This window comes from Anser anser (genome assembly GCF_964211835.1).
Source record: "Anser anser genome assembly, chromosome: 11".
In the NCBI taxonomy this organism is placed as follows: Eukaryota; Metazoa; Chordata; class Aves; order Anseriformes; family Anatidae; genus Anser; species Anser anser.
The window spans coordinates 12,629,625-12,749,589 of NC_139732.1; the positions used below are offsets into that span (position 1 = coordinate 12,629,625).

At 49.4% G+C, this 119,965-nt stretch overlaps 2 protein-coding genes across 8 annotated transcripts; both read right to left on the reverse strand.

Moving 5' to 3' along the window:
• Positions 1 to 1,832: 1,832 nt before the first annotated feature.
• CPNE2 (copine 2) lies at positions 1,833 to 60,509 on the reverse strand. 2 transcript variants are annotated; one of them, XM_083852290.1, is made up of 16 exons: positions 60,359 to 60,509; positions 45,798 to 45,994; positions 37,998 to 38,177; positions 34,412 to 34,486; positions 31,337 to 31,408; positions 26,382 to 26,465; positions 24,363 to 24,452; positions 23,926 to 24,024; positions 20,019 to 20,105; positions 19,689 to 19,748; positions 17,316 to 17,449; positions 16,727 to 16,781; positions 11,420 to 11,471; positions 9,098 to 9,231; positions 3,727 to 3,963; positions 1,833 to 2,433 (listed from the first exon to the last, which is right to left on the reverse strand). In XM_083852290.1, exons 2-16 carry the CDS (start codon positions 45,963 to 45,965, stop codon positions 2,326 to 2,328), a joined length of 1,635 nt encoding a protein of 544 aa, XP_083708416.1. In that variant the 5' UTR covers positions 45,966 to 45,994; positions 60,359 to 60,509; the 3' UTR covers positions 1,833 to 2,325. The 2 variants fall into 2 exon arrangements, with proteins under 2 accessions (XP_083708416.1, XP_083708415.1); XM_083852289.1 differs by lacking the exon at positions 60,359 to 60,509 and adding an exon at positions 59,839 to 59,969.
• A 2,459-nt stretch (positions 60,510 to 62,968) lies between these two features.
• On the reverse strand, positions 62,969 to 118,258 carry NLRC5 (NLR family CARD domain containing 5). Of its 6 annotated transcripts, none has more exons than XM_083852279.1 (48): positions 118,113 to 118,258; positions 112,972 to 113,162; positions 112,222 to 112,522; positions 109,969 to 110,031; positions 106,983 to 107,048; positions 103,310 to 105,065; positions 101,505 to 101,588; positions 101,101 to 101,184; positions 100,937 to 101,020; positions 99,229 to 99,318; positions 98,352 to 98,402; positions 97,368 to 97,433; positions 96,219 to 96,302; positions 95,224 to 95,307; positions 94,731 to 94,820; positions 93,645 to 93,710; positions 92,500 to 92,577; positions 91,215 to 91,298; positions 90,073 to 90,156; positions 88,769 to 88,858; positions 88,595 to 88,642; positions 88,087 to 88,161; positions 86,946 to 87,029; positions 85,899 to 85,982; positions 83,443 to 83,532; positions 83,271 to 83,333; positions 82,223 to 82,306; positions 81,687 to 81,770; positions 81,030 to 81,119; positions 80,241 to 80,306; positions 79,533 to 79,616; positions 79,366 to 79,449; positions 78,669 to 78,755; positions 77,964 to 78,044; positions 77,310 to 77,393; positions 76,829 to 76,912; positions 76,070 to 76,153; positions 75,345 to 75,428; positions 75,169 to 75,252; positions 74,392 to 74,475; positions 73,329 to 73,412; positions 71,016 to 71,099; positions 69,920 to 70,003; positions 68,900 to 68,983; positions 68,666 to 68,749; positions 67,387 to 67,470; positions 66,176 to 66,259; positions 62,969 to 65,070 (listed from the first exon to the last, which is right to left on the reverse strand). In XM_083852279.1, exons 2-48 carry the CDS (start codon positions 112,975 to 112,977, stop codon positions 64,989 to 64,991), a joined length of 5,589 nt encoding a protein of 1,862 aa, XP_083708405.1. In that variant the 5' UTR covers positions 112,978 to 113,162; positions 118,113 to 118,258; the 3' UTR covers positions 62,969 to 64,988. The 6 variants fall into 6 exon arrangements, with proteins under 6 accessions (XP_083708405.1, XP_083708407.1, XP_083708406.1 ...); XM_083852281.1 differs by lacking the exon at positions 118,113 to 118,258 and adding an exon at positions 117,946 to 118,106; XM_083852280.1 differs by lacking the exon at positions 118,113 to 118,258 and adding an exon at positions 116,292 to 118,106.
• Between the last annotated feature and the right edge of the window lie 1,707 nt (positions 118,259 to 119,965).

The window sequence follows — 119,965 nt, forward strand, 5'->3', positions numbered from 1 at the left end:
CAAAGTTGCATGTGCAAGAGCCTTGTGTAGCTGGAGTGAGAGGGGGGAGGTGTCTGTGCCTGGCATTAAGCTGGACAGATAATGTCTTTAGAAAGTCAGAACAGCCTGCCCTGTCTGAGCATGCTGGGGCCATTTTCATAAATGTTTTTTTTCTGTATGGCTGCTCTTCAAGCAGCTGTTAGGTTCAGGTGGAAATATAGAGTGGGATTTGGCAGCCAGTTGTGGGCAGATGTGATGGTCCACGGGGACTGCAGGTGTGAGCAGGAAAGGGGCGCTGGTGGTCATGCTGGACCCTACATGACCAAGAGTGGACGTAATTCAGTAAAAGCTGGCATGAGAGAACCCTTTTTCTTCTTGTTCCCAGAAGAGCAGGAATGCGGCACATGGGGAGCACCAGCCTTTGAGCCTGAGTTGCCTCCAGCAAGCTACTCTTGTGGCCTGGCCCATGTGAGCAGCCTGCAGAGCAGTCCCAGCTAGCCAGTCAGTCCGTCGGGCCCATTTACCTTCTGACAGTTGGAAGTCATCTGATGTTGTAATACCTAAGTGTGCTCTGAGATAGCTGGTGCACGAAGAGTGCAAGGGACAGACAGCACATAGACAAACTGGAAGTATCAGCTGTGGCAGTAACCCTGCCCTAGAACCAGCAGGCTGGGGAAGGAATCCAGCAGCTCCATCATTTCATGGTGGACTTAAGATACTTTTTAAAGATTTTTCTTCTCTCTTAGGCATGACTGCGTAATGTGTGCTTCATCTCTTCTCCGGGGACAGCTTCATAAACTGCTTGTTGTCTGTGTTCGTTGTTAAATGCTTCAGAGAGGTGTTAAAAAATGACAAACCCCCACAAACACTCCACTAGCAGAGGAGCTTACTAGCTAGTGCAGCTGTATACGAGGTTTTCTTATGAAAAGAAAATATTTTTCCAGAGTTACAGACTTTGATCTGGAAGCGGAGTGTTACGGAGCCTGCATGGCCGGCACCTGAGTTGTGTACAGAGTTATTTTTAAATAAGTCCCCATTCAAATACTGCTTTCCCATTTGGAAGAGGGTTGATGTCAGGTTTTTTTTTCCCCCTTCCAGAGGGCTTTGCAAAGCAAATATTTCACCAGGCAGGACCCCCTCCCCCCCAAGGCGGGGGCTGGCATGGGGCCTCATACTCACACACACAGACATGCAGCTTGGCTCCAGTCTTTTACTCAGTTGGAGGTGGAAGGGGTTTAGGGACCTGCCCAGGACAGTGCAGGTCACCTCCACCCTTGGTGAATGAACCCTCCAGTCTGCTGCCGAATGGCTAGAGGTGCAGCAGGGTCCCACGTTGTTAATGGCATGGGGGGGCGATCCTGGGACACAGCGAGTGAAAACACTGAGCGTGGGGTGACAGGTGCTGCTGGGTTTTTGCCTGTGCTGAGGTGCAAGAGCAGCCCAATCACTTACTGCTGCATCGCTGGGGCTGTGAAAGCTCCTGGAAGAGCAGCCTGTTTGCCATCGGTGTGCCCATCAGGTTTTTTTGCCTTTTTTTTTTTTTTTTTGCTCCCAGGAGAGCTTGTGGCTTTTGAGACAACTGTGGCTGCAAAAAAAAAAAACAATTACAGTTGGCCTTAAAACATAGGTAATGAGGAAGGACCACCACCTGCAAGGCTGCAAACCACAGTGTGCTGCTCACCTGACCCAGTCCCTTGCTGGGACAGTGGCACCAATATCCTGGTCGCAACCAGTGAGGGCTGTGGGACCAGGACAGCCCGTGTTGGACTGTTGGACAAGGAGCTCCCAAGTACCCAAATTCCTGTCCTCTGGGCCTTGGAAGGTGCTCCCAGACTGGACCCTAGGGGAGACACTTTTTTTTAAATGTCCAAGTTTCTTTATTAACCTGAGTATAACAAATATAACATGTACACAGTATAAAAATGAACATAGAGCATGACAGAGGTACAGGTACAGCAAAGATACATGACCTATACAATGACCAGTTCATTGAATGATAATAATAATATATTAAGCATTTCATTGCTTGGAAAAAGCAAGTTTTGATTGTAAAAATTGTATCCTGTTCCACTAAAATTATACAAAGTACATTCAATACTGAAAAATGACTCAACAGAGCAGGACCAGGGCATGGCTGGCCTCTTGGTGTTACCTCAGGCTGGGACTGTACAAAATGAATCCAGATGTTTCTCTGGGATGAGTTTTAAGAACTTAACAATTAAATTAAAAAGTACAAAACTGTGTGTTTCAGGGAGGGTATTCTTCATTTAAAAGCATGTGGCACATGCGCTTTCGGTGGCACCAACAGACTTCAGCGACATGCAGATGGCGCCGCCAGGCATGGCGCTACGCAGGCTCCGAGTTGATGGGGGGCAGATTTTGGTGCTTGAAGTACTGCACAACTTGCTGGGGCAGCTCTGCCAGCACAGCTTTGGCCAGTGTTTCCTTGGGGGCCTGCAGGCAAAAAGAAAAAAGAAACACCAACATAAGAAGCCTACAGGGACTGAGCGAGGGCTTGCCAAGCTCTGCCACGCAGGAGAGGCTGGCACAGATGCCTAAGAAAGAGGACGAGCAGAGTCAGCGCAGCGCGGCTGGCCTGTCCCCAGCTCCAGACAGTGGCATCTCATTTAATACTCCCTTGAAGCCAGCTCTCTGATAGTCAGCACTTTGTACACCTGGGAATATATTGTGTACTACATCTTCCTTCCAGGAGATAATTCACTGGTTGGTCAGAATAAAATAAACATCCCCTTAGAGTAGAAAAATCAAGAATCTCCTAACAGCAGGTGAAAGGGAAATACAGTGTTTTGTTGCAAAAATGGGACAGATATGCACAGGATGATTTCCTGCATCCTTTGGCAATCCCATCAGCAACAAGCAGCACCCAGCGCCCAGCACAATCAGGAACAGCATCCAACCCAGGGCTGCCTCCTTCAACTCATCAACTTTCCTCCAACATACAGCAGTGGGTCAGGCATCCATCCCACAGGGATGGAGCAAGCATTGTGGGGTTGCAGCTTCCAAGAGCAGCAGACACTGGGACAGGCCCTGGGCTCATTTTCACCCCTGGGGACCTTGCACACTGCTGAGGATCGGCAGGTCAGCATTACACTGGGACACACTGGCCAGAGACCATGGCAAGGGAGAGACACAAGCCCAGTACTGCCCCAGCTTGTTGCGGGAACCCTGCTGTAATTGTTTTTTGCTCTGTGAGCACCCACCTGCCTGGTGGTGATGAGGGTGACAGAGATGGAGGATGCTCAAATAGAGCATGCCATGGCACTACGAGCACTGCTGCCCCTGCGTGTCTTGTCGCAGCGCTGATTCATGTGGTTAGTGCCAGCGTGTCTCCATGGGATGTGGGGTTTAGAGCTAGGGCAAAGCAGGCAGCTTGGGAGATGGCAGAGCCCAGTGGGAGGGTGACAAGTGCTCACCCTTTTGCCTCTAGCTGCCCCTTGAATGGCTCCCAAACCTTTCAGCATCTGCTGGGGTTGCCCCACTTCCAAGGTGAGAACCACAGAACAGTTTGGCTTGGAAGGGACCCTTGAAGATAACCGTGTCCACCCTCCTTCCATGGGACATCTCTCACTACATCAGGTTGATAAAAGAACCCTCCCCCACCCCGCAATGTGAGACCAGGCTTCTGCTCCCATCCCCTCATCTGCACAGGGCTCCCACAGCCTCCTGCCACCAGCACACCGCAGAGCACCGCGCTGGGGACAGCACAGCGCAGGGGCACGGACTCACATTGCGGAAATCCCGGAAGGGCACGAACTGGACGATGTCACGCACGGCCTCCTCGCCCGTGTAGGAGCGCAGCACCCGGCTGTCCCCGTCCAGGAACTCCATGGCGGCGAAGTCAGCGTTGCCCACCCCAACGATGATGATCGACATAGGCAACTTGGAAGCCTGCACCACGGCGTGTCGCGTCTCATCCATGTCGCTGATGACCCCGTCTGTGATGATGAGGAGGATGAAGTATTGCTGCGGAGAGGGGAGCAGAGGGTCAGAGCTGGGCGGGGTTGCATGCAGCCCATGTCGGGGGACGCATCTACCCAAGGGATTTGGGAGCACTCGCTGCTGGTGTCACCCCCTTCTAGCAGCACCCAGAAATTTCAGGTGACCCCATTCCCTCCAGATTTTGAAAGGCAAAATCCAAACAACAAACACAAAAACGTGTTGCGGCACTGCCTACATGTGCTTCTCCACTGGGGAAGTGGCTGCAGCAAGGATCCTGGCATGGAGGAGGGAGTGCTCCCTGCAGTGCCTGCTGGTGCAGACCACCGAATCTCACCTAATGTAATCTCAGTATCTATAATCTAATTGAACCGCCTGCTAGAGGTCTCACTGACTAATTTACTCTACTCAGTGATGGAAAAAGCTCCAACTTTTGCAGAGCTTCGGTGTCACAGGGGCCCTGACACAAGTCCGGCTGGCAGATGCAATCTCTTCTCCCCACTCAGCCCATGTCCAGCTTGCTGCTGTGCCCTGCAGAGCTGAGGAAGTGGATGGATGGACGGATGGACAGTCCTGCTGGACACAGCACAGCAAGTCTGCAGCATACGGACCCCTGAGAAGGCTCCTCCATCTCCTCCCCCTCAGGGGAAAGTAATGGTTCAATTTTGGCACATTACACATCTTGCGTGTGGTGGAGAAATGAGGAAAAACAAGCACTTAGGAGCATTAAAGCTCTTTGTTCCTCTCCTCATTCTTTCCATTTCCTCTGAAAACCACCAGTGCCGACGTCCCAGAAAAGCAGAAGAAACACAGTCCAAAGCTCATTTTCTTGTTTTTTTCTCCAGCCCACATCTTGTCTCCTGAAATTTTCCCTAAGTGCTTTCTTCCCTCAACACTCTCTTGTGCTAAAGCAAGCACAATGCTCCAAGCACAAATGGGGGTGGGTTTGTGGCATTGCTTCTGATTTGTGTGTGCCACAGCAGCAGGACCAGCTCCCTGCCCCCAGCACCACCGGCGACACAGGCTGGGGGTGCCAGCAGGACCCCGGACACGTCCTGGGAAGCAGGGATCTGAAACAAGGCAAAAATACAGCTGGGGGAAAAAATGTTTTCTAGGGGAAGATTTATACAGGAATGAAGTATCTGGATTCCAGAACTAGCATCAACACATTTTTTTGGTATTAAATGCCAGCATTTTCTCATACTCATGGCCAGCACTGGTCGCAGGACAAGTAACTGGGCCTGACCCTGTTTGTGAACCTCAATGGGAGAAAGTAAAATTTCAAAGACAGCAGCTGATAATGGGCAAAAATCCAGCTCATTCCACCCTTCCTCCCCATGTTTTTTGTCTGAGTAAATCAGTGCAAATTTGGCCTCTGAGCATGGTCAAAGAATAAAACAAGAAAGGTCCATCTCCCTTTGATTCTTTTTTTTTTTTTTTGTGAAATCCATAACAGGATCAGAGAAAAGCACACTAGAAAGTATGCAAGAAAAAAGAGAACAGAGCTCACCAAATGCTTCTCACTGCATATTTGAGAGGCCAAGGAGATGATGCTGGGGATCATCTTAAAAGCCTGGAGGTTCTGCAGCAGAGCGAGCTGGCTGGAGAGCATCTTCACAAGCAAGGTGCCAGCAGGCACTGCACTAGAGCATCATCTGGACGCATGCCAGATGAATTATGACAATATTAGAATAACCCCCTAGGGAGCAGAAAATCAGCCTGTCCTGAAGGGGTCACCCCCAGTGCTTGCCAGCATGGCCCACCTGGCAGCACCTCCCCATTTCTCCTTGTTCTGTTGCTAAAACAGCTGATCTCTGAATCCAGCACAGGCTTTGGAGATGATCATGGCAATTTACTAACAAAATCACCAACTAGGCTCACACGTGTAAACAGGACTTCAGGGGATTAGCTAGCATTTAACAGTGTGTGGCAAGGAAAGGGGAGCTTTGGATATGGGGGTCCTGCTGGAAAGGTGCGGGTTAACTCCCCTAAGCTTATCGATCCTCCCCTGGGAGCCAAGCCAGTCGTGTGCGCCCTGCATCTCTCCCCCTCTTGCTCAGACACCTTTTAGTGCTCCCATCCCTTAAGAGCAGACAGCTCCTCTGCTTGTGATCCACGTTGCCGTGGAAAAACTACCAGTTTGGGGGGTTTATTAAAGCCCCTCTCTCGTGTGGGAGCCCAGTGAGACCAGGACAAAGCGTGCAGATCCAGGTGAAGGCCCACTGTGTTTCCTGCCTGGCCACCACGCAGAAGACAACCTCATGGTGGCTCACCAGCCCGCAGGAGGTCTTTGTGGGGCTGCTGTCCCCATTGTCCCCCCGCTGGTGTCTCCACGCCATGGGGCTGCCGCCGGCACCACAGAGGGCGGTGCTGCCGCACACCGCTGAGACCAGCTGGATGAGGAGAAGGCCCTGGGGGAGCAAGGTCCCTGATCAATCACGCTTTGTGCTTCCAAAAAAGAGCCGTCTCCAGCCTCTGACGGAGCTATTACTTTGGTGCACATTATTTAAAATCTCCCTTGATTAAACTATTAGTGCCAACGGAGGGGTGCAATTTGCATATGATTAGTGCCTCTGCTCGGTGCGAGGCCTGTGGGCTTCTCCCTCCCCCACTGACACAAGCAGAGAAAATGAACACTGAGGAGCCACCTGGATGTGTACTGAATTAAACCCGATTTGGACCTTCCCCCACAAGTGCTGTGCATGGACGTGAGGACTGGCAGCCCGCAGCCTTCCTGGGAGGAGGTTTCAAAGGGGGGAAGATGGAACAGGAAGCACCAAGAAGGTGTTAGGATGCGGGAGGGGACGGTGGGCAGCAACAGGACCCCCTCGAAACAGCAGCAGCAGGAAGCGGCTTGCTTTAACGAAGAAAGCAAACAAAAAAAAGACAAGAATAGGGTAATAATGCCTTGTGCTTGGAGCTGGGAAGAGCAACAGCACAGAAGGCAAGGCAGAAGAAGGTGCCCTCAGAGAGAGACTGCATTCAGGAAAGCTTTCAACCCCAGCCAGCTCTGTCCGCACACAGGATGATGCCCCAGCTGAGCTGGCTCTGAGCGAAACCCAGCTCTCCATGCTCTCTGGAAGGCACCTCAGCCACCAGCGGCAGGCCAGAACCCCTGGCAGGAGGCCGGCCGGCAGCGGCAGCGCTGCCCGCCCAGCCTGGCTCTCCAAACCACAGCCCCACTCCAGCCTCTGCCTCCTAACAGCACGCTGGTGCCGCCTCCTGCACACGAGCCTCGCAGCCTGGTGCAACGGAGCGTGGTAGGAGGGGGCCTCTGTGCTAACGAGCAGCTTCTTGACATACGGATGTAAGCAGTCTGCTGGGCTAATTAACTGCAACTTCAAGGCCTGACGAGCGGCCGGAGTGGCCGCGCGGGAGCCCCAGTCCTGGCTCTGAGCCCACCGCTTTTCCAACTGGTGTGAAAAGCAGCGATAAAAGTGAGCCACCCAATGTCATCCAAGTGGGAAAAGAACAAAGGTCTTCTCCCAGGACAAGGTTTGGATTTGGCCACATAAGAAAGATAATGCCCTATGGCATGGCACGGCTCGGGCAAGCAGTCTGTGGACTGGTTGTGCTGTAGGGGCTTTCCCAGAGAGGAAACCCTGGGGCTGGTGCTCTCCTTCCTCGGTTTGCCAGCCTGGGTGTGCACCACCAGATCTCACCAGATCTCTTCACAGAGCACGGGGAGGTGCTTTAACCAAGAGGATCTTCCTCCAGCTGTTCCCTTGTGTTGAAGTGATGTAAGCCAAAGGTTTGAAGACACCCTCTGAACCTCGGCCCAGTTGCTCTCGTTTCCCGTCTGCACTACGCCAGCACTACCTACCACCAACCTAATTCCCCGTGGTCCCCATGACAGTCCTGTCAGTCCCACACCACACAAAAGCCCATGGCTATTTTGGAAGCAACATACTCCTCAGAACTATTATTCCCCTCTTGCCCAGAATCTACAAGTACAGAGGTTGCCCAGTTAGACCAAAGCCCCCAGGGAGCTCAGCAGAGGCCAGTGGCGAATGTTTCAGAAAACCAGAACAAGTTATCCTTTTCTGTATCCTGCTGGTGCATGTTATAGATTCCTGAGCCCAAGCTCGCACCTGGAAGTTCTCCCAGGACAGAAGGTCCCGGCCTTGCCACTTCTCACATGGGAGCTGCTCCACACCTCTGAATGTTCTGGCCAACTCTCTTGCTACCATTTCCAGGTCTACTGGATCCTTTCTGAGATAAGGGGACCAACATTTCGTACTGTGCTCAAGACATCTGTATCAATCCAAGGGATGGCCACCTCATGGCGTTTCCCACCCTTGTCTCAATTCTCTCCCCAATAATTTCTGATTTTCTACAGCTGCAGTTCTGTTGACTGCTACAGAGCTTTTGCATTGTTTTTTTTTCCTAAGAAGCATCTGCAACAACTCGACATTCTCTGTCTAAAGTGACAACAGCCAGCTGAGAGCCCACGGCTGGGCTTCACAGACAGGGTTAGTTTTAACTTTCCTTCAAGTCCTTTCCATTCACCAGCATGGGGCAAAGAAACAGCAGATGCATGTCAGCCACGAGGGATGGGGAGATCTTCCCACAATTGTTTGCAGGCAGCTTTCATCCCAGCTCCCCTAAATAGTCTGGTCTCGCAAGCCAGCTTTGTCTGCCGAACTTGTCATGTTGCTGGGGAAGGAAGTTCAGCCGTGACACCACAGCAGCCATGAGATGCTCAGGCAGGCACAACTGCCACCCTCCTGGCTGTTCCTCCCACCTGGCGACATGTTGGAGTTGTTGTTAAACCTGAACAACGCAATTTCTCCTACAAATAGCCAAGGCTGAGCCTGGCTCTGCACCACGTCTCCCTCAGCCTCGTGGCTTTCCTTCAGCCTCAACTCTCCTGACGTGAAAGCAGGGGACAGGAACCCACAGCACTGGGTCAGCCACCCCGTAGTCCCAGGCAAGGGCAGTGCCTGAGCTGGGCACCGCCGTGACGGCAGCAGAACAGCAGAGAGCACAGAGCTGCGCTGCTGGTCGCGGGGTCAGGGTGGGTTCAATTCTCTGCTGGGTCCTCTCCACCTGGCACTTCAGCCACCTCGCACCACTCAAGACACTGAACCCAAGGACCGGCTTTGAAATGCCGGCCCAAGGTGGCCACGCAACACGGCAGCGTGAGAAAAGCGGGACTTACGGATGCAGCCTCCTGCTGGGTTGCCTGAGCTGCAAACCGGGCCACGTGGTTGACAATGGGGGAGAAGTTGGTGGGTCCGTAGAAGCGGATGTGAGGCAGGCAGGCCGAGTATGCTTGGACAATGCCCTCCACGCCTGCAGGGAAACCAGAGAAGCCAGACATCACAACACGCAACAGTCCAGGCCAGCCACAAGTCCAATACCATACTCCAAGCATGACTGGCTGGTAATACCGTGGGGGCTGAACTTAGAGATATTTTTTCCACAAAACTCATCCAGCTCATCAAGTTTCATCTCTCTCTCCTCAAATGTTCTAAAAACAGAGCTATGCTCCTCAGTAGCAGATCCTCAGACCTTCTCTTATAAGAGAGGCCTTGTTTCTGCAAAAATCTCAAAATCAGGCAAAAAGGAGGAGCAAAAAGAAAAGCAACTTGGGGTCTCTGAGCATAACCAAAGGCAGACAGACACAGGGCAGAGGAGGTAGTGCAGAAGCCAAAATGTCCCAGAACCACCCTCAGAGCACCCAAGCTGTGTTTGGAAAGCACCACTGAGACCTGCAAGTCATCAGAGACTCTTCTTCTGCTGTCCCACAGACCTGTTCATGAAGACCCTTCTGTTCTTCCCAGCTCACATCAGCGAGAAGAGTAAAGTCAACCTAAAAAGGCTCTCTTTATGAACTGTTTGCCAGCATGAGGATAAGGATTAGGATTTTGCTATTTGCAGTGGTGCTGATGCTGCAACTCTTTTCTAAGATCCTTGTGCTTTTCACAGAATCATAGAATGGCCTGGGTTGGAAGGGACCAAAGATTACCTAGTTCCAACCCCCTTGCCATCGGCAGGGATGCCACCCACTAGATCAGGTTGCTCAGGGCCTCGTCCAACCTGGTCTTGAACACCTCCAGGGATGGGGCACCCACAACCACTCTGAGCAACCTGTTCCAGTGCCTCACCACCCAAACTTTTGCACCAAACTGTTCTGGAGTCACCCCATCTCTTACTGTGGGCACAGTTATTTAGAAAGAGCTTGATCGACATCATAAAGACTTGCAAAAGGAAATAGGAGACATAATTCTCAGACACAGCAGGAATTGCGCTCCTTTCTTCTAGGGCCTCCTCTTAACACCTGAGACAGTAGGCACCAGCAGAGTCCTACAAACCCTGCTGCAGGACTGGGGAATTTATGTGGGGCACTCCAGGGCATGTCACTGTGCCCTGAATCCAAAGCTGCTCCCACCCCGTTTAGTGTCTGTGCACATGTAAGTTACCCATATCTGCTGTAAATTACACAGCAAGACACAAACCCTCTCCAGCTGGGAAGAAAGTTCTCTCCCACCACTCATCCTACCTGGAGGTGATGACATGGCATCAGCCCCTTTTCAGGTGCTGCGCTATGACACTAGACCGAGCGCTGATGCATGGTTTACGCATTGTTCCCACCGCCTTTCAGCCCTGACTCCGCAACTGCTTGCACGCAAGCAGGTTGCCTGCCCATCGTGTGATACCTCAGGGCTATGCAGGGGCAGCTGGGTGATGTCTGGCCACATCACTCCTCCCTTCCTGGCCTCAGTTTCCCCAGGAAGTAATCTCCTGAAAAGGTGCATGTGTGTGTAACTAAAAAAAAAAAAAAGCAATTCTGCAATTAATCAGCTGATAATCAATTATTTGGGAAGGAATTGTCACTGATAGAGATGCATGACAGTGGCTTCTGCACCCTACAATGCATGTAATAAATCAGGTCAAACAGAAAGCCTCACAGCTACTGGAGAGCGATTTAATGAAGCAAATACAGCAGATAAGCAGATGTTCATAACAAGCCTTCATAACCTAGTGACTAGTGAATGAGTCTGGAAGCTGACTGAGCTCCAGTTTTGCTGGGGTGAAGCAGAGGTCAACCCGGACAGCTTTTGCAGCTCATGGTAGCCCTTACCATTTATGATCTGAGCAACAATTGAGCAATGACGATCAGCTCTCAGTTGCTAAATGAGATACAGAAGCGTTAAGTCCGAATTCCCCATCTGCTAAACAGCCCTTGTGTTTCTCACAGACTTGCTGTAGGAGCAGACGGCTGGTAGGACACATCAGACATCAGAAAGAAGGCGTATTTTTACACTGTCTGAATCCAGTTGCATTTTACCCTGGGACCTCCTACACACCCCCAAATTTTCTCTGCTTTCTGTTGAGTGCACCCTTATTACTTGCTCTGCTTCACTGTTAAAGGCTGTCTCTGAACAGACCTTGAAAAACTCCTGAGACAAGTTACCAGAGAAATCCAGAGGAAAGGCAGAAGACGCTGACGGCATAGAAGGGGCTGGCAGGTGCTCACCTGAACAGAATGGGTTGGTGGGATTGAAGTTAATGGCAAACTCGTGGGATACCTGTGGAGAAGAAAAGACCTGAATTAACACGGTAACGAGTGCAGAACAGGATGCTCTCTGCCAGTTTAACCAGTGCGGCAGTCGCACAAGCGCTGCAGATGTGGTAGTTCATCCTGCGGGGCCAGCAACGCTTCCCAGCCTTTTGCGACCCAACCAAGCAAGGAGCAGAGCAGACAAACGTGGTCAGGATTGAGTAGTATCTGAGGACAGACTGGTTCCTGTGCGCCTCCACACCCCGTCATGCATCCACCTCAAATTATCATATCAGTTCTTTTACAGCTGTGACAGCAGGTTTCTCCACATGGCTTCCCCGCTGGCTGCTCACCGTTCACTAGGAAAAATGACTTCATCCCATTGCATATTATAAAGGGAGAAATCTCAATTAACATCTCAGGCAACCCCAGTTCTGGCAGCAACCTGGCTCTCCACCTCTTGGCAAGTGACACGGCAGAGTGGGAGGGAGGACCTTTTGCCCTGCACGAAAGGAAGAGCCCTACAAACTGCTCATTTGGCCTCTGAATGCAGGAGTGGCACCTTTCAGGTGCTGCCAGCGCATTGTCCCTCATCTTGTGCAGGTGCCAGCTCTCCCAGCAGAACCTCCTGCCTCTTTCCCTGTGCCAACCCCAGCACTCAGGCAGCCACAGAGCAAGCTGGCTTGAAGACCTGACCTGGCACGTCAGCTGCAGTGACAAAGCCAGCAGATGACTAGCTTCATGACCTGGGTCATCACAGGGGTGAAAGGCAGCACGGGAGAGGTGACAGGAACACACGGGTAAGGTGACGTGAACACAGCAAGTCCCAGCACAGACTGGGTTGGTTTTCATTGACCACGAAACCATCCTTTGTCCAATGCAGGTGTAAGAGCCTCCAGGTTTTCCACCACCTCCTTCCAAGCTGAGGGAGACGCTCTTAGGAGGAGGTCCTACGGGACATTGGCACCAGCAGATAGCCCTGCACACCCTGGCTTGTTGCATCAGCCCAGCCAGAGAAACCACACAGCAGCGCTGAAGGAAAATCAGGGAACCCACCTGATCTACTTCCATGGAAAGAGCCTGCAGACAGAAACCACACACACAAAAAAAAAGGGGGAATGGTCACTTTGAACCTATCGTTACCACCAAAGACAAGTGTGGTTCAATGGCTGAGGTGCAAAAGAGGCTCAGGACTCCTGAGCTCCAGCATAAACCTTGCCAGTGTTGGTGTGGGTCAGCTGTTTGCTTGGGGAAGAATCATCAGATCTGGGAGCTTAGGCATTCCTCACTCTGCTACCTGCATTTCAGGCACGTTAAGGAGTGAACGGACTCTCAGGAGCACCGAGGACACACAGCTCCTTCTTTCAGCACCTCTGGAAGTTGAAGGCATGACTTGGGATTTCAGCCCACTGGCTCAAGGACTCCAAAACAAAAAGCTCTCACTCTGTTCGTGCTGGAGTTACAAAACAAGGATATTTTCTTCCTCTCACAAGGGTGGTGGTTTGTTGAGGTTCTCAGCCAGGGGATTGCTTCAGGACATGCGTACTCATAACGCTGGCAAAATGAATGTCCTCTACAGCACCATGTGAAGCCGAAGTCCTCCCGAGACTGGAAAGTAGCACGCATCTGATTCAGACTTTCCAATTATACTGGGCATTGTGTTGAAAGCAGCAGAAACTATTTTTGCAAGGCACCATGGGGTGGGAAACAACAAACAAACAAAAGTAGGTCAGACTAAAACTCTTCTGTGCTGCAAAGCTGATGAGTTGCCGTACCAGCAAATGTTAACAGCCTGCTCGGGTATCTCCATGCCTGTTGAGCAGAACCAGTAATGTTCCCATTCATGCCAATAAGTAACTTGAGTGCTGGAGACATGTTCCGAAATGCATGACTTGTTTTTCACACACCATTTCTGGTGGAAGCCTTAATTTTGGGCAATATGTGCCAGATTTGTGGATTTTCAGTTATAAAGGGCTCACTGTATTTTTTTTAGAAGACATTCAAAATTCTGTCATATAGGTATTTATAGACCAGGTAAGCAAAAAATATTTCCATGTTTTGCAACTGAAAAAGAGGGTTTTCTCTTTCTTTAAGCACCAGCGAAATGGTTTGGAGCTGCTTTCCTCACTTTTTGCAGCATTACCTACAAAACAGACTCCCTGCACGGCAGAAATGTTTTCAAACCTCCTCTGGAGTTTTTACAGATTATATATATCTCTGCTAGAAAATTCAGCAAGAGGGCTTGAAAACAACAACTCCCCCCACCCAAATAAAGGAACTCATTCCCTATTCAGCTCTGTACGTTGTAGAACAGTTTCTGCGGATCACAAACACACATAGAGCCCACAGGTCACCAACAACAGTGGGACCTTTCCCAACAGGAAGAAACTCCAGCAGCTCCAAAGGGTGAGACATGCACCTGCAGCCCAGCTGTGCCCTCTTCTACTTCTGGATGGAAGCTCCATCTTTTCTCACCAGGAATTGCAGATGTGCCCAAGCCCAGGCAGGAGGAGAACAGGGCAACCGGTGGGGCTCTGATTTTAAGCATCAGCTTCTCTAGGGCCTCCTTGCCTTTGCCTCATCCCACAGCAACCAAAACCCATCTGCTTCCTTCTCCTGCTTCCTACTGGGAAATTGCTCGAGGCTCTTTACAGAGCTGTTACATTGCAAGATGTTCTTTGACATTTCCAACGAGACTTCTGTGTGCAAAATATCTCACTCCGACCAGTTCTTTGAAAGCATTTGGCAGTGCCATGGCAACAAGAGCGCAACGAGAACAAAGCGCGATTTATACGACTCTTATCTCTAATGATCTTCCCCGTTTTTACCCTCGTCTGTTGTGTACAACGGCCGTCGGTCAGCATGGCAGAGTTTCACCCACTGCCAGGACAAGGTGCTGCATCCCCAGGTTATCAGCTGCAGAGCTCCCCACGGAGTGCTTGCCGTAACACGAATCTTGTGTTTCAGCAAAGAGCAGCTATTTGGGCTTTGTCGTTACCCAATGAGCCTCGCCTATCAAAATCCTGAAACGTGTGAGCTGAGCCCCTGGGACACACGCCCCAGACAAGGCAGTGGGGACGGAGCAGAGCCAAGAGGGGAGGCACGTGGGGCCCAGAGGCTGAACGAGCCAAGGACTGGAGGGACGGCACTGGGGGGGCCGTGCTCAACGCAATGCAGGTAAATGATGTCCCCGAGCCAGGCTGCTGGGGCGGCTGTGCCTGGCCCCGGTGCTGGAAGCCTCCGCTGCAAATGTGAGACAAGGAGCGGGTTACTCCAGGCGTTAGGGTGGGTAACATTTATTTGTGCATCAAACAGCTGGGGATGGAGAGTTGCTCTCTGCCAGGGCTTATGCAGGCTTACAGATCATTCTGGGGGAGAAAGAGGCTTGTTTCCAGTGGTGCTTATGGAGTGTCAGCAGCGGGAGCTGGTGGAGGCACCTCTGCAGCTCGCTGCAGGGGACCCCTGAGCCATCAGCTGACATCCCCAGCCTGTCAAACTCCTCCAGCCGTGCGGGACAGACAACTCCAGGCTCACGGGCTCACAGGCAGTAACCAGGAGTCCCTGTGGGGCACAGGCCTGCTCTCCCTGCCTTGCTCAGGGTCCTTCCTCCTGCCTTATGGCTTCACCTAATGCCCCAGGCCCTGCTCATGCCCAGGGCTGCAGCCCAGCAGTGCAGTTTCCACCCAGGTGGCAGTGAAGCAGGATGCTCGGTGGGATGACCGACCCATTCCCCTGCACACTGCAGCCTAGGTTGCCAGGCTCCTTCCAGCCTGGCTGCGTTTTCCATTTCCATTTCTCCCCACAAACAATAAATCCCCAGTTGACAGCTGACAACTGTTATTCCTTGGAAGCTGCTCACCAAGATTTTCCTGCAGAAACTGGTGAAATGACAGACCAGAGACATTTCACGGCCAAGGGGGATGAATCAGCTCCAGTTTGCGCAGGGAAGGATGGCCTCTTGTGAGTGGCAACCAGCAACAGCTCCCACTTGAGTTGCAGGGATTTGGGCTGCTGGGAGATCCAAGAGTCTGGGTTGAAATGGTGAAAACACGAGAGCTGCTGGGATCTGCCCTGCGGTCACAGCCAGCTGAGGGTGCGAAGAAAGGTGGCGGTCGGGTGGGAGCCACCGTGCTGGTGGCTCTGATGAGCAGTGCTGGACTGGTCCTGTGGGGCCTCTGCATGGATTAAAAATGACCCCCGCAATGGTCCTTCTCTCTGGGGAAGATGTGGGATGCACGCCTGAGGGGCAAAACATCCCCAGCCCCAAAGGCCGGCAGCGCAGAGCTCCCCTGCCCAGCTGCTTGTGATGTACGTGCCCTGCTCTGCTCAGCCCGGAGCAGTGCTCCCCTCCTGCCGCAAAGCAGACAAAAAAAAAAAAAGGCTCTTGGATCAACCCCAGCACTGCACCGCGAGCTGGGGACTTCTCAGCAACAAGCGGAGGTAACATGCACCAAGAGCAGTCAAAAGACCCAGCCGGTAGGGGAACACTGCGGTGTCCCAGAGCAGCTTCTCAGCTGCGTTATGGGAAAACCAAGGCCGTACATCGCACCTCCGGACAGCCGGAGCAGCCCAAAGCCCTGTCCCTCCGTGTGCCCCACTGCACCCAGCACCACATGAAGTTACCAGGGCTCTGCAGTGCGAAGCGCTCTGCAGACATGAAGGAGAGGATGAGCGGGCTCAGGGGCTAAAGAAAGGTCTTGTGAAAATGTCAGAGGAAAGGAATGAGCTCCCCACAGAGGGTCAGCGGTGGCTCTGGGCACAGGGTGCAATTCCCCAGCCCTGCTTCCTGGAGCCTTCAGACGAAGCAGTGTTTGTGGGGGGAATGCCGGTTCCAGTGGGCCCCCATGCTCTGCCACGTGCTTCTGATGCTCCAGCACACAGGTCGCACTGCCAGCGCTGAGGACACCTTAGTAGAGCCCTTCTGCTCTAATCCCCCACCAGGACCTGCAGAGAACATCAACTGGAGGCCAGTCGGCTCCCAGCCTCCTGCCAGAGCTTGCTGCTGCCTGACACACTCCTCCAGGGTCCCGAGATTGCTCCTTCCTCCTGCCAGCAAAACGATCAACAGCTGACTGCCCGTCAGTGCCAGGGAGCTGCTGCCTTAGCTCCAGCCTGGCTCAGAGGGCCTGCTGCCTGTGCTCCATCCCTGCCTCACTGCCCACCTGCGCTGCCACATCTCTCCCTGCGAGCCGGAGTGCACCCTGTGCCCTGCTCCTGCTCCGGCTCTGCTCCTGCCCTCAGGACAAACATGTTTCAAACACGTGGATTGCTGTTGCGTGTTACCTTCCAGTCCGGTGGGAGCTGGGCACCGAATCCCAGAGCAGGAAACATTTTGTCTCTAAAAGAGAAGAAGAAAACATAGTGGCGTACACGTGCACAAAGGATGCTTGCATGGCTTTTGCTGAAGGCATGCTCCTCTGCAAACCAACAGCCTCCCCATCCCGCCAGCTTCAGTGAAAGCACCCGCTGTGCAGCCAACTCTGGATGCTAAATATGTGGCTGGGACAAAGCAGCAGCCAGCAGCAAGTATCAGCAAGCTGGGGACATCTGCCTTTGTGCTAACACAGCAGGTGAGTGGTCACCAGCCGCACCGAGAGAAGGATGCTCCACGTCTGCTTGAACATCATCATGCTCGACAGTGGTGATGGGGAGAGAGGAGAAACTGTCCTTACCTGCTCTCCTCGTCCCAGTGTCTGCATCTCAATGTGTGAGGCAATTTTCTCCTAAGGAGCTTTTCAAAAGCAAGGCAATATTTGTGCCTGCTTTGAGGGTGGGAAGTCAAGCCATGGAAACAGGTGAAAAGCATCCCAGCACCCCTTTGGGAAGCAGGGAAATGTATGCAAAACGACAGTGGAGCCCAGAAGGTGCTTACGAGTCATAGTCCTGGATGATCTGCCCGACAGCCCAGATAGCTGACAAGTATTCGTTTGTTCCCATGGGGTTGATATAGTGCAAAGAGGAGGGGTCTCGCGGGTTCCCGTTGGAGGCTGTGAAGTCAATCCCAACCTGAGGTGCGAGAGAAGCACAGACCCATCCTCTGTTACTAGTCACCACTACACACCTAGCGACTGATTCTCTATAGTAAAAGGACCATGTGAGGTTCAGACACAGTCCCACCATGACCCAAACCTCAAACTTGAGAAAGTTTAACAAAATTCAGCTCTTCACCCTCCCTAAAAGAAATATTAGGGCAGACAAAGCAATCCACTATGATACCTGTTTTTTTCACCATCAAGCATCCCAGACAAGGTGTCCCAGGGCAGCTCCAGCTCCTGGAGCAAGCCTCCACCATTTCTGGGGCTCATGCCTGGGACTGTCATTGCCCATCTCCTGGGCACTAAGCTCGGGAAACAAGTAGCCCCATGGACAGCAAAGTGGCCAGGGCTGCCTGGGCATTTGCTGGATCTGAAAGCAACCCTGAGGGGGGCTTTCCCTGCAGCTGCTGTACATGGTGCTTCCCCTGGGTGCAATGTAGGCTGAGATGCTGCTTTGTCAGCAAAGCACTCATATTTCTCCCTCCTCCATGCTATTTAAAGACATATGTAGGAATGCGTATCCGAGATCTCGGACCCAGTTAAATCTGGTCAAATGTGGTGAGGTAATGAGCCACCAGATTTGAAATGACTCGGAGAGAAGAGCAAGGAAGAGACAAGCAGACGGTGTGACTGTGTTTGCCTAGTTTGCAGAGCAAATAGGAAAAAAACCAAAATAACTCTGGTGGCTAAATTGAGCTCAGGGGATTTGCACTGGATTTTGCTCCGTATCTGTAATGAGAGAGGAAAGACTCAGCTCCTGGGCTTGCAGCCGCAGATGGCTGGGTCAAAGCCAGGGGTGGGGAAGATGAGACATCCCCTGCGGCGCTGGGGCAGCTCTCAGCAGGGGCAGCTGCTGCTCTGCTTGTGCCGAGGGGATGCTGCTGCGAAGTGCAGGGGCTGGGAATGGTCCCAGCAGCCACTGCCCTCCCTGTGCTCGTTCCAGCAGGATGGTGGCAAAGGAACATGCAAAAAGCCTGGTAAAACCTGACTTCTTCAGCAAGCACGTTAGAGTCATAGCTCACTGCCGTAACACCTGCCCTGGTGCAGCTGGAGGAATGAGAAGTGCTGCTTTCAATAAAACAGAAGCGGCCAAGCCACACTCGGGCAGAGAGCAAGAGGGAAACTGAGGCACTGCGCACTTACCGACGCCAGCTGCCTTCCCAAATGGCAAGGGTGCATGCAGCAGTTTTGTCCCTGCCGGTGTACCAGCACGTCATTGCACACATTGCCCAACACGTAAAAACCCACCCAGGAGAGCAAAGATCGAACCAGGTGCCTTGGGAAGGGGAGAAACCCAGTGCCCCCGTTACCAGCAGATCTTTAAACAGGGAGGAGCAATTTCAGCATTCAGACTAATTTACGCAAGAGCTCTGTGCTACCAATAAACTTAATGATTTTCCCTTTCTATTCACTCTTCAGCATGGAGACCTTAGTTCACAGCAGCAGAATGGCACATAAAGAGCTCTCACACTTGTTCCTGTTTCTATGGCAACTCTTCCTCCTCCTCCTCTTCTCCCCACCATGTTTTGAGACAAGACAACAAAATAAAAATTGAAATTACTGTGTGTGCCCAGAGCGCGCTGGATACTGAATCAGAAAAGTTTTCAGAAATTAGAAAGCTAGTGGGGGGAAGAAAAACAGCACTTTTGTTTTGTGGTGGTTTCACTTGGGGTTGTAACGTCCTCATTTAATTACTCTTGACAAACCATCGTGGTTCCAGATCAAGTGAGGGTGGAATTCCAAAAAAAATATAAAAATGCAGAAACACTGTCTCGCTAACAGTCCAAAGCCTCCGAGCAGGGTTCAAAATAGGGAGACCTCGCTCAAAAATCTGGATGCTAGTCAAAACCAGTAACGGGGAAATAAGTTGGTACAACTTTGTGAAGACTCGTGAGGACTTTGTGGGACTCTGATCTTCAGCAATAGTCTTGAGCACCAGCAGGCCGTGATGCACTTTGAGCATCGTGGTACCCCAAAGCCCCAGTACCACATGGCTTAACAGCAAAACGAGGCATCTCCTCATTGCTGTGAAACCACACCCAGCCAAGCCAGCAGGATTCGGCTCTGTGGTTCAGCTGGCTGAAGGGCAGCTTCCTGTGCACGTTATTTCACGCCTGCCTTGGCAGAGCCTCCTGCAGCACCTCCCTTCACAGTTTTGACCATGACATATTTGTTACCACTACTGGAAAAAGAGCAGCGAAAGTCCTTACAGTGAACATCAGCTGGCAGCCTCCCAGGATATAGTCTAGGAAGGAGAAATCTCTGGTTATCTGAAAGAAAACAAAAAGAAGCGTGTTTCAGCAATCTTCACCATTGCAGGAAAAAGACTTGACCCGGCACAAGAGAGAGAGCAAAGGGGTGCAAATTGCGCGCTAAGGGGAGAGAAACCCAGGTAGAAAGAAAATTGCCCTTTTGTTCATGCTCCATAAGATGCACACTTGGAAATGCAAGAGGACTGGAAACAGAAGGGATGGGGGAACTCAGTGCAATAAAAAGTCCCTGCCAAGGAGCAGAATGAAACATTTCAGCATTGCGCTCACCTTGCAGGACTTGACAATGATGATCCCAGAGTTCTTGTAATTCTTTTTCTTCTTTTGCTTTTTGGGGTTAATGCACTCTAGTTCTAGCTGTAAGACATGAGATGGACACTGGTGTGAAAGCAGTGTTGGGCTGTCCCAGGTGGACGCAAATGCTGAATGATGGTGATGCTGCAAACCACCTGCCTTTCTGCAGTGGCCACATCCCGCCAGGCACCTTCCCTCCGTGCGTTTCAAAGTGCTCACGTGAATGAGCTACGGTGAGCTGCTGCTATTTAACAAAGCAAACCAAGGCACAGGATCCCTGTGGGAAGGGGCTTTTCCTTTCTGGGGGTGGGTTAACAACAGCAAACAGCCACTCTAGAGGTGGGAGTCACCTGCAGCAGGGGCAGAGAGGAGCCGTCACCCGAAGCTAACTGCAAAACTGAACTGCTGCCCAGTCCTCCCCACTGCTGGAATAGCTGGGACAGACACACTGACAGCTAGGGCAGGCCACAGCCTTTTCTCAAACGCTCTGGGGAAACAAAATGCCTTGTCAATGTTCAGAAAATTGCTGCAATATTGCATTTCTTTAAATCTAAAACCATTTGAATAAAAACTCTTGTCAAATAACAGTCTAAATTTGGGTTGGTTTGGGCTTTGGATTCATCGTTCCTTCAGTCCCTGGGTGCTGAACAACTGCCTCCGGCTGGGACCTCCAGAAGCTTTCCCCCACTCCGCAAGCAACCAGTATGTCAACAGAAGGCAAGACAACAGCCCCACTTCTCACAGGAGGAGGCACCACGCAGCTGATAACCTGGAAGAAGACCAGCTCCAGCGTGCAGCAAGCTGGGAGGAAAGCGGGATGTGAGATCACCGGGTGCTCACAGCAAACGCGGACTGCTTGAGGAGGTTCTCGATGGGGAGAGAAGGGTAAAGAGTGGCAGAGAGGAAGGGAGGGGAAGGCTGGCAGCACAGGAGTCCCAAGGCTGCAGATGGGAGGATTAAAGCTTGGCTAGGTGCAAGGAAAAGCTTGAGGAGAGCTGCAGGATGAAATGTTGGAGCCAGGAGGGCACCGAGGAATAGATACACAGCTCTTCGCTGAGCCCTCAGTCGCTGCCATACCACAACCAAGCTACGGCTTGAGATTGCTGAGGTTCAAAGACCACAGGCAAAGGGAGGGAAACTGAATCGCTGCTGCACAGCTGGAGGAGGAGGGGAAGCGGGGCACCAGGTGCCACAAGTGTCCTCCCCTCCTAGTGTGGGTCCACAGCTGCAAAACCCAAATCCAGCCAGCTCATCTTTCTACTGAGCAGCATGCTTGTGAAGGCTCGCAGATTTCACTAGGGCCTGAGACGTCAACTACAGAGCACCCAGGGGCTCCTGCAGCCCTTAACTTGGCAGCTAAGCAGGACTGTAGGTTATCTGCCAGGGTGCTGCGTGGTTTGGAAAAAGCTGTCAAGGGGGTGAGTCCTCCAGGCGGCTCAGGCACATTTGGGATCAGCCTGGAGATCAGCTGGGAACCCCTGGGCTCAAAAAGTCAGGCTCTGAGAAACGGGCACCCAAATACTACATTGTTCACACTGTAGTGTAAACAGAGAAGAGACGGGCTCGAAGCAGGTGCTGGGTGTCTTCAGCACTGGGGCAGGTGCCCTGGATCAGTCCTTCTCCATCTACCCTCAGCGTGTACAGAGATTCATGGCAGTGATGGATGGAGCCTGGAGCCTGGATGTAACCACCAAACCCCAGGACCACGGAGTTTCCAGTGCCCAGCACCACAGACAGGCCAGGGACTGCCACCGTACTGAAGGGGAATGTGTGACCAGAGAAGGGATGGGACTGCAAGGGATGGGGAGAGAAGCAGCGCTGGTGGGCAGCTTCCAGCCAGTCGGCAAAAGCAGACGGAGCCTCTTACAAACAGGCTCAAAACTCAGCTGCCTGATGCACTGCAGCTCCGGCAGCGTGTATAAATAAAGGCATATTTGGCTGAGTATTTCAGCCATCTCATGTCGCAGCATAGGTCAAATACCAGCATGCCCAAGAAAAAAACAAAAACTAACATTAATAAAACAAACAAAAAAAACCCCTCTAGGGCAGAAATCAAGTAACCGAATGCTGCTGACAAGCCTACAGTAGGAGCGGCACCAGCTGACAGGGGAAGTGGCCAGGCCCTGGGGGATTCAGCAGAGCAGGAGACCTCAGCCTGGAGAGTGGGTATGGAAGAAGCAGACAATGTGCACACTGCAAAGAGCATTTTTTTCCTCCGTATCTCAGAGCTGAGAATTCATGGCTCCCTGCAATTCATTCAACTCCCTACAATAAATACAGGAATTTTGCTGCTGCCTTCTGACCACAAAATCATCCCAGTACTGGAGGTCCTCAGCAAGGAGGTCCTCACCAACCCTCTGTCCTGGAGACAGCCACAGCCTGCAACCAGGCTGGGGCTACAGCAGCTTGGAGCCAGAGGCATTTTCCAGGCACAACAAGGGGAAAACTACGAAGACAGAAAAGCCTTGAGGCAGGAGGTGTGATGCTACAACAGCCCGAGTCATAGCTACAGTCTGATACAGCCTGCCCTGGCCACCATCAGCAAGAATAGAGGGAGGGTACGGCAGCAGAGGGGACGCGAGCTCTCGTCTTATTCCCATCTGCAAACGTGCAGTGCCTTGTCTGCAGCAAGAGCATCTCTCTGTTCCTGTTTCCATATTTACCCCCGTCAGTGTGGCCAGATGAAAGGATGAGACAGGTCACACGGAGCCGCCTCGGGGAGCAGGGATGCTGGAGTGCGGTACCCAGTGCTGACGAGCAGTGGCTGCTTGCTTTGGAAGCAGCTTCCTCTGCCAGAGCCCCTGGCAGCTCAGCCCTGCGCAGCGTCAGCAGGGGCACAGATGGAGCGGGGATGGAGGGCGCCTGGCCTTTCCCGATGCAGCCTTCATCTCTGCCCAGATGCTGCCCCTGGAGCACTGGGAGTTACACAAGCGAGGCAGCAACAGCCGAGCCGCCCAAGGGGAAGAGGCAGAGAGAGCCCGTCCCCAGCTGCACCCACGCCACACGCTCGGGCACGTGCACGGAGGCACGGTGGCACAAGCGCGCAGCAAGGAGAGCTTAACTCTCTTATAACCGGTGTCTCTCAGGGTCCAATGTAGAGAAAAGATTTTATTGCTAGGCTGCAGGTTGCACATATGGTGGAAAAATGGCTCCCAAATCCTCTCAAATTCAAAAACGGGCTCTGGCTCCATCAGCTTATGTGGTCTTGGACAGGACACTTCATGCCTTTGTGCCTCAGTTTCCCAGCTGTTACTTTTCCCAGAAAAGTAATTAACTTTTCTAATTAAGACTGTGCGTTATTTTACACATACCTACTTCCCGGCCAAGATCTCCTCCTGTTTTTGTAGTCCTAGCTATGACTGCAGTGGAAAACACTGTCTATTCAGAAGCCTGCATGACATGCCTTGAATCAGGCGGCATCTGCAGAGGCTTTTGGCCAGCATTTCACTGGGAAGACGGGGACAGCTTTTTGCCACAAAACCCCTGGCAGCTGGCATTGCCTCCTGGGGCCAGGCTGTCCCTGCAGCAGACACAATCTCAGCAGCACCACACACTGTGAAGGGAAGGCAGGGATCCCCTCTCACTCTGGCCCCACAAATCATAGGGCATCCCCCAAGCCACAGATGCTGCTTCAGATATCTCAGATTTTCAGACAAGACTGCCTTCACGCTCTGTAACTTGGACAGCTCAGCTACAACAGTGGCCTGAGTTATTCATGGTGCCGGTGGGAGAATAAATAGGTTTCTCCACCCCTCTGAGCCTCCCTCGACCCCAGAACAGGCTGACGGTCTCAGTGCAAGCAACAAAATCTACCACCAGCCCCAAGGAGCTGCCCCTCTGCTGTCGCTGCCTTGTTCTGCCCATAAAACATGATGGCACTTACTGGAAAGGCATCCTGGGCTTCACACATCCTGGCCACTGAGGTCTGAAACTCCCCGATGAAGTCATGTCCCCCATCACTGTCGTAGTCGTAACACATGACCTGCGGCAGAAGGAGCACGAACCAGCCTCAGATGCAGTGGATACACCCCTGCTAGCAGGGCACGGCTGTCCCTCTGCTCTGCCCACGGGCTGGCATCCTCTTCCTCCGTGCTGCGGCACAAGACAGCCACAGCCCTTCAATGTTCCCAACTCTGCGGGGACATTTGAGGTTCCCTCCTTCCCCCTTTGGAGACCACCAACTGAGATTTTTTGTTTTGTTTTGGGGGGGTTTGTCGCTTTTGTTGTTGTTGTTATTGTTGTTTTAATAAGCGACCCATGGGGTTTTAGACATTTAACAATGGAACCCATCATGACATGTGCCAAAAATGCAGCCATTACCTTTATCAGCTTCTCCACGTCCCCATCACAGAGCGACACTAAAGGCACAGTGAACGGCTTCCAGACGGGGTCCAGCGTGTACTTGATCACCTGCAGGGTGGGGACGGAGGGATGCAGTTACAGTGAGTGAAACAGGAGACAGGCAAAAAGCAGGGAACATCCCCAGGAGACCCTGACTCTATCCCAGATGAGCTGCAGAAAGCCACATCCCAAACTTTAGAACAAGTGGGCTTCTAAACCTGACTCCGCACCCCTCACCCTAGCCGTTGCTTACTGTCCGTTGCCACCACTGCACCCATCCAGGGTCTGCCCACCGAGGAGACAGAGTGGTGGGACAGCGCAGCCAGCCGGGAAAGCTGAATGGCCCTTGGCACGTCCAGATCTCGCCTCCTCTCTGTAACATCTGCTGCCTGAGCTGGAGAAACGTAATTGATGCTTTTTGACATTTACTAAGAGAATGCAACTGCTTGGTGGAAACTAGGTGTGCTAGCAAGCTGTATGAGCTGTAGACATCAGAGATGCTTGAAGGGCATGTGAAAAGTCACTTTCACAAAGGTACCTTGCTCAAAAAGAAAGATTGATGTGAATCTCAGGGGCACAAAGCTCAGAAATGCCCAGAAATAAAGGCCTGGCAAAGACTTTTCGGGACAGCCGTTCTCACTGAAGCACCAGCAGCAATATTCACAGCATGAAGCTGTTTTAATACATTTTTAATAAGGAAAAGGGAGGAATGTGAATCCTAACAGCAACTGCAAGGGTGAAAGAGACAGGCAGGTGACTTATACACTGTGATCCAAGCCAGATGCCTGATGAAGAGGTGCAAAAGCTGCTACTATGATGGAAGAACCCTACAGCCCCTTCCCATCCCAAGACATGCCTTCGCACAGGCTGCACTCAAGACCTCATCTCCCTGCTCCACGGGGCTGTACCCACTGTACAGTATTGCAGGGGCAGCCTGGATCAAAGGAAAAGGAAAAGGGAGGAAAAAAAAAAGGAAGACCACAGAGCAACCCTGCTCTGTGCCAAGGCGCACACGGGGATAGCTGGAGCAGAGGACCTGCCCATACAGGACCTTGGAGCTCTGCAGCTGGAGCTGAGGAGGTGCAGGGACATGCGTCAGGCAGAGACAAGGCGATGCCAGCCTTCTTGCTGAGGCATGTGTTTGTGTTATGGAACAAACCTACAGCTCCAGTATGCCAGACACATGCAGGAAGTTTTGCCAGCAGGTGAAAGCAGCCCTCTGCTCTCTCCAAAGCCTTCGGGTTCCTTCTGCTGAGCCCAAGAGCGGCTCAGCCAGGTGAGGAGCAGGTCTGTCCCTGCTGCTGCAGGACAGAGATAGCAAATAACCACACAGGGCTTGCAACAGGCTTTTATTTTACAGGCAGCCCGGGAAAAACCCTGACACTGCGAGCACAGTTTAGTAGAGAATTTGTAAACACCTCCTCCAGGAGGCTGGGAGAGCAAGAAGCCCACACAGGGAGGCAGGCACGGGATGTGGTGCCCATATGCTGCCAGCCGCCAGGTCCCAAGGGTGGGCGTGCAGGAGGATCCTGCTCCTTCACTGCACGCACCCAGCTGGGCGTTCGCACCTTCTCTTAAATAACAGGCTGTAATGAGAACACTAATCCTCCCCTGCCAGACACCTCCCTTTTGGCATGACAAATGGCAGCCTCAGGCTAACAGCCGATTACATTCATATACCCAAAGCAGCAAGAAGAGGAAAACCTTTCTTTGTACGTGGTCTCAAAACATGAAGCTGCTCGTCTGGCATGAGGGCAATGCTTTATGTTTGGCTAGTAGGAGAAGGCTGCTGGAGCACCTGTAAGGCATGCAACATTTCCTTCCCTGTCCCATTACTTAAAGAAAACCTGGCAAGATCCTTAAAGGACACTCCCAGGACCCCCCCCCCCCCCCCCCCCCCCCCTTTATCGGTGATTTATGAGATAATGCCACAAAGGGTAAAAGAAGCTGATTTAAGGACTGTGGTGTTTCAGTAGCTCAGTCTGGAGTAGCGCTTACCTCTGTTCTGTGGACCAGCATCCACTTCCCATCGTCACCAGGTTTATAAAACTCCAAGAAGGGGTCTGACTTTCCAAACAGATCCTGGGGAAGAACAACAGGACAGGTCACACAGGGATTTGCAAGAGAGAACTCCTCCCCATCATTTTTTTCTGTAAATCAGTCAAAAAGCGTGCGCATAGGCCAGTTTGAATCACCTTGAACACCCACCTCTGTCTTCCCCAGCACAGCAACACTGCAAAAACCTTTACAAACTCTTGCAGCCAAGAAATAACTGGTTATTTCTGTACGAGCTGTACACACAATGCCGACCGAGTACCGAAGTGCTCAGGAGAGGTCCCATCGCAGGGAGGGGAGGGCTGGGTGTGCCTTCCAGACTCCCTCTGCATCCCCAGCCTGAGTGGTCCATGGGGATGCCAATTCCACAAATGTCCGTGTTCTGGACACGCAGGTCCTGTCGCCGTTCACGCAGTGTGTTGGCATTCCTGCCGTGGGCAACTCCGTGCCCAGGCGCGTGCCCGTGGGACTTTGCTCACGGGAGCCCATCCCTGGCACGCTCTCTGGACACCAGTGCCACGGAAAACAGCCCCAGCTGGGAGGCAGCTGTGTTTGGGTTAGAAAAACATCCAGAGCTTCAAAGCAAAAACGCAATTATGAAGTGCACACGTGTCGGGAGTGGGGTGGGGGGGACCCTCCTACACACAGCAGGAAAGCATGAGCAGAGCAAATCTTTAAGGAGTAAGCTGCACGGTGTTGACAGAGATCACGCAACACCCTCTGAGATACGCAGACTTCAGCCAGCATGTGTTTGTTTTCCTGCCAGCACCTCCTTAGATATTCCCCTGATAAAGGGCTGCTGGTGCACGAGAAACACAAGCACGCTTCCCCGCTGGGCATCTGCATGGGGGCAACTTCTGTTGGCAGGCAGAGATCCAAGAGCAGCACAAGCGGGCGGCGCAGGCAGCACTCATGAGAGGAGCCCCAGTGCTTGCAAGCAGAACTTTGTTCCCATTCAGAAAAAAAAACTAGGATGTGGCTAAAAGTGAACCCAACCCAAAATATTCCAAATTATTTCCTATTTACTGAGAACTAGAGCTGTTTCAGCTGGGTTTTCTCCCAGATGGAGGTGGCTGCCTGAATCCTCAAACAGTTGGAGGAACTTCTTCCCATTGGCTTTGGCAGGGACACTTTGGGCTTCCAGGTGATGGAACAGGGATGCAGAGGGCTGAGGGTACACCTGGACACCAGGGGGTCCCATCCCAGGAGGGGATGGCTGCAGGCTCAAGCACGGCCCCAGAGGAAAACCCGTTAGCATTTCTATCCAAATCCTGTTTCCAAAGCCAGCTGGAAATGTAAATCACTGCAAAGCATTTTGGCTTGGAGAAACTGTAACGTGCTGTAGTCAAAACTCACAGCCACCTCTGATGACTGCTTTCATTTTATTTTATATTATTTACTGCAAGTCAATAGCAAAGAGCAAAAGCTTGAAGGGAGGCGCTCTGACGCTATTTTTCTCCTACCGTTTTTGCAGGAAAGCAGAACAAGCCTTTCTTTCTGCAGGGGAATTGGTTATGGTACAGTTCTGTGCATGCTTAGCCAGAGCCTGGACTCAGTGCTTCAAAGCTTCACTGATGAATTAAAGAACCGTTGATATATACCCATTCTCATAGACCCTGCCCCTGCCTATGCTGGCTTAACCTGCAGCCCAGAGCGGTTTCATTGGCACTGACCCCACGGGAGGTGGCGGAGGCACCAGCACAGATGGCAGCAGGGAGCAGGGAAGGATGCCCGCTGGGGTCCTACACACAGCACCGGGAGCAGCAACCCAGTCTGCAAGCCCACTCAGCCTTGCTCCTTTCGAAGTAGGGTGAGAGATGCCTCCAAGCCACAAGATTGTGGACTGCTATTTTAAAATGTCAAAACCACCAACATCTCACCCACGCAAGCCTGGCAGGAGACAGAAACTGAGCAACTGAAAGAGCTCAGCAGACCAGATCGATCTGCAAGCTGGTCCAAGCACCTACATCATCCAAACTGGGGCTCGCTCACCGCAGCCAAGGAGGGCAGAGAGGCAGGTTCCTCAGGAAGCAGCTCCCCAAAACACAGCTTCCAGCACCAATCCTGGCTTGCAGCGCTTGCCCTCCCCAGCCATGCTGCAAAATTATGCTTGCCCCTGCAGCTGTGCTGTCATGAACGGCCATGGGACTGGGAATCACCAGGGCTGAGCCTGGGTACAAATGCCTTCTCTTCTGCAAGTTTCTTCCTCTTAAAACTCCACCAAAAGGTGATCTGACACAAGGTACAAACGCCTCAGGCTGATTCTGCTGCTGGTATTTCCCCACCGTGAAGCTTCGCCATTTAAAGCAAGGCAGGGAGCATCGCGTGGCCAAACCAGGGGTGTGTGATGGGGAGAACTTGCCCTTGGCCTGAGAGAGGTCCTGGGGTCAGGTTGGTCACTGCACACGGGTCTGGTTTGCAGCATGGCTGCTGGTGAGGGATGTTCAGCTCAGATGCTGCACATGCAGCAAGACGGCCCCATGGCCCTGCTTTGAAATCCCATGAGACCTCCAGCCCCCGCCACATGCTGCATGGTGCAGGAGGGTGCCATGCTCTCAGCTGCAGTCTGGTCCCTTATCCCCATGTTTTCTCTTGGCTGCTTCTTCTCCATTCTCTCCTGTATGCTCGTTTAACCCAGCTCTCATGGCGGCATTTCATCCACAACCAGTAAGTGCCCATCAGTAGGTTTTCCACAGCCAAATAGCAACTCCTTTCAGTCCAGGACTGTATTTTCAAGGCTTCTGCCATTCTCACACACTTAGCCCCTGTATCACAACACAAGGTACCTCCTCCCAAGCTCTCTTAGCAAGACCATGAGCTTGAAAAGCCGGGCTGGGGTTTTGCATAGGCAGCATAAGGTACAGTTAGCATGAGGGCAGTGGCTGTTTGGAACATTTATTTCATGGGTCACCAGGCCACTTTCCCTGCAGCACAGGGCAGGGCAGCGCTGCCTCCAGGGCTTTCTGCTCGCTGTACAACTTCAACAGGGCATACATGGCTCCTCTTCACACACTGCTGGGTGGGAAAGACCAGTGGGAGCAGGATGGGAAAGGGAAGCTAAGCTCACTGCAGCCTGGGAAGGGGTTTTAAAACTTAACTCATGCTGATAAAGACCCGGGCTTCTGATCTGAGAGACTGATGGAAATTGGGTGCTGCCACTGTGGAGAGAGCTGGCTGAAAAGTTGGGTTTCCACATCATGGGAAATTTCAGGATTTCCTTAAAAATAAGATGAGATTTGTCCAATTTCCTTTTACATGTTGGGATCATTTTCATTTCTGTTCTGAAGCGACATCAACATCCTTTGCCTGTTACTGGGACTTTGAGCATTGCAATGCTGCTGTGTGCTATAGGAATCAGCAAAGAAAGCCCATCCAGCTCTTCGTAACGTCAGGCGGACACCGAGGTGAAGCAGAAGAAGGAGCTTTTTGCTGACATCTATTGATAAACTGGAGGGAGACCCAGAAAGGGATTATTTGCAGTCCTTACTCCTGTGCAAACACGTCTACGTCACAAACTGTCTGCCTACAGTGTTGCAGGCAGACGATGAATTTTTGTATTTTGACCACGGGTCTGAAGGGCAGATGTATATTGCCTAATCTGAAGAAGCTGGAGAGGGACCTGGTTGGAAACCAGGTTAGAAAGGCAAGCCCTGCCCACAGAGCAAGTGATGCCACCAATTAAACTGACAATGTAAGAAGTGCATATATGCCTGAAGTCCCAGTGCTGCAAGGAGGCTGTGTGAAGACCCAGGTCCTTGGCCCTGTTCTTCATAATGGCCATTCCCACAAAGAGACCCTGAAGCATGAAGGAATGGCACCAAACCTGCCGTAAAATCTTATCCCTTGCTCTCCAAGACAACAGAGGCTTTTACATGGGAAGAAAATTGTTGCATCAGATATTTCTTCATTGACATGCATGGGGTTGACTCTCAGCCACATCTCATAGGAAGCCACCAGCCCAATGGTATTTTCCAGCCCACTCAGGAAATGAATTTACTTGAGGATTCCTCAGCAGGGACATCTGGCTCCTTGCACTGCAGAGTACTAGATAGGGTAAGTAGGAAGGAGAGAAAAACAGCCACTCCCAACAGCTGGGAGAAACACTCAGATAAACTGGGCATCCATCTGCTTTGGACAACAGGACTGAACAACCCAAGGTTTCTGCCCCAGCAAACACCCTTCTGCCTAAATGCTTGCTTTACCGTGGTTTGAAAACCAAGGGCTATCCTGCCAACAATGCAAGCTCTGGAGACACTACGAAGAGGGAAGAAAAAAAGTCCCATCGATTGCTTAGCAACAGAACTGGTTTAAAAAGAATCGCTCCGGTTGCCTGGTAAATAAGGTCAGATTTCTCTGTTCAGAAAGGCTTACGGTTTCCTGTCTGTCATATCCAAAGCCAAAACCTGCATTATCTACCTCCATGAGGTCAGTGCTTCTTCCTTGGAAAAGATGGGCCCTACTGTTTGATATATAAACAAACATTCTCTCAATTTTGAGGAGGGCTAAAGGCAACAAGCCAGGAGCACTTATTGACTTGAGGGGTATCAAAACTGTCAGCACAGTCAGGAGATATTTCCAAAGAGCAGGCAGTGAAGTAATAAGTTTAGCACAAAATACTCTCTCTAAGACAGGTCCTGTGTCACATAAAACCTTTCCATTTATATGTGCATCACAAAGAAGGTGAAATGATGACAACAGAGAAACTGAGGCACAGGCTTACCCAGCAGCAAGTGGCACAGCCAGGACCTGACTCCAGACCTCCAGTCCCAGCCTCCTGCTTTCACCTGTGGGACTACTTTCTGACACCCCCATACCCATAAGCAGAGATCTCCTCAGATCCCTCAGCCTATGAAGGACAGAAGTTTAACATTCGCATCCTCTGATGCATCACCACTCACCTTTTTATCCAGTTTCCTGCCAGCCATGCTCAGAGTAATCACCCTGTTGTCAGAGAGCTCTTGGGCAGCTATCTGAAAGACAAAGGGAAGCTGTGTTCATTTTCAGCATGAAGTCACTGAACAGCAAGCCAAAAGCCAGAGAAGAACCCAGCACATGCTGGAGATACCCGTGCAACTCCTGCAAAACCCATTTCTAAGCTTCTGAAGATCTAATGAAGATCATACACGCCATGGCGTGCCCATGTCCCTGCCCTCGGGGTAATCCTGGTGGCACCATGAACTGGAGTGGAACCACGTCCTTGCACAATCACCCAACAAGATGGCCCAAGGATGAAGACCCCATCATGGCTCCTGATAGCTACAGCAGGCACAAGTGCAGCCCGGCTTACTTCAGTTTAAGGCGCTTATCTCACACATGCTTCAGCAAAATGGCTTTGACTGCCAAAGACCAGTGGGCTGGTTTTGTCTGGAACACGGTCTAATGAGTCTCTTGGTATTTTAAGAAAGGGAATGTTTATAACAAAAAAAAAAAAAAAGAACACACAAAAACCAAAAAACCCCACACGTTTATTCATTTCTGTTAGCAGCCGTTTTCTGAATCATTTCGATTTCTTCTCAAGGCTCTGTCCTGATCGAACACCTGCTCTCCACCTCCTGCCTCCTGTCCCCCCTCCCTTCCCCGTGGACCCAAGCCGTGGCTGTGCCCGTGTCCCTCAGCACCCCTGGCCTGAGGAGCTGGGGGCCCACCAGGAGCACCGCGCGGACATTTTCCCCTCACCGGAGCACTGCCTTCACTGGACCTCAGGGAGGCTGTCCTTCCCTGGACATGCAGCATAATTGCAGCTGGGCCTTTACAAAACTCGGTGAAATCAAGGGGACAATTTTCTTCAGAATGAGCAATCAGAGGGGTATTCACACTAACGGGAGGTGGGGAATGTGCGGAGCCGATGAGGCAGTCACGGCCCTGGAATCACAGCCTGTCCAGCGGAGACCACTCTCCTCAGCCCCCCAGAGGATCCGCTCGCTGCCGGCGTTCCCCTGCCCCACGCGGACGCGCAGCTCTGCAGACACAGCCTCGAGTTCCCCGCTGCGGAGGGGAAGGTGACTCCACGTGGATCGGGGCGGGGATCTGCTGCTCCCACACCAGCCAACCTCAGCGCCGTGAGATGCCGTGAGCACAAGAACCTCAGGGCAGACTCCACAAAGGGCTCTCCTTCCCACATACCCAATAAGTTTGTATTTCCTTGAGAACGTTGTATTCAAAAGGCAGATTGTTAGGTTGGATTTCTTTAAGGACATTGTTTTCGAAAGGCAGATTGTTCTCCGTTCACTTTAACAAAGCCAGAGCATTGTTTTTCTCTTCCACCCAGTCCTTGGTGGGTGCGCGTATGTAAGGAACTGGAGCTGTAGGGAAGCAGACGGAGGTTGCCCTTTGCAGATGACACTCCTGTCAAAAGCAGGCCCAGTGTGGAGTCCCTGCATTTCTGGGCTCACCACAGGCTAAGGAAAAGCCAGGCTGTGCAGAACAAACAGGTACGCTGTGGCATCTCCCCTCGGACAATAACAACATCCCCACTACTTTGTCTGGTGGAAAGACCTTGATAACAATTCCTATAAGCACAGTGACATGCTTTGGGATTTTTCCCAACTATTTAAACCTCAGGACTCTCACTTAATCCCAGTAATCAAGCCAAGGTACTATTGTTGCATTCACCCCTCTATGACATTTGTGTGCGGCATTTAAAAAAATGGAAACTTGGAAAAAGCTTAAGGGAATACTGTTAAGGAAGGCAGGGCTTGGCTCTGAACCCCACACGTTGTAAGCCCAAAGCAGAAGACTCTCTCTCAGTTGGTGCTGGCAGCCCTGCGCTAACCCTGGGGCTCACTGCTCTCCAGCATGGTGCCAGGCTACGAGGACAAGGTCCTTCCAGCACACACAAGCCATCACAGCCGGTTTGCATCACCTGTTTTTAGCAGAGGCAAAAATAAATAAATAAACCAAAAAAAAAAAATCAAAGAATTATACCGATGGCACAAAATGAAGCAGACATCTCAGACCCCTTCATTTTAATGATGCATTAGTGACAGATCAGAAGCTTCTTTCTTTAAAGTGGGCAACTTTGAACTTGATTGGGAACTTTCAGTCTGCTCCAGTCCCTCCCATTCAGGCATGGGGTGGCAAGAGCCCACTCCTGAAGAAGGCACACTGGCATCGGGTATCATCAAGAGCTTTGCTGCGGCTTTTCCTCTTGCATTTAAAGATTAACTGCAGCAATTAAGAGAGGAAAGCTAACAGCATCTTCGCAGTCTCTAGAGCAAACAGCAGTGGAGATGCCCTTGCAGCAGCCAGGTCCTGGTCTTTCAAACTGCTTTTAAACCCCTTCAGCGCTTTTAAAACCTGACTGTGGTTTAACTCTTGGCTGGCTTTTTCTTCCACGCCTTCGTTGCTCTGCTGCAAGTCTAACAAAAACTGTAATGAAGAAGCAAACAAAAATGATGGGAGATGTGGCATAGGGGAAATGAGCCTAAATTTAGCCTTTTCTTTAAGTAAATAAATAAATAAATCACTAAATAGATCTGCAGTGGGAATGCCACTGCCCGAAGGGGTCTGCAGCAGGAGCAGAGGCTGTTGCTATGAGACTTGTTGCTAACGGCATAACTCCTATCCTCTTCCTACAAACAAAACCACTGATTGTCAGCAAAGAAATCAGCCCTTTTACCTCCATCTGCTATGGGGAGGTCTGAACAGGCATTATGTACAAGATAATAAACAACAGTATATATTCACTTTGTACTTCTCCAGATTTATTTATTTTTTATTTCAGTGCACAGAGACCAAAATACAGATTGAAGTCTCACAGAGCTGGACACCAGACAGAGACTGGATGAGATGGTCCCTGGCCCAAATACCTTGTCCTCCAAACAGACTAGAAGTGGGCAGGAAAGTGGGAGACGAAGGAAAAAAAAGTTAGTGACACAAACTGCAGCATCCTGGGCCCCTCAGTGTCTTGCATCATCCCTGGTTTATTATGTGTATTTAAACACTCTGTAGGTAAGATAAATGAGTTACTGTACCGTTATCATCCCTTTCCCAGCTGGCTTGCCATTCCCCAGAAGGAGAGTTCTTGTTATTTTCTTGCTGGAGACAATCTAGAGAAGACAAAGAAAACAAAGTAATGATTGTACAAGTGATCAAAAGCAGACTCATAAGCAACTGATCATTGCTCATGTTAGTTAATTCACATTAAGCATTCACAGCAATAAAAAAAAAAGATGTATTGTTCAGAGATGACCATGATGTTGTCTATGCTGCCACCACCGCTGGAGCCACCTGAGTGAAGCTCAGCTCTTCCCAGGTCCCAGAGCCCCATGGCGCAGACTGGGATGCAGCACCCCGAAAACACCACCGAGTCCATAGTGCATCAGGTGGCTTTTTAACAGCATGGAGCAGCAACAGCACAAGAGGCTGAAGCAGCCCCTGCAGTGCAAAACCCCCTGTCTAACCCACGGACCAGGTTGCCTGTGTGGTGCGAGTCAGTGGGATCTCACAAAGCCAGAGCTACTGTGATTTGTCCCAAGCAAAATCACAACTCAACCTTTCAAACACTGTGTTAAATACACCCTTCAACCACAAACGGAATCTTTTTTCAGCTAACATGATCCCTGCCAGCAACTTGCTTCCAGGGCATGTTTCCATGGAGAAACGACGATACAAGCCAGATGCTCTCCCCGAGCATCCTCCTAGACTTACTGGCTGCACAGCAAGGCATAGGGGGTTGGTACCCCCCCCCAAAGGCATTTCTCCCCTTCAGCTCTGGCTTGTAATAGGCTTCTGGGAGCTGAATTAAACCCCTTGAGATTTTCCCAGCTCAGTGCGTTTCAGGTGCCTTCAGATTTGGGGACCCTGTAAGTTTTTCACATGGGATGCAGACCCCCATACAACAAACTGCAACCTGCTGGAACCAGCCATGCTCTTCTCCCATACCTACCAGGGACCCCTTCAAAACCTATGGGTTACAATTTAAAAAGTGCAGCCCCACCCATCCTTCTGTCTTCTTCCTTGGTCCTATATCACAGTCAGAAATAAATAAATAAAAACAAATGAACGAAATGGCTTAGCTTCTTGCTACCACCACCCAAGTGACACAGCCACACTTGGATTCTTCCTATTGCTCTCCAGAAATGCTTTTTTTCTCCTTCCCTTTTTGCATTTTTGAGGCAAAACCCCTTCCCATCATGGCTAGCAGCAATGGAGCTCCTGAAGTTATGCTGGAATCTTCAATCCAGCCATGTCATGGTGCTTTTGCTCCAAAAACGTATACGAATCACCATATAACACAGCTAGATGTTTGTGCCTTGCTGTGGCGTAAGATTTCTTTGCAACCCTGGTGAGAAGCAACCATGGACACTATGCAGCCTGCAGTTTGATCCCTCCTAAGGTTTCACTCAGCCACAGAGGTCATTACAGGCCTCCAAGCAATCCAACAATCCTTTTAAATCTTGCCACAGACCTAATTAGCTGCAGTAAAACAATCCAGCTGATCTGACAGGGCTCCGATGCAAACTCAAAACTGGAAAGTCAGGTGCTCATTGTGCAGTTCAGAGGCAGGTTACTGCTGCACGAGTGCGCTCTCCTTCCCTTCTAACAGGTGGGCTTAAGAAAACATCTCACCAGATAAAAAACAGACTTCAGAAACCCCACAGCAGCGTGGCTGAGCCCACAAGCCCAAGTCCTCCCTGTTCCACCCCTCTCCTCCCCAGGCCCCTGTGGTTCCCCACACCCCCCTCTGCCCTGGGCTCTGCCACGCAGGGATGCTGCACTGGTCACAGGGAGAAGATAACAACGCTTCAGGCAGAGGCTTTCAGGGAAAAAGGGAACGTGAGAAGATCCCTCCTTTCCAAGCTGGTGTCCCGTTGTGGACTACAGGTCACAAAGAAGTTCATGTGTCACTTAAGAGAACTGCCACAAAAACTCATCAAAATCTGGGCACACGCATAAGGCAAGTTCTCTTCCACAGAGCTCAAATATTTCCATAAGGTCACAGAAGTTTAAAGTTCTCTTCTTGGTGAAAAGGACACCAAATGATTTCAAGAGAGCTGGGTAGCATGCAACTAGAGACAGAACCTCACGCTGCCAGTGGGGCCATGCAGTTCTGCCTTTGTTGCCCCATCGGAGGGGTGCACTGAGCTCATCACCTTTTAAAGCACCAGAAGCAGTTAGGCTCATCTAGGAGACCTCACATGCAGGAAAAGAGGGGGCTGACTCCTCCACCCTCTTCCCCAGTGCATATGGATGACGCTTCTCTCCAGCAGAGCCCAGGACTTCTGCAGAGGTAGGATTAGTAACGGTGAGGTTTCAGCTCTGTTTCCTTATGTCCTTAAGTTCTTCCCCTTTTGCAGCATCCATCAAGACTGCGGCCCTCACAATGAGCACTGCTGAACTGTCCCACACCAGAGGTGGCTGCATTCTAATAACAGGGAAATGAATGCGAAATGGTTTGGCCTTTATCACTGAGCACCAGCCTGGGCTGTTTCTTAATTTCTGCAGGATCAGAATTAGGTCATCACAGAGCTCTTCCAAAAACACCGATGTTAAACCTCAGACTGTAAATGTCAGTGATCTTCTGACAAGTTCTTTAGCTGGCAATAACAAAGTTATTCAGCCCCCTTCGGCATATCTGGTGCCAGATTAGCCTGTGTAATAAAGCGACCACATTCACAAGCCTTCCTGGACGCCTTGGGCTGGCTGTCCATGCCAACCCACCTACTGCAGTGCCTGCTTCCCCCAGCACCGAGCATACAAGAGGCAGCTTCTCCCAGCCCCTACGTTCATGCCAGGTACCACAGCAGCCCCAGGCAGCTGGAGGCTAAAAAAGAACGGAAAAATCTCCCTCATCTCTCACCTCTGAGTCAGAGCATGCTCAGAAGACAAAGAAGTTTGGAGAATTTAGCTGGCAATTCTAACTGGGTCTGGGCTTACGAATGCAAAGACCTTCCAAAGACTTATAAATAGCATGTGTCCTGAAAGCTCTTCCACAAGAACACAAGACAACATTGCTGCACCAACATGCTACAGAGGAGATATGATTTGATTCACAACGCCAAGGTTGTGTTTTCTGAATGCTTTGTTCTCAAACAGAAAAAAAAGCAGTAATTTTTATTACAAAAGCTTTGCAAAAAAAAAGAAAGATATGAAGGTAGACTGCAATGTATCCTAACTTTAAACATCTGGAAGTTTCCCAAGTCCAAATCCAAGCTGGTGATCAGGGCTGTTACTATTAACCCTTGGTTAGAAACAGTTATCTCCGACACCTTCCAGTGCAAGTGACCAAGATAACTGGGTGTGAACACCCTCACACACCTTCCCCAGGGATCTGATTTCTCTCTGCAGTCAACAGCAGAAGCCCATACTATGACCAGCTGAGACTTGAGCAAGTAACCAATGGCTCTGAAATGGAACACTTTAACCTAAAAAGTGCGACAAGCAATCAAATTATTATTATTATTATTATTATTTATTTTTTGGTCAGGAAGCACCCAACAAACTTTACAGCAGAGAAGAGAAGCAGCTCTGTTCCCCCAGCTTGCCTGCAGCTGTTGTGATTTGGGGTCCCTTTGCTAGAGGACAGCGAGCAGCAGGGAAAGGACATCAGAGACTCACCGTGCCCAGTGTGCAGGAAAATTCACCCAGGAAGTCATGCTCATACAGCTGCATGCTTGACTTGTCCTGGTCAAACAGGGCAAATTTCAGCTTCTGCACTTCTTCAAAGTGGTAGTCAACAACGAACTTCTTGGAGAAAGCTGGGTTGAGGTTATTCACAGCTGTCTCTGTCCTGTCGAGCTGCAAAGAAAAAAAGGGGGCATTTAGACATCTGTACCTCACATCTTTGTCACCACAATGTCTCTTCTGACTTCAGCTGGAGTCCTGACACGCAGAAACCCTGTAGTGGCCATCAGAGCATGAGAGCACCAGGCATGCAGCAGACACATCCCTAAATGCAAGCCTTAATACTCTGTAAGCAAGGTGGAACGAATCTAAACAAGGAACACCTCATGCAGAGAGCTGCATCCCTGAGGTCAGGGTGCCAAGGCTTGGTGTGCACTCAAGGCTTATTGAAGCTGAAATCTTTGCATTTGCTTCTAACACCTGCTCTCTCAGGACACGGAAAACCCCTGGAGACAATGCTTTCACACACCTCCAACCACCTGTTTCTCTTGTCCTTAACTAACCAGACACACTGCTGTAATGCCTTCAAAGTCAAGCCAAAGCTATTTCTTTCAGGCCATGCAACTAACAGCAAGGACAAACAAACAAAAAAAAGCATCACAACTCAGAACAGTAACCCTCCAACATTTCCCTCTAGACCTCAAAACAAAACATTCATGTGGTATCTTCTTTCTTGTCCCTCCGTAAAAATATGAATTTCACCAGGCATTAGGAGAAACAAGAGGCCAGAAGGATGCAAATAAGACTTCAATAGACCCTGTCATCCAATATAGATCTGGAAGTCCTTCAGATGGAGAGAGCATCTTTGTGTTTATAACCTTCTTCACACAAATAGGATAGGGACACAGGGAATACATTGAGACCAGCACTGGAGAAACATGAGATGGGGCCAGATTTGAATCTCCCAAGTCTGAGGCAGGTCTTCCAGCAGTCTAGATATCAGTTGGCTGGAGAAACAACTTATCCCAGTTCTGCCTGTTCCCTAAATACAACCTGCTGAGTGCAGCCAGCTTTCTTCCCCCAGCCTCATTTTGGTGATGAGATGGCCTCAACACACACATACTTGAGGCTCAGACTGCAAAGATGGTGTGAAAAATCCTCACCCTTCTGTAGCTGCTGCTATAAAACCTGGACTTTGGATAGCCCTGTGTGAAGGGAAGAGAGTTTGTCTGCTCAGACACGTTTAGAGGGCTGGGAGGATAACCTGCACCTTCTCTGGTATTTTGGCAGCGGCAGGAGTTGCAATAATACAGCAACCCTGGCTCGGACACGCTGCAAGCCTGAGACACATAATTAACCATATGACACGTGGACTTCATGTCCACGTCCGCCCACTGCCATGAAAAACACTTGGCACTGCTCTCCAAGACAACTTTCCAGAGGGAGGTGACCGGGATGCACCCTGCGGAGGAAGAAGGGGGAGGAAGGCTGATGGATGCAATGCCCTCCTCTGATGCCTCCAAAATCCTCCTGAACCAGCGCAAAGGTGGCCACGACCAGCCCATTGGCTTCCTACATCCTGTGAGCAGCCAAGGGCCAGAGTGCCCTCACCCACCGGGCATGAACCCAGCCAGCAGAGCGTGACCTGGAGCATCTCAGATCCGCTGACACTAACATGTTTAACTCAAAGCATCGCTCTTCATCCTCAGTAACTGAGTACCAGGGTGACAGGTACCTGCAGAGAAGCTCCAGCTGCCTGCTGGACCAGCGCAGCGCTGATTCCCAGGCAGGTAAGCAAGCTGAAAGAAACAATATCCCCAAACGCCTGGGAAGAGAGGAGGGCACAAAAGATAAAGCATGGAGCTGCATATGGAAGCGGTGGGGAGCCAAGGGCTGGACAGGGAGCACGGAGGTGTATTGCCCAGGAAACCCAGCCACAGCATGGTGAGAGTGGTAAATATCCTTGTGAAGCTAAAAAGGCCAGAAAGAAAGCCAAAAGCACAGCCAAAGGGAGTGATGAGCAATAACTGAATAAAGGTAGCCGCCACTCACAGATGTTTCCAAGGATAACCTTCCAGCAAGAGAATGAAGTGAGAGCTTTGTAAGGAGAGACGGCTGCAGATAGCTTTTAGAAGATGAGAGGTGGCAGGGATTTCAGGGAGGGTATCCTGCAGGACCAGGCTGGGACAGGGCAGGCCCCGACAGAGCTGGCTGCCTTGGCCTTTCTTCCATTTCACACTGTTACTCCAGGATAAGGTTACTGGGGCTGTTGAACAGAAAGAAAGGCACACGCTCTCCAGTGTGATTTTATCAAAACCACACCACTTTGAAGCACTTTGGGAGACTCCAAGCTGGCATTAGCGGCTGCTGCACCTCCTGCAGATGAGCAATGCCCCTGCTCAGGTGTGAGACAGGATCTCCGGTGGGGTGCAAAGTGGGACCAAGGGGTACTTCTCGTCTTGGATCCATACCTCTGCCCCCAGCCCTCACATGGGCATGGCCAGGAGGCTTCAGGTGCAGCCTCACTGATCCCCCACACAGCAGGTGTACAAGAGACACCTTAGGAAGCAGCGTCCTATGGATGGAGTGGGGTGGGTAGAGCTGGTTCCCCTCCCATGGGGTCACTGCTGAAGGTCTCCTGGAGCCAGAAGGTCTCGTCCCACCTATACACAGCTCCCTGTGAAAGAAGTGCTGTGCTTAGGAGGAATTCACATAGGTAGCATGGGTTGTGGGAGCTGATCGGAGGGGGGAGCAGACTAAACCTCACATTTGTCTCCTCACGCTGGGTCTGTCCTTCCACACAACACTTTGAATATTTTGCCAGAACATGGAAATCTTCCCTTCTCCTTCCCCCAAGCCACTTAAAGCACCCACCAGGACAAGGAAAGATGCTCCTTCCTCTCCTCCAGCCCAGCTGTACCACATCTCAACGGGCTGTTCCCTCGGTGCTGCTCGCTCCAAGGAAAACCATCACATCCACCTGCAGCATCCTGCAGCCCTGGCCAGCATCACTTCTCATCCTGCAGTCCACAATGGAGAAGACTGAGCTGCCTGACACAACCCAGGTCCCAGGGCAACACCTCCACAGAAAGCAGCTCCTGCACTGGCACCCGTGGACTGCAGGACGGATGGACGTCTGCCAGAGCAGCAGAGCCAGAAATAAGTACACCATGACAGAAAAAGCATAAAATGAAAACACATACCTCTGAGTCCCAATGGAACTCATTCAGCATAGAAGAGAGATTTTGAAGGGACTGAGTGGAAATGCGGTAAGTTTGCTGTATATACCAACTATCGCAGTATTTTTAAAGTTGGTCACTTAGTCTGTCTTAATTGCCAGAAAAAGACTAAAGTAAATGCTGTATTCTCAAAATAGCTACCTGCCTCACCCTCTGGGGAGATGGAAATCGAATAAACCAACACTAGTGGGTTGTACACCAGCCAGAGCAATGCAGCTTCACACAGATCCTTCCCTCTCTGCCACTGCCTGTACTGCGGGACCCAAACATCTGTTCAGAGAGACGCTCCTGGTGGACCGGGAGCAGTGGCCATCCATGAGTGCTGAGCTTGTCCAAACAAGCACAACATACACAAATCCCCTTTCGAGGCTAGCATATGAGATTATGCATGAGATTACACGAGATGGATTTTATCTCCTTTCATGTTCCCTGTGCTACTGGGAAGCCAGGGACCAAGTCAAATCAGGATGAAAAGTGAGCTCACAAGGCAGCTGCTTCCCCTTTGGGATAATGGGGAGCTGAGAAGGGGACAGCAGATTGCCTGTGCTTCTTCCCACCCTGCCATTATCTAAAACGCATCCATGGCAAGGCTGGAGGCAGGCAGCATGCCGTTTGGGATGCTGCAAAGTTGTGGGGCACCCAAAGATACAAAGAGCCCAAGTCTCTGCAAGAAGGGCTGTGCCTTACACTGAAACAAGAATAGCCTTTTTCTGAGTGCAAATGGAAAAGAAAAGAATATAGAAGGAGCAGGAACTTCAAGAGTATCTCCACAGTGCAATCAAGACACTTATCACTGCTCAAATGCTCTTACACACTGCCACACCAGCAGGGATACACCAGCCTGATGAAGACTGCTGGGCTGGGTGTGGAGGGAATATCCAGGCTGGGAGACTGTAGAATGACAGACTGGTTTGGGTTGGGAGGGACACTTAAAGATCACCCAGTCCAACCCCCTGCCGTGGCCAGGGACATCTTTCACTAGATCAGGTTGCTCAAAGCCCCATCCAACTCAACTTTGAACACGTCCAATGATGAGGCATCCATTTCTCTGGGCAACCTCATCCCGTGTCCCACCACTCTCATCATGAAAAAATTCTTCCTTACATCTAAATCTACCCTTTTGCAGTTTAAAACCACTGCCCTTTGTCCGGTCACAACCAGTCCCGGTACAAAGTCTTTCTCCATCTTTCTTATAAGCCCCCCTTTACATACTGAAAGGTTGCAATGAGGTCTCCCTGGAGCCTTCTCTTCTCCATGCTGAACATCCCCAGCTCTCTCAACTTCTCGTCGCAGGAGAGCTGCTCCAGCCCTCTGATCATCCTCGTGGCCTCCTCTGGACCTGCTCCAACAGGTCCGTGTCTGTCTTATGCTGCAGGTCCCAGAGCTGAACACAATGCTGCAGGTGGGGACTCCCCACTATGGATCCAGCCTGAAAAAGGGTCTGAGGACACGTGCATTACAGGGATGCCAGGTGCCCACTTCCTGGCCCAAGCTGCTAAGGAAGAGCTACAGAAACATGGCTGATCGTATGAGCCATGTTCAAGGCTGGACTGTGGCACCACGTCTGAGGCTGTGCTGCAACAGTCTTGTGTCACGCAGGCAGCAGAGAGGGAAGAACAGCTTTCCCCATTAAAACCAGCTCCTGGGCACCAGGTGAAGCTTTGAAGGAGGTAACTTGAGGTCCCATCTCCAGCTTTACCAGGAATGGGTGGGCCAGGGAAGGGGAAGAGAAACACAGTCAACGTCTCGAGTTCACCCTTGCAGAGTGAGGAGGCTTCTGTCAACACCCAACTGACCAAGTGTTTAACTGCCTCCTTACTGTGTGAACCACAAAAAAAATCACAAGCTTCAGCTGCTTTCTTGCACATATTTCAGTCTTCAGTTTGGTACAGCTCTTTACCTTCCACCTTGCTGGTAACCATCGTGCACAAGGGCTTTTCACACAACATCCACCAGGAGGCAACCAGGCCATGGGCTCCCGCCTCCTCCTCCTCGCCGGGACACACACATTTGTGTGCCCTGCAAAGAGCAGAAGTGGCTTTGCAACCCAGGAGCAGAAAAGCACAAGGGTTTTTAAGAGCCTTTGGTTAGCAATCAGGCTAACTGGAGATTTCTGTTCGTCCAAGAGTCTCAATTCTACAAAACAAGCACACATCTGGGAAAGTTTCTCTAATTGTAACCCTTGCGTTAAATGAACGCAGCTGAAGAGCCCTCCAGTTTCCAAGGAGAGGTTTGCTGGAGACGTTCAGGCATCCCCAGCGCTTGGGAGATGCTCTCCTAAGGGGCAGGGAACACAGGATGGAACATTTGGGAGCAGAGACCCCATGCCATACTGCTGTTCTCCCCTCCCCTCCAAAGATAGCCTGGGGCTCCTAGGGTGACAGGCTGGCAGCTGATGGCCTCCATACCCCTCTGAGACGCAGCAACAGAGGAGATGAGGGGTGCCCAGTGCCACCACACAGAGGCTCAGGAAGGAGGGATGACTCAGGCTGGCACAAAAGCAAGGGCACAGCTGAGTCATGGGCCAGGTCTTTCCTGGCTCCTGCCAGACGACATCACCAGGCAGAACGCTGACACATCACCCATCTTTATGTCACTTCTGGGCCTGTGCTTTTTGTTCCTCCCTCCCTCCACCACCCCCTCCAAGGCTGATTCATGAATATTTTTTAATTCTTCTTAAGCTCAGTGAGACAAAATAATTGTATTTGGGAACAAAAACGACAGCTAGAAAAACCGGTGAACGGAACCCCTGCTGTCAGCATTCACAGGCACTGCAGTCCCACTACCCAGGTACGGGTGCTGGCATGACCACGGCTGGGCGGACCCTGAAGGCCCTTGTTCTAAACAAGGCCACGGCATGCCACTACCCCCACTGCAGAGGAGGCACCTGCAGTGTCAGTGCTTGCCAGCACATGTTATGGGATGAGGGCATGCTGCTGAGCACGTTGTGGCCTGTCCCTGTCCATCCTCTATATTTCAGCTTTGCTATTCGAGACAACACTTTAGACAGGAAACAGATTCATCGTGGAGCAACTGCCTCAACTGTGACAACCCCCTCAAATCACCAGTCCCACCTCTTGCCATACATCAGTGCAATATCATACATTCATAGAATATCTCAAGTTGGAAGGGACTCACAAGGATCATCAAGTCCAACTCATGGATCTACGCAGGACCTCCCAGAAACCAGACAGTATGTCTGAGAGCAGCATCCAAATGCTTCTTGAATTCCAGCAGGCTTGGTGCCATGACCACTGCCATGGGTAGCCTGTTCCAGTGCCCAAACACCCTCCCAGTGAAGAACCTTTTCCTGATATTGGATCTGAACCTCCCCCTTTCACAGCTCCATGCCATTCCCTCAGGTCCTGTTGCTGTGCACTGCTACCACAACATGGGGGCGCAGGAGGGTGTGGGGGCACAGGAGGGTTTGGGTGCTGGCCATTCCCACAGCGTGCTGGAGGCTTGGGGCCAGACACATCCCCTGCACGCGGACGCCAGGCACAGCCGTTCCCACCAGAGAGCTCCATGTATCTCCAGTTTGGGCCACGTGCTGATCTCCACTGAAAGCACAGCAGCAGAGCATTGAGCAATCTGCCATTCAAGGCTGGCTTCCAGCACCTATCTTGTCAATTACAAAGAATTTAAAAATAGCAGAGGAAGGGGAAAAAGAGCAAAACCACACATTTGTATTGTAAAAGCAGCTTTGGAATCAAAACTGCTGGACTGAGACATTACTGACAGCAAAAGAGAAATTCCTGAAAAGCACAACTAGGTCAAAGAGATGACACCTATCAAGATGGGAAAGCTCATTAGTCTCATCCAACCTGGTGAGCGAAATTAATTGCAGACCATGGCAAAGGCAAGGTCTGCCTCCACACCCTCCCTGCTGACATCAAGATCAGCTGTAGGACATCTTAGCCAATGCACATCAATTCATCAACTCCTTGGCACTAGTTCATTAGTTCAGATATCAAAAATGAGACCACCTGGGAATTGGGACTTTTTTTGTTGCAGTTTGGTGATTTAATGCCCCTTGGCTGCTCATTCTGTGCTGTGCTGACCAGGTCTGTATCCAACACCACTACTTGCACCCATCCATCACATCTCAGTGCACTGCTTATCTGCTCCCTCATGGAGGAACCGAAAAGAAGCTTTATACCATCTAACTACAATCGCACTTATAAAATGAAATCCACATATTATTTTTTTTGCAGGCATTTTAGCCCAGAATCTATCCCTCTGTAGCCAAAAGGTACTTCCTAGGCACAGAGCAAAGTGCTCTTGCACAGACTGGAGTTCACATCTTGCTGCTAAAAGCACTTTACGAGAGACCTTATCGCAGGACTCCTATGCCAGGCTCTGGCACAAAGGGAAGGAAAAGATAAAGATGCTGAAAGAAATGTTAATCCAGGTTGATCCAACCATGAGCAACATAGAGTCTCTTCTCTGTTTAGGAATCAAGGTTTGTCCTCATGCCCAAAACACGAATGTCATTTGGAGACATCAGCAGAGGCAAACCACAGGAGACAGAAATCCACACAGCTTCAGGACTTACCTCCACCCATTTTCCATTGACTTCCATGAACAGGACACAGAAGGGATCGGATTTGGAAGTGACATCCCTGTCCAGAAGGTTTTGGCCGCAGACGGACAGCTCGACTTTGCAGACGCAGTACTGGGAGCCGATAGGCCCCGCTGGCGAGGGAGTCCCGGTGTACGCCATGGACTCCGGCAGCAGCAACCCCAGGCAGTCTGTGGGACACGAGAGAAAGGAGAAAAACCTCAGGGCAAGCAGAAAGGCAGGCAGCCACACAGCTGCAAGAAGCACTGGATGCAAAATCATTTACAAGGCTTTCCTGGCAGTCAAGCACCTGCCCTGCCCGGTCATCATCCCCACACGGATGCCGTGCCAGGCTTCCTGAGTGGGAGCCCAGCAGAACAACACAATCCTGTCGTGGCTTTGCTCCACAAATAATAGGTTTTCAAGGAAAGGTGACATCTTCTGTTTAGCCCCCAAAAGAGCAGGAGGAAACGAGACAGCATCTCGGGCACAGCAGCAGAGCTGGCAGAAGGCTGCAAGCCCAGCATGGCTATTGCGGCCATCGCCTCTGCCTACGGACGGCTTCGTTTGTGTGACATCTCACCACTGCTGGACAGAGGGGAAGGACCAGCAAGTATGGACCAATACTAGGAGGAGAGGAGACTGAACTCGTCTAACCAGCCTGTGCTGGAACAAGTTCACCATACCACATCACAGAAGGTGTCCCCTCCTGCCTGCATCACCTCTGCGTTATCCGGAGCCACCCAGCGGTGCAAGACCAGCCTCAGGCATGTACCCACGCCTTGGGTACGCAAACCCTGTGGGCTGGTTAGAAAGGCCTCCCAGCACAGGAGGGAGCTGATTGTGCAGGGTAGTGCAAAACATGACTTGAGGTATTTGGAGGTAACAGACACACCACCGAGTACGCTGCTGCCAGGTCTCCTGCTGACATCTCCAAATTATAATTTCAAATCCTAGCATGGGAAGTGTTCCCAGCCTCTTTCTCCAGCATGATTTGTCTTTTGTGGGGAGAAATTACACTTCCATTATACTTTTCAACATGAAAATTGGTCATCGTCTGGCACGTAACAGTCTGTAACAGTAACAGCAGTAACAAGTCTCAAAGTGCAGGGATTTGCTCCCACGTGTGGGTCCTGTGAGCTGACCCACAGGAGCACCAAGGACTGCCCTTGAGCTGATCCAGCAGTCCCACGGAAGCAGCCCTGCACTCCCAGGCTGTCCCTGCTGATGGACGGGTTTGTCCCAAGCCACGACGGCCAGACCTGAGCTCTGCCCCTAATCATCATAAAGAAAGGGGTGAGACCTTGTGGCTCAGTGAGGTGGAGGGGAACTCTAGCCCTGGGTTCTGGCTCAGTCCTGCTCCCAGCCTTTCACCAGGCCAGCGGCAGTGGCTCTGGCAGCAATTAAAAAGCAGCATGAGCTGGTTGACTGAAGAGCCAGGCCAATATGACAACCGTATGACCTGGGGCACGGGATGAGTTACGGAACCTTGATAGAAACTCATTTGTTGTAAGAAGAGCTTACCAAAAGTCTGCAATCAAAGCTATTTCACTGAAATAAATGGGAGCTTTATACCATTATTAATATGACAACCCCATATACCTCCCACTTGACAGTTTTGCTTTCTGATGTGCAGTCCACTTGCGAAAAACGTAAGATGTCTTCAACAGAAAAGAGAGAAGGGAGAAAAGGGGGGGGGGGGAAAGAGAGGTAGTAGCATTGTCAGATTAAGTTATACTCATAAATGCTTGTGGCTGGGGTTGCTATTGGAAAGAGCTCTGCCCGTCAGCTGGTTCAATGCTATTTCTCCATAGCCCTCTTCGTCAAGAGTGGTTCCTGGCTCATCCGCTTTATCTCAAAACCTCAAACAACACCTTCCTTCCCCCTGATAAGCCATCTGCTGCTGTTTGGCATTGAAACCCCAATTAAAATTATTTGTTTATTCTCCCTGGGCACAAGTATCAGCAGGCGCTGCTGCTGCTGGCTGCTAGGAGCCGTGCTCCTGATAGAGGGGGAGCAGGGATGTCACTCTGGGTGCCCAGCCTCGCGTGCCACAGCCATGCTGTGGAGTCCCACGAAGGAGGAAAACATTTCTCGCTTACAAGGCTAAGCCTTCCTGCCCTGTCTGCTAAGATTTCTGCTGAACAGCAGCCTGACTTTAACTCCCAGTGGTACAAGCTCTGTATCACAACCTACTGCCCATCCAACTGACAAGGAACAGGCAAGAGTGGCACAATCGTTTCAGCTCCAGAGGAACCCAGAAACCTCTCCAGAAGAAGACAGCTCCATCCCTGGTTGTGCACACACGTGTCCATCCCCTCTCCAGAACAGCCACCAAGTCCCAGCCCCACACAGAACTTGCTCCCCTCCAGAACAGCTCCATCTAACACCATCGTTCCCAATTCCCAGCAACGAGAAATCAAACAGTGTACATGAGGAACCCTAATCTGCTGCAACCCCGAGGAGAAATACCCACTTGCTTCTTAAACTGGCTTCAGAATTAGGTGGAAGAAGTACTCCTGGCCCCTCCACCTTGAAGCCCTTGGTGCCTGCAGGCGCTACGTGCTTGCTCCTCTCCAAGCCCACACTGCCAGTTGTGGCTGAAACAAAGATTTTTTTTAATTTTTTAATACACAGATCATGCAACTGATGTCTTAAAATAGCCAGTCCTGTTCTATTTATGCTGCTATCTGCCTGCTACTCCCTCCAAAAAGCAAACACAGTGCAGTTCTGCTGATGTGGATGGGGTCCTGCTGGAGTGGGAGATCTGGGTTGGGTTTTTCCATCTCCCCTTCCCCCAGATCTCGACGTTGCCTCACACAAAACAGAGGCAGCAAATGACTCAGTGGAAAAAGCTTTTTTCCCAGGGCTGACTGGCACCAAAACATCCTCTGAGCATGCCGAGCATCGCCTGCACTCCAGCCCCTGCTGAGCCTCCAAGAGCGCCGGCAGCGCGGGAAGCTCACAGTCAAAGCATCCATGGAGAAGAAGAGGGGTGGCCAGCGCTGGCTGGGACTTGCTCCCAGCCCAGGTACCCAAAATCAGGGACTGGGACACTGGCCTCTTCCTCCCCTCCACCCATGGACCAGGTGAGCCTGGTGTCATTACACAGATGCCCAGCACGCAACTACCAAGAAAGCAAAAGGCAGCAGGATGATGCCACCAGCCCTTTCCCCACAACCCTGATAAAGATGATTTTTTCCACCAAGGAGCTGCTGATCCATCTGGCCCTCAGAGGCCAGCTCTCCACCGAGGATGGAAATGCCCAAGAGACGGGTGGACCTCTCACATCACCCACCAGCTCTGGTCCCTCTGGACACGTCCAGGTGCCTGCACCCCATGCCCTTTGCCAACACCACGGTGCTGGAGCCCAGTGGCTGGGGCACAGCAGAGGGGTCCCATCCTAACTGTCCCTGGCTGCACTCCAAGCACCTCACCCTCAGGTCAGTGCGTGGCTGAGCTTTGGGCCCATGAAGCTCCTGAGAGCATCTCTCACCGAGGCCAAAGAGTCAGCAAGAGGGACGCGGCAGTTTCCCCTGGGCCAAGCTGCCCATGCCCTGCGGGACTGCTCCTCTTCCTCTGCAGGCACAGCAGCTGTGTGCTTGCAAACCAGGCTAGGGGATGGATTCACCTGACGACTAACTCATATAAAAGGAAAGAGTCTTTTTTTTCAGCCAGGAAAGCTCCCCAAACAATTCACCATGTACCCATGGAAATGCCAACAGCAACACAGAGATGGGGCAGGAGGCCAAAAGCATCCGTGACACCGTAGTAGGGCACGGACACATCTGCATGTCCCACCATCACCGATCCGCTCAGCGTCCAGCCCAGGGAGCAATCTCTGGGCAGAAGCACGTCGGGAAGAAATGGGTCTTGGCGACCCGTGTCACCCCCCTGCTGCAGCACGCACCTCGGAGCTGGGCAATGGCACACAGCCAGTACCTCCCCCGGGGCAACGGGATGCTTTGAACTCGGGGGAAGTGGAGCTGGCACCAGAGCCAGCTCTCCATCATTATATATTCCAGTCTCTCCTCCTTTTTTTTTTTTGTTCTCGTCTCTCTGCATTCGCTGCCCTAAATTAAGTCCTCCGACTCACTTGGCATCCACAGCCAAATATTCTCCTAACATATAATCACAGCTGCCAGGTTCGTGCTTATCGCGCTGCCACGTGGCTTCCTGCTGAAAAGCACGCCAGGCTGCGGCTGCCCGGCTCCCAGCAGAGCGGCTCCAGCCCCAGCGGGGGCGTGCATCTGCCCCGTCCCACCCTCCCACCTCCACGCTGCACCCCAGGAACATGGCAAGGTGTTTCTGCAACATCTGACACTGGCCACAGCAGATGCCCGAAGAAGAGCCCTCAGAACAGAAGGGTGGAGAGACGCGCTCCCCACATCACACAAAATGGGCAGTTCACGCTTCAAGGACCTCCTGAGATGGACACACTTCTGCACTTGACAATCTTTGAGTGCTTTTTCCTATGTGACTTTGTCCCCTCCAAGGCTGCTCTGTGTCCACAGCGTCCTGCAGCAAGGGATTTGGTGCCCAGCAAGTGCTGCAGCCACCCAGAACAAAGGGGAGCCCCAGGGCAATGCACACATCCTCTCCTCCCTCCTCCAGGAGAGAAGCATGCCACACCGGCCACGGTAAGGTGGTTTTAAGCATTAACAGGAGGGAAAAAAAAAAAAAAGAGAGAGAAAGGAAAAAAAAAACCCTCTCACACCATCACACCAGGTCAGAGTTGGCATTACTACAGGAAACAGATGCATAGTTCTAGGGAAGCAGAAGAACAATAACTCCTCTTCACTGCGATGAAGGGCGAGCAGTGCTTATACTGGGGAGAGCATAAAGACTGAGGGCGTGCAGAGCATCTCAGCGGGTCTTGAGGTGATGCCACAGCGGGGTGAGCAGCCAGAATTTGGGTTTGTGTATCCCAATCCATCTTTTTCATGGCATTTCAAGCAAAACATTTTGGGGGCTTTTGTTACGTTAGCAGTACCCTCAAACTTAAGTGCTTTCCTCTCCTTTAAACTAAACATCAACAAACTTCACAGAGAACACAAGGTATATTTTAAACAGCTCCAAAAGCACCAGACTCATGGAAAGTCCCTCTGGGTCCCTCTTGGAAGCCCCCACAACCCCCCTCCTTTGGGAAGATCACTGATTTCTGCAAGGCTTCGCAGAAGCCACCTGTGACTCAGTTTACCTATGCAGGCTGCTCCACTACAGTCAAGGGCAGAAGCACGTTCCTCTTCTGGAAAATAGGGGAGATGGCAATCAAGCAGGTAATTCTGGGCTCATACAGAGGACACAGGCAGCAGAGAGACAGCAGGAGAGCAGAGGGAGGAAGAAGAGCATGGGAAAACGTGTTGTCAGGAGATTCCAACAAAGGAGAGGAGCGTTAAGAAACTGGCTGCCCGGAGCAGCAGGAAAAACTGAAACGCAGCAGACATACAGCTGGGGAAGCGAGTCAAGGCTGGGGTGGGCTGTGATAGATGCGTCTCCGCCACCCCACACCATCACAGCCTGCACCAGCCGCTTGGCTCCCTCCTATCGACAAACACGGTCATCACCACGATTACCTCGCAAAGCAAAAACGTTTGCCATTCAGCCTCGCCTAGGCAACACGGAGGATTCACCAGCCCACACCTGGCGTTAGTAACAGCCTCACCACCTTTCGAGCACCCGTGCGATTAGTCACACACACAGCACTGTCCTCTCCAGTCGGCAGCAAGGCTCTTCTGCAAATACCTCCGCTGCGAACGCCCCTGCTGGGAGCACTGCACCTCCAGCCCTGCAGCCCGGCTGTGTGACCGGCACGGGGGGCGCGGAGGCGGCTGCAGCGCAGGGGCAGGCAGGCAGCCCCAGACCGGCACCGCTGGAAATGCAAACCTCAGCCCAGCCCACCAGGGAAGCACAAGGGGCCTGACACAGCAGGAAAAAAAAAGAAAAAAAAAAGGTTTCAAGATGACATAAGTATGTCATCTCCAAATAAACCCTTCCTGATGGAAACCATCCCTAACGCTGCTTTGCCAGGTAATTGCTGTTTGTGCTGACGGCGGGTTTTCTCGCACCACTGCTGCAAAATCCTGTCTCGAGCAAGCCGTGACGATGGCCAGCGGCCTGGGGCCACCTCAGTGCTGACTCCAGCATGGCCCTGGGCGCAGCTCACCTCTCTCTCCTCTCCTTTGCCTGCCCTCGCTCAGTGCCGTGGCGGTTCCTCTCCGCACGCTCAGGAGCGGGTGTGATGTGACGGGCTGACCGCACCAGGAGCTGCCACACAGCCCCAGCCTCCCCGGAGAGGCTTTCTAAAGAAACAAAGCTTATGTGGTCACAGTTTATCTATTTACATCACTTCTTTCCCAAAACCCCTCCCTAGGGTACTTTCCAAACAGACTTTCCAGGCAGATTTTAGCCAGGGAAAACCGCAACACAACCTCAGCTCTTCTTGGACAGCGAGGAGCCTGGCCACCTGGCACAGGAGCCACAGAAAATTTGGCTTCACTCAATCTCCAGGCACTGCTTTGCTTCCTGAAGTCAATCTTCGCTTGCACTGTCCCAGCTCACCTTCAAAATACAGAAAGGCGAAGCTATCACCGGAGTTTTGATGTTGACTTAACCCTGAGGCGCTGCACAGCAGGCAGACTGAAGTCCTCCTCCTGCCTCCTTCATTTCATGCAAAGATCCCCCCAAGTCCAGGCAGGACAAGCCACCCGAAACGTCCAGCTCCTCTCCAGTGTCAGCTCTTAAATGAAAAGCCCCTGCCCACTGCCCCTGGCGAGGTTTGTAGCCCTTGCAGGCAGTGCCCTGCTTGCCAGAAACATCTCGTCAAGGGTGACGATGGGTAGAGCCCAGGAGTCCACCAAGCACAAGAAAATGATGATGTTTCTTCTGCACGGGCAGGAGAAAAGCGTGACCAGCCCTGCAGTCTGCAGAACACAGCGGGAAGCAGCATGGCAAGATACGACCGATCTTTAGGCTCAACCCATCCTTGCACCTGGTCTGAGATTAGGAAAATCTGCTGGCAGACACCCGGCGGCAGCAGCAACGTTCGCTCAGAAACTCCCCGAAGCGTCGGCAGCCCACCTTGCCTCGGTGACCACAGCCTCCCACCCCGCGGGCTGAGGACACGGGGCGGCGTCCTGCAGCTGACCTGGGGACAGGGAGGGGGTGACAGCCCGAGGCTCCAGGGAGAAACTCACGTGGAAAATGAGGTCCCGCTGGAAAATGGAAACGGGTCGCAGAGCCACACTCTGAATGCAGATGCGTCCTGGCGCCGCTTTTTGTCTCCAGGTGTTACCAGGGAGAGGCCTTCTGTGGGCTAAAATGTCACCCGCTGCTTCACCCCGACACGTGCTCTGCTTCAACACAGTAAAATGCCTTTTGGTGACATCTAAATCAATTTATCACGGGGGAGAGAGTGAAAGGCATCTTTAGTGGTCTGGGAAATGGTTCAAACACCTTTTTTTTGTGGTTGGGTTGCTCTGAAACGATCGAATGTGCACGGTGGCCTTTGGCAGCCCTCACTGCACGTGCAGCGTGACCGGCTCCTCGGTCCCCAGGGGCACAAACCCCGCTGCTCAGTGAGGTCAGGGCTGGCCGAGAGAGCGTGTCTGTGCCTGCAGGACCGCTCCTGCTCCCTGCCCTGGGCCATCCCCAGCCCGGCAGCTCCAGATGCCCAGAGGCATCCCCTCGGGATGCACCCAAGGGCAGCTCCTACCCACAGCACCACCACAGGGAGATCACCCCCAGACACAGGGTGTCTGGGCACAAGACGCTGTGTCACGAGGCACAACAGGGGACACCCTCACCTACGCAGCAGAGCGGTCACCGCCAGCCAAGGGAGCACCCCAGCCCATCCTTGGCTCCCTGCTGCAGACTCGTCTGGGCTATTCTGGGAGCCGGCAGGGGAACAAGCAAGAGCAGGTATCTCTGGGGGAGGAGATGCGGTGATGTGGGCAGCTCAGGCCACTACGAGCCTTGCTCAGCACCCGCCTTGCGCCTCCTGGCTGTAGATCGACCAGGGCCACAGCAGACCCTGAAGATGCGGCACCCCGAAGGTGAGCCAGCTGGGTCAGCTGAAATGCAAATCACAGCACGCCCGAGACAACCGTGGCCATTAGAGGGGGACGGGACACAGTGCCAGCGAGGCCATGCAGACAACGCAATCACAAAATGCCACTTGGAGTCAGAGAACTGAAAGCTCTGGAGACTACAACACCATGCTTCTATTTGCGCACAAAACCTTTTGTCTAAGCTAAAGCATTCACAGATATCCCACGCGAGTTTACAAGGGCTGTCTGAAACCAGCCCAAAGCTGGGTGTTCGTTAAGTCCCACCGCAGCACGGCTTGGCCAGGGCCCTTCTGCCACGGGAGCGGTGCAGGCGCCTTGACCTTGCCCTTCCATGGGAGCTGGGACGGGGAGTAATTTAGGTGCTGACACCCGAGAAGTTTGTCAATGGCCCGCAGAGACGGGATGGAAACCCTAAGGGGCAAGCTAACACACTGGCGAACTAACTCACGCTGCAGATTTTCTGATGCTCACCAACTGAGCCAACTGCACCACCCCTAGCAGCACATCTGGCAAGGGGGGGACGTGACCCCACACCAGGGCGCTGCGGAGCGCAGGGCTGGCACCAGCGCAGTCACAGAGGTGACCACGGTTGCAGCCACTAATTCCAGCACTCTCCAGCTTCAAGGGTCAAAGCTGGGAGCCTCCTAGTTCTGCCTGCAGAAGTTACGTGCATGGAAATAGGACAATGCACGGACTCGAGCACGAGGCCATAGCCCCCAGGGGCACATGGGGATGCGAGGGTGCCCAGCAGACCCCGCAGGGAGAGCTACACCCAGCAAGAGAAGCTGCGTCCGGAGAGCAACTGGAGGGATAACGGGGAAGAACTCACTAACCAGCATCCCAGCTTTGACAAGCCGAAGCTCAGGTTTTGCCTTTGTGTCCTGAAGAGCCCCATCCAGCTTCTCCAGCCCCGAGGGCAAGTGCTGCTGAGGGGAAGCAGCAGCGCTCCCCTCCCTGCGGTGGGCGAGGGCAGCTCACAGCAGCCAAAAAGCCTCCTGCAGGGGACAAAGCCCAGGAGGCTGTGGGAGATACTGCTCTCCTGCCAGCGGATGGCACGTGGGCTACAACCGACCCCACAGCACGGGTCCCCTAGGCTGCAAGCCCCATCCCGAGCTGGCAGCGGTCCCGGGGACCTTCCTGGAGAAGAGGGGACACTGCCAGCCCTGCCTTTGGTCACCAGCTGGCGCTCAACACCCGGCAGGTGTTGATGCAGGACTGCGAGGAGGGCCAGCAACAGTCAGGGGATGCTTCGAGGAAGCTGGGCAGGTGGGAGCGATGTTCCCCTCCCCATTCCCACACGCACAGTCAGGCTCAGCTTCAGCCATAAACACCTAAAAAGCGACTCAGGAGCCCAGCTGGGAGCTGAGACACGCCAGCAGCAGCCTGCTTCTCCTGGGCACCTCCCTCACCCCTGCTGCAGGACAGGACCCCCGTCCTCGCAGAGGTCCCGCGCCCACAGAAAGCAGAGTTTTCCGTAAGCTGGGCATGTGAAGTAAAACATGCTCCTGGCCAGCAGGCAGCCTGCAACGCCACCCGCCCTGCCCCGACCCTTGAGCAAAGTCCGTCCCAGTACTCGGGAACAAAGGGCAGCAAGGTTTGTCCTGATGAAGTCTAAAAAACGTCATCACCCAGCACTTCATCCCCAAAGCGACCAGGCTGAGCAAAACATCGCCTCCTGGAAAGAAGTCGCCCGCCACGACGAGCACAGGGACAGCACGAGCGCTGCGCTCGCAGCAGCGGCGGTGTTTGTGCACAGCGCTCACCTGGTGGGAAGCAGCAGGCTTCGTCCTGGCAAACAGAAGCAAGGCTTGCTCCTCCACCCCTGCGGTGACAGACAGGGGGAAGCGGCCTTATTGCCAGTGCAATACTTCACGGAGACCAAGCAGAGACCTAGTGGGTTCAGAAGAGCGCTCAGAAAATCACACACTGGAAAAAGACCAAAAAAAAAGCAAAAAAAAAAAAAAAAAAAAAGCATTTCCTCTAAACCTGAGAGAAAAAAGACAGGTTGCGATGGCTGGGACCAGGAGGCAGCCCAGCCCCAGCTGGCACCGGGCACCCGCAGCTCGCTGCACACTCAGCGCTCGGTAACTGCTCACAAATCAGCGACCGGGTCCCAGCACGGCAGCGGAGGGTTGCTGCTCAGAAATGGAGAGGGGGGAAGCGAGAGGCAGGGCGAGACGGGATCACGAGAGCATCCTCCGCTGCGAACACGCCGCAACGGTCGAGCCGCACAGACCCAATTCCAGTTGCCATCTGCAAGCATGTTTGGCTTAGACACACCAAGACAACCGCATATTTTTGCTTGAATACAGGCTTCCTCTTGGGCTCAATTTAGGAAAATCTGTGATTTAGGGCAGAAAATATTGTGATGTCACTATGAATCCTGGAGCTACCATCAAACCCTCCACAAGCTGCATCTAAAGAGAAGCAAACGTAAAACATGAATCCCGTGGCAGGGATTCTCCTCTCGGACGCACACTCCTTGTGGAACGAGCCAGGAAATGCCGGGGGGGAGGACACAGCGTGCTGGGGACTGCGGGCAGATTTTAACTTCCAGCCACTGCTTTTGAATTTTCTCACCCTGATAAATATCTGTGGGTGAAATTATTTTTTCCTTCTATACCCAGTATACCTCGTGTATATTGGCTATTTGACTTATTAAAGGCTTAGCTAATGTATTAAAACCAAATATCTAGCTTTCTGAATTTCAGTTGAATTCCTATTTCTAGCCAATCCCATGCATCACAGGTGAGGAAAAAAACCATTACTTCAGGAATGAGAAACACCTTTAAGCATTTAGTAATGCCACTGCAGGCCAGTGCCAGCACTGGGTGTTTGCTGAGCAGCCAGAACTTCAAAGCCTCTTCCCTGATACTATAAATAAGTATTAATTAAGTTTTGTGCAACGCTTGTTCGCGCCGCCACACTGACACTGAGCCACGACGACGCTGGGGAAAGAAACGCTCTGGGTGCAGGAGGGGCAGCAAGAGCTCGTCCTTCCCTCCGCTGAACGACATCGGGCGTCTGCCCGTCCACCAACTCGTGACAACTCCGACGAGCTGGGTATAAACTGGCCGCCGAGTTCAGCGGGAGAGGGATGCAAATGCCCACCAGCACTGCATGGGCTGGGTTTCACCGGCAAGCAAAGCGCAGAGCACCCGAAGTCCTCGCTTTGGCAACGGCACCAGTGATGTTCCCAGGGGCCGGAGCTCACCCTGACGCTGCACACAGGTGAAGCCGCATGCTCATCGCGAAGACCCGTTTTCTTCCTGAATTATTATATTTCATCTGCCTGCTTCACAGCAGAGACGCTGCCAGGCCGGCACTTGACGCACAAAGCTTCGCCCTGATGTGGATTTGTTTGACAGGGACACAAAACCCTGAACGCCGCTTATAATGAGAGTTAAGCCTGATAAATTCTCAGCTCCTTTCCAACAGCTTTAAAAATTGCTGGAGGGAATATAAAATTTGCTTTACATGGTTGCACAGCACTGGACTTGCTGTTTAACAGCAAAAGGCATATTCCCAGCTCTTTGGATTTTTAAAATAAGCCTCTCAATGTCTGATGTTCCTTCTTAAATCCTTGCCGTCTGGAATTGCATGGTCACGGAAAACCTGGGGCTGGGGGACAGTGACTATTTTAGACTTGAGCTTTTTCCTGCTGGATACTGGAAAGAGGCAGAAGATCTGCCAGTTCCCAAACCCAAAGCCACAGAAAAAGCAGCATGCAAATAAAAAGTGCAGCCATTGTTACTGAATACTACATTTGCTTATTTTTCTGACGCTTTAAAGACATTGTTATGACTACAGCACACGGCCTCCTAACTCACCTGAGTTCCTGGGAATTACTTTTTCCCTTGCTCCTGTGATCAAAACAAACAACCTGCCTGTACAGAACAACACAAGCAGCCAGGAGACTGAGCTGAAGCTAAAATGACGACTCAGGTCTCTCAACAAATATTTTACAGAGGTTTTAAGACAAGCCATAACGTTATGCTTTTGGTTTGTTTTTTTTTGTTTTTTTTTGGTTTTTTTTTTGGTTTTTTTTTTTTTGGGGGGGGGTGGAAATGTTGAATTATTTTTTTCACGACGTTTTGTTGTTTGGCTCCTGCCAGGAACACAGTTTCAGACACCTGCCCACTCCCCAGTGCCAAAATTTACCTTTTCTTCTCCTTCCCCCACCCTGCCTTTGAATGAAATCCAAAGCTCTCAAATAATGAGCTCCTTATGAGGGCTGGCAACCCTGAGCTGGGACGGGAGGCTGCAAGTGCTGCTCTTCCATCAATGAAGCCGGCATTACGTCCTCGGCGCTCCGACAGCTCCAGGAGAACAAGCCCCGCTTCACGGTCACACAGACGATGCCCATCAGCTTTCCCCAGAGGCAAACGCTGCCCGCAGAGGTTTCCACTGAAGTCAGTGGGAAATTCTTTCCACCAGGTTTAACAGCAGTAAGGAGGTAGGTTATTGGTCCCAGACCATTCACACGCCACACTGAGACTCCCAAAAGCCCTAAAAAAAGGCAGACAAAGCCCGTACAATTCCAGTGCACAACTGGGCAGACTGGTAACCACGGGGGAGCTAGCAGCCGCTCCAGCACCACATAGCTCCTCTCTTTTGGGGTGAGAGGGGGGCATCGTTGGAAGACGACGCTGTGCTGGACTGCTGGGGAACGCTTGACTCGCAGCATGCAGAAACACCCCCACGGCACAAAGAGCATCCTCACCAGCAGCTCGAGCGGCCGAGCCCCAGGAGGATTTTTCTGTGGTGGAAACCCAGGGGCACAGGGCCAGTGCCCTGCTCGTCCAGCACGGCCCGGCCAGGCACCAGGGGCCCGCAGCCCCCCGGGAGCAATGGCTTCTTGAATGAAAGAGGCTGCGAGCAGTCGGTGCAGGGTCCTTGGCTGTGCCCCCTCCCCGGGAACACGGACACCCCCGGGGCGGTGCACTGATGCGGGCCTTGGTGATCTCGCTTCCCTCTGGACCACCCAGCTGAGCTCAGACAGGCAGCGGGGAGGGAGCGGCTCCACGGCTGGCCTCGCAGACACCAGCCCCACCACCCTGCCCATGCCCCCAGAGCACCACGACGGCCTCAGAAGGCAGCTCCAGGACCTCTCACCTCCCCAGAACAAGCGCTGGGGGCCGCCCGTGCCACGGCCAGGCACACTTTACCTGGCACCTTCCCTCCACGCTGTCCTGGCTGGGATGCCCTAAAATCAATGACAGATGTTGCAGCGGAGAAACAAAAATGAACCTCACCAGAAAACATGTATCCCAGGCTGTCACGCAGCTGTAATCAAAGCAAACGCATCGCTTCCCTGAGGTTACTCCATGAAAACATCCTCCTCCTGCTCAGGTCTTCAGCAAGGATCCTTTCCCCACGCCCCGAGCTTTTGTTCCCAGCCCTCCTCATCGCTCTGCTCCCTGTCCCCCGGACAGGGCTCACCCCAAGGTGATGTCTGACCCATAATAAAACATTTCCGACCTCTGAAAAGCACAGCGATACCACCACACCGTGTAAGAAAGCCCCGGTACTGGCCCTACTGCTAGAAATTCCTGACTCAATTTTTTCTAACAGCAAGCCCCCCCCCGGCTCCCAGCGCTCAGGGACGGGCGCACACGGCCAGGGCCGCGGCAGGTCCTTCGGCAGAGGCGGATGCCCGGAGGCAGGAGCCGGGGCAGCGACACGGGATACGCACAGCGCCGGCACCAGCCTGATTCTGCCCCCGGCTCCACGGGAGCACCTCCAGGAGGCTTCAAGCCCAGGGCTCGGGTTCCTAAGGACCTCCCAGCCCCTTGCTGCCAAGCAGCTCAGGCTTGGGCAGCCCGCAGCAGGGGCGCAGCCCCTCGGAGGTGTCCCTGCCGCCGCTGCCCGAAGCCCTGCTCCCCTCTCGCCCCTGCAGCCCCCGCTCCGCCCAGCTCGCTGCGAGCAGCTCCCGCGGCCCCGCTGCCTTCGAGCCGTCGGCTCACCTAAACCGGGGCGACTCCCACGGAGGCTTCCAGCGCCGGGTCCTCGGCCCGGCAGGGGTGCCCGGAACACATCTCCCTGCCCGCCGTCCTCCGGGCACGGCTCGGGCACCCGGGCGGCTTCCCGCGGGGACCCCTCGGGCCCCCCGAAGGCGCACGAAGGGCCCCGGGGCCCCGCGGAACGGCCGAAGCCCCGGGACCCCCGGGCTCCCCCCCCGGCGGGGCTCGGCGCCCCCCGGGCTGGCGGCTTCGGGAGCGCGGGCGGGGGCGGGGGCCGGGGCCGGGGCACTTCTCCCCGCAGCCGGGGAGCGGCGGGGAGGGCTCGGGGCGGGAGACCCGCTTCCCCGCGGCCACAGCGAGCAGGCCGGGCAGAGCAACAGGCGCGCAGCCCCCGCCGGGCTCGGGGAGGGGGAAAGGGGAACGCGAAGGCTGCGGGCAGGGGCGTCCCCGCCCTGCCCCGAGGGCTGTCACCTCCCCGGTGCCGCCCGCCGCCCCCCCTCGCCGCCCCCCGCCCCGTGCTCACCGCCGCGGGCCGGGCCGGGCCGGGCCGAGCAGCTCCCGCGGGGCGCGGGCTCAGCGCCTCGCCATGGCCGCTGCCCGCCGCCCGCCGCCGCCTTCGGGGGGCGCGGCCCGCGGGCGGGGACCGCGGGCGGCAGCGGCGGCAGCGCCGCCCCCGCCCCTTCCTCCTCCTCCTCCTCCTCCTGCCCCGGGCGGGGAAGGGGCGCAGCTGGGCCCGCGGGGCAGGGGGGGGTGTCTCGGGGTGCCTCGGGGTGCCTGGGGGTGCCGGCCCGGTTCGGGGCTCGCGGCAGGACGTCGCGCACCGCCTCGGTGGCGTCCGGGGTGCTGCTCGGTGTTCTGGGGGTGTTCCCTGCCGTCGTCATCCCCCGAAGCCCCTCTCTGGAGCTCACCGTGCTCCAAAGGAACGTTCCGCTCACCGCGTACGTTGCAGTAAAGCCTCTCGCGGAGGGAACGTTTTCCAACAGAAGAAGCAGGATCCGCTCGAAGTTTGCCCCTTTCGGCTGTGTTTTGCGGCCCCTCACTCTGCAAACGCGGCTGGGAAAAGCTTTCAGACCAAAGCAGGGGGAAGGCTTGCAGATGACTTCCCCTGTTATTTCCCCATGAGGAAAACACAGCTTCGTGGGAGCAGCACCCATTCGCTTCTGACGGACACTGGGCGCCAGCCGGGTTGGCCCTGTCTCACCGGCTGGGACCAGGCCCTGCCCCACGCTGGGATGATGCCAGCGGTTCGCCTCCCCTGCTCCCCATGGCAGAAGGCTGCCTGAGCAAGGGGAACGGGCGACTCAGAAGCCGCCGGGCCTCCCGCCACCTGCTCCAGCCAAGGAGCTGCCTTGCTTTCCCCTCCGGCTGGCTGTCGTCGGGGTTTGCACCCAATACGCCATTAGCGGCCTGACCTGGTGCTTGGCCAACACATCAGCGGACGTAAAGGATATTTATACAGATATTTCTGAGCTGGAGATAGGGTAATCGGACTGCAAGCATCCCTTTGAGGCGTCAGATTAAACGAGTCATCTTTATTTGTGTAGGGCCCTTTATTGCAGGTTCTGTTCACACTTTTAAAGACCACAGTCAACACGAGCAAGTCCCAGCGTCCCCCTCACCAGCTTTCCCCTCTCCTGCAGCTTGGTTGCTTAAAGCCAGGAGAATTGTAAGGCACTAAGGCAGATTTCCCTGCTGATGCTGTCCCTCCCTTTCCCAGTCCTTCCTGGCTGCCTGGCCGCCCCTCGCCCAGCAGCAGGGCAGGGGCATGCAGGGGCATACTGCATGAATGCCAACGTGGCACTTTTTTCTGAAATAAGCGTTTCATTTGTTTTCTCTCCTGTCCAACATGACACCTTGGAGTCCCGATGGGTTCAGAGCTGGTTTTATCAGAGGGGAAACTGCAGCTGCATTTCCACCTCTGTGGAACAGCAGCCATTGCATGCAAAAGCGTGGCTCAGCCCAGCTCCGTCTATTCCACAGCACAGAGTCTGGGCTCCTCACCACCCTCCAGCAGTATGTTTGTTTACAGCCGTGTATTTATTTCTAAAGATCTGGTCTCAGGGGGCAAAATCCCTTCTGTGCATGGAACCAGTCCTGACTGGCGCGTTCATTGTCTTCTGCAGGCTGCAGGCAGCCTGAAACAATAGGGGTGTGCGGAAGTCCTGACAGATTTCCATTTCTGGACCATGATAAATGTGAAACCTAACAGTGACAGCTCTGAAAGTGGCCCACGTTAATTATCTGTTTGGGAATCATTCCAGTACTCAGCCATCTCGCACAATCCCCAACAGCCTCTCATGTCTTCCTGCGTACCGTAAGGCTAATGCTACCCCTTGGTGTTGGATGAGGCCTCCAGGTTCCCCCTGGAAACTTTTCAGACATGGCTGCAAGCTGAGAATACGGAAATCAGCATCGCAGTGACAATGGGAAGCACGCTGGGGAAGGGCAGCCTGATGGCTCCAGCTATTCAGTGTAAGAATCAAATTCAGGACCAATTGCATTATTCTGCTTCACACATAACTCAACCCAGACCTCAGTTTCTCTAAATGCAGTGACATTTCCACAGAGCTAAGTAGAATACTTAAAGGCCTAATCCAGCAAACGAAGCCAGCTAGGCACAGAGAACATGCAACCTTGTGTTTGGGCACGCCAGGGAGGGCCCATGCACTGAAATACAGCCCGGTGCCTGGTTTGGGCCAGGGATACCTGGGCTACAGACAACTGCTTCTCATGCCTGGGGTTTTGCTGACACCTGGTGTTCTGGAAGAGATGATGCCCGGTGATGCCCGTCAGGAGTCTGGGAGCTAATCTTGAATTTTGGAATGAACATGGGAACTGCAGGGCTGCATTGGGATTTCACAGACACTCTTTAATGTCTAAAGTCAAGAGGAATGCTGCACTAATGTTCTTAGCATGCCTCATGTCACTACAAACCTCATGGCGTACAGCGTTTGCTTCCTAACTTCAGGAGTCAGGGGAACGGCAGAGGATAATCACAGATTTCATTGCAAGGAAAAACAATCCAACAATATGATGTAACCCAAGAGATCCCTGTGCAAAGGCAGCCATCTGAGGTTAGCATCCCAGACACAGAAAAAACAGAACTAAAAAGTCAAGCACTCATCAAGGTGGCTTTCTTAATTACTCAGAGCACATTTATTTTTCCCATCAAAAAAGGAGGAAAAACAATATGCAAGAAAGTACATTTCAGACCAGTAAAAGAGGAAAATAAATTATTGTGACACCAGAACAAATTCAAAGGCAGGAATGCATCAAGGAGATAACACCACGGAGCTGGACAAACCTCTGTTTGACGGTGAAAATCACTGTCTGGTTTTCCTGCTGTTGCATGGGACTGTGGGAACAGCAAAAGGCTCTGGCAGTGGCTGCTACTGAAGATTACAAAATGGCCATCATGAGGTGCATTAAGGAGTAACATCCCAGTGATTTTATTCTTCATACAGAGTAAATCTAATTTTTTATGAGACATAGTACTCAGTCCTACTAAAATGATGTTGAAAATGCAGGATAAAACGGCTTTTCAAATCACAGCCTGGACCAGGATGGACTGTTACTGAAAACTCTGTCCACCTTGTTGCTTTTCCAACAGAAGTCCTGGGAGACCATGGGCGCAGTTAACATTGCTCACCTCGAAAGCTGTGAGGAACAAACAGCACCGAGGCGCCTCTCTGCCTGTGGTCACAGTGCCTGTTGCACCACACTGATGGGCACTACAAAGATTTGCATCTGCAAACTAGATCTGAAAAAGCAAAATGAAAATAAAAGCCACATTTGGAAAAGCCTTATCTTAAATTCCAGTGTTTAAATCTCAGATACTTTATTACTTTAATGAATTATGGCCTAATAAGGAATTTCACCATCTTTTTTGTTTGTTGTGTTTTTAAAGCATTTTCAGAGTGCATTCTCTACAAAATGCGTCCTACCTCTATGCAACAGCATCAGCATCTCCCAGAGCCTGATGCTGATCTTTAAATAAGGACAGTGGCTCCTCCAGGAGTAACAACCACTAGCTGCCCACATACCACAAAGATTAAATATTTACAGTACAAGCACATAAGGAAAACTTTATAACACAAGTTAATAAATAATGAGAATGACATGCACTCCTGCAACACAAACTGTCATTCTGCACATGCAAGGAGCAGCCATGGTTTGTCTCCTCTGCAGAGCAGAAAACTCAGTGCTTGGGATCTTCTCCCTCCAGTCCAGCAGCATTCATGGCCAGGCAACAGCACAGGCTTGAAGAATCCATTATGTAGTCTAAATTGCAGCACTTGAAGCTAATTTACCCTTCCCTTCACCTCAAAGAGACTAGTGAAGCAGAGTCATCCAAAAATCCAACAAAGCTCTGGAAAACCCCACAGGAAAGCAGGCAGTGGTGCGTATCTTCTCACATATAATGGTCACAATTTTCTTACGAATTGCTTTACACCTTCCGTACTTCAAGTTTTCTCACTGAAGTTTATGGCGATATCAGGCTGTGTTATTGCAGCACAAATATTGATCATTGTTGGACAATGATTTGAAAATGCCAAAGTTCTGAAGTTTTTACTATGAAACTGAGACAATTCTGCATGAAGAGAAGCCTGCTATGAAGCAAATAAAACCTTTTTTTTTTTCTTCTTAAAAATCATAGAGGTATTTCACACAGAGCTATATACAATTTTCAAACAACTTGTTCCAGTGCATTTGTAACAGCATCAACAGTTCACAGTTTTGTAAAAATGTTACATCCTCTCCTGAAGGATGTTCATTCTTCTATTGGAACATCCTGTAGGTGTTGTAATCTTGATTAAAGATAATGAAATATTCTGCTGGTTTTCTGAAAGCATGAGCAGATGCATCTCATCATCCTGAAGAGAGTTTCAGTGTTGGTACACGAAGAACGTTGCCTGCTCAGCAGCAATTCTTTAGTCTTTTTGTTTCTTGTAAGCTTTTACTGTACAGAAGAACAAAACACACGTAAGTGCTCACACTTGGTTCAGTGCAACGGAAGAAGACATCATAATTACAGCTTTTAGCTGGAGGAATTTTGGTTTGCTGCGTTCTTCAGAATCTCTTTCTTTTAGTGCAATTTTTGAGGTCAGTGGGAAACGGAAAGCAATTCCTAGTCAGGTGATGTCTTTTCTTTGCTAATAGAAGGAGAAACACAGTCTTGGGTCTTGGCTTGTCAAATCTGCAGCGAGGCCCTTGGGCACCGGATTGTCCCACAGCCTGTAACGACAGCAAGCGTGTTACTGTAGGATTTGGTGTGGTGGGCCAGGAGCTGGAATGCCCAACACAGTGGCTGACTCAAAGAGGCAGCTTTAGGTTTTTATCAAAGCTGGTCTGACAGTGAGACAAGAGCAAGGTATGGCCGTATCTCAGTGACACAGCAGCAACCCAGCAGCTTCCTGCCTGCTGAAATGGACTTACTGATCTATCTTGGGAGAAAGATTAAGGCTTTGAAAGGTCCTCAGGCCACTGGGATCTCAGGAAGGGGAGGAAAAGCTGAGTTACACAAGCAACTTGGATTACGTGAGACGCCCTCCTTCATCCGCCTCATTTGTTGGAGTCTACCCCAACACTGCCTGTACCAGGCCTTTAACTTGTGAAGCAGAGTGCTCCATGGAGCCAGAGGGGCTATGTGCTGTGCTGCACCACGTTGAGCAAGAACACAGGGGCCCCAAGCTCCAGCTGGAACCAGTAATATTTCTCAGTGGTTGCTCTGCAGATGCTCTCACTACTGGGGAAAACAGAGGCTGGTTTTGGGTCAAAGAGCTTAGATAGGAGCAGATACTTGGCTTTGGGACTCGTGTTACCAAAAAATTATCAGAGGCACTCTGAGAAGAGTGACTTTTCCAACGAGTGATGGATGAACAGGTGTCTCTCACAAGAGGCTTCTAGTGGAGTTTGATACACATGGTTTGGAGAAGCAATGACAAAGAGTGGGTATCTGCAAGATATGGATCCCAGGACAGAGGTTGGGACAGGGCAGGAAAATATTTTGGAAGTGAAACCAGACGTAACTGGAGAAAGAAAACTTACCGGAGAAATGCAACAAACTTCCTGATGGGAAGATTACACAAGCGGGTCTTTATTATTGCCTCATATAAAGCCTTGCAGTCCCTTTTTTTTTTTCTGTGATTTTCTGAGGAGGTGGAGCTGGACTAGAAAACCCTCAGTTTGCTTGGCTTGTGTCTGTGTCCCTTGCAGTAATATAATCCATGCCAGTTTACCTGAGGCAGCAGGCCAGCATGGGTCACACCTGTCCCAAGACTCCCCGACTTCCCCCAGGTGACCCAACACACAGCCACAGCCCTCTGTGATACCTGCTCACCTTATGAACTGAATTTCCGGGCACTTGACAAGTTCCTCTGATAGCTTCATGGCTCCACAGACACCAATGCGATTTTTCTCCAGACTATTTTAAAAACAAAATGTTTTAAAAAGCAAAACAACATTAAGAGCAGAAAACACCAAAACAATCACTGACTCCTTCTCCTGTCCCAGAAGCCACGCTTTTGTACTAGAGCAGCAATGCTTCACAACCAACATCATCATCATCGTGATGACCACAGCCCTGTTTATACAGGAAGTATGCACTGCTCCCCACGACCTCCTTCTAGCAATAGGACTTGTAAGAGCTCCCTTGCCTTTGGAGCACTCTAAGAGATCCCACCATGAGCTTGGTGCCAAAAAAAATGCTAGAAATAATTCTTCCTGCCTCAAAAACAACCTTCCTGCTTGTACCTGTAAAACAGCCAGGAAACCTCTACTGTGTTGTTTCCCTGGCCAGGACAAACAAGGCTCAGTCCTGATCCAGCGATCCACAAGCTCTTATTTTTATATAGCTGAGAGATAGAAGACACATACCACGTGTTCCAGAGGGCCAGGGGGAAGAAAGCTCCAAGTACAGTTCTTGAGCAGGAGACAACAAATCTCTCCCATGGAGTAGGGCTGTGATGCCACTTGGCCAGCACGTGATCAGGTAACATCAAACCCAGCTGCTGGTTGCACCACAGTTCCAGCACAGGAGCTGCATCTGAGCTTCCTGTGAGCTCCTGCGGCCCAGAACCCACAGTTTGGCCACTCCAGCATGGATTACGTACTTCTTGCCCTGTTGCAGGCTCTCTGAGCACGGTAACCGTCTAGACCACCCAAAGCATTGAAGGGAAATAAAAGCCTCCAGGAAGAAGCTCACCTGAGGCTATTAAATGATATGACTCATGCCCTAGAAATACCGTTTTGTCTTTCATGACTCAAACAGGAGGCCTGGGTAGACTAGATTCTTCTCAGATACCTCCACAGACAGAAAATACCTTAAATTAAGCAAGAGGTGCTTCAACACCACTTCACTCTGTGTATCACCCAAGCAAGGCTGGCCCACAGTGTATACAGCGGGCTAAGTAAGCATTTGAATTCTGCATTTGAATTGCAGAAGCATGTCTGTCTGTTGTTCCTAGCATACATCCCACAGAAGTACTGTAGTTGAAGGCCCAACGACACAAATACCGGTCTTCCTGGTGTTGCTCTTGCGGCTGTACTCACTCTAACATCTTCAGCTTTTCCATCCCTGGGAGGGCACTGGCCAACTCTTCAGCTCCTCCATCCCCAAGGGAATTCCAAGACAATCTAAGATAGACAAGAAGCCCCAGCTGGTGAGTCAGCCAAGCCCAACCAACAGTGAACACAAGGGGAATAACATTAGTGCTATGCTACAGGTCCCTCACAGATTAGACGATTTACAAGAGGTTATTACTGTCTTACCATGGCAGGTAGAAGTTCCCCTACTCTACAAAGATTAATTTTGAGGGGTTTCCTCAGTTTCACCACATATTTCCGTGTGTGATAAGACATTCTGGAACTCCAGAATTTCTGTACTGTGCATAAGACCCAAAGAAGAAAGGCAAGACAGAATCCAGTCCAAAAATAGGGGCCCTCTACCAAAAAACTTCATGGACTATTCTGGGATTTCATGGGTGTCAGCATACTGTCATGCATACTGCTTTATTCATCCTATAACTCCACTACATTATGTGGTGTTAGCACCAGAATTCACCTTTCTTGGGATTGGCAATAAAATCCTGGCTTTTACTTAATGCCCTAAGTCCTAAAATACCTGCGATCTCCACGCAAATACCTTCTGGGGGAGGAAGGGGAAAGTCTGGGGGGGCTTATGACCCATGCATCATTTTATTCAAACCTTTCACAAGTACTTGCAGAACTGGGGCACATCAGAGTAGCATGACAGTCAAGTGTCACCCAGCTGGCCACAGCAAAGATGTCTGGAGAGCCTAGGTCTGGCAGATCTATAGCCTGGTAGAGGAATGACCTCTAGGAGCTGGTGGTACCACCTGCTGATCTGCAGGCTGAATTTACTTTGCTTTGAGCTCTCAGTTCAGTCTCTACAATTACACAGAAAAGCTCCTGCTCTGCTCTGAGAGCTAGCTGTAGCCATCTTTTATAAAAATGGGGACAAGACTTGGCCATGAAGCACAAGACAAGGAATTTGTCCTGCCCCTCAGATCAGATGTTAGAAGACAAAGGATAATGGGCAGAATTTGAAGATGAGTGTTTTCCTTCACATTCTGTTCAGCTCTTCACATTTCACTTCCAACAAAGTGTAAGCTATACCAGTGAATTTTTTGCAGTGAATTTAGTCAGTCGATAAATCACTAGCAAATTTATCACTAAAAAGTACTGTAGTGGTAAGTATCAATAAATGTGTAGCAGGATCAGAAGTGTTCTGCAGGTAACAGTAAGAGCAGGCATCAATACAAGCATCACCTGCGTGTTGAAGGACCTCCCCATCCACTTCCATACTCACATTATTTCCTCCATGGCAGGGCATTGTTGGAAGGCGCAAGAAAGTGATTTTGAAGAATCATCAGTGATTCCACAGAGTTTCAAGCTGAAGCAGGGGAGAAAGAAAAAAAAAGAAAAAGAGGGCACAAAGTGCTGTTTTCAGAACTGGTGGGAATACAGCACCAGCACCATCTGCTGAGATGCTACAAAGAAAGCCACAGTCTGCCCTAGGAGCATTCAGTGCCCTGATACTCACTCAATCTTCCGGAGGTGTTCCAAGTGTGGCAGTCCCTCAGACAGGGCATGGATACTCCCTTCCCCGAGGTCATTTTCTGATAAACTGTAAGAATAGCAGAGAAGCTTTGAGTGGCAGCAGAGAAAGCAGCTGCGGTCAGAGAAGCCCCACCACCAAAACGTAACTAGGTGTATTAGCAAATCAGTTACTAGCACCCAGACTAAGTGAGGACTCTAGACAACAAGGACAGGCCAGACTTGCCAACTCAGGCTCAATTCCCTGCTTGGTAAAATGGGAATGACAGCCTTGCTCTAACTTACAAACCTAAATCCATTCACCAGTTAATTTACTGCAGACAGCAATGCAGGGTTATACCTGTGGCTGAGATGGACACATCTGCAGCACATCATGAGTTGCATGCAAAACTGGAAACAAGAGGTTATACTATAGTTAGCGACTGGTGTGCCTCTCGAGGAAATGAAGGTAAGCTTGTACATCAAAGGGAGAATGGGAAGAAGATATGGATCTCAAAAGCTCAGGAGCAGCAATAACTGCTTTCCAGACTTCACCAGGGTGTGCTGCTCCATTCCTGTTTACCAGCAAACATGAGCCATGGCAATACATACCCTGCTCTACCATATCTCACACCCAAATTACCCACATCTTAATTAATTTTTTTATTTAACCATATACACATAACAAAGAATGGTGGCATTAAGGATGCAGGTGGAAGAGTTAATTCATATTGCCTCCGTTCTTTCAATTTCATATTTAGAAACCCTATCAGTCCTCAGGTTACTGCAGAAAATAGTTCAAAGGCGCATAGCTACAAAAGGCCCGGCAGAACTTCAAACAGCGTTTCCTTTCACCCTAAGAACCATGTCTAGGAGGGCTGGAGGGATTGCCTTCCACGGGACCATTCTGCACAGGGAAAGAGCCTAGATGACAGCCCCAGGCCAGAGAGCTGAAATGCCTCCCACCTGCAGAGTGATACCAGTCCATACGTTTGGCACCATCCCGAGTAGTCCTGCCATGACCTACCTTATCTCTTCCAACAGCCCACATGCCACCAGGGCTCTGGCCAGCTCTGTCCCTCCTGTTGGCCCAATGTTATTTTTCTGTAAGCTAGCAAAAGAAACACAAGCATTTGAGGATTATTTTAGAATAAAACTGTAACAAAAGTTCGTATGTAACTTGTCAAGAAGAAAGGTGCAACATGTTTTTAATCAGCACCTGGTGCTGATTCCTGCTGCTGCCAGTGACACCTGGCCCTAAGGACATGTAGCTCACTGGATTTGCCTGTGCTCACAACAAAGGAGCACAATCAGCCAGTCGATGCAAAAGCAAAGGCTGCTTGGTACCACTGGGAGCCTGCCTCCAGCTCTGCGCACATGGGATCAGTTTGAGATGGTAAGGAATGACCTTAGGAACAACGAGCAGACGGGACCTCATGTCTCAAGATTTCCCAACACCTTTCCAGTGAAGACAAGAACCTGCGTGGAGGACTGAAGCCTCCCACTGCTGGGATTGCTTCTCTAAGTTATGTTTTGATGATACTAGGCTAACTGAGCCCAGTGAACTCTTAGTTCACAGATTTCTTGATTTACTACTGCAACATAGTATGAGAAAGTCCTACACATTAGAGCCCTGGAAAGACTCCCATACAAGTTTTAAAGACGTAACACCACTGAGTTCAGGGAGAAAAATGACTCAGAGATGCCTGCACAGAATAGCGAGGGGCCACAAAAGCTGCTGATATATATGCTTACGTTACACGAGAACAAGAGGACAGCCAGAAGCATTGGAAGTTAACACAGTCGAAACCAATTAACAGGGTTGTTTTACTGCATATACAATGCCGGGTTCATCTCTAAAGTTAATGCTGCAAGGAATTACACAAGAATAGCTGATTCGACACCAATAATGGAGTGACTTAAGGTAAGGAGTATGGTAAGTGTTTGATGCAGCAGAGTAACTGTGGAGGGTTTCTCAATCCTGAGCCACTTAAAATAATGTCTACATCAGAAATCAGTGTACCACTTCAGTCTATGTTTTTTTCCTTTTTCATTGCCTTCTTTTGGCCATCCCACATATTGCCAGGATATCCTGCTTTCCTTGAACAGAGGCTGATACTTACTGCAGGATCTTCAGGCTGCTCACATGAGGTAGACAGAGGGCAAGTTTCACTGCTGTCCCATCTCCAAAAACATTCCTTGATAGTCTGGAAGGGGCAGAAACAAAATGTTACTGGCGGTGAGATACAAAGCCTCAATCCTCACCCATCTGTCACCTACTCGTATCTGTGACCCCCATTCCTCACCCACATGTGCATGGGACTGCACTGAAAGGAGCTAATGTCCACAATCCAAAGGACACTGAGGGTGGGCAGAAATTACAATGAGGTTTTGTAATCCTGCAGCAGAAGTTAAATGGTGAAGTAAAATATGCTGTACTCACACTGTGGTGATGTTTCTGGATATCACCTTAATAGTACGACAGCCAGCCAGAAAGTTAACTCGTATTTTATGTTCCTCCTCTTTGCTCTAAGACTTGTCTGCTGCAAGAGCAGCCAACCTTCCTCATCTCACTATCTAGGCAAGCATAGGAGAGACTGCTGCCCACCAACATGTGGAGAGACTCGATCAGTCCCCAGCAGCAGAAGGTGCCATCCTGTCTGTCTGCAAGCCATCAGAGCAAGACGTAATACCACATTTTGGAAACGTTATTTCCTCCTGCATCCATTGACTTACACTTCTCAGGACTACACTGACCTCCTTTACTGACTGGGCTGTTGTAGTGGGTTTACGTGGCAAGGTTTTGGTAGCAGGGGGCCGTAGGGGTGGCTTCTGTGAGAAGAATCTAGAAGCTGCGCCATTTTAGATAAGGGCCCCACTGCTGGCCAGAGCTGAGCCAATAAGTGATGTTGTTTGTGCCTTTGTGAGAGCATATCTAAGAAAGGAAAAAAAAAAAAAACAACAAAAAACTGTTGCTACACAGCAGCTGGGAGAGAGAGAGAAGTGAGAAACAGTCTTGCAGATCCCAAGGTCAGTGAAGAAGGAGGGGGAGAGGTGCGCCAGGCGCCGGAGCAGAAGTCCCCTGCGGCCTGTGGTGAGGCCCATGGTGAAGCAGGCTGTCCCCCTGCAGCCCATGGGGTACCACGGTGGAGCAGGGTTCCACGCTGCAGCCCGTGGAGGAGACCACGGTGGAGCAGGTGGACCTGCACCGACGGAGGCTGCGGCCTGTGGAGGACCCCCGCCAGAGTGGGCCCCGGGCCGGAGCTGCAGCCCGTGGAGAGGAGCCCACGCAGGAGCAGGGGGTCTGGGGGGAGCTGCCGCCCGTGGGGGACCCGTGCTGGAGCATTTCGCTCCTGGGGGATGGACCTTGTGGTACGAGCCATATTGGAGCAGTTCCTGAAGAGCTGCTGTCTGCGGGAAGCCCACGCAGGATCAGTTCGGGAAGGACGGCATCCCGTGGGAGGGACCCCACGTGGAGCAGGGGCAGAGAGTGACCAAGAAGGAGCGGCAGAGGCGAAGTGGTACAGACTGACTGCAACCCCCATTCCCCTGTGCCGCTCAGGGGGAGGAGGTAGAAGAGGGCGGATGGGGGGGAAGGCATTTTTGGTTTCTTTCCTTTGTTTCTCCCTTCTCTAGCTTGTTAGTAATAGGTAATAAATTTCTCTAATCTCCCCATGCTGAGTCTCTTTTGCCTGCCACGACACTTGTTGAGTGATCTCCCCGTCCTTATCTCAACCCTTGATCCCTTTGTGTCGTATTTTCTCCCCCTTCGAGGAGGGGGAGCGAGAGAGTGGTCGTGGTGGAACTTGGCTGCCCACCCGAGTAAAACCACCACAGCTGTCCTGAGCTGGAATTATACTGAAATTGCACTTTATAATATGAGTCCTTAGTCCAGAATGTTGTAATCTGAAAGTTATTTTAATAGCTTCAGCATTTTAATTGGAACAGAACACTTTCTTCTGATTTGTTCTTTATAAATTTTCTTATTTGTTTAATATGTCAGGGTACATTCGTTCTATAAAGTGGTCTGAAATGGAATGACTGACAATAAATATGGCTGATTAAAGCCTCTATCTGTCATCTTCCCTCCATTTTTGTAGCCATATAGGTTAAAGCTGATTTCTTAGGCAAAAAACGCACTACACAGTCCATATGCCCGTGACACTTGCTGTTAAACTGCAGATCCAGCTCTTCTCCACTGACAGTTTGTACTGTTCTTGGGAATCTCCAAGAGATTGTAGTGAACATGAAATCCCCAAACATCCCACAGCCAGCACCACACATTCCTGTCCTATTCAACTGTGAGGTTTTACCCTGCTCTCACAAGAAACAATACTAAAACTGACTTTAGCTTTACTGGAGCCAGATTAGATTTGGTTTCTATGCCTTGCTTTTTGCCCTACCTCCCGAAGGGACATTGGAAATTATATACTTACAGTAACTCCTCGATGTGCTTGCAATAGGCAAGAGCTTCCATCAGCTTTTCCCCTCCAGCAGGACTAGGACTATTTCCTGAAAGGCTAAAATAAGCATGAAAGACTCTCAGTGACTGAACAAGAACCAGAATGTACCCGCTTAAGATACTTCACTGTGATCTGGTGTAAGGGAAGACCTGGGTCACTGCAGTGATGGGCTACATAGGGCTGCAGTGGTATATCCCCATAAATCTCTGGAAAATGGCCTGGGGATTTGTCATGTGTTTACCTCACCTACTGAGTCTCTCCTGCCTTGGCAGATACTGGGAGGAAGGAGCAGGTTTTCCTCTTCCAGACAGAATTTGGAATTTCTTTTTGTTGTTCAAGTCATTAGCAGGTTTTTAATTTCAAAAAAGTTCAAGGCATACTCCAGAGCTGAGCCTAACAGACAACCTGGATGCTCTCATATCTGTTCCCTCTTAGCAGAGACTGTTTGAATCCATGTCTCTGACTGACAGCCTTGTCTGAACACAATAGAAGCCATATCAGAAGACACTCTGAAGACAGCCCTGACGTATTTTCAATTTCACCTCTACTTCCACTAGGAAAAGAAAAGCAGTGTAGCAACACTGGGGGACACCACTCTGGGAACCTTACACAGCCCAAGCAAAAACGCTGCATAGATCTCAGACTTGTAAGATTCCCCATGAGCTTGTGTATTTACTTTCCAGGACACAAATGAATCAGAGATCTCTCTGTTCAAGCAGCTAGCAAAGGCCAACAAGTACCCACCGCTGCTTCTGGGGATGCCTGCAGGAGGATATGGCTGTGACGTTCACTATCAAAGAGCCTCTGCACTGGCAGAAAAAGTTGATGCCAGGAGCAGGTACACAAGGGGAAGGCAGGAGAGGAAACACCTTCCATTGCTTTTGTACATTTTGTATCAGGTCTACAATGACATGTTAAAGGCTGGAAAGAGGTGGAACATCGTAGAAATGAAAGCAGCAGGGGGCTTCCCACACAGCCTTTCCCACCAACTGCAGCAACATCCCAAAATCACTGCAAACAAAACAAAGTGACTCACTTGATTCTCTTCAGGTTTTGCATTTCCAGCAGGGCAGTGGCTATATTTATCAGGCCTGGATCTCCAATCTTGTTGTGGGCTAAACTTTAAAGAGAAGAAAAAAGGCTGTGTTGCAAAGGAAAATCCCAAGCATCACAGTATGACATCTTATGTAATGTCTCCCATCTGCTGGATGATAGCTCTGACCTTGACAGGAGAATAAAAGAGCTGCTTGTCTTAACTCTCTCACGAAAGACTTGTAGCTGTTAATGAGGCATTAAAAAATTACAAACATCGATCAAAATCACTAGATTAATGGGTAGAAAATCACTTTAGCCAGAATCCCAAGACACAGCTGGTTATAGTCTTCTAAACTACTACGGTAGAGGAGGGACAGGACCTGCGTAGAAAGAAGGGGGTCAAAAAAGCAGAGCAAGCCTGGGGTTGGCTCTAGATTCAGATATTTTCAGAACAGGGAACTGCTTGGTTCGAGGTTCCCTCAGGAGAAAAGAGGGACTCTGGCCCTGTTCTAAACAGGGTTTTCAAAGAAGATTAAAATCCATATGCTCCATTTAACACATTTTCTATGTAACTGCAGCAGAATGACATTAGACCAAACTCTCACCTTCCCAACATCAGGCTCTGATTTACCTCAAACCGCAGCTACCTCATACATGAGCATTTTGTAACCTCTCTGCTTTCACTACGTCGTGTATAAGCACATCTGGATCTCTCCAAATGTTGTCACTAGGGGTCACCACTACGCTGATGGGAGACTGCAAGAAAGACAGAACTTACTTGATTTCTTCCATGCAGTGCATGTTCCTCAAGGCTTCTGCGAGTCTGGAGCAGCCATCATCACCAATACTGTTATGGTTCAAGCTGGAAAGGACATCCCCAGGAAAAAGGGCATTAAGCTAGTGTTATTCAGTATCAGAAGATGGGCTAGAGGTGAGCTGCAGTCACATACTTACATTAGCCTTTTCAGAGATGGCATTTTACAAAGGCCCAGCACAAGCTTAGGAATGGCAGCATCACTGAGTTTCATGTGGCCCAGGCTAAAAGACAAAATAACAGGAACAACTAACTACCCATGGGCAGCTATGAAAGCATTCAGAGCAGAAGAGAGCAGTATAAGGGTGGAAGAGAAATGGGAGTGAATTCTAGTCCTTGTGAATAGTTTTCAGCTTTGTTCCCTAAAGCAATTCTACTGGATGCTTTTGGATGCTGATAAAACATCAAGAATCCTAAACCTCTGGAGCAGGGTGCCACTGTGCCCACAATAGGGCAAAGCCCTTGTGGTCCAGGGACACTTTGTAACAGGAGGATGCCTCACATGTAGGTGCCTGGAAAAGCCACTTCTGTATGCAGGCCACCAGATCATCCTCCAGGAGCAAAATGTTAGCTCTGGAACTGCCACACTGGAATCACATATCCCAGCTGGGATATGATCCATGCAAATACCAGCTACCAAAACACTTGATTTCTTCACTCGACGTTCCCTGCCCCAGACCACTGATCTCTGTTTCTCCTATCCATCCTTCATTGCAAATAAAAAGCTGTTGTTGCTTTTTCCCTATCCGAAGTCCTCTAGCCATAAGGAAAACTACATCTGTACATAGTACAAACAGGAGCGTGTGTAGTTTAACTAAAGCTTTGAGAAAGACCTGGCAGACACTGGACAGCCTGGTACACTCACTTGAGCTCTTCAATGGCCTGGCACTTCTGCAAGCCTGTGATCAAGTAATCAATTCCAGTTGGCATAATACTGCAAGAGGTCAGCCTGCGAAATAGCAAAGATTAGATAAGAAGGTCAGCTCTCAGCACAGTGAAAAAGGGGAGTTTACTTCTTCACTGACAGGCCTGCTGTCCCACTCCAAACTCTGGCCAGCAGAGGGACCAATATCAGGGACCGATGAGTTTGGAGAGAATTCCACATCTCACGTGCACTGGACTACGAGGAGTGGGTAGTTCAGAGAGATGTCTAAGACACAGGATATACATGTACAGACCGTCTCTGGGCTAACCAATCCCCCCAGCATTCTACTGGACAGAGATACCCTTTATAAGCCTACCTCTCATTTATGAACTTGGAGCTAACAGTTGAAGAGGGCTGTGAAAAGGACTGAATGATACTCATACCAGAAAAATCTTTTATGTAGTAGGGCAGTATAAAATTATGTACAATGTAAACAAAAGCCAAGGTCTCCATCTCAAATCACTTTCATTTGCTAAAAGGAAAAGAGGAAAACCTCAAAACATGCAAACAATGGCTCTATAACCACCTACAACACAAACTACACAGAGCTGTTGAGTTCACAAGCATAGTTCATAGCGCAGCAGAGATCACAAAGCTCATGGCCATATTCCAGACAAAGCGATTCAGAGAGCATCAGGGTCAGGCACGGGGCTGAGCAAACCATAAAGCATAAAGAAGAGACCACAGATGGGAACGTACTCAAACTTCTTCAGCTTTGGAAGAGGTAGCAAAACAGTGACTAGAATTTTTGTGTCATCATCGTGGAGCTCAACATGAGACCATCTGCAAGAACAGAAGAACATATCTGAGCTGATGATCCACTGGTGACAAAAGGTTTGTACCAAGCCCACGGCTAAAGCACCCCAGTGCTGGGACACTCAAGAATTGTCAAGATATTGACACTTGACAAGGTCCCACTGTAGTTCCCAGCTATAATGGGAAAGCACAGATGAGTTGGTTACAGGGGAGATTTAGATGCCTTCAAGGGATACCCCAGGAAACCGTTAGGTTTACGGGTCTTTTCTGTTTTCCATTCAAACACTCAAGGTAGGGGATCCAGAGGGTAAGGACTGCTACCTTGCACTGGCCTCTCCCCTGACCCACTGTATGCCCTCATGAACAGAAAAAGAAAAGCTACTCTCTTCCCCCCCCAAATCATCTGTGATGCCTAGCAACTCACCTCAGTTCCTGAAGCTGGATGCATTTTTCAAGAACCCTTTGATAGAAGCAAGCACGCTTGATTTCTGGCTCATGTAGATTCGATCTGCAGGTTACAAACACACACAAGTTAACAGTGATGATTAGCAATTCCCACTGTTATACACAGCCTTCCCACTGCAGCAGCTGGTGCCCTTTATGGCCAAGCTTAGGAACAGATCGGGGTTTGGGAAATGCCCTCTGTAGGCTCTCCTTCTGTCTTGCCTACACCACAGTCTAGCACAGCGAAACACAGCCCTCCCCAACTGCACAAGAAGATCAGTGTTGCCTTCTTCAACTACACAAAGGGAAAAAGACACTGATGCTGTTCTTTCCCTGGAAGTTCATGCAGAAACCAACATGTTGTAACAGTCTCTGAAGTGCTCAAGTCTTCTGAGTGAGCACTCCTGGTCCTGCAGGGAAGGTAGGAAGATTTTTTTTAGCCTCAGGTAGTTCCAGTATGGGTGGCCTGCAAATCACATGCGCACGAATAAGGTTCCCTCTGCCTTTCAGAACACTGCAGAGGTGTTCTGAAACTGAACATATGGAGATGAGAGCCTCAGACACTCTGAAGGTATTTTTCATCCCATGGTGAGCAGCAGAACAAGTGGAAAATGACAAATAGATGCTTTCTCACCTGCTAATGGCTGATTCCACCTTCTCCAGGCAGCATGGGAACCTTATGCCTAATTGGAAGAGGCTTTTATCTTTACATATCCTGGAAGATAGAGATTAGAGAACATCATATACCTGTGCACCCTTGAGAGAGCAAATGATGTTTTAAAGAAGAAAAACAGAGCACTGGATGGGACAAGACTATGCTGCTATATGAATGCTAACCATACATCTCCGAACAGGTTTGCAATGTCTAAACTAAAAAAACAGCCTCTAATTGTAAATGAGCCGGTCCACGGGCAGCATAGGTCACAGAGCTGCTTGCTATGGCCCTGTTCTGTGAACGGATTCTTTGATGTTCAAGTACAGCACAAGCTCGGTCAGCAGCTTTTTCTGCGATGGGGAGGGCACACCTCTGCTGCATGAATTCTCTGTGCCCAATACAGACTACATACCTGGGCACCCTTTCTCCCAAGGGAGACCAAGAACAGGGTCTCCTTTCCACTGAACCTCTAAGCTGTGTGACCACAAACTTTCTAAGAACTTCTACCTGCCAGGCATTTGGGTCAAAGTCATCTTAAGGTGGTTAATGGCTTACAAATGCAGCGGAGTCAGAGCATAGAGAACAAAAGAATAAGTTGAAGTGCTGGCTTCAATACTGTTTCTTTGCAAGTCCCAGGCTAAAAGAAAATATCTAAAAGATACCAGAACTTGAGGTGCTACTTACATGATCGCAGTAATATTTCCACAGGCCTGGACAGCCAGCTCAAGAAGGTTCGTGACACTTTTTTTACATACCCATGGCTCTTTTATGCTGTAAACCACAAAACAGACAGCTCTGCTTTATTCACATGCACAGATCCTTCTCTGCCTCTGTCAGCTGAGTGCTCAGCAGTCTAATATACACAGCAGGGGCTCTGCTCATCAAAGTCATGTCTACATAGGAAACAGGATGCAAACGGAGAGCAGAGGAGAAGCAGCCCCTGTAGAGGAGGATGCAAACTTCTCTTCTGTATGCCTACCACTGACAGCACTGAGAAGGAGCCTGGCCCTTGTGGCTCTAAATAAACACATTTTGGGAGAAGTAAAACTTGTTACCAAGCTGAACTGTAGGATGCTCTGGTGAGATTTGGTTAAGACCATGGTATGAAAGTATTCACACAGAATTAGAACCCTTCTTTGTAAGGCAGATAAAAGTCTACAAAGGCAGCACAGTTTATGGCCACAGCTTTACATGATGCTTAGTAATGAATCAAGGAGATAAAGCTGAAATACCAACAACTTAGTCATCCATGGGAATTTCTCAGGCTAACACTGCCTGTCTCTTGAAGAAGTACAATTCACTGTTACTTTTGATGAAAGCACATCTTAGATTATCAGACCAGTCCCATATTAATATCTAAAACAGCACAGGGACACTGTACCTGATTTTTAGAGGACCTGGAGTTTTCCTCAATGAATGTAAAAGCCTCTCTGCAGCATGCACTGTCATGTTGTTATTTGAGGATCTAGAACAAAAGATCATTATAATGAACAGCTTACAAACAAGCCCAACGGGTCCAAGCAGGCTTTTCATCAGCCATTAACTCACATATATTCTGTCAGACTGGTGCACTTTTCCAGGACTAACCATAGCTTTTCCAAGTGCTCTGGCTGAAAGTTGCACTCCGTGAGGCTGAAAGGATGCAAAAGAGAATGGTCTTGGTTCCTTATGAACAATTCAGGCTTTCTGACCCAGAAATCTCAGGTATCACAACCATTACTCACAAAAAAAGAATGATCATACCAAAACCTCAAATGCCTCACAGGACTTCCAAAACAATTCTGGCAACGCTTCAAAAACATCTGTTGAATGTTCTGACACAGGGGCCTCCATAATGTGCGTCCTAAAGGTGCAGCTCTTTGTAGGATCCTGTCCTGTGACTGAACCCACTGACTGCAGTGACACCAAGCAGATACACACCACAGAACACCCTAAGATTGTGGTCATCCAGACAAGAGACCCTCCCAGAGCACACCACAGGTCCTTTCTGATGCGCACACCTTGCTTCCTTCATCGGGGAAAGCAAAGCATGCAGTGGAGTGGGATAGCTGGGTCTCACCCCAATCTAACAACCAAGGTGACAATTGAATAACAGCTGTGAAGGCAGACAAGGCTGTGTGACACCTTCAGCAGGCTATGGAGATGAGGAACAGTCATTGGGAAGCAATGAGAGAAAGGGATGTGGAATTCTCCCTATACAAACAAGACAGCATTTTTGTCAAATAAATCACCAAAGAAAAAGTCTGTACTGTTTACCTCAAAATCTTTCTTGGGTCATCTCTGCTTGTCAGTTTCATGAGTAAAGTTGCTTTGGAGCACAAACTGCACAGAGAAGACATGTGAGTATAGGATTTGGAGAGAAAACGACTATTGTCTCCATGGTCAGAATTTAACAGTACATTCAACTGCACAAAGCAACAGAGCACAGCAGTGACAGAGTGACCTAGGCCAGCTCACCTTTCAGTATGATAAATCAACCCAGGGGAATACTTCGACAAGGTTTCACTAACGCTAAATTGGCATAAGCCAGCACTAGTGGTTGCAGAAGCAATCCTAATCTGCCCTGCTTTTGTCTGCCTCCTGCTGTCCTTGCACTCTCTGCTCCTCTGCCAAGCTCTGGGGAGAGCTGAAACAGAAAAATGAGCTTCTTTAAAATGACTCAGCCAAGAGATTTGGCACCTATATTTAACAGCAGGAATGAATGAAAGTGACCATGGTTAAATTTGGTTCACAAGGGACCAGCTGCTCCGCGTAAACATAAACAATGATAAGTGCTGAAGTGCAGCATGAAGTGCATGAAGTGCAGCATTAAAGTCACAAAGCTGGGTCTTTGTGACTTTAATCTGTCAGAAAAAGCAGTTCACTTCAGCACAAGCATAGAGCCAATGGGCCGTATTTGCTGGAGAAACAGACATAAGCAAAAGCTTTGCACGCACATAGACATAAAGTTAGCTCAGAACTGGGTCCTTGTAATTATTACTTAAAGATCACAAAGTCCAGGGTAATTAAGAGGAAAAATGCAGGGAAGAGTCAGGAGACACATACCTGACCACAACTTCAGTGATATTTCTAGATGTGGCAAAGGCATTTATGAGATGCAGAACTCCATCCTGAGAAATTCTATTATGGCTGAGACTGCAAAGAGAAAAGAAAGATTTTTCAGGTGTTAAGAATCAGGGTTGTCCCCAAGTTCCTTAGCCAGAGAGGCAAAACTGAAGTTCAAAATTCAAGTTGGCATTGAAAGCAGAGCAGTTTGTGGGGTGTTGGTCCCCTCTGGTTGGTGCTACACGCATGAAACCCCTCCAAGACAAAGCACTGGTAACTTGGGTGACACAGCCAACTTGCATGTTGCACTCAGAGAGGACAATGTACTGAAGACTCAGGGGACTACATCAACTTCTGTCATGCTATCGCTCTCAGGGCCTCAGGGACACTGATGCTAATAGAAAGACTTTTACTTACTTCAGCAGCTTTTGGATCAACCCGTGAGTTGCCCTGGCCTACAAAGGTCTTGAGTTGTGCTCATGGCTCACTCAGACCTTACCTCCTATGGCAGGACTGGACAAGAAGCATGACAACCAGCTTCAGGAGAGATTGCATGAGCACTTTTCCATTAGGGCACCTCCTGCTCCACTGGGGCACTGTGCTCAGGGAAGGGCTCAAGAGCTTCCCTGAACCCACAGATTCAGTGTGTTTTCTTACTTGAGGGAACAGGTAACATGCACTCGATGCAAGTGGTCCAAGAGGAACCTCAGCCCTTCATCCCCTAGCTGATTCCTGGAGAGACTGAAAGGCAAAAGAACAAGGTGGAAAAACAAAACTCAGCCTTTTAAGCAGTAACGCTCCTCTGAGAAGCTTCAAAGAACGCAGCTCAGCCTCTGAAGGTCTGTCTAATACAAATTACTGCCCTAAAAAAATTCCTCATGCATGGGCTCCAGAGCAAGCTCAAATGAAGAGCTCCAAGCACGGTCTCAGAGAAGAGCTCAAACAAAGCATCCAATACCTCAAAATGACCACAGAGTCATAATCCCAAGGATATCGTCCAATTCCATCTCAAGTCCTCTTCAATATATATAAAGGAGCTGTGTGATTACTAATCAATTTCTAAACAGCCTGAAGGAGCACACATGCACAGGCAGAGAAGCTGGGAAACCCAGGGCAATGCTGAACCATGCTGACCCAGCTCTCCCTCAGTGACTTCTACTCTAGGTCATGGTGACAACCCAAGCCCCACTTACTCTACTTCTGCCAGCCGCCCATGCTGCTCCAGGACTCTGCAGAGCTCCTCTATCTGCCCTTGACTGACAGCACAGTCCGTCAGCCTGCACAAGAGACAGGAAGAGAGTTAAAGCACATTCAGCCACCAAGTTCAGCCTGAACACTGAGAGCTGCCCATCAGCAGTTGCTTTTTTACAGCAGTGTCTGTGAAACATTCACCAAGATGAACTGAATGTCCTTAGCTTGCCAGTGTTTGAAACACCTCCATGAGGTTGGTAATGACAAACCCTACATTGCAGGTGGGAAGCAGATCTCTTCACATTTTTCCTATGTATATGCTGCCTGTCAGTCTTCTACTGTTACAGCCTTCTTTACAGGGGCACCCTGCAACCATTGCTCCCAGAGAGGAAGCAAACACATACACACCACACAGATGATTATCTGGAGCGTCTATTACCCAGAATTTGAGACTGACATTTGGGAAAATGGTGGCAGTTAGGGCTCAAACCAGTTGCTTATACATCAGAATTTGGGGCTACTCAGGATGTAGAGGAATTCTTTATCAGGGAGTGTAGCGATAGAACAAGGGGTAATGGCTTTAAACTAAAAGAGATTTAGATTAGATATAAGGAAGAAGTTCTTTACTATGAGGGTGGTGAGGCACTGGAACAGGTTGCCCAGAGAAGCTGTGGATGCCCCATTCCTGGAAGACTTTGAGCAACCTGGTCTAGTGGAAGGTGCCCCTGCCCACATCAGAGGGTTGGAATTAGATGATCTTCAAGGTCCCTTCCAACCCATACCATTCTATGGTTCTATGATATAACCAGGAATGGTCCAGTTACCACTCAAGAAAGGTATAGTCCTCTGCTATCCTGGTACATCTCAAATGTGCTCGGACTTGCATTTAGGCAGCTGAATTGAGCCCCAAAGCCTTGTTTACGAGACCAAGCACCTTGACTACCAGTCCAGGAGTCATACATTTATTCATACAAGAGGAGAGTTGGCTACTTGCACTAATGCTTCAAGCCTAATCAAAACAAGCAAATTATAATTGTTTTATGCCAGTACCTGCAGGATGTCTTCTGGCTTCGTGCGCTCATTCCTAAATGCAAAAAAGCATTTTGATTTGACCTGAAGCAAAGAGAAAAGACAGTCCTTCAGCAATGGTCTTCAAAGAAGACAAGCTTTGTAATTTCTTTAAAGCTGAACTGCTAGGCTCCAACCAATCCAAGTATCTTACCGAACTTCTACCTTTCTGATCCGCTCAGAGAGACCGATAGAGTTGGTGAATAAGATGGTGCAATGTGGCGAAAATGTGCTGTTCTTAATACTGAAAAGGAGAAGAAAGAAAAAAGAATGAAATTAGGTCCCAGGAAGAACGTTTTCTATATGCATGGTCCAATTTTCCCATCTCTGTGATGCAAAAGCCTGGATCCAGCCCATTTAATTCAGAATCGCTGAGCAAGGATCTAAGGTTTTGAGCATGGGAACCCAGCATTCCTTTGACTAAAGTAGCGTCTCTTTTAGTTTCCTTTAACTAAAAAGGGAGTACGGACCAAGGGCATCCACTGAACACCTCTTCTTCAGGTGGTAAAGGGTGGCCAATTGGACTAGGGAGACTCCAGACTGGAAAGAGCCTGCTGAGTGAGCAAATTCAGTCACTGCAGCTCCTCCATGCTACAACCACTTGCAGGAGATGGCAAAAATCCTTCTGGGCTTTTTGTCCACATGGTAAGACTGCCCTAGCCCCTGACAGCACCTCTCCAACCTAAATTCCAAGCTTAAATGGCCAATATGCTGCCAGGAAACACTTCTGGTCCCACGTGTGGCAGGATGCCAGATCCCTACAGGGGCAGAGCTGAAAGATGCCGACCACACGCACTGGCGCTCTCTGTGGTGTGCTCTTGTACTGGGTTTGGATGGGATGGAGTTAACTTTCCCTGCAGTGGCCCATACAGTGCAGTGCTCTGCACTTGTAGCTAGAACAGCACTGGTACCACACCAGTGTTGTGTCTATTGCTGAGCAATACTGGCACAGCATCAGGACTCCCTCCCCACAGGCTGGGGGTGTGCAAGAGGCGGGGAGGGGACATCACCAGGGCAGCTGACCTAAACCAACCAAAGCGATATTCCATACCATATGGTGTTACACTCCTACGCATAAAAGGTGGGAAAGGGGAAAGAGAGGGCGGGGGGCTCTCGTTATGAAGACATCTGTCCTCTCAAACAACCACTACATGTATTGAGGACCTGCTTCCCAGGACATGGATGAACATCGCTCATTGATGGGAAGTAGAGAGTAATTTCTCTTTCTCTGTGCTTCTGCATTGCCTGCTTGTTTTTTTGTTTGTTTGTTTTTCCCCTCCTCCTTTTCCCTTTAATTAAATTATCCTTATCTCAACCTGTGAATTTTTTTTTTTCTTTCCAGCACACTCTCTTCTCCCCCTCTTCTTCTAAGGAGGGGGAGTGAGAGAGCAGTTGTGGCAGAGCTCAGCTGCCCAGCAAGGTAAAACCACCACAGCTGTCACTGTGTGTCAACTGACAAGGCCTACATCTATTATGGATCATAGAATATCCCAAGTTGGAAGGGACCCATAAGGATCACCAAGTCCAACTCCTGGCACCGCACAGGTCTGCCCAAAAGTTTAGACCATGTGACTCAGTGCACAGTCCAAACGCTTCTTAAATTCAGACAGGCTTGGTGCAGTGACTACTTCACTGGGGAGCCTGTTCCAGTGTGCGACCACCCTCTCGGTGAAGAACCTCTTCCTGATGTCCAGCCTAAACCTCCCCTGCCTCAGCTTAACACCATTCCCGCGGGTCCCATCACTGGTGTTTACGGAGAATAGGTCCCCTGCCCTTCCACTCCCCCTCGCGAGGAAGTTGTAGACTGCGATGAGGTCCCCCCTCACCCTCCTCTTCTCCAGGCTGAACAGGCCCAGTGACCTCAGCTGCTCCTCATATGCCTTCCCTTCTAGGCCCTTCACCATCTTCGTAGCCCTCCTCTGGACACTCTCCAACAGTTTCATGTCCTTTTTGTACTGTGGTGCCCAGAACTGCACACAGTACTCGAGGTGAGGCCGCACCAGTGCAGAGCAGAGCGGGACAATCCTTTCCCTCAACCGATTAGCGATGCTGTGCTTGATGCACCCCAGGGTACGGTTGGCCCTCCTGGCTGCCAGGGCACACTGCTGGCTCATGTTCAGCTTGCTGTCAACCACAACCCCCAGATCCCTCTCTGCGGGGCTGCTCTCCAGCCTCTCGTCGCCCAGTCTGTACGTATAGCCAGGGTTGCCCCGTCCCAGGTGCAGGACCCGGCACTTGCTTTTGTTAAACTTCATGTGGTTGGTGATCACCCACCTCTCCAATGTGTCCAGGATGGATGCTGGAAGTCACATTCCATGGGACAGCTGAAGTGAGGGTTATCAGGGATGCAGGGCCTAAGGCAGGTATTTGTCCTCCTGTCCTTTTTTTTTTTTTAATATGTATCATTGAAGAAAAAAGGTTCAGTGCTGCTTTGTTTCTCAAAATAAAGCAGGTACCAGTGTGAAAGAGTTCCTGGGTGAGCCTGCATTTTCTTTACCTAGCTTGTTAATCTAGAATTTCTGATTAAGGCTCCTAAAATATGATGTGCTATCAGCACTTTTCAAATGAATGTTTCATGGCAGCTGTCAAAGCAAGGACCCCAAACGTTACCTCAGGAGTGTTAAATGACAGAGGTACGGCAGGAAGCTCAGTAATCTCTCAATACTCTGGTCACTCAGTGAATTTCCAGACAGACTGTAAAACAAGGAAGGAAACAGCTTACAGAGGAAACTCAGACAGCTTGTAACGATTTCTGTAAAACCTACATGGATGTGAACATGCACAAGTGGGCATTAAGGGCAAATACCAAAAAGCACATGTCCTGGAATGTTGTGGAAGTTGAGTGATGAGTCCTTATAGGCTAATCCTTGTAAGTGTAAGATTGATACATTCTAAAACAAGTTTTAAAAGCTTTACTTTTCTATTACTGTAAGTTCATAAAATGGTGCTATTGACGTATTTCCTGCATGCAGTACTGGTATTATGTTATTTTTATTTGTTACTCCTCAATTTTCATTCTCAGTGTTATTCATCCAACTTTCTTGGTGCCCATCTCCTGCCTGGAGCGACCAGCTCTTCAGGAGCTGGTTGTGGCTTACTGGGCCACGTGCTCTTGCTCTGGCTGTACTCCAAGTCTGGGCCTCAAGGAGTAGAGGCTAACATATGTCTAGCCATATAACTGAGGAAGATTATGAGGATCCATATGTATTCTGGGGCATTTACATACAGACATCGTAGGCTTAGGAAAGGACAAACTGAAACAGAGGACAGTGGAAGGTGTGGGTTTATCTAAATTTTTGGGTGAAGCCTTGGGGGTTTTCTAGGAGGTTGTGGAAGGCCTACTCAGAGATCCATTATGCTGCACAGGGCCTGCTCTGAAAGCTGTTTTCCAGCTAGCTGCCCAAGGATGCAGCCCTACCAGGAGATGATGATCTCCTGTCCTGCAATGGACTCCACCTGGAGAAAAAGACCTCACTTGCCCATTCTTCACACTCTTTTATGCAGGCCCTGACCTCCTCTGCCTGCTCTTCAGCTGTAGAGATGTGGGTACAGCTCCACTAAGGACAGCTGATTTACATTAGCTGCTAAACTGATCACTGAATCTGTGGGTTGGAGAGACAGACAGACAGACAAGGTTGCTGAGTGCACGACACTTACTCGATTTCTGTCAGCTGGGTACAATGAGCCAGTATCTGACACAGCCTGGTCATGTCCTCAGGACCCATCGTGCAGTCCCTGAGACTGAAGCAAACAAAGCACTCAGGAGCTCAACATTTCCCATGACCATGGTGGTATGGTGACACTCCCTTCATATCCCAGAGCCTCAAGCCTCAGGACAAGGCCCTCAGCGACTCTCTTATTTCCGCTACATATATTTTGCTACCCACAAGCTAGGACTGAGAAGTCGAAACCTGTGACAAACAGAGGATTTTACCAGCTCTGAGTTGACTTAAGAGAGCCAGGCCACCAAATACTCTATCACTTTGGGTGTTACTCTGATACAAACACATCAATTGTCTCTGGATACCGGACAGCATCTTCACCTGCTCAGCACTGTCTTAGTTCTCCCAGAAAAAGGCTCAGCAACAAGGTGTCTTTATCTCCTTCTCCAAGAAAGGAACTGCAGAAACCTCCCTGAGTGACAAGCTGGCAGGCCTCCATGGGATGAACGCAGTAGCCAGCCAGGTCTGTATACCATTATTTAGGGGTAGAAGCTTCCCCTGCACAGCATGGCCAAGCAAAAGATACACTATTTGTTTTCACATATACACTTGTAGCATCCCAAGTCTACCCAAAGAGGGTATATTATTCACCCAGCTGCCTCTGGGATATGACTGTGACCCTCTGGTGGCCCCACAGCATGAACACCTGTTGGTCTGGGTTGACACCAACTAGCCCAATTTGTTTGGCTTTGCCAAATTACCTTCTCCCTTGTAACCATGTGTTATTTTGGAGACTGGCCTTCCTGACCAATTTCAGCAGGGAAGGGGATGGAAGAGGGAGATGTTAAAGACAGACCTTATTCACAGAGGCAACTCCATTCGGAACAGATGCTATCTTCCCCTCCCAGCCCCATTTCTGCATCTAGTCAATCAGTGACATACAAGCAGGGGAAAGAAAAGGCTGTTTCCCATGAGAGTGGAGTCTGCCTCTGAAGGCAGGCAGGGCACAGGAGAAACCTCTGAGAAAACGCAGCTGGAGGCACAGGTCTGGTCCACACATTACACTACAGATACAGACCCTACAGCCATCTCTCCCTGTGCTCCCAGGTGACAGAGGGAGGCCAGAACCACCATACCGAAAGCATCGTCCATTTGCTATGTGCTTGGGATGCACCAGGAAATTTCTTCTCAATCTGCCGGTACTTCTGTCCCTGCGGAAAGATCAGTTTCCTCAATCATTTGTGCTGATACCATTGCTCCCATGTAGCTGCAGAAGGGGGTGAGGTGGTGGCAATGGCCTCATGCTCCAGTCTGCCTCTCATCTCCACCTCCCAGAATTAGGCTTATATTGTTCCCATAACAAGAAAGGTCTTATCGCCTCTCTACTAGCCTCCCGAGAGGTTTGCATCCACTCACCATTTTGAGCATTTGCTCTGCCCTGGCCCAGGAGCAAGATGACTCCAGCTCTGACAAGCAGTGGGATACTACCGTCTGCTCCACAGCCTCAAACTGCTGTCAATCAGCCCTAAAAGGCCATCCGGCTCCCACCACCCTCACTGGAGTTTGGAGACAAATGAACCTTTAACTGGCACATCTCAGGGACTCATATATCGGGCTTAGATGGATCAATGGGTATGATTTTACCTGATTCTTTCCCAAAAGCTTAGATGAACCACCTGCATGTGTCCTAAGCTGTAACCAGAAAAGAACATAATAAGGATGGAGTTTGAAGACAAGTGCTCCTGTATCACTCCCTGAAAACCAGGGCTTGAGGTCTTATATAGCACAAAAACACAGGAAAAGTACTCTTGGTCATACCTGAGGTTCATTGTTTTAATGTGCTCCAGTGTAGATAAGGACTGAGCTAAGCAAAACACAGAGTTCAGGGAGATCCGGTTGTTATCAAGCCTACAAGAAGAAGAGATGAAATCAGCTGTGGCAAGCAAAACTACTATGATTTATAGTGTGTCAACTGATAATAGAGTTCCTTGTCCAACACTCTCAGAGCCTGCTTCTCTGTCACCTTCCTGCTTGTGTTTCGAACTTCCAAGTTCTGCAGACAAGACTCGCTCCAGTGTTTGTTAAATTCGCCCCTCACTTTTAGAGTTCAGAGAATCACAGAATATTTGAGACTGCAAGGGACCTCTGGAGATGACCTAGTCCAACCCTACTGTTCAGAGCACAGTCAAATAGAGCAGACTTCTCAGGACGTTGTCCAGCTGGGTTTCGGATATCTCCAAAGATGGAGAATCCACAGTCTCTCTGGGCAACCTGACCCAGTGCTAGACCATCCTCAATACAAAAGTTTTTTCTTACGTTTAAATTAAATTCCTTGTGTTTTAAGATACTGATGCAAGGCAAGAACAACTCTTTGGCTGTAACTGCAATTGTAGCAGTACAAAATCCACAGTAACTAAGATCATGGTCAGGTCTACTAGGTTTATTACAGTATCTAGTGTGACAGTGGGCATCTTGCATGATGCTGGAGGGAAGAAAAAAAAAACATAGCAGTGTGTTTCATTGCACAGAAGTAAATGGAATGGTCTTGGTTTGAGAACAGTTCAATTAATCAAACAGGGACAATAAAGCAGAATGACAGTATACACTTTAAAGCAGAGTCCTGCACGATGCACTTGCGATGGCAGTGCCAGGTAGAATGCTCAGATTAATGCAATCCACCATTGTGGTTGAATTCAGACTTCACTGCTGAAGCTGGAGCTCCCCAGCATCTCTAATCCAAAAATGCCCACCACATGACAGGAAGGACTGCTCTTTCTCCTGATGCAGAAGAGAGAGAGGAAAAATTCAGTGGCCTGCTAAAGATCTCAGCCTGTTTTAGAAACCAGGCGTGACACCTGCACGCAAAACCACCTGTCTCCTTCAAGGAAGACAAAGTATGCAGCCTTTCAGGCACTGATCTCAGTCAAGCTTCAAGTGGAGTCAATCTGGCCTGGACTAAAGGTGGGAAAAGACCAGAGAGCTCAGTGGGTCTACCACCCTCAACAAACACATACTATAACTTCACTTGATCCTCACAGCCCTTTCTAAATGTCATTGTGCTTCCACTATCAATACTCCCACAAAACCAAATCCATGAGTAAGGAGAAATGTGAGCTACTCACTTGAGTGACCTTAACATTTTCAAATTTGGGAGGAACTGAAACAGCCGTGAAAGTCCCTCGTCTCCCAGAGAATTATTTGATAAGCTAGGATTTAAAGAAAGGCATTTAATTTTCATAGAGAAAAACAAACAAAAAACAAAACAATGTATAAAATCAGTTCTTAGTAACAAAAACTCTGAAAGCAGAACACTGGCACCCTCATACAAACATCATGTGCAGTGCCCCTCTTCGTTTACAACTAAAGCCTACAAGGAAACTAGAGACTGGCATTAACCAGCACAAGACAACCAGAAACCCAGCTCAAGGCTCATCCTTTTCTCACATCTGCCGAGTATATTGACAGGGCTTTTTAATGCAGTTACCCGGGAGCAGGAGGTCACAGCTCTAAGTAAAAATCAGCCTGGACAGGCCCAACAGACGAAGCTGTTAGGTAGAGGATGGGTTAATCCTGGAGAAGGAACACATAAGGATTATAAGGTTCACGTAAATCAAGAGATATGATTGCTTATGAAGAGCAAAAGCTCAAAATTTCTTTCACTGGTTGCCAGGCCTAAGGGAATAGCCAGCCCTCAGGCTGTGTTACACAGACCACACGCCTCTGCTGGTCCTTGTTCTGTCCATAAAAGCTAGATGTCTGTGCGTGGCAGGGGGCTAGCATGACACACACCCCTCCATCAGTGCTGGGTCTGCTAACCGCTTGGTGTTAGCAAACAGGATCACTCCCCCCCAGGCAGTGCTAACAGAAGCAAGTGCTTTGGCACTGAACGTCCTTGTGCACTGTATGCACCGTGAGATCACCTGCAAAACACAGGCTCCCACCTCCAGTTTTGGTAGCATTCTTCATCCTCCAGCCAAAAGACAAAAATGACAGGGCAAGGTTTTACAGTTTTTGTAACACCTGAAGTCAGGCTACGTGATCAAACAGCCCCCTTCTAGATTTATAAGCTGTGACCTTTGCCCTAAGGGAGCACTACAACTGCATGCCTTCTTGGCAAAGGATACTAGCTCACGTAAAGCTATGTGTTTCATAGGCCTATCTCTCTACCACATGCTCTGTACAACACTCTGGCACAGACAAATGCCATTTTCATAATATCCCAACAAAATGCAGATAAAGACCGTAAGAGTTACGAAGGACTCACTCCAGCTCAGAGATGCTGCTACATTCCTGCAGGACTGCGCAAAGCTTCTCCAGGTCACTGGCTTGAAAATGACACTCTGTCAGTCTAGGAGAAAACAAGAAATCAGTCCAGGCCTTCAGGATTGTAAAGAAGGTTGTAAACTTCATTCCTTCAGAAAGCCAGAGTATAAATGAGGATAGCAATTAAATTTCTTGCCCTTTTTTTTTTTTTTTGTCAGCAACAACTGATAATCTGTACTTTCAGCTCATCTTCAAAAATAGAATAAAGAGACACAACAAGGTAAAGGAAATGTGTGCCACAACAACAACAACAACAACAACAACAGAAACAGGTCCCCAAATCCTGGATAGAAGACTTCAGGCACAACTTCATCCTCCTCCACAGGCTACAAAACAGACATGCATGCTGGGGTCAGAGCATGATCAGATACACATTTGAAAAGGGTCCATCTTAGGATGCATTTCTCCAATGAACAGCAGCAAATTCCTCTAGTGCCACAAGCTCTGCCACCACCAGCTAGCTCTCCTGACTACCGTGCAGGAGCTGATGCAGTAACTGCACAATCATCATACCAGTTCTGTGAATGAGAGACTACAGCCCACAGTCACAGAATCACAGAATGGTTGAGGTTGGAAGGGACCTCCAGAGATCGTCTAGTCCAACCTCCCTGCTCAAGCAGGGCCACCTAGAGGATGTTACACAGGATCACATCTAGGCGAGTTTTCAATATCTCCAAAGGAGACTCCACGACCTCTCTGGGCAGCCTGTTCCAGTGGTCTGTCACCCAAACCGTAAAGTTCTTCCTCATATGGTGATGAAACCTCCTGTAGTTCAATTTATATCCGTTACCCCTTGTCCTATCACTGGCCACCACTGAGAAGAGTTTGGCCCCATTCTCTTTACATTGTCCCCTCAGGTATTTATAGAGGTTGATAAAATCCCCTCTCAATGTCCTCTTCTCTAAGCTAAACAGGCCCAGCTTGCTTTAGTCTTTCCTCATAAAACAGATGCTCCAATCCCTTAATCATCTTCATGGCTTTACGCTGGACCCTCTCTAGAAGTTCTACATCCCTCTTGCACTGGGGAGCCCAGAACAATCTACTTTGGTTACTGTAGAAAACCACAAACACTAACCACAGAGCTTCTAGTGCTGCAAGCTAGGACTGCGAGCACAGACACAAATGTTTGACTTTACCAGCTCTCTTGTGATTCACCATTCAAACTTGGAGATGCAGGTTCCAGACATAGGAAATACATGAAATACAATGAAAATTTGCCACAATACCTTATTTTTTTTGAGAGAGTAGGTGTTTGTTTTTCTTCTCCAACCTGTTGGTCATCAGTAGGGTACAAAGGCTCTTCCCTAGTAAGCGTACACAAAAGCAGACAACACAAAAGCAGACAAGAGTAAAACACTAATGCTTCAGTAATTTGGCAGATCCCTGGGGTTTACCTGTATCTACCCTCACCAGTATCTTGCCAATAGCAGACTTTTCTTTCTTTCAGTAATCATCCAAATATGTGAGAGTGTGGACCACTGGGGAGAAGGGGAACAAGACAGAATTCCCATCTAAGCTAGAATTTGATGGAACATTCAGCTTTTGCCTAAACATGTTTTCTGCAAAGAGTCTGTGTCTGTGCAAAAAAAACCACCCTACTGTTCATAAATAAATGCAACATCTAGATGCCAAAATATCTGAGTTTGATATGTCATCTGGTGCCTTAAAGGAGTCACAGGTCATGTGTCTCACCCAGGCTGTCCCTCTTTTCCAAGCATAACCATAACTGGGTTGCCTCCCATGATAGCCCTGATGTTCCTCCCCAGATAAGTAAGAGGTGGGACTCAGGTGTACCATGGGAAATGCTATTTTACAGTGGATTCAGTTCACAGAGAACAAGGGAATAAATAAATGAACCTAGGGCTCCAAGAGCAACAACAAACCCCTCTCAATTAAAACATCTGGACTGAGCTGTTTTTACTCACAGTTTTCTAAGGTGAAAAACAAAACTCCAAATTCATTTTGATTTACAAGTACCATGATAGGGAATGCATAGTGTACTGAACTAGAGAGTTCTAAACATGCAGAGATCTGTGAATCTGTTGGGATTTTTGCTTGGAGGTGTGGGTCTTGCTTGTGTTTTTGTTTGTTTTTTTACTGTTCACTATTATTAGAGAGCATAGCTGTCATTAAACAGCCTGTTTTGCTTAGCATCCTGGGTTGAAATGTCCTCTAGAGACATAAAACATAATCATACATTATAGAAGTAGGTAGACAACTTTCTGGCTAAGAAAACCAGGAGAGAGTACTAATTTTAGGTTCCAGGGGAAGGGGGAAAGTAAGGTGAACTGTTACCCTTGGTACATAAACAGGATATAAGAACTAAACGAGATGCTGAGAAAAAAAACACATTTCTCCACACATACTCTACCTATGAGGAGGGGAAGCAAATTCTCTGTCTTCTGTAAACCTCAGGACTGCAGTCTCATGACAAAGGCTAAGTGAAGAAGAAGAGGAATCAATGTCACATTCTGGGTATTTAAATTAATTATTTTATGAATGCTTCATTTTGGTGGAGATCTGTTCAAAACACTTTGGTGCTACCAATCACTTAAAATCTTCCCAAAACAAGCAAAAGATCATCTCCACTAGTTTTAAATCCTGGTTGGATCAAATTATCCAATATCAGATGACTCATTTCTCTAAACCGTTAGAGAAAGTGCAGACAAAATCACTAGACTTGAACTCTAGGGTGTTTCCAAAGGAAAATACTAGGAGAACTTCCAGCTCCACTCCACAAGTCAACATTTTCATACTCCACAGAGTACCTCTCTCATAAGCTTCCCAGGGCAGAGCACAGCAATGAGTCTAAAGTTCAATTCATGCATGCCTCTGAGAATATGGGAAAGTAGGGGCAATATGCCCCTCAAATATGCATAAAGGAAAATAACATGAAAAGCGAGGTAGAAAGAGATTAAAATGCATTAATCAAAAGGAATAAAGATTAGATGTGAGAAGGAAAAATTCAGGAAGAGAAGATAGATGAAAAAAGAGGAAAAGGAACACAAGGAGAACAGGATCAGAACGGCAGTGAGACAGAGGTGACACTACCTCTTGATTATTTTCATACAATATACTTGACAAACACTTAATTGCTGCTAAATTGTTAAATTATTCCTCTATCTGGGGTATTTATCTAGAATTTTATTAGTGCACTGGGATTACATACATTATAAAGTTCCAAACTGTGTGATAGCCTGGCTCAAAATTTCAGAGTACTTTATAACATCACCTATTTCCAACGTATTTTAGTATTCCCACAGTTCTGCACCCTCCCAAGTTCTGGATGATGGCTCAGAAAGAATCTGCTTACAGCTATGCATCACCATGGGTGTATCACCTTTGCACATGTTCTTCACCCACCCCTATTCTGAGGTGACTCAAAAATCCTAGAACTTAACTCTCAGACTTGTACTTTGGGATTAACCTCAAACAGGATTCTTCAAGACGTACATACCTGGCTTCTACCTCCATCGTCTTCTGGCAGGTATTTACTGACTTCAACAGACTGTAAATGCCATTAATAGAGAGGAGGTTGTGACTGAGACTAAGAAAAAGAAAAAGGCAAATATCTGGTTACTGAAACCACACACGCAGTAAACACATGGAGGACTGTCCTTGTGGGAGTGGTCATGAGTGTGCTGTGCACTTGAACTCATTGCACTTCAGAAGTGGCATGGAACAAAAGACACTGGATCACTGCTTCTTCTGAGAAAGGGTTTTTAGTCAAAGGGCGCTTCAGCACTTCAGATGCGTTTAGATCTGTTTCTGAGTAAAACGCTTTGAGCAAATGACCAACTTCACCCTGAACAGCCTCATGGGATGAGTCTCATCCTTATAGTGCTCAGAGCTACTTCTGTAGCACTGGTCTGGGTGAGATTTTTGCCTCCTGGACCCCTGCTCAGCATCTCTGTACAGTCAAGGCTCAAGAAAAAAGGGGCAACACTTACTCCAGCTGCTTTGAAATTGATATCCAAGGGAGGCTTTCCAGCAGGCAACTGCAGCCTTCATCTCCAAGCTTGTTACCTGATAAACTGAGACATTTTCCAGTTAGCGGGGACTGCTTTGAACAGTACAAGTAGCAAAGCTGTTAAAACCTGCTTGCTTTCCCTTTGTTACAAATGCTCTTTTGCCTGGACTGTTCTTCTGTCCCAGAGCAATCTCCCGTTTCCCTCTGCACTGAAATAACTCCAGACCAAGAGTTTTATCCCTAGAGAAACATAACTCATGCTTTAGCCCCAGAAACATCTTTAGAAAAACCTAAGTGGAAGTGCAAAGCAAGAAACCAACTGAATGTTTACTATCCCCCTGGAAGGAAGAAAAACTGGATAACAAAGACCTCAGTTTCAAATCAGTGAGCTGGAAAACTGGTGTTTAGGGTGTAGCTAAATTTAAGGCACAGTCTGGAGTGAACTGTCTTGCAACAGATATTCCTGCATTTTCCAGTGCAGACAGGCTAGAAGGAGAGTTTACAGCCAGAATCAGTTGGCCTCATATATACACAAATAAGGAACTGTAGGGATGATACTCATTGCAATGGGTAGGTTATGAAGTGGAACTCTCACTTCTCCCAGCAGAGCTGGACAGCCTTAAAAAACAAAAGGAACAACATAGAAGCCATCTGTGCCCCTTTACTGGCTCAGAGAATACAGCCTGGCGTTGCCTCCAGCATGCAGCACTCCTTCATTAGCAGGGTCTGCTCTACAACTGTCATCACTGGCAGGGAGCCAGAGGCTGCATTGTCACAGGAATTGAAAGTTGTTCAGCTTTCATCTCCTGCTGAACCTCACCAAAGAACCCTCATCAGGATCCCACTAGACCTAACGCAGAGTGCTGGGATCCTTCCTTGGGGTCAGACCCATGACTCACTGCCCTGTACATCTAAATCCGCTGCTACCTGTCTCCTGCCCACAGTGACACAACAAGAAGGAAAGGATGCACTTACTCCACTTCAGAGAGATGGGGGCAGCTCTGGAGAATGGACACAATCTCCTTTGCATGTTGCAAAGACAGGCTGCAATCCCGTAAGCTGTGAATAGAAAGGGTTAAAGAATCATAGAATGGTTTGGGTTGCGAGGAACCTTAAAGATCATCTAATCCCAAACCCCTGCCATGGGCAGAGACACCTTACACTAGATCAGATTGCTCCAAGCCCCATTCAACCTGGCCTTGAATACTTCCAGGGATGGGGCATCTACAGCTTCTCTGGGCAACCTGTTCCAGTGCCTCACCACCCTCATAGTAAAGAATTTCTTCCTTGTATCTAAGCTAAATCTACCCTCTTTTAGTTTAAAACCATTACACTTTGTCCTGTAACTACACTCCCTGAAAAAGAGTCCCTCCCCAGCTTGCCTGTAGGCCCCCTTTAGGTACTGGAGGGCTGCTATAAGGTCTCCCCAGAGCCTTCTCTTCTCGAGGCCAGACAACCCTAACTCTCTCAGCCTAAAACAAGCAGAGAGGAGGAAGTGGGACCCAGGCATTTCTGGAATCTCTCTCCGGAGGAAGATACAAAGAACCAGTGTCAAGAGAGGCAGTTTTTAGTCCCTGCTCTGCCACACCATTTTGGGCACACTGCTCCGTCCCTCTGTACCCCTTGCTACAGAAGGAGTGCAGAGGGCCATGCTTGGAAAGTGCTCTGTGAGTGCAGTGCCTTGCATTGGAACTGCCCAGCACCACCATTTCATCCACGTGAAAGAGATGGATGTGATTGTTTGTGTTGCAGAGAACAGTGAGGGCAAGAGCAAGAGGCATGAGAGGGCTGCTTCTTAGCTCTAGCATGCTTGGACAGCATACCTGAGTTCCATTCTGAGAAAGCTAGTACTCTGCTGTCTCACAGGGAAGAAAGAAAACTATATGGCTCATGCCTTTGGTAACATGGGGCAAGTTGGGAATTATCAAGGCAACTCTGCCACTTCAGGGCTGGTAGTTTGGCTAGATAGAGATTTTTAGTTTTATTTACTGAATCAGGTTTATTTAAAATATTTTCTTATATCTCCTTTCTTAATCACCAACATAGCTCCTATTCTTGTTCTTCTGTAGTACCTGTCATCTGCAAATCACATTAATGAGCAGGAATTTCAATGCCTTCTCTTACCATAACTTCATATGTCTTGTTGGAATTACACATTCCTTGTTTTCTTCCCATCTCAAATCCAAAGATCTACAAACAAGCAAAATATTTGGTCTTTAATATGCCTTCATAAAATATCTGAGGACTTAGGAGCTGGTTAGTATTTTCTACAAGCTTTCTGGAAAAAAACACAAAGTCTGTGATCCGCCCAACCCTTCCAAGCAAGGTTAAATGATTTTCAAGAGCCAGAAGATCCCCATCAGGAGGTGGGAGCAGTCCAGCATAAGGGCGTGTCCACATAAGATTTCACTATATTTGAATCAACTGGGTAACTGAGCTCCCATGCAAAGGCACTACTAAGATGCAGGATGTTTTGCCTGCACAGGGGTTTGTGCCACCACAGAAACAGATAAACACACCCACGGGCGCCGGGCTGCCTACAACAGCACAAGGCTGTTCAGACATCTGAGTAGAGCAGCTTCTAGCTGACTCACAGCCAGGCTAAGTCAGTTCACACATACATGTGAAATACTGTGAGGTCCCTCTAGGACTGCACAACATAGGGCAAAAGGAGCTCCCTATCAGGGAACACAAGACTATTTTGCAGATTCTTAATTACGGTCAAGTTTACCCTTCCCTCAAATGGATGCACAAGCAGAGAGAACGTAAGAGCCAGCCAGATAATGGCAAAGTTTTTCTTTTGTTTATCCTCACATTCAGTTGCCCATTGGCTTCAGCATCAGAAGTTTTGCGATAGGAAGACGGCACTTCAAGCTTATGCAGGAACTAAGGCTCTGCCTTTGTGGAACTGGCTAACAGGTCTGTGCAAAGACCAGTTATTTTGTTTACCTTTCTCCTTGCTCAGGTGGCTCCAGCTCTGCCAGATGCAAGAGCAGAGGCAATCAGTTCTGTTCCTAGAGTGGTTTCCTGTGACACCAAGCTGCTGGTTTAAACCAGCAGAATTGGAAAAAAAAAAAAAAAAGCATAATACCACATACAGTTTCTCACCTTGGAACTTTTCCAGATGTGCCAGAAAAAGATATTATCACAGTGTCCTTCCTGAAAATGAGATCAAAGCCAATGTTAGGACACAGGTGGAAGGATGCCATTTCTTTTGTAGCGGTGCTCAGTAAGGACTAAAGCTGTTGCCTGTATGCTAAAGAAGGCCTCGATGTCTGCCATACTAGCACATTTCCACAGGCCATGGGGCTAGAAGGCAGCAGGATACCCCATATGTTGAACTAGGGCTGCAGTACACACAGAAGAGTAACATGATTAAGGAGAAATGGATGGGGATTTTTTTGCTGAGGCCAGCAATTTGTTGGAAAGATGTTCTGCAGAAACTCCAACCCAGCAGGAAAAATGAGAAAATGTTGTATGCACTTTGACTTCCCCCGAGTTATACCAAGGATTAACTTGGCCTAGTAAACTTACAGCTTAAGCACTTAAAAATTCTCCCCTTTCTCTGTTATTCTGGACCTACGAAAGCACCAAAACCTGTAATTTAAAGAACACATAGACATAGCTACTTAAATCCACACCTTTTCAGTAAGCTTAGCTGGTTTGTAGTGAATTTATGCTAGCTGATAAAGAATTTCCTGGTTGAGATATTGCAGAGCTTAAAAGCAAGTTTAGATTCTATTATATATGAAAAAATATTACACTTGCAAATCAATTTATAGACAAAGAGACCTATTAAAATACAAACAGGAAGTATATAATATAATCAAATCAGATTTTGTTTCACACAGAAAACAAAAAGGAACAGAAGTCATGCTTCATTGATTTTGATTAACCAACAAGTAAGCTGTGTCCATTCATTTATAAAGTCATCACTGAAAGAGATGACATATTTGTTTTTGTAACAGCTCTCATGTATTGATACCTGACGTGCAGTTCGGTAGCATTTTGACACGTGATGACTTCCTTTGCCAAAATGAGAACAGCATTCAAGGAAAGATTGTTGTTGCTCAGACTGTGAATATCAGGAAGAATACAATCTCAGATACTGGCCCCAACAGCGTGGTTATTTGTTACACAAATGCTCTCTGCTGCACAACCCAAATACCCACATTCTTTACAGAAGTACACATTCTTTTACTTATGGGGTTTCTCCAAAACTTTAGAATTTTGCATTTTGACCCAACAAAAGCATAATCACATCATATTTTTCTCCGCAAGCTATAGCTCCCGTGAATTTAGCATCAGAGACCCTTCTGCTATGTGCAATAGAAGAAGCATTAACTATCTTTGGTCCAAAATGTAGGGGTTGTACTTCATAACTGTATGACTACACAACTGGCCCACAGTACAACTAAATCCTTTTATAACAAATAAATCAATTTATGTAGGGCATATTACAGCATGGTCCAAACCTTCAGACATAAAACATCCCTGAAACCACAATACTAGCAACCTCTGAGGATGTATTCTTTAATTGTACATTTATGCTGTTTCATTACTTGTTGCAACTCACTAAACATGAAACACAAGGTCTTGCTTCTACAGATCTCTACGCGTTCTCAGGACCACAGGGCACCATTCCTAGGGACCTCAAAGGAATCATCCGTAACAATAACACTGTCTGCGTGTAACATAAATGTGCGAGGGAACGTGTCTTACAAATTGCACTGGCTTTCTAACTTTTCTATATCGTAAGTTGCTTCACCGGGGACATGCTGACACTTCCCATAAGCAGTCATCCAGCATGCTCAGGAAAGCAGAGGACCAGTTGCATTCACCCTTTTCTCCCTCCCCAGCAGTAACTGCTCGAGTTCACCTATATGCACATGGGAGGACCTTTAAAGGCTGAGTGGGCAGGCAGTGCCATACATTGGCCAGGCTCTGCCTCCCTACAGGGGGAGCACAGCTTTGTGGCTACCCCTCTACTGTAATGTAAATTATACTGACACTCCAACACTCGCACAAGCTCTGCTCTGCTCCCCCTTCTGCTGTTTAAACAGCGCCTACTGGTTTCTCAGAGGCTTAAAATCCTTTTGCAAACCAGGCTGGTTATCTCCACCTGAAAAGATGCTGGTCTTTGTTGGTCAGTCCCTCTCGTTCAGCACTATGATCTTACAGGAGGTTAAGTGGGGCCTCCACACGGGACAAGACAGCTAAACAAAAGCTTAGGAAGACAAGGATGGAGCTGTTCTCTCTTACACAGAGCTGAGAAATCTCCATCTAAGCCTGACCAAGGGGAAGAGAGGTGAGGAGGGAGAAGAGGAAAAAGTCATGCCAGGCATCGAGTTGAACATGGCTTGTAATTTCTGGAGATGTGTCAGTGGTGCCAGGACTCACTAGACATTATTTTAAAACAGATGGGTAAGAACTGGCTGTGAAAGCTGAGTCTATCCCATTTCAAGTCAGACCTCCAGCACAGCCCTACCTGCATTAAGATATTTGTGCCCTTTTGTGGAGGACAGATTACTGTCCTCCATGTCTTCCAGCGACACCTCTACGAGCAAGTATCAACCCTTACAAAGACATCTAGCAGCTCCACTCTGATGAGAACTTAAACTCTCTCTCTCTGATGCTATGCTTGGCTTCATAGTGGCTACCATTTTTAATAGGTTAAATGCATTTTTACTTACTCTATTTTCTTTAGCTTTTCCATTCTGGAAAACAGGTCCAGCACCCTCTTTACCTCTAGATCCCGTATCCGATTGTCCTGCAAGCTGCACACATATTCCCATTAATACTGCAGGCCCCAGGGAATGAGGAATTGATTTGAACCACATTGTCACAAGAAACTCACTTTATTTCCTCGAGCTGGAGGCACTGCGAGGAAGCCTGGACCAAGTTAGTCAGCCCCTCAGCTGTGATATTCCCGCCTGTCAACCTGAAAAAGAAAGAATTGTTCAAATCAAGAAGAGGGAAGACTAGCATCTGTGCAGTGCGTGGCAAGCCTGTCTCAGCTGTGTGCCTGTGCTGCACTTTTAGCACACCAACACAGAGCAGATGCAGCCTGACTCCGCCACCTACAACCAACTTCCTGCTGCTCTTTAACCAGGGCAATGCAATCTTCCTCTTGGTATTAGGTGGCAGTATAAAACAAAAGCCACGCACGTCTGTGCTGTTCTGCATGATCATCTTTGACTGATTAACCTGCCAGCCAGAAACACAGCAGGGGAGGCTCTAACCTTACAAGCAAAGACTTACTCTAGTTTCTTCAGGCTCCCCATTTCTCGTAAGCTCTTTGAAAGAGCAGCAGCAAAGTCATCACCAAATCTCCTACTCCGAAAGCTAAAACAAAAAGAAAAGGGAAAAATGTAAACACAACAAAGAATAAAATCAGCTAGCCCACAAAGCAGGTTAAACTGTATGTGTTGAATTTATTTTATAACCATTGTTGTGTTATGCTCTTTCTTGCAGCATGTTTGAAAAAAAACAAAAAACAAAACAAAAAAAACCAAAACACAACAACATGAAACTTGTACATCAACTGAAAGTACCTAAAGGAGAGAAGGCCTTTTGGTACAGTGGCATTATGTGTAGCTGTTGCCACAGACAACAAGAGAAAGCACAACTGCATGTCCCAACAGAGTAAGAATCCTGGAGATCTATTCATGGGACAAGACCAGGTTCTGCTCATGGTCACATGGGGACAAACCAAGCTCATGCAGAGTATCTAAAAAAAGCTCCTGAGCAAAGAGTTCCTGAGTTACAAGAGGGTTGACTTCAGTACAGATTCTGTAAGTTTGGGTAGCAAAGTAGCCAGAGTTTTCCAGAATATAAAAGACAAAGTCTGAAGGAAAAGTACCTCTTTTATAGAAGTAGCTGACGTTGGAAAAATTAAGCAGATAAACAGGTAAGCTTAGACAAGCAACATGCAGCTGAAATGCTTGGGGGTCGCTGCCCTTTGCCTGCCCTTGCAGGACACAGCACTCAGAGCACTCGCATCAGGCAGACTGTAACCGTAAACAGGCACAGGCTTGAGAGTTTATGAGCTGTGGAAGAACCCGCCCGAAACCCCGTTCCTTTCTCCTAATGCAAGGTAACAGCCCAGCCAAGCTCAGAAGTCTGCCTGATCTGCTCTGTGAAAGCAGGAGATTCTGCGCACTGCCCTGTGGCCTGTGTCAGTGATTTAGAGTTGGGATGTACCATCAGACAGCTTTCAGAACAGTAAATTAAAGAGTATTCTTATTCTCCTTACTGGAGGCAGAAAACACTCAATTACTGCCATTTTTACAATATTATTAATATACAAAAATATCAGTTTTCACATCTGTTTTTGCTCTTCTGCTTGGGAGCAGACAATGCCATTCCCTGCAGCTGTTTCCCACAGCCCGGATGCGATACCCTGCCACTGATTCTTGCTGCTCTCACCAGGCAAACTTCCTCGCAGCCAAAAGGCTCCTTAGAGCCCTCCCACAGCAGGCCAGCTCATCAGGAGTGCGCGCCCTGGCTGCTCCCCATGAGTAAACTCCAGATACATTCCTCGGAGTTATTCATAGAAATATGGAAATAGATCCTTCCCACAACACTATGGCAAGAGATCATCCTTGGAAAGTCCCTCCAGCATTACAGCAGAGCACTGACATAGAGAGAGAGCACCTCAGAACGCAGTTGTGGTCTGTTCACCTGGTTTCTGGTGACTTGATCCTATGATTTCACCTAGGTCACAATTTCCTCATTTGCTTTCAAGTTTCATCCTACCTTTCTAACATCAGGAAATACCTATAATCTTCTCCCTTATCTATTAGGCTAACTACCCTGTTCTTTGTATGGTTTAGTCAAAACAAAGAAAGAAACAAAAAACAGCCGTAATGGATTTATCACCTCAATATCCTCCCATCACTCATAAATACATTATTTACTAAGTTTCTTCAGTATCAAAGTTATGCTGTTCAGATCAGAACTTCTCACATCTTCTTTCCCTCCCTTTTAAAACATAAACACTAGGCTTGCCCTTCCAGCCCCTCAGCCTTTCCACCTACCAACACACAGGCATGCAGTACATTTACCTCAAATGCTCCACATTTTTACAGCTGGCCAGAACCTCCAAACAGCCAGCGTCCATGAGGCATCCTGCAAAATCCAAATGAGTCAAATCCTGGCCCGAGTTTATGACGAAAACCAGAGCCGACATGTCAAGAGGGGTCAGTCTGAAGTTTTTAAACTCGTACTTGAAATTCAGTAGGCTCCCAATGTGCTGGGCTACTTTGAGGTCTTGAGTTTCAAACGTGCAATGGCAGAGCTCAATGACTTTGGGCCCTGTCAGATGAGTGGCTGCCAGTTTCTTGAGAGACTGCAGGATTGCATCTTGCTTATCCTGCACCCAAGCTTCATTTTGTTCAGCTAGCAACATGAGAAATGTCCTACACTCTTTGGATGACAGGCCTGAGAGGAAGATGTGAAAACTCTCTATGAACTCGGTCTTGGCTTCGTTCTTTAAAGTCCACTTTGACTTCAAGGAGAATTTCTTCTTCAGGTGGCTCTTGTCCACCCTCTTGTTTATCATGAGACACAGTGCGGCAAAAAACTCCTGCAAGCTCAAATGCACAAAGGCATAACCAGCCTCTGGGTGAGTGCCACTCGTCTTCACCTCAAAGACAGTCAGCAGACCATGCAAGGAAGCAAATTCTTTCACGTGTTCTGGAATATCACTGACATAAAATACAAGCTTCTTATCCTCCAGGCCTTTCAGTGCAAGATCACAGAGACCCAAAATGGCCTTCTTGTTACAGTTCAGCTGAGTTTCCTCATCAACTGCATGCTCTCCCTGCTGCTTGTTTATGAAGATGAGAAGCATTTTTATATAAAACTGTGTCATAGTCTGAGGAAGCTCTACACTCATCTGATGTTTAAGAAGCAAATACTCCAAACAGATGCAGACAACATAACACAGAGCAGGGATCAGACACATGCTGAGGAGCTTAGTGTTGTTCTTCAGGTGAGCAAGGGCTTGTTCTTTGAATGAATGATGATGAAAATAGTGGCTGACGTATTCTTCAACCTTCTTGTGATCAAATCCCCAAACTTCTGCTAGCACATCTACTGTGTTTAATAACAAGTCTGGTAGTCTCTTAGGTCGGCTGGTAACCAACACTGTGCAGCCGGGAAGGAGCTTCCCATGACAAAGGTCTGCAAAGAGCTCAGATATGGACATACGAGAGGGAAGTGTCGGGCCTCCCTTAGAAGTGGATGAAATGTCCATGCTACCTGTGAACTCATCCAACCCGTCAAAGATGATCAGTGTATGCTGGGCATTTTCCAAGAGGTGCTGGAACACTGCATCGGGGCTCTCTGCTGGCTGAAGAAACAAGTCAAACAAAAGCTCCTTCAGAGTCAATTTTCTTTTTAATAAATTCAGCTGACGAAACTCAAAAAGGAAAGTGAAGAGAAACTGATGTAAGACACCTTCTGCCCATTTCTGACAAATCCTGTGCATTAGCATGGTCTTGCCTGTACCCGGTTTACCAAACAAAAAGATCAACTTAGTTGTACCCGATCGGACCACACTACCAAACAGATCTGACACTCTCATGGCTGTATCCACACATTCTTCTGGTTCAGGGGCACTGGGCAGATCCTCTCTGGGTTTATCTGTTCTCTCTTTTAATCGGGAGGCTTTGCTCTGTCGAATAACAAGATTGACAAAGGCTTGGTTGAAAGCCAGTGGCTGCATTTGTTCCTGTGCTGCTGCTCCTGCTGCTCTCCTGCTTCCGTATCTCTGACGGACTGTATCAATGAGAAGACGCCGATAATTTTCAGCTGAATCTGAGAGAGAAGACAGAGTAAGTTGAGGGTGAAAAAGTTCGTTAGTTCTGAGCTGTGACAGATCAAAAATATTGCCACTTACAGAGAAACATCACTCTGATCAGAGGCTGCTCCACAGAGCTAGACGTAGAGATGACAAATTTTGAAAGCATAAAAATAACACGTAGTTTTGCCTATTTTTGCACAGGGGCTGATGAAGGGGGGAGAAAATTCAGGAACAAGATGAAATAGCTTCATATAAACACAGTCTTATTTATCTCTCTAAGATGAGAATTAGTTATTGATGTTTATGCATATAATTCCCTGTTCACCAGCCCTCTGTTTGCCCTTGCTGGCCTTGTGCCATACTTGCTCAACTTTCTGCATGTCTGAACAGACACTTCCTGTGCTTTGAGGTTGTGTTTTTAAGATTCTGTAACAGGATCTCTCTTCATTCCCCTGCCTCTCTACTGAGACCTACTTCCAAGGCCACTTCATTTCCAACATACATGCGCTTAAATGATGCTGCAAAAGCACATCAGCACCTCCAGCCAGGCAGTCAAGCAATAACAAACCAGCAGTCCCCATTCAGCACAAGCAACCAGCTGTGCTTGTATGCACACACAAACATGTGCTGCTGTTCTCCTAAGTAGCAGCTTTTTCTCCCTCTACTTGAGATAAGCCTGGTACCAGGCTTCCCTCATGTCCAGTGTGAGAATGAGAGGGATGCTCATAGCTGAGCACCAGCTGAGGCCCCCTGGGCTGCAGGTGCAAGGGTAACACCAGATAGTTAGAGCAGCCTCTATACTCTCAGAACCTGTGGGTCCCTACGAGCACCAAGGAAGCTGGGAAAGTCGCCCTGAGGAGCCACCCATGCTACACGAGAAGGCTCAGAACTTGTGTGTTAAACAGAACCACATGTAGTGTACTGACCAAGCACGTACAAGGCAAGATGTTCACTGACAATATCCTGCCAACATGGACAAACTTTATGAACAGACAATATTGCATTCTGCTTGGACAGGCCGGCTGCCAGGACCCACGCGTGGCCTCAAGAGGCTAGCTAGCTGGTAGCAGTGGGAATCTGTGACAACAATGGTACCAGCATCTCTTTGTTAGAGGGGGCAGTGGTGATAATTAAGGGTGTTCAGCACCTTCTGAAAAAAAGGCTTTCACTGCTGAGTTTTGTGGACAGATAAGATCTGTTGCTTTCCTGGGAGCACCTTCTCATCGAGAATTTCCTACAAGAAAGCTTTGGTCAAAAACTGGCTATGAGGGCTGACCAGGACACTTACAACAAAGGTCCCTCCTATCAGCTGCTAGCTTTGCCATGCTCCTGGTGTTCCCCTACCAGACACCTGGACCTGGGGTCTGAAAGGCTAACAGCAGAGGTAGAAAAGGGTGAAAAGGGGCAGATGATGGAAGGAAAGGATGTAGACACCAGATTATACAGCCCCGAGGCCTGCTCAGACCACCCAGCCTTTCCTGAAATTACTGACTTGATCAGTCACTCATCCATTCAGTTAATTCTCTATTTTAGGGTGAGCTGAAACCATACACGTTTTTAACATGCTAGACAAACCATGGAATTTAAATTGTATTTAAATTAAACTATGTCTCCTGATTTGGATTAAAAATAATAATAAAGATCCCTTCAGGTAGATTTATTTAGATTAAATCAGGTAGATCAATATTTAGATTAAATCAGGTATATTTAATACATCTCTGAAATGGACATGGATGTTCCTTGTTATTCTTGTTTCTAGGTCCCACTGTCCACACATCTTATAGCCTGTTGCATTGAGTTTATGCAGCCACTAAACAAAAGTTTCCCTCAATGCAGGAAGCTGATTTTTTGAGTGCTTTTGCAAAGAAGTTAAACAGGTTCTTCCCTGGAGGGAACCACACCATTTTTCTACTTCTGGAATATCTACATACCCAGGCGTTTCTGTTTAGCATCCTTATCACTGATAGAGCTGCTGCTACGTCGGCGGCGAGCAAACCCTAAAACATGAAGAGTCAGAAACATGTCAAAACATCACTTCCAATGTCAACTTATTTATAGCTGGGCAAGACACTCCAGCAAAGCATTCAGGAAGCTGAAAAAAAAAGCAAAATCAGAGAGACAAAACTGTTTGCAAATTCAGGCTGAGTTTACAAAACAGTTTTTGCAATTGTTGAAGTAAATGCAGACATGCATCTAGCTATAGAAAATAAGCTTGGGCTGGTCCTCAAGAGGCTAAACCATCCCCTTGTCCAAGCCTGAATACTCTACAGCTCTCAGGGGTGATGTAGGGGTCTGGGCTGGTTTACTGACCTTCAGTAATGGAGCCCCCTGAGCTCTCTAGGCAATTCATTCCAACACTTCAGTTTATCTAGGCTTTCCCAGTGGATAACATCAATCTTGCCTACCACAGTGTGATTTACTACTTTCGTATTCATCCTACCTGAGTGTTTTTGCAGAGAACTTAAGCAGGGCCTTGCTCCTCCATAAGGAACACATGATTATATACAAGGATTCAACATCTATCTGACACTGGAACGTTGACTGCATTTCACAGAGCAGTTAATAATCAAATCTTGTCGTTCTCAGTTAACAACAGATGGGACATCAGAAATAAGGAGATGCAGTGGTACAAGCTGCTTGGGGAAACTTGACTTTGAAGTTCAACAGGAAACAATGTGCATTTTTAAAGGCGTATTTTGCAAGATGTGTTAGGTTTAGTAAGGGAATTTATCTAAACATCACATTTGCTGAGATGTGTAAGTGCTAAACCACACCAGAACCTTAGCTAAGAAGTATCATAACAACCTGTCAAAAAGCATCCTAGGAAGTGACCCTATTGGCACCACAGCTGCTGGAATGAAAAAAAAAAAAGAAAAAAAAAGAAGAAAAAAGAGGTGCATTCAATTCTGGGTTCAAGGTAGGACACAGAAGTAGATAAAACATTAAGGTCTGCAGACAGCCTAATTAAAAATTTACACCATGAGCACTGGAAAGTTACATAGGGCATGGAGGAAGTGATTCTGAGCATATGGAAGAAGCCTAGCAGATTTGAGACAGAGATCATAGAATCATTATTGTTGGAAAAGACATTCAAGATCATCTGGTCTAACCATCACCCTACTACCAATGTCACCCACTAATCCGTGTCCAACCTTCCCTTAAACACTCCTAGGAATGGTGCACTGTACCAGCAGGGAGCACTGGGGGACGGAGCTGTCATGAAAAGCTGCCTGGCATTTCCCAAGGCTGACCACACCAACCTCACTGGTGAGTCTTTCCGTAGGCCAGGAGATGCATCTGCTTTGAATGCAGGAATGCACAGAAACAGCTCTGTTATCCCAAGGGAATTATTATTTCCGGAGAACTCACAGCTCACAGATTTCCCGGGCTGTTTATTAATTCTCTCATTGTTTACGTTGCTCTCTCAGATGCAGAGGATGTGCAGAGCTGAGAGAGGCATAAATCCTACTTTTCTTAATTAGTCCCAATACCTTTCAGCACTATTTTCAGATTTCTATTCCACCAGCAACTGCTGAGACCAACAGCCTATAAAAAGCAGGGGCAATAGCATCTCTGTGACCATACGAACGGTTGGAATTGCAAAGGGTAGGTTGGGAGATAAGGATTAAAATGAGTAATGCCAGCAGAGCTGGACAAGCCAGGAAGCGATCGCTGCTCAGGAAGTGCAGTGCTAAAAGTCTACCTCTGTCTGGCCAGGAGCAGGAAATGCAAGATGCAAAGTTATAAGGTACTGAGAACACTGTCAAACCTCAGCAAGAAACACAGCCAGCTCTGCAAGAAGCTCCTGCTGATGTGAGTGTGAGTGCCCAAATTCACACAGCAGGAACAGGAGCGCTCCCTGCAAAACTAAGAGCATCTTTTCCTTCAAATTGCCTATTTTTCACCAGTGGGCAATCCAGCATCAAACCCACTCCCTGACACCAACGTTAAGCATCTCTAGAGGACCCAATGCTTGCACTTTGCTCTCTGCACTGCTAGGGTGATGGCTCAGTGGCTTCTCTGCACTGCAGCCTGCAGAATACAAGGCTTCATTTCCTGCTGCTTTGTTTTCTGCCAACACACTTTTCAGAACACAGCAAACTGATGGCAGCTTTCTGTGTAAATGTGAATTGGTGGATGACCTGGATTCTTTTTGCTGCAGTCTCCTCCATTTACCGCTTGGAAAGCTGGATGTTAGAATAACATCCATTCTGTCTCTCTTCTGTGAGATTCTTCACTTGGCGAGGGCCTGGGCTGAAAAACTGGTGACTGAGATGGCAACTCAGAATTTAGCAGCCTCCAGTTCTTCCAGTAGCTGTTAAATGAAGAACCAGGGACAACTCTCCATAGTGGCCCATACCTTCAGCATCTTCACATTGCACCAAAGGCTTTTGTGTGACATTCAGTGATTGGTGTCACTGCAAAGCACTAGGGGAAGAGGAGGGATCTTGAAAACAAATCCCTCATTTCATTATCTGCAGAGTTAGAAGGCTAAGTACTAAGGCTAAGAGTTAGAAGTACTAAGTTCACCCCTGAAACAAGCCCTAGAAATACTATTACCTATTCTTTTAAGCTTGGATACTCACACTCCTAGAATGGTTTCTGGTGGATCAACTCTAGATAGTCTGTCTGATCTTTCTTTAAAAGCCAAACCAACTTCCTCCACCTACCACTGAGCCAACCACAGCACAGGAGCAAAAAGCAGGGGTTTTGCAGGGTGAGAGGGAGATTCCCTCAGCTAGAGAAACTGAGTGGGTTCCTTAGCAGAGTCAGGGCTAAAAAGGCTTTTCTGAAATGCAGGGAAAAAAATGAAACAGGGGACGTTCATCTGAAAAGCAACAAAACAAGAAAAATCAGACCTGAAGTTGCAGTGGTTTCCCCACACCTTGCCAGTGCTGTAGTTTGTTGCAGCCTTACCTTTTGGCACAGAAGACCAGGCACTCGCATCTATGCGTCCTTCTTGTTTCTGACTCAAGTTACCTAAAGGAGTTGAATTGGAAATTAAACACAGTTATTGTCAGCATCCTGCTTTTGAAATCTGGGGTGCTGCTGACCAGATGAAATCAAACAGCAAGCAGCTTGCAACAAATAGAGTGGTTTATAACAAGACTCAGTATAAAGGTTGATGCAACACAGCCAGGTTTCAGGCTCCCTATCTGATCTCCTCACAGTTTGCCCCAAAATACAGTTAACCTTTGCTTTCAAGGCAGGTGTGAAACAACTCTTCTGTACGATACATGCAAATGCGGAGTGTGAGCATCTTTGGCTGATCTAAACCCACACTGCAGCCAAAAATGGAAGCCCTTCTCATCCCTGGTCCTGCAAAGGAGGTGTTTCTGTGATGAAACCCTCAGCGAAGTCAGTTGGCAGCCTAGCTAAGGACCCCTTTCTGCCTCACTGCAGAGCAGCACACAGATGTGTATCGCAAGAGGGAAGTTCAAGCTGCCAGGAACCTCCACTCAGCATCTGCAGCCCCATAGAACGCAGTGACAAAACTTCAGAGGGAGATCTTGCTCAAACTAAGGAGTCTGCATACCACCAGTTCAGACAAAATCACGTCTTGAAGCATGGCTCCCCAAAAATCAGATGGGAAGCCTTTGTACACTAGCTCCTTTCACTGTCATTTCCAGCATTTCCCAACTGGGAATGCAGGCCAGTACTCTGGTATTTTGGTTCAACAAGTCCAAGAGAAAGGTGCTGCACCTGGGGGGGGGAAATCCCTGGAGGACAGGCTGAGAGAAGAACTCATTTAGAGCAGCCCTGCAGAGAAGGACTTGGGGGTTCTGGTGGACGAAAAGCTCGATGTGAGGCAGCAGTGCACACATGCAGCCCAGAAGGCCAACTGCATCCTGGGCTGCATCAACAGGAGTGGGCAGCAGGGGAGGGAGGTGAGTGTCCCCCTCTGCTCTGCCCTTGTGAGGCCCCACCTGGAGTCCTGCGTCCAGGTCTGGAGCCCCCAGCACAAGGAGGAGGTGGGGCTGTTAGAGCGGGTGCAGAGGAGGGCCACAAAGATGATCAGGGGGCTGGAGCAGCTCTCCTATGAAGAATGGCTGAGGGAGCCGGGGCTATTCAGCCTGGAGAAGGCTCTGGGGAAACCTCATTGTGGCTTTTCAATACTAAAAGGGGGGCTTATAAAGAAGATGGAGAGCAACTTTTTGCTTGGACAGGTAATGATTGGACAAGGGAGAATGGTTTTAAACTATGAGAGGGGAGGTTTAGATTAGATCTTAGGAGGAAATTCTTCACTCAGAGGGTGGTGAGGCACTGCCACAGGCTGCCCAGAGAAGCTGTGGATGCCCCATCCCTGGAGATGTTCAAGGCCAGGCTGTACGAGGCCCTGAGCAACCTGATCTAGTGGGTGGCATCCCTGCCTATGGCAGGGGGGTTAGAACTGGGTGGTCTTTAAAGGTCCCTTCCAACCCAAGCTGTTCCATGATTCTGATTTCTATCTCTAGCATCAGCACAAAGCAACGAAGAACAAGGCTGCAAATGGGCGCACACACCGTGCCAAAGATGTGCACAAGATCCTTTCAACACTTCAATAAGCCGACTCACGTCAGGATGGTTGTTATTGAAAGAGTGACCACAGCCAGCCTCTTCAACTGGCTACCAGCACCCAGCAGGATGAGGACACACAAGAGTGAATACATGAAGTGACCCGCATTCTCTAGGACTTCTCTTTTGCTCTAATACCCCTTTTGCAAAAAGCCCAATCCACTGCTGGCATGCTGCAGTGGGCAGAGGGGCATTCAAAGCAAGGTGCTGGTGGTGGGGGGGTAAGCAACTCACTCATTTCCAGGTTAGGCTGAGAAAGTGCCCACCAACACCAGCAAGGTGTAGCAGTGGTGAAAAAGCACATCTGAAAATGTGAACTACTGTTGTTTGCTCACAATAAATATTCTTTGAATGACAGATCTTATTCCAGAGATTAGGGTGTAAAACAGACAGGGCAAACCAGAAGGAAAGATAGTTTTTCACCAAGTGGCTTGGGCTTGCTTGTAGCTGCCTGGGCAGCACAGAGTGGACTGTCACCTCTCACTGATGAAGCACTGAGTGCATAAGCAGGGGCACTGGCAGTATCACTGCCTAGCCTTGTCTGGTGGCTTCAGGGGGCCAAGGTGCTGTTTCCGTCTGAAGACAGTCAAAGAAAGCTGGCCTGAGCACCATTACCTTCTCCTGCGGAACTCATAAGCAGGATCTCCAGCTCCAGGGGGAGGTCGCACTCCATGCAGAGGTGCTGTGCAAACTGTTTCCAGGTGGCAGGGCCAGCTTTCTCCAGCAGGTCAAGGAGCTCTGAGACTTTTTCTCTGTGGTCGGTGATGCCATCCAAGCCCCTCAGTGTGGCCCCTGGGAGGAAGTGCTGGGAGGTCGTCAGCAGCCAGTCTTGATGGTGACTGAGAAACTCCACCAGCTGGGGACGGATGCTTGCTATGGCTGCTTCCAGACTGAGATCATCATTCTGGAGTAGGGGCTAGGGGGATGAAACCAGAAAGGGTAGTAATGGGCATGGGAACAAGAGATGCTCACCCACACAGTCCTGCCGTTATTCAGCCAGCATGGCCCTTGCTGGCTCTGTCTACCCCCTTGGTCCTTACCCCGATGGTGTCATGTGGCAAATCCTAGCCCGGACATGAGGCGGTGCAAGGGCTGCAGTGTTTGCCTGCACACTGCAGTACTGCAAGGGTCAGGGGCAAATAAGAGTCAGTCTCTCTGGAGGCAGCCAGGGAGAAGCTCTGTTGATATCTGTATTGATGCAGTGATCTGACTCTAAGAGCCAGATATCTCCCAGCACAAAGGGCTCAGGAAGTCATTCTTGCTATTCATTTTGTGGGGATAAACAACGTTTCTGCTGTGGTGACGATGTGACCAACCTCTTCCACTTCCTTCCAACAGCAAAGCCACGCACAAACGTTCTCCTACCTGCATTGCTGTGTGGTCAGCCTCCTTCCAGTTGTCCTACGTGCAGTCCAGCAGCATATTCAAATACAAAGGTGGTTTCTGCTTCATACCATGCCAAAGGAGTGATCTGCTAGTGGCAGGGTTTCAGCACACAGCATCACCCCACTGCATGGCGTGTGCCTATACACAGTAGCCTGACTTGGTGGGGATTCCTAGGAGAAATAACAACAGGGCAGTTTGTAGATATGAAAAGTCACAGGCAATCACACAGGTCACTAATCTAGAAAGTCTGTCTTTGATCCTGAGATCAGTTACGGAGCTTTCCATCTCTGGGTTGCAGCCTCAACCCAAACCCACAGTGACCACGACGTCGGAACATTTGAGGATCTACTACTGGTATGACGAAAACGCAGGACTCGGTTTTGTGCAAGATGCAAGTGAAGAAGACAACCTTTACAGGAACATTTCAAGGGAATCACAGCTTTCCTGGTGTCACTGCCTGACTGGAGCTGGTCACCTCTGTCAACCTGCTGCCGTCAGCCCCTCCACAGAAGGCGATGCAGAGCGGCAACAGCTTGCTCAAGTCAGGCAGTCACACCAGAAGGCTTGTGAAAAGCTGATTTCCTGAGGCTACACAGCTCTCTCAAGAGCGGTTCAGGTGCAGGGGGCTGAAACCATCTCCTGTGCCATCCCCAGGCCTCTCAGCAGAGCCAGCAAAGGGAGCTGTTTCTCCCTGCACTGGGGATGGCACTGGCTGAAGTCCAGCCACTGCAACTGCAGGGAAAGGAACGCGGAAAGAGATTACCACCTGCATGCCTCCAAACACCCTGGCACAGGCTAAGGCCCCTTCAGGACCATGCCACTGCACTATGCCCAGCAACCTGCTGCCGGGAAAGCTGCCTACACTGACGTCTAAAGCCAGCTCCAACTGCAACTACCATCACCATCTTTGCCGAATGGCTGAGAAACAGAAGCCCTGCTGACTCCCTGGCTGTCTGGAGGGGATAGTCCCTCCAGGTCCGAGACTGCTGCATGCTAATATGTTTGGTGTGGGAAAAATACCCCCAGTTGCTGGAACACCCTCTGGGTCGGGGCGAATGAGACATCGGCCCATGCCCAGTCTTGCACCATCACACTGACGGATGTCCTTTTTGCAAGGAGCCCCACATCTCCCACGAGCCCCAGGCAGCCTGCATGTGCAACTGTTCTGTTTCCGGGCTGAGGGCACGGTGGCAAAGGAGGGTGACAGCAAAACAAAGAAAGTGAGTCAAAGAGCTCCAGCTTCTAGCCACTGACAGGGTTTAGCATCAGACTTTGGCTACCCATAGCCCTAAGATGAGCATCCTCCTTCTACCTTCTAAAAACCTGGGTTTGAGAGAAGGCCCCAAAACCAGGCAGCAGCGTGTCCCAGGAGGTCTGAGTTTAAGTGGGTATGCAGAGGAGTGGGGACGGGACAGTGGCCAACCTAGTTCAGCACAAAGGCAAAGAGCTGGTAACGCTATTGAGTAGAAGCATTTTGTTGGTTTTTTCCTCATTTTTCCCCATATTTTCTTCATCAATCCAACACGGTACATGCAATGCCATTCCCTGGTGTCACTTCTTGAGCGACCACCTTCCCAACCCAACAGCAAGCAGCCACCTCACCACCACCAGGTGGGAGCCATTCTGGGGAGCCCACCTTAGCCAGTGTTCAGCCCTCCACTCTGATCATGCTGATGTCTTTGTTAAATGTAAGCCACAGGCTTTCAGGCTGTTTATTTTTGCCTTCTTCTTGACCCAGCCAAGAAGGAAAGTGGGAGATTCCTGTGCAGCAGAGCAGGGAACTCAAAGAGAAGTGGAAGACAGAAAGGCACTCTCCTCTGGTGGAAGAGTCTCCTCTCTTTCCATCAGGGAGAACTGAATTCATCGGGGAGTTATGCTGGTGCCGGAGCGACCTCAGAGCAGTGCCCTGCCGCTCCCTGGGGACGTGGCACGGGGAGAACATCACCTCCCAGCTCGCTGCTGGGCATGGCGTGCACCCAGGAGCAAAGAGCAGGGCTCCAGGCTGGCGCACGCGAGATCGAACTGCTCAAGCCATTCGTCCCGCTCAAGTTTAAGAGAGTGGGAAAGGTCTAGCTGGTCTCTTCCATTCCTGTGCTCCGAAAGCCAAGCAGACACTTGGTAAGAGCAAAGCCGATGATACTGTAGGCTCTTTTACTAATCTCTGACTCTTCAAGTCACAACTGTGACACTGGTTGGCTATTGTGCATATCCTCGTAAAATGCGATAATGCAGTATCACTGAAAAAAAAAGACTATCTGGGTTCCCATTCCAGATCATGCTTTTGAGGTGCGTTACATAAGATGTGAGGAGGCTCTGGGATCCATCAAAATGGGGGCAAACATACCAATTTGTAAAAATACTCTAATGCCTGTCATTCATGTTCTAATGAAAACAACAACAACAAAAAAATCCTGATGAAATGGCAAGAAACTTGAGCTTAGCTAGAATCAGCATTCTCCCTGGACTTTTTCTGTAATGCCAAAAATGGAAAAACTGTGAATCTTACTAGAAATGACTCTGCAAGTTTTCTCTCAAAATGTTTTACTACGAAACTTATTTTACACTATCAACTATACAAAGAACACTATTCCTATCACTTAAAACATACAAAGAAAACCATGTTTCAACTGGAAATACTTAAAAAGACAAAATATAAATGTTTCAAATTTAAACTGCCATTTGAAACTTGAAACAAACCGCAAAATGACAGGACTTCCTGCACAGCAAACTTTAAATCCAGTAGCCTGATCAGTTAACACTAGTGACTGTCATTTTACGTGTTCTCTGGCCACAAACCAGAAATCTGTAGAGAGCAATGCCCTGACTTTATTCCCAATACGATAGAAAAACTATCTGCTTAATAACACCATATTAAAAATTTAAAATAAAAAAATCAGACCTTAACACCAATGACAACCGTAAGTCATTCAGGCAAAGAGCAGACTCACATGAATTAACGACAGACTCGTACTGAAGGACAAAACAACCCTGAAAAGTCAGATGAACGCAAATACTATACCACACAGCTCTACTACTATCACCAGACCACCAGAAATGATGGGCAGCAACCTACAGTAAAATGCCTCTCAGCTCGATAGGAAGTACAAAACTATCCTCCCAAGAGCCAGAAAACAATGCATCAGCAGAAACCCCACTAAAACACAATGCAAAAATGCCCCCCCAACACGCACCTTGGCATTCACACCATTCCCTGATACGAAAAATAAAACTGAAACGTGAAGCTCCCTGTTGCAAATCTACTAACTTATTGCGTGCTCTGAGTAGCATGTGCTACTTACCAAAAGCCCAGAAATGGAGCAGCAGCAGCACCGAAAATCAAGGGGGAATCAAAAAACAAGGGAGCTGGGGGACAATGTCCACTGCCTTGAATTTACCACTCTCACAATGCCTTTCAGTGTCTTTTGGGACTTGGTGAGTAAAAGACAGCGTACAAAATGAAAGTAAAAAGAGCCAGGAATTCCCCAACCCCACCTCTTCTCAACTGTGATTAAAAAAAAAAACCAACAGATGATGCAAAATACCCAACAAAAACAATTGAGAATTGTTATCCTATTCTAATATCTACAGCTGGATGATAATTTAGGTAAAATATTTAGGGATTGCTCCAAATAAATCAGATTTGAGGGCAAACGTTCTCACTGGAGTAAGCTCTTACTTGGTTTGGTTAAGGCTCTTGCAATGGAGATATTTTTATTTAAGTGAATAGGTCTGATTATTCTGGCATAAGGAAAAATATTTATTTAACATTTGCATCGTACCTAAGAGAAAAAAGGTGACCTGTATTTCCTTTGGACCAGGTTTAAGTGAGAATATAATATGTGAGAATGGATGAGTTGAAGAAAAATTCCACGTTTCTGTGTGTGCACGGAGAGATACAGATCTGGCCACATATATGGTGACAAACAAGGTACTATTAAAATCCCTCTATGTGCCAGAGAAAGCCAGCCTGCCCGGGCCCTGAGAAGCTACCACGGAAAACCAGATGCAGTCCACAGCAGAGTCCTGGACGAGGCAAGGTGGCACACAACACTGTCTCAAGTACACTTATTAGGAAAAAAAAAACCAACACAGATTCAGCAACACCTGTAACTCGGGACATGAAGGCTTGTTCTGGTTGCCATGCCTCAAGCACAGTGCGGCAGAAGACGGGCGCTCACAGGGGGCTGGAGGGCAGCAGGCGCCCGAGCCGAGGAGCAGCAGGGGAGGCGATGGGTAGCGCACGGCCCCATCTCCCCTCTCTGCCCCACACAGCAATTCCCACGAAATCCTGGCTGGTGTCAGCCAGGACAGAAGTTACTGCAGGACTACCAACACGCAGAGCGGCCTGGCAGTGCAAGGGGACCAAACCTTCTTCCTGCAAACTGACAGTTAACGTGCTCGAAAATCCCTTATCTCATGCTTCTCTGACTCTGATACGTTGCTCTGGCTTGCAAAAACTGCAACACTTGTTTTCTTTCCTTTTTCTTTTTTTTTTTTTTTGCTTAAGTAACTGATTTTAGTACTTACAGAATGCATCACCTTCTGACACACTTTTTCTCACAGTGCACTCCCAAGAAAGGAAGCTTGACCCAAAGGGGTTGGGAGGACCCGAGAACAAAAGCCACTTCTAGCAGCAGGTCTGACCTCAGGTTTGGAGAGGGGAAAGCAAGGGGCCAGCCCAGGCCCCCAAGCCCCCAGACCACCAGGAACTAGCTGGGGCTGCACTGGGATCCCCGCAGCCGCCGGCCAGGAGCTCTGCCCCGACACCTTTCCAGTCACAGACAATGCTGCGACAGGACAAAGGGACAGGAGTTACCGGAGGACGCGTGTGCCCCGACACTCGCCCCTGCTCCGGATGGCCCATGTGCCGCCAACGCGGCGAGGAGCTGAGCTGGAAGCCGCGGTGGGCGCCAGCCCCTCGCCATTCCCCAACTTGAAGCCACGGGTACCCACCAAGCACGACACCTCCGCCCTCGCACGATGCTGCCACACAGGAGGGGCGCGGATACCGCACCCAGGACCCCGCACAGGGATGAGGAAGGGAGAGCGTAGCCGCGACACCCCAACGAGCCCCCCCTCTCCCTCCCGGGGCCGCGGGGCAGCCCTCCCGCAGCACTCACCCGGTCGTCTGCCCTGCCCTGCCCGCTCGCATCGCGGCGTGAGCTCTGGGCTGCCCCGCTGCGGCAGCCGCGAAAGCGAAACCGCCGCGCTGCGGGGAAGCGACTCTTCCAGGAAAGCACGTGGGGCCGGCACTGTGGGGCCGGCACCGCGGCTCCACCCCAGGCCCGGCCCCGGCGACGCGCGGCTCTCGGCGCAGCCCTCACGGCCGGACCGCGGCCGCGCTCTCCTCGCCGCCCGGCGGCGTCGGGCCGCCATTTTGTGGCGGGGTTGGTGGCGAGGCGCGGGGCCGCAGGCTCACCGGCAGCCACCCTGTGGTGGAGGCAGTGGGAAAGGGGGCTGGCTGCCTCGGGCTCCTTCCCTCAGCAGTGGAGCGCCTGCTCCCCACACAGGGTGACTGTTTTGGCTCGGCCCTCGCACCCCATGTCCCCAGCTGGCAGCCCCCAGCAGGGCGAGGCACCCCCACGGCCAAAAAAAAAAAAAAAAAAAGGGTGCCTTTTCAGCCATTTCTTTTTGATTAGTGCTTGTCGCTCTACTCTATGGGGGTACTCTGCTCTGTGGGGGTTGGTCTGTTCTGCCACATGCCTGGTGACAGAACGAGGGGGAATGGGCTAAAGTTGCGCCAGGGGAGGTTTAGGTTGGATATTAGGAAGAACTTCTTTACTGAAAGGGTTATTAGTCATTGGAATGGGCTGCCCACGGAAGTGGTTGAGTCACCATCCCTGGAGGCCTTTAAAAGACGTTTAGATTTAGAGCTTAGTGATACGGTTTAGTGGAGGACTTGTTAGTGTTAGGTCAGAGGTTGGACTAGATGATCTTGGAGGTCTCTTCCAACCTAGATGACTCTGTGATTCTGTCACTTTAATGGGTTGTCATTCAAGAATAGCAGATGGCTCCAGCTTGTCAGAAATTTTTTCCCCATGGTCATGGAGAGTGGGAAAACATCACCTCTGGAAAGCTTTCCAGCAGGAGGGAGCACGGACCACCAACCTTTGGCCAGTACCAAACCTGCCGGCAGAGACAGTGGGCCTGGTGGAGGGAGGTGGAAAGTTGCCACCTCTACTGGTGACACACTGAAAACTCAATAACCAAAGTTATTAAGCAGGTATGCTTTATTACGGCAGCAGCTGTGTGGCAGATCGCTCCACCTAACACACACAGGGTTATTGGCAGTGTGCTTATGTCAATGGCATATATACATACTCATTTCATTTCGTGTCTCTTGCATATTCATTAGGTCTCCACAGACTCATTAACATAGGTTCCCACCCCTGTTTGTATATGCATAGAGTCCTTGGGTGGTCATCCGGCATACTCTGGTGGTCTTTTGATGAAGGTCAGAAATCTTCCTCGCTGCTAAACTTCTGACCCTTCCTTTCTCTGACAGACTTCAACAGTCCAATCCAGTTCTTGCTGGTTCTATTACCTGTGTGCATGCAGCCTTTCCCTACCTTGTCTTTAGGGTCATCCTGACAGCATACTCCCTGTCTCAGTCCTGTCCTTGTGGTTGATATACAACAAACAGCTGTATTAGCTAAAACCTGCAAAATCAACATCCTTTACCTTGTTCCCTATCTCACTGGGGAACCTTCAAAGCCACCATTTGCCACACCACAGCGTCCCACCTTTCACATCACTCGGTTCCTGTTGTGGACACAGCTGTCTGAGGCCCAATGCTCCATCTGATCTTGGAGTAAGATAACGATAGAACAAGGGAGAATGGTTTTAAACTATGAGAGGGGAGGTTTAGATTAGATGTTAGGAGGAAATTCTTCACTCAGAGGGTGGTGATGCACTGGCACAGGCTGCCCAGAGAAGCTGTGGGTGCCCCATCCCTGGAGGTGTTCAAGGCCAG

Bases quoted from the DNA above. Each gene is read 5' to 3' on its own strand.
- CPNE2 (XM_083852290.1), bottom strand. From the start codon at position 45,965: ATGGCGTACACCGGGACTCCCTCGCCAGCGGGGCCTATCGGCTCCCAG. The intron at 9,232-11,419 runs GTGAGCACCTGC...GTTTCCCTGCAG, and splicing joins CACCAACCCATTCTGTTCAG to GCGTGGAGGGCATTGTCCAA. The intron at 2,434-3,726 runs GTGAGTCCGTGC...TTTTGCCTGCAG, and splicing joins CCTTCCGGGATTTCCGCAAT to GCCCCCAAGGAAACACTGGC.
- NLRC5 (XM_083852279.1), bottom strand. The intron at 105,066-106,982 runs GTATGTAGATAT...CTTCTCTCTCAG, and splicing joins TGCTAAACAGAAACGCCTGG to ATTCAGCTGAAAATTATCGG. The intron at 78,045-78,668 runs GTAAGTAGCACC...TCTATCTTCCAG, and splicing joins GGAAATATTACTGCGATCAT to GATATGTAAAGATAAAAGCC.